General features: G+C 43.0%; 1 protein-coding gene across 1 annotated transcript; it reads right to left on the bottom strand.

Moving 5' to 3' along the window:
- Positions 1-29,359: 29,359 nt before the first annotated feature.
- Positions 29,360-95,253, bottom strand: LOC112559965 (protocadherin-1-like). The gene is given in 8 exon segments (XM_025231484.1): positions 29,360-29,489; positions 41,210-41,353; positions 82,127-82,912; positions 82,915-83,506; positions 83,508-83,770; positions 84,952-85,499; positions 85,501-86,158; positions 94,211-95,253. Coding segments are annotated over 5 exon segments (2,673 nt in total). The 5' UTR covers positions 86,091-86,158; positions 94,211-95,253; the 3' UTR covers positions 29,360-29,489; positions 41,210-41,353; positions 82,127-82,232.
- Between the last annotated feature and the right edge of the window lie 48,926 nt (positions 95,254-144,179).

Below are 144,179 nucleotides of genomic sequence, written 5' to 3' on the forward strand. Positions count from 1 at the left end.
ACAGCTAGATACATAAACTCAAGTTAATTCCTAACCCAAGATCCTCTGAATGCTTATCTAGGTTAGGAATGTCATTTTTCAGACCCGCAGCTGTCATCGAAATAAGTGAGACATTGTCAGCAAATAGTAGACGAACTACTTTTTAAAGGTCAGACAAGAGCAGCACTCAGCATGGATGTCCTCCATCAAGTCATTGATTATGAAAGAGAAAATTAATGGACTTGCTAAACATCTCTGACGGACTGGACAATCAAAGAAATGAGAATACCGGAAGCCTGCTTGTAATGTATTATTAAAGCATGCTTAAACTGACAAATACATAACATTTAGCATTTGAACCATCTTTGTAGATACCTGTATCCTACATAACACAGACCACAGCTTTTTTCTATCCACCGAGTGGAAGGCACGTTTCTGATCAGTAAAAGCAGGATACAATTTTTGCCTTCAATTAAAATCCTTGTGGATTATTGATATGGCTTTGAATATTTTATTTTTTGTTGAATATCCTTTCCTGAAACCAGCCTGCTCTTCACGTAATTTGTTTTCTTTTCCCACCAACTTGTACAGTCTTTTATTGGGTATTGAAGGCCTTACTAATCACACTAAGTAGTGAAACTGCTCTATTGTTAACGAGGGTATTGATGTCTCCTTTTTATAGGAATGTCCCCAGATACCCGGAAAGTGCTGCTCATAAATTAATTTGTTGACGTATTTGTCCAAGAACGGAAATACTACTTTTTCCGGTGTGTTTTGGATATTTTGTTGGTACTTCGTGCAGTTCCAAGCCACATTTCATTTTGTGTAGAGCCTCGAGTCTCTGCTTGCTGATGGCTCCTCCTGTGCCTTGGAAACTGTACGAGATATGAATCAAAGCTGACATATATGTAGTTCCTATCGTGAAATAATCACAATTATACACCTGGCCACTAGGTCATAACAACACAGGAAATAGTCCACAATATTATTACTGTGGAGAGGTAGGAGAGGGGGTGCAAGGAAACGTAACTGCGACTATCACCAAAATCACCAATATATAGAGTATTGGGATTAAAAGACAACCAAAATAGTTTCTTGAGATTGATTTTCGTTCTCTTGCCTAAACCATCTTAAATTATCCGCTGGATTCTCCTCCATTTGCTATTGACCGGTGCGGGTATTTAAGTCTTCGCGTAGAGCGCGGAGAGTAATCTGACCGTTAGTGTGATTCTTCTAGATAAGCAGAAACACTTCAAGGATGGGATGAGATTTCTAGAAATATCTTTTCGTACAATCAGAGGAATTCCGCGTTAGCTGCGACATTTTGTAACTGGTACACGAAAAACTGTGAAGATACTGAAGAAAATGGAGAAATAAAGGGAGAGAATTTGGAAAATGTAATCAGCTTCAGTAACCGCCTCTTTGCCTGCTTCTTCGACTTTCTAGGATAACGGATTTGACAGATACTGAATACCCTGGCTGCTTAGCGGGTTAGTTAAATAGGGGTAAGCTGATAACCATTAACAGATCGGGCAAACCATTAACAGATAACCCTTAACAGATATTCGGATAACCATTAACAGATCGGACAGTATAGCATCAGAAAACATGAAATTAAACAATAAAAAGGTATATATATCTTGGATTGTTGAAAAGGTCGTGACGAATTTTTCTCTGTTTAAGGACATTTATTTACATAAAAACAAAGATCAATCAACGATATATTGCCCGTTTTATTCGATAACCTTTTACAATGAGCTTCTTAGTCCTCATTGATAGAAGGACCTGTTGGAGAAAAACGGAACAAGGTGTTGATTTACAGCCTCATCTGAACTGAACATTACACCACACAAAGAGTTTTGAAGAAAGTGAAACTAGTAGAAGTCTGACAACGCAAGGTCTGGTGAGTATGGTGGGTGTGGCAACACTTCCTATCTAATCTTCAATAACTTTTGACCAGTGATCTCACTTTGATGTGACGGAACACGACTAACGATTAACAAGCTTTGGACATTTCTGTAATGATGATATAGTTTTAACTGTCGCAACTGCCGAAGGATTGTACATATCGATGATTGATTGGTTCTTGTCAGCTGGAAGAACACAACAACACTTTAGAAAGAAGCCACACCAAAAACCTAACGAGAGCATAACCTTCCTGAACCGGTCTGAAGAATTCGCTTGCCATCGTTTTCAAGATTTGATCGTTTGATCAAGAGGAAGGACCACGACGCTTGTTCCACCACATTGTGTTAACAGACTACGGCATTCAATTGTCCTTTCATTCCCTTATCAGTGGCTTCAAACAGGATCGTTTTCCTCTCTCTTAATAAGCTTATCGCTGATGTTTATACTCGCCGTTCATGAGGAACCCAAACATACGAAGCTGTTACTTATCCCAGTTTATTCAGGTGGTCGTAAACGTTTGACTGATGAGTGTTCAATGTTCCTGCAATCTCTCGTGTCGTGTCACGTGGGTTTGACGAGACCAATACCTTTACTATGACGTCATCAACCTCGGCGAGCCTCCAGCTTCGTGAATCATCGTTGGCACTGACTTTCTTGTAATCGTTACTTTAAACTTTATGCAACTTTTCACAAACTTGACGCGCGTTCCTCCTATACAGTAAAACAGTAAAATATGGCGAAAATCCACAGCTTGGTCTTTCATCTGTAACTTGTAAAATCTCCAAACTTCAACTAAATCGCTCAATTTTTTTTGAGTGAAGCTAAAACTGTCCGCTATCAAGTGGCGTACAATAACATAGATGAAAAAATGAATTTAGTACTTCCAAAAATGAAGAGTCAAGCTAAGACAGAGTCGAACTAAGTTTAAGACAGGGACAAAAAAAAAAAAAAAAAAAGAAGAACCCCACAAAAAATACTACCAAACACACAAACAAAATAAACAAGAGAACAATCAAACAAATAAAAACAAACTTCCTGGTAGCCTTTCGAATCAACAAAACAAGTAGTGACTGAAGAAATAAAAAAATGATGAGAAATAAATTCACTGAAGGTTTGCGTAGCTCGTAGACCTCTGGCAGTACACAATAAAGTCGGCCCTTGAAGAAAAGACGGGCGATTCCAGATGTGATCAGGAAGGTTTCAAGAGCGAGGTAGTTTTCAGAGAAGCTTTGTCAGCAGCAATATTAGTTGAACTCTGCCTGGATACTAACCCTGCAAGCTAGCCACCCAGTCTCGACCACTTCTATCACCTTATATCAGCGGTTCTATACAACAACCATGACTGGGGCGATCAACCATCTGGTGGGATCGCGAGTGCTACCCATGGGGTTGAACTGCGACAACCGGGGCAAACAATAGTCCTCGCGAAGGTGGAGACATTTTTTGTAAAAAAAGTTTCTTATACTCCTGTATTGGGCGCAGTGAAATTCAGTTTACATGAAGGTGTGTACTTGTACGAACCGATGTGGTGCGGGGACTGCTCAAACCCAATCCAAATCTCATTCTCCCTATTCAATGTACCGCTACACCTGTTTCCTCGGCAATGCACCTCCGTATGACTTCTACAGCTCCTAGAAACTGCCACCATCAGATCTACATACCTCCTCCCATAACCAGACAATTAAGGAACTTGCTCAGACTTGTCGCCGTTGCCGTCTCGCCTTGTGTCCTCTCGTCCTGCGCTCGACATGTCGTCTCGATCGGGCTGAACTCTCGCGTCCTCTCTCACAGTCAACCAACACTCTCCTTCTCTTTTGAGAAACTCATATACAGTCTAAAACGGGGCAGCGCGTTCGAGAGGAAGTATCCGCATCACAGTTCTACACGCCGCTCCGTTCATATTCTGCACTGTGCTCAGTCCTTAGGTATCTGAGTACGGAATTGGCGCCGATGACCAGACCAAGTGGAAGCCACCCACCCACACATATACAACCAACGTGTACAAGGATGAAGGCTTGTTTCGTTCGAAAGGCAAATTTCGTTGGTGAAGCTGGAACGCAGGAATTATTGACCCTCCTCAAGAAAAAATATGTTCCTTGCACTCGTTTCCCTCTGTGCTGTCGTCTTGTAGAGATCGTTATTGCTTAAGTCTGAACGTAACTCTCGCAACCTTCATTGATCAGGTGACACTGAATTAACTTAATTCGCCCGCCAGCTAATCAAGCGGAATCCGTTCGCAGAGATGAATATGGTTTCAGCCATCTGACTTCGCTAGAATACTTATTGATCTGCTGAGCATGATGTGGAGACTCGCGTAGAATCCCTACGGCTGGTCGTGGCACAGACTTATTGGTTGGTGGGGGGGATCGGCATACATAGTCCCCAGTCATCGCGAGCTGACCCCAGGATTCCTACCCGCACAAAGAGCGGGATGTCGCACGCCCAAAGAAAGGAGAGCAGTCCTCATCGAGCTTTCGATCTGTGGACCTCAATCTCGAGTGGAATACGGCAATCGGATGCAATCTGCAATACACGGATCACACCAGTACTCAAATAGCAGATGTTGACTGGAGATACTATGCCGCTTATTTGGCTATACAGGTTGAGAAGGATGACCTCACTCTATCCGTTCTCGTGAGAAAGCAAATGAAAATAGTCTGCCTCGCGTAAAATTTTCATAACTTTCAAAAATATATGTGTGTGAGTCCCAAGCCGCAATCCTGATCTATTCCAGCTATTGTTCTAGCCACATGACAGTCTTCAAAATCACAGAAATGTGTGGACACAAGTAGGCGGAACATGGGAGACTCGAATAACGTAAGTGTGTGAGGTCACAAAAAATGCGTTCGCACAATCAACATTGTGTCGTCCCATCTACCTAGACTATACTATGGACAAGGCCGGCTACAATCATCTCTCATTAGACCTCATACAGTGAGATATCCCATAAAATTAAATTAACTTTAAATATTAGAAACGCTATAATTTGTCTTATAGTAAAAACCTTCAAATTTGAAGCAGTTGAGTGATACTATTCATATAGGCAAGCATACGCACATATATGGTTCTATCCGTTTGTTGTACTTTCAGATCTTCGGACGCGAGCATATCGACATTAGGCGTAAGGCTACGACCACCGCCACACGCTCTATTCGCAACCAGAGCTAAGCATGGACGCCCATAGGGGAGTCATCGGACGATACACGGGTGGGCTTTGGATTCAAGGGGGGCTGACACGCGCACCTGAAGTAAAAAATAAGGTTGTCCCGAATTAGCCAGCTGCACCTCTATAATACCTGTACGCGTGAATAGTCACTTTTCAAGGCTTCTCTAATACCTCTTCAGTACCCAAAGATGAGACCATTCAATTTAGAACATGTCTGACAGCGTCGTTTACATGAAGGAGAAGCGTTGCACACCGATCTTGGTTCGTCTAAATGATAGGAGAAGCGATTACTGCCAAGCATGTTTATTAAAGTACGTATATCCACTTTAGTCGGCGACCGACTTATTTTCCTGGTCAATAGCATGCTAAACTTTCAGTATTTACAATAGATAATCATATTTTTCCTGATAAATAAATAGAATTAACATATTCCGCGTAATTTCCATAGCCCACATAAGCTGTCATTGCATCGGTATTGCTCTCAGCGCTTGCCCACAGTAACCAACGAGCAGCAAGACGACAAAATTTATATCTCTCCTATACTGGCAGGAGCTTCTAGTTGAACATCCGTGTAGTGGCTTCAGTCACAGCCCATCAAAACCTGTAGCGCGTCGTTCTTTGCGTATGTCTCCATAGAATAATATATCGCTCAAGTGGTCTGGTCTTCGAGAACACCGATGTAGTGGGGACCCAATGGAGAAACTTAATATACGTCTTATGGTAGGAATTGAGCATCCTCCTATAGTGTTTGAACGTTGCAATTTGTTTAAGAACGGTGTGAACTTGAGAGTGATATAATTTAATTTTTATCAATTTGTCCTGACTAGCGCGAAATTCAGGGCTTTCCGACAGACGTTGGCTAAGTGAGAGTGTCCGTTGTTCTAGCTAGGAAGAGAAAGTTTATGATGTAGGAAACAAGAGACAATCGCAGGCATTTGAATAGTAATAAAAGTTATGTTATTTATATTGATTTTCTCTCGGACATAAGCGTAAGTGGGCTGTGACTCCATCCTCAGTTTCAATCAAAGCTCTAAATACTTGCTACATTGATCTGAACTTAAGTCATAAGATTAATACAACACATTTTTAAATTGAGTATTGTCTAGATAAACTCCTTTATTTTTTTATTTGGTAGGTTCCAGCATTCATTTTTATTTGTATAACTACAACCGGACTGCTGATAAAGATGAGACTGTCTTTTACGCCATGTTACCGAGGCGAGTAACCGAGAGGTAATAACTAAATTATCAAATTAATAATAATATTGTGTATTTAGCATGCTTTATACACACGTACAAAATACAGAATTGTGACATTACTACCGAATTTTAGCTACATGCACAACCCTCATTACAAGCTAATCGTTGATAATTACGCTCGCGACGTTATTTTCCGTTTAACTCATCGGATTGTTTGTCACCAATTATCCTTTTGTTTTTAGTTCTAAGTACGCCGAGCGATCCGAGTGTGCCTCTCACAAGCTCCACTTGTTTAGCTTTGTGCTGGAACTAAGTGAAATACAGACTGATGAATGCGTTTGTGACTGCATGGAGAGACACGTACATTGTAGACAGTTAAAGAGCGGAAGAATAGGACCACATATGCAGAATAGCGGCATAGTCTCGTGTTTGATTCTGTTTTTATCTATACAGTCGTAGGTTGTGTATACATCTGGCTTTGTTTTTTGCGTGTCGTTGGCGGGTTCTTTGCGTGTAGCGATTTATGAAGACCTCTTTCGGGTTTTGTACAAGATTGAGTCACGTGATTCTTGGACTGGATGGAATAATAAAGTTGATAGTGTTTTGAGTCTAAATTTTAGTTATCTTCTTGGACGATATGTGTATACATTATTTTAGTCATTGAGATGTGGAGTGGAGTTAGCAGGTTATTTAGTGAACAAAGATTTTGTGACCATTGGCGTTTTCAAAAAGCCATTATCTTTAAGATTTGCGCTACAATGACTACCAACTCCATCTCGCGTGTCCGAAAGAGAACAATGCCGTTTAGAAACCAACTATATTGCATGTCCTAGTCTAGTATAATAACTCTCCTAACCCACACAAGGAAATACATCATTTCCTTCGCTGCTCATTCGGTAGTATCAAACTCGATTGGCGACCGACGTAAACCCTGTCTGGTTTTGCAAAATTCACATACCGCTGTTCGATCGAGACCTACGCTCTGGTTCTCATCTGTTACACATCCATGAGGTTTGATTATTACTGCGAGAAAAGACAATTATATGGGTAATCTCTCGACTCGTCTTCTTGGTCAGTAAAAAGTAGCACCACGGGATAATAATCATGATAGTAAGCCATAACTATATGATTGGCTTGCGTATATTCCAACTATCTCGTGTCGTCTGCGAACATCTCCGTGTGTTCTCTTTTAATACCTTAATACAGAGTCCCATAATATATATCAATGCACGCAGACTCTATAGGCGATTTCATGCTTCGCCCTCGACGAGACAGGGGATCGTCGTAGCGGCATTCGCAAGATCCAGGTAATATATACAATTTCGCAGTTTATGGAGCGTCTGATTTGCGTACCTTGGCGCCGGCCGAAACCTTAACCATGTCATATGTCTTTTTGCGAGAATACGTGTTGATAAAGGAATTTGTAGCGACCTAAACTTCACCATATAATAGGTGCATATATATGAGATGCCTGTCCTGAAGCAACATAAAATCAAGGTAGCATGGCGTATCAGGTATGCTTTCGGGTGGCATGATTCCATATCCGATATCAATCGCTAAAAGCAGTATCTGAAAGGATGATAGAAGGCGTGTGAATAAGGCCAGACTTTTTTGAAAGTAGCGCTAAGCCTTGGTGAGAATATCATGACTCGTTCAACGATATTAAGAACTGACGTCGCACTATGGAACACGAACGCAGAGCAGGTATATACAAATGTAAAAAGTCAGGCGAGTCATGTGCGAGAATGATATTTTCCAAGAATTGATTAATTTTGAAAAACTAGTGTGTGTCACTTTGGTCATGTCAAGTGGGCGCCAAGTCTGTGTGCCACAGTTTAAGAGTTAATGTGAGTACAGGTGTTTAAGGATGGGCTTTGACCATAAAAGGTCCCAGTTTCGACCTCTGTGGCTAGTCATATACGATTCAAATCGACCACGACACCAAATTCATGCTTTGCTAGAATCAAGTTTGGCTGGAATTTTCGTAATATATTTCTTACATGATCAAGCTCAGTAGTCACAGGAAGTTCGAGGAACACCGAATTCACTGTACAGCTACTCAGTTGGTCTTTAGTAGATCAAAAATATGTCGACCACTGAACACCTTACAAGAATGACCTGCAAAAAGTGCCAGGGATTGAACAATGGCTTACATCTTCGTAGTCAGTTATGCGCAAATATAGCTTGAAAGATGGAAGTAGTATCGGAATATTATTTACTTATGCAAGAATGTTCTACTTTAACATTTGCTTATCCTGCTCTTGTGTCTCAATGTCTAAACTATGGTTTTCAAGCTAGCGTGTAAAAGAAACATATATATTGTGAAATATGTCTAGACATTAGCCAGAAAAAGTGCAACAAAAAAAGTTCCAGGGTGAAAACCAATTTGCCGCTCCCAAAATACTTCTTTTTATTTCTTTCTCGTTTTGGGTCTCACCATCATTCTTCCCTGTATACCTTGCGCTTTTCTAAATTGTCGCGCTCTCACACCTATGCCTGCTTATCCCTTTTCATTTAACCTATATGTCGAAGTATCACCTTCGGTTTCTGAAAGCTAGAAGTTGAACTATTCATCAGTTTCTCAACAGATCTTTGGGATTTAAAAACCGATTTCCAGCTGTCGTCCAATGTAAGAAATATATGAGAAACGACTACACAGTATCTGTGGTCTCAATGAGAAGAAAGAAGCGCACAAGATGTTTTGTGTGACGAGACATTCTTCACTAATGAAACACTAAAGATGGCTTACGATTAGATGCGGTTATGAAAGTCGCAGATGTTACATAGTTTGAGAAAAACCACACACCGAGATAAGAGCAGAAATAAGAAGATACGTTGTTCGCTAAATTACTTCCATCTCTTCCTAACGAGGTTACAGTGGCAGTCAGTAAAAAGACACATACACACAAACATGCTTTATGTACCATGCGCATACTTTTGCGCATGCACGTGGTCTTTGCACACACGTGGTCTCAGTTTTGCTTCACTCCCGTGAAGATGATGCTGAACACGTTTCACTCCTGACTCAAACGAGACCTGCGTCTCGTGCCGTCTGGTCCAAAAGATATGGTGGACCGGGGCTTGAAACTCTCGGAAGGTCACAGGGAGCGAGCCACAGCCAAAAGGGTTTGGCATCTACTAGAGAGAGAACATGACACATTTCATTCGGTTAATTCATGGCTTGAACCGTCGAGGGACAGAACTCACCTCTGTGAATGGATGTTGACCGTCTTTCGTGGCGACCGACTCCGTCGTGACAAAACAGCCGACGGCGATGCCGCTGATTCCCAACGGTGTAGTGTTTGTTGGCAAGACTTATTTCCCTTGCGGCTTTGTTTTGGATAGCAGGGGAGGTGATTTATAGGACATAAATTAGGAATTATTCTACATCATTGTGCTAGTATCTTCAGCGCAAATCCCTGATCCTCAGACGAAAAGTATTCCCTGTTCTCGAGAACTAAGACTGATAAAATATATTAGCTTTGCTTCAGAGTGTTTCGGTGTGCTTCACAGTGTTTCTCGGTGCTTCACGGTGCTTCAAAGTACCTACCTTCGTGTTCTTCAGCGTTCTTCAAACTGCTTCGGAGCGCAATACGATCCCTGGAGCTGTTGTTTATACTACTGCTCGTACCATAATTTATACCTTTGTGAAGTCATAGCCAAAATAAAGGAGTAATGAAAAGACAAGGATAAGGTAATAGTATTATAGTGATGCTGTTAATTCTATTGAAACGTTTGTATACGAATGTTTTGTGATATAAGTATATGCGATCATACATCTTGGCACTCAATTCTCTCTCTCTGTGTTTATCTGACTGTTTTTCTATGTATGTGTTGTTCGAGCCTATACTCAGAGGGAAGGAACAAGTCTCCATTGTCGAATCCACGAGCAGAGAAGCGTACTTGTGTAACATGACGATAGTCATCACTTCCTCTTGGCAGGTAATTTGTTTAACCACCGACTCGGAAACGGTCCCCGACGTCGGCTAAACAAAAGCTTGCCAGCCAGTTATGGCTGAACAGACAGTCTGCACGGCCGGTCTCGTGGGCTTAATTAACCCTTATTCTCCACCGAGCCAGCTCAACACCCAGTTTTTAGCCACAAGAACGAAGTCCTGTCAATAGACTTTCAACTCCAAAGACGATTTTTTTAACATTTGGTCATAAGTTCATTCTTTAACAGTCAGAACAGAAGAAAACAATACAAAAGAAAACAAAAAAAGCATACAATATCAAACATAAGTTTAAAAAAAATGAGAAAAAAAACCCGAAGACCTAACATGCTAATATGTGCACTGAGCATCAAGCACAATGGATTGGCGACTCTAGACATCCTCGCAAGGGAAAGAGCTGTAGTTCGTTGCAGTTCAAAGACTGTTTAATCAAACGACTGAAGCAGCGTCTCTTGGCAGAGCCATGATCGCTAAATGGATTGTAAAAGACAAACGATCGAAACGATTCCCAACACTTTCTTCTTGCCTCCGCTTTCACTACAAACGAATGGAACTATCCCGGGAGCTAAAAATGGCAACAAGATGCGACTGTCTGTCTCGACTCTGAACCTCAACGCTTCACGCACGTGTACTCCCAGTTTTGTGTGTCTTTTGTGAAGGTCAAGATTTTTCGGATGCAAAAATGAATAAATGCAACCCCCCCCAAAAAAAAAAAAAAAAACCAAAAAAAAAAAAAAAAAACCAAACCAAAACAAAACAGTCAACCAAACAAAAATCCAAAGCCAAAAACAAAACAAAACCAAAAACAAAACAAAACAAAATTTTTTTAAGGGAAATTAGCTATGAATGTTACCGTATACATAAGAGAATGTCTGAAAATGTGACAGTTACATATAATCGCTCAGTATTGAGTGTCATTTATATTGTTTACTATTAAGTTTAAGCTTCAAACACAATATATACGTTGATCTTGTACAGCCATAAACTGCTAACATACATGTAACCAGCAGTGTGTGATGTTGATGTGGACCAGATGGCCTCCCAGAGACTGAATAAAATTATTATTATTACACTTACACACTCTCTCTCACACACACAAAGGCACCCATCTCCAGCTAAAAATAAATATACTCACACACTTATGCGCATAAACACAAACACCAAGGCAAAAGCCATTTCCTCACCGTCACACACACTTAAACAGAGGAAAGAAAGACAAACACGCATTTGAAGGTATAGAAGCATTAACAGTAAGTGCTTGCAGGTGTAACAGCACCGAATAAAACAGGGACTCGACAGGTATAAATCAAAGAGAGAAGAGATCCAGGTGCACTATACGTCAAAGAAAACGATAAAGCACGGGCTTAGATGCACAGGAGAACAAAACATTCGATGAAACACCGACTTGTTCAAGAGTTTGTGGTGACAAGAAGACTTAAAACATTCGCGTGTTAGGTTTCAAGCGAATATTTCTTGCCTGTCGCTATCAGATACCTTTCATCAGCTCCTTCTTCCATTTCTTCCGTGATTTCTCTTTTTTTCCCTTTTTTGCCTGTGGACATCTGAAAATTATTACCTGGGAAGATTTTAACTCACACAATTGTTTAAAATTATTTTTATATATTGCCGAGGGAAGGCTGTAAATGACATCAGATTGTATTGAAAAGTCATTTACACATGTTTGAATAAATAGTTTTCCTTGGGCATGTTAAATGTGATGAAAGATGTCGATGGCTGGAAAATTTTTATATATTTTAACGACATTTTTTTTATAGCTATCTGTCATCTCAATTATCAAAAACGAGTACTCTCCATCCAGTTATGAACCGATTCAGTCCTCTGTGCCGACACTCATGAGCAGACAGACTTTGGCACGTCTTCGACTGGTCTGTGTGGAGCTGTGCATCCCACCATCCATGCCACATCAAGTCCTGTGCCAACGACAAGCCGTGGTTCAACGCCACACTCAAGGATAGACTAACGGCGAGAAACGACGCATACTGATCCGGCGATGACAGCGATTGAGGCGGGCTAAATACGACCTCAGAGCAAAGTGGGATTTCAAGTGCAAACTCCAGTCTAATTTTCCATCCAGCAACAACTCCCAAGCTGTGTGTGGCACGGCCTGCAAACCGTCAACAACTACAGGAAGACAATGCCGCCAACTAATGTGGACTCCACCCTCCCTGATAGGCTGAATGAGTTCAACGGTTGGTTCGATCGGAACAATACCACACCAGCGACAGCCACAACACTGCATCTCCAGCATCATCTCCTTCTTAAGTGAGAACGAGGTGCGCAGTCTATTCCGGCAACAGAACCGAAGGAAAACAACATCTGCTCAGTACATGTACACCCTAGGGTTGTATCCCCTGTGATGTCTCTTTACCAACGACTATGTCTCCTCTCGTGGATCCATTCGGATGGTGAAGTTTGTTGACGGCAGTACCATGGAAGGTCTTATCGCGAACAACATTGAGTCTGCGCACCGCCAGGGGGTGGCTAAGTACGATGAGAATAGTCTAGAACCCAATGTGTCTAAGACCAAGAAGGAAGTCAACCTCCTAGGAGAAGTAGTCATTATTGTCAAAGGTGAGGTCATAGAGCATGCTGACCATTTCAGGCTCCAGGGGACCACTACCATGACTTCAGCTGGAAAGACAATGTGGAATCTATCATCAAGAATGACCAGCAACGTTTACTTTCTGCATTGTCTGAAGAAAATTGGACATAAGAAAGGACATTCCAGGCGGTGATCGAGAGGGTACGGACATTCTCAATCTCTACGGTAGCACCACCTAGAAGTAGAAAATCTGACTTGGACAGGGTGGTGCCTAGCAGCTTACAGAAGAAATGGCTGTGACTTATCCTTTATCCTCTGTAGGCACAATATATACTCAGTTCAGTTTTTGTAGAGGGAGTAAGATTGTGGCTGACGAATCCCACTCAGCCAAGGGTTTATTTTCATGCATTGCCTTTGGGGCCAGGTACAGACATGTTCAGGTCAGAACATTTCGCCTGAGAAGAAGTTTTTATCCCAGAGCATTAGCCTCTCTGATCTCCGCTGTGGCTCCAGACACATTTTATGTTGAATGAGCTTGTTTAAGTCTGTGGGAATGGTGTCTTCCTAGTGTATGTGAGTGAGTGTCCATGCGTGTGCATGTGTGTGTGTGTAAGGGGTGTGTGTATGTGCAGGCTCCTGGCTTCGCTCCTGGAAGCAGCAAGGAACCCCTGCCGCTTGCACAAACTACGCAACCTTGTTTGCATCCTTTTGTTTGCACCTTTCTGCATGCTCCCTGTTATTTTCACCTTAATACTTGCACCCTGTCTGGACCCTGTTCGCAACATACTGTTTTTATCCTACTCCTTCCATCCTCCACCCTTTTGTGTGCACTCTGGTATTTGCACCCTGCTCTTGTCAGCCTGGTTTTTCTTCTACATGCACGGAAACGATCGCGATATCGTTGATTACTATAGATGTCTTTACTGACATTGTAACAGGTGGGTTGCCGAAGAAATACATGACACATTCGAAAACGGCAAAAGGGAGTGGCTCAGGCGAGAGAACCATGCACGAGCAGGTTTTTTTTCAGGTTACTTCACTCATAAGCTATCGAACCCTGGCAAGCATTCACACATTTACATACAGATATCCGTATATACAGACCTCGTCTTGACATTTAAGTGTTACTGGATCCACCGTCGGGAAAAAATGCAAATGCTCAAATAAAACAACGCATCATTAGGTTTCTGCAGAAATAAAAAAAAAAATGGCATCATTGTGTAAGAAAGTCGGAGTTTTACATTTTATTCTCTCTCTTTCTTTCTCTCTAATCTCTCTCACAGAAAGAGATAAACTCCGAACGACTGATACACACAAACCAAAGTTCATAAACTTGTAAACTGTTTATAAACCGAGAAAAAAAGAAATGCATATTATTTAAAATTCAGAATAGGCTTGCAGTAAAAATCCTGCATGATGACCTGAAAATCCTCATCCTCCCTTTTCCAACCACGTTTCTGAAAAGGAAGCCGCCTCCTTCTTAGATAAGTATCCTAGATCTTCTAATTATCTGTCTACCTCTCATTATGACGGGAATCCCTATTATAACAAATCGGAGGCTTGCTAATAATTCCTCCCTCTTTCTAACTTTAATGTCGATGTGTTAAATCCATGGACACTGTGCTCTGCCATCTTTATCGCCAATCTTCTCACAGTACGGATTCCCTGATATGTCAGCGCACTGTCCTATCACTCAAAATCAACCATTCGACCTCAGCTTACAGGTCCATCCAGCCATCTGACCATCCAAACGAAGAACGGAAAAACGGACTGACGAGCCAAGGAAGAAAAGAACAAACAATCGTTCATACGAGGTCTCTGGGATCTTTAAGCGGAGAAAATTACAAATTATGCTGCTTAGAGGCGAAGACATACTTGTGTCACGTGGATGACACTCCTAAAAATTGTCTCCCTTTTCTTCTGTGGAGATTGAGGGTGGGAGAGGGTTTGGAAGGAAGGGGGACCCCTTATTCGCGCCGCCATTAGCGAGCTTTTGCCCACGTGCAATCCCCCGAAGCGCCGGCGCTGCGGTGCCTGTGTGCCATCGCGGAGCTGATGAAGGACTTCCACCGTCGACCTGCGCTGTCCTCTAATTGAGGACATTCACCCTCATCTTTTCCGCATCAAGTTCTGATCCGAGAACCCCGGCGGAAAAGAGTCGTCGGCATTGACAGGGAATAAGAGGTCAGGTAAATCATAAAAAAACCCCTCGTCCTAACCCTTTCTGTGTCTTTCTTGATCGAATTTCCACTCTCTTTTGACCAGCTAAACTTTGCAGTGGGAGGCTGCAACGTAGTTACGTCAGGAGTGTTGCTCTGTGCCAGTAGACAGGAAGGAGTGCATAGAAACGGTCCTGGCTGCACGTCTGGGGTGCCTGGAGTACATCATTAGCTACACCGTTGTCTCCCTTGGCTGGAGTAGGTTCGGGTGGAAGGCAGCTCGATCTGTGCAGGTCGTTTGACTTTCAAGTCCCCCTAGTGAACCTGTTTGGTATACATGGGCTAGTTAACTGAATAAGATACTCAGATACCTACCCGCTCATCTCCTTGAACCATCAGGAAGACACCAGTGGAGGTCCGAAGGGGACAGAACTACATGTGACATCTTTTCCTATTGACCACATGACGTAATCAACGACAGTTAAGAGCTAGGCGGAATTTTTCTCTGTTTTGACAATGTTTAAAAGGATCGCCATATTTATACTTCTCCTTGTTGATGACTAGTTTTTAAAGCTTGAATCATTGATGCTTCATAATCAGGGAGACTGGTTTGCCTTTCAGCACTATTTGATTACCCCGGCGATTGTCAAGCAATTAATTCGAGCTTTTGTGTTCTCGAATCACCTTAATTAATTAAATGCAACATCCTTAATTAGTCTGTTCAGACAGACGCGAAATAGCCTTAGTTTTTTTTTCCCACAGTTTTCTTTAATGTAGTCTTCACAACATCCTGAATTCTTTCCCGAAGTAGCTGCCATGCTTCTCTCGATAATAGTTGTTTGTCTCAAGGTTTTAGTGTCATTCTCCTGCAACATGCACTACAGAGGAAAGACATCGCGATATCCAGACAAAAAACTAAATGAAAACTCAGCAAATATACTGTTTTAGTAATTAAGGCAAGATCACTTCTGTTGACACACTAGCCATTTAGTACCATCGTTGGTAAATCACAAAATAGTAATACTTGGAAATCATTTTTCGTTGTTGATTTTGGTTGACATTCAAATGTCAAGTTAATGGTCTTGAATGTCCAGTAAGATGAGCTTTATTTTCTATTTTGTTTGTGTCTTTTTGAGACCATCTACAAATTACCAGACCGATGGACATTCTGTTACCAAACCAAACATCAACCAACTAACTACAAACAGGAGACCCTCCCCTCCTCAACACACACACCCACACAAAATTTGTGAGACATTATTGTCACAACTGAAACTTTGTGGTCCCTGAAATCTGTCGTTGCTGTCTAAACCAAGACCGGCTGAACTCTTGACCTTAATCTTAACCGTTCGTTGCTGACAGCTTCAAAGGACAAAAGAGTCCAACAAAAATTCCTCTTGCTCAACCCGACTGTTATTACGAAATCGAAATATCGACTCAGCCATGAAAAATGGGATAAGCTATGTTTTATGCGCCATCCAATCAAAAGGATCTATTTCTACTGTTCGCCTTTTCATTCCTTACTTCTCAGGGATGAAAATCAAAAACAAGTGTAGTCCTAGTCAATAATAGATTATTGCAAGCTCCTTGCATTTCCCTTTCATGTTTAATGGATTACTTTCTAGTAGAATAACTTTCTCCTTTCTCCTTTCTTTAACTTGTTCCGTTTGTCTGAAAGAAAATATTTGTAAGAAGCTCCTTTTTGACGAGAGCACAAGAAAACTGACCTTGCTGCTACAATGAGCGTAAAGCAAAAGAAAGTGGCGCGTGCTGAAGTTTCCAGAAAGTTCCCATGGACGCAGCAAGTCTAGCAACTGCAATGAAAAATTGATTAATGCGATAAAAGGCAAGTCTCACTTGCGTGCGCTCGTGTACGTGTGTGTGTGTGTGGCCACCTCTCACCCCCCTCCCTACACAACACCGTTCCTTTCCCCACACCTCCTCCCTCCACTCCTCCCACAAACACAAGCCACGACTGCAGGGAGGAAAAGCTTTCAGATGCAGGCTGGAAGTTCGTGTGCATTACAACTGGGTGTCCTGATCGCGACTTCATTTTGCCCACGAGTTTGGTGACGCATGCGCAGACCACACTTAGCCATCAACACCCTGAGATGAGCCTCAGATGCAATCATTGTCATACTTAAACCAATTTCAAACTCAAGCTTCAATATTAACTTATGCACTGACCCTAGACAAAGAGACAATTAAAAAAAAAACCACAAACTATATTCATTACCAAACTTTAGTCGCTTATTTAAAAAAAATGTGATGAGAATCGAACCATGACTTTAAAACAAAGCCAGAGCCGCTTTTGTAACTGTAGAACAGTGACTTCACGAAGTAATTGGAAAAGTTCCATTATGTACAAGTTTGTTGTCTCGTCAACACCGTATCTTGTTACACTTTGTGGTTATCGTCAACCATCAAATCATTGACCTCTGCCTCGGTCTAAAACTGGTTTTTGTTGTGAGTGTAATTATGTCATTTGTGTGTGCCCGACCTGTGTTCATATTTCCACACACTTTGCTTGGTGCGTGTTTACATGTATTTTGAATTAGATGAGAGTTTAATACTGTGATGGTGTGCTGGCCAAAAATTAATTAATTAAATAATAATAATGTGAACTGAAAACGCGAACATCACGACCAAGAAAGAAAAATCGCACTCTCTGAGCAGACTGTTAATGATAAATGAAAGATAACAGCCAGTGAACAGCGAGGTACATATAGGAACACTGAACATTAGAAAAATGAGGTACAAGAGTGGAACGTAAAGCAATGGATGAAGGTATTGAAGGGATGTAGATACTATAAACTGTAAGATGGAGTCGTTACATGATGATTAACATGACAGACAGTATTGCCAGGGAGTTAAGACATAGTATTTTAGAGATGGTACTTAGTGAACAGATATGTTTTCAGAGAGTGTTCGAATGTAGCCTTGGAGTCCGAGTGGCGAATGTGATGTGGAAGAGAGTTCCACTGCTTAGCAGCACAGAGGGAGGACGTCCGTTGCCCGTATGTGACTTCGTGGAAGGGAGGATAGAAAGCGCGAGTCTGATGAGGAACGAAGGACAGACAAGATTTCAGCAAAGTAGTCGGGGAGGGAAATAGCAAATACAGTTGTCTTTGAAAGACTTTGCAAGTACCGAATGAGTGCAATTTAGTAACTCCGATGATAGTGGTAATACGGATTTTCCCAAAGTTACCCCTAATTATGGATAATACCCGCTCTCTGTGCAACCACCCTAACCTCTCGTCCATCACCGAGAGCAAGGGCTGTAAATGTAGAGGTCTCGGCAAGTCTCCCAACTCGGTAGGAAAAGAAAAGCTGGATCCAGGTCATGGCAGGCCCACTTCAGAGACGAACTGTCATTCAACTTGTATGATTGGGGAGATGGAAGGGGTAGAGTGTGTGTGAGTGTGGGCGGGGGAGGGGGTCTTGACTGACGGGTCCTATGCCAGGTCATCAGATAAGTTTGTTTTCCTGTTCGCCGAACACGGGATCGACGGGGTGACTGACTTGATGTCCGTCACAAGGCTCATGCATTAATGACATGCCTGCGATTGGTTCTGCTGTCAAAAGGTGCAGGGGCCGTGCAGGAGTTCGCGTGACCACAGGCAGTGTGAGTGCTCCTCACGCGCGCTCTTGTTTTAGGGGCACCGCTGAGAGGAACAATTGCTTCTGACAGCGATATTCTTATTCTTCAGACGCTGACGAGAAAAAGCAGGAGAAACAGAGGAAGCAAAGGAACAAGAACAAGAAGGACGAACAAGGACAAGAAAGAGGAAGGTGAAGATAGCAACGCAGAAGTGAAATAAATAAATGAAGCAAGCAGAGGGTTGCGCGGAGATAGAGAGATAAGATGTAGAGAAAAAGAAGGAGTGACGAGACAGGGATGAAGATAAAAAAAGTGAAAGCATTAAAATCTAAAGAAGAAAATAGGTTTTCTCCAAAAAAGTAATTCTCTGTTTAGCAGATCGAGTTACCGGGTATCCTTCGTGATCAATATATCTTCAGCTCGGTGTCTTCACACTGGGGCTCGATCGTCTGGACAAGGGTGGGAAAAGCAGGTAGCAACAACTGTGTAGCGAAGGACTGACAGTGACAGTGAGGATAAATTGTGGGGTAAATATTTATACTCAAAAACTACTCTGGCCAAGAAGTAAAAATTTATTTATGTTAAAGAAAGACACTTCTCAGGCAGGTGTGGTTCACTGGACGCATTAGACCATCCGTTGACATAAGGGATTGATCGAAAAGTTTTATCTGTATGTTTTCAGACTAATGCGATACACCTGATTTGCAAAGATTACATTCAGTCAGTTTTTCGATAATTACTTTTTGTTTCTCAAGTTACATGTTGATCAAGAAACTGAAAGCTCAAGAACAATGTGTATAAATATTTGAAACTCGTATTAATAGTAACTGTAGAACTCTTGGAAAGATTCAAAGGATTTAGAAAACTTAGTTTAAAATAAAGTTTTTGTATTTCCTCATTATCTAATTGATTCATTAATCTTTAATGAAAAGCCCGCAATCTCAAAAGGGGTTATTTCCGTTCTTTCTTACTGTGACAAATATAAATAAAACGTACTAAGGAAAGAGGAGATTCTTTGACTGTTTAAGTTTGGAAAGTAAGCTAAACTCTTATAGTCTTCATAAAACACATTTAAAGTGTATCTGAAAGGCCATTGTCTAGCCAGCTAGTTGGAGAAAGCTCTAGGAACGAAATAAACTCAAATCCCTGTTATACGACCAGACCTTGTCCACATTGATATTCATGGTTGGTGGCAAAACCTCTTTTGCCTTTTAAGTCAGGCGGCTTTGTTTTTGTGTGTTAGGCAGCTCTTCTCTTATTGATGCTCATTTCTCGGAGCCTTTATGCTCTTTGCATCCAATTATCGTAAGGTTTGAAAGCTGCAAGGCAGAGTTTTCTCGCTTTCAACATACTTGCATGACTGAGGCAAGTGACTTTTAAAGACCACCCTGAGCAACATTTTTTTTTTCATAGTACGAGTTACGAAAGTGTATGTACAAATCTGTTCAAACTTCAAAAATTCCACTACTTTTAATCACTTCAAGGTAAAATATTAAAACCTGAACTTTTGGCTCTCACGCCGATATATTCTAACTCGCACAGTGATGGTCACCTACCCTCAAATAACAAATACTCCCTTTGGCTGCAAGGCTTAACGACAATGTTGTCGCAAGTTTGACATGTTGTACCTGTCGATATTTGGAGGTTTGATCTTGAAAAAAGGGTTTAAGGTAGCTTTTTGTTATGAAATAAAGCCATTGATTTGGAAGCAAAAATTTCTCTCGGGTTGGTCTTTAAGAAGCCTTCGCCCTGTCGACCAAAAACGCATGATCAAAGCCGTCGTGAGATAAAGCCAGTTCTTTCTCTCGCCTCTTATTATCCGGGTGAATTGAAGCGCGAACGGTATAAAACAAAAGATACCTACGATGTATAGCGGAAAAGGTGAGCAGCTTACAAAAAAAAAATCTTTCTCTAAAACTCTTTCGATCCGTTTGTTCTGACTGCATCGTAGCAACTGCGTGCATGGTGCTGAGAAGCCTGCTGCCTTCTTTGAAGAATCCTTGCGCCTTGGCGGCAACGGGGACGAAGGACTCTTTCACCTCAACTCAGGCAGGTCATGCAGATTCCAGAAACCCGTCAGGAGGCAAAAGGGCGAAGTACAAAGAAAAAAAAAAAAAGTAGTAAGCAGGCTAAGCACTGGCTGGGAAGGAGGGTAGCTCATTGAAAAGGTAACAGGATCAAACTTTCACAGCTCGGCGCATAGTCATTTGTCGAAGCCCGATGGAGAATACGACCGGGATGCCAAATAAGTTTGGTTAGTTTAATGCTTGACCTACAGGCCGGCTGACATGTTCATTAGTAGACATGAATGTCTGGCTGCTCTACTGATTCACTAATAATCTTACTGACTGACTTTTCTGGATTTGATGATTCATCGAATCCAGAAGAAGAAATAAAGAAGTAAGGACAGAAGAAAGAGAGAAGAAAGAAAGGGACATCGCGGACAGAAGCAGTACAGTGGGGACAAAGGCCATACCGATGATGAAGTATGAAGGGGAAACGAGCTAGAGGGAACCAACAAGTCTCAGTCACTCCCCTTAGGGTAGCCATGACCTCAACGACTAAACTGACCCTGTCCTTTCAATTAAAGGGGAGAGAAACAGAAGGGGCAGCAAGGGACAGAAAATGGACAAGAAAGGGAGAGAATTCAGCATCGAGAGAAAGCGAACAAAAGAAACAACAGAAAATTATATTTTGTTCAGAGATTGGAAAAATGAAAAAAAATAAATAAATATAGACAATTTGTACTATTTAGCAGGGAAAAGAGCGGCGACTTCATGTATTTCCTAGTCTGCGTCGAGTAAAGAGGAAGTGAAGGCGAATTTCTAGTTATCGAACGCCGCCTCACTAGCGTCCACTGCTGGTCGACGTTGACAAGCCGTTAAACTCGTAATCGTCAAACCGCTTTGTTCTCATTCACAACCAGGATGAAATTAATTGCCTTCAGAGCCTCTTGTGTGTGCACGAAAGAGCGAGAACAACTCCCTCTCACCTGCTACTAGCAATAGTGGCGATGTGCTTTGATGTGCCTGAGTTGGCCATTCCACTCTTGTAGCTGGAAACTCCAAAAAGGTCGTCACTCGAGAACGCGTGGCGTTAAACTGTAACAGCTCGGTTGCTGGGAGACTGGCCTGGCCTTAATGTTGTCGTTGTTGTGCTAGAGACCTTTCTGTATCTCAGAGATGACTTTCTTCTACTGCGCGACGATGACCGATGTGTCGAGCCTGCTGGGGTCAGACGACTTGCGGAGACCAGGTTTTCGATGGACCCGGGTGGTTTGTCTCCTCAGCTCCAATGCTATCAATCAGGTGTTTTGAGATGACGTTCCTCGTCTGAGACCACACCGTGTGCACTCCAATTAGCCGGGGGAGTGAAAGACCGACTAACCGAGCTTCTGGTCGATAACGAAAAGGGATGAAAGGAACAGATCTGTAGAGGCGAAAGAGAATGTGGAAGCATTGGGGAACAACGGTCTTGTCTGGTCGGTTTTTTTGCTGAGCGTTTAGACTATCATTGAAAATTTAAAATTGGGCTGATCATCTTTTGTGTGTATTATATATGCGATGTATTTTGTGTACGAAGACGACGACGATGATGATGACAACGACTTTTTTATACTCACCTTTCCATCAATCTCTTTGTCCATGTCCCTTCCCACATTATCTTACGACTTCTTTTCTCACTAACGTCCGTGCTCACTCAGAGAGACAGAAGAGACGCAGCCATGTTGTCACCAGTAAGTACCACTTTATTCGCGTATTACAATATCGCAGAAAACAATTTTTTTTTTTTTTACAAAGCTTTAATGCCTCAACGCACATTCTGACAATTTCGTCTGTCCATAAATTTTACAGGAGCCGCCCTTAGGCCTCTAGGCTGGCGCGCGTGACAATCACATTTTCAAACACTGTGATCAAAGCATGGCTCCACACGCCTGTGACTTCGGAAAGGGTCGATTGCAAAAATGATTGATGATGATAAATGACAAAGATAACAGATCGACGATAAACGACGTGAAGCCACAGAGAAGAAGTTATCGCACACCAGAGACATTTGACAAAGACAAACAGTGCGTGCATGCAAGTACTCACGGATTATGATGCAAGGTGAAAAAAGTTTTAATAAAAAAAAAAATTGGTGAAATGAGGAAAAATTGATTATTTTTTTTTTTCACAAATGCGTTTGAGTGGAGCGTTCGAGTATTGAAACGTTGAATCATGCGCACTCACTCTTTCACTCCTGGTCTTCACTTTTGCTCTCCCCACCCTGTTCCTGCCCCGTTGTTCCCAGCTCTCCCGACCCAGGAAATCGACCCTTTCATCCCTCCATACTCCCCCTCCCTCTCAACAGCCAGAACTAGCAGTTTAAGTAGATCCCCCCTCACCAACATTCCCACCAACCCTCTTTCTCACTCTCGCCTGCGCGTGTTTCACTGCTACATTGGTATCCCATCACCTCTTAAAAGAACAGCACTGCTCTCTGGCGGATGCGAGGGGAGCAAACTGTTCCGATTTTGCTTCGACTTTCTGATGCATTAATTATACAGTTATGTGGACGCGCTGAAACCACTCGCTACGTTTATCGTTTGGCTTAAAGAAACCAGATTTGTTGAGGTGAAGACCCGTCTGGCTCTCCAGGCTGGTGTGGGTCTTGGAGGCAAGCCATTAGACAAGGAGTTACTCTAATGAAATCAGTCTGGGATTTAACACTTGGTAATGGTGCACACACAAAATACCATGAACGAACTTATCTATTAGAGGTAGAAGCAGAATTTAGAGATTAGTTATGACTTTCTGAAGAATGAAGTTTTTTTTTTTTTTCAAAATCGAGATGCATTAAAGCAAATATATATATTTACATTATTTTTGCGTGAAGGCTGAACAACAGAAAACGTTTGGACTAACGAGTGTCTGAACACGAGAGAAAGAAAGCAAGAAAGAAAGAGAGATTATGTTGAGAGACAGAAGAAGAAAGAGTATGAGAGACAGGGGTGCAATAATTCGGTTAAACTTTGAAGAATTTTATCATCCCATGTAGAGGGAGTAGGATTGTCTTTCTATTACACTACGGACCTCTGTTCGGTACTCACTCACAAAAAAGTCATCAATGCGTTAGTCACAGTCGTTGGACATCCTTCTTGGGGGATTCAAATGAGCCACACTACTATAACATCTCATAACATACAATGTTGACTCGTCAGTAACTGTCCACAAGTTAAATCTGTTATTATTTTCTTGTCTCAAACTACCTGCAACTAGATAAAATATTACGATATGTTTCGACAAAGTTTGTTTTGAGATCGCTGTCATGAACACAATCCTGTATATCCTAAAGACAGAAATGTTTTTTCTCCGCGGCATTTTCCATGCAAAACAGTTGTATACAAACCAGATAAGTCACACAAAATAGTCGTAAACACAGCAGAAACCATTCATGCATGCAACCAACATGACGAACTGTTACTCATCATCTCCTCGCCTCTCTGTTGGTCTGAGATGTTCTATACTTACTCGGAACTGCAACTCGACTTTTTTTTCCCATGCAAGAGGTCAAGACTAGTCTAGTGCGGCAGTCTCACACCCTGCTGCAGCTCCGGCTACAGAGGTCGATAGTAGGTAACCTTATTTCCACCCAGGGAGGACTTTCAATTCACGTTCGCTCGAGTAGTTAAGCATTCTATCTGAGTGTCGTACCTGATTATGTCTCGGCGCGGCAGACGTTGCTCGCAACTTGTGTTTGAGCAGTCAAGTATGAACTGACCGAGCCTCACTCAACTGCCAAGACTGGAGCAGTCTAACTGGACAACTAGGACAGGTAAGGTGCAGCCTCAAAGCCTAATGGAAGAAGGAGAGATCGCTCTAATTGCTGAGAAAGAGTAAGAAACTGCAATCAGTCCTGAAAAAGAATAGAAAAAAATCCAACAAAATAAACCAGAAACCTTTGAAATCTTCACTTTCTGGACTTATTCCAGAGGTCATTAAGTTCACACTTAACTCTTGGCCAGATTTTCTGAGGGCAGTGCTATCTCCTTTCCTTTAGTAGTTTTTCATCCCAACTCTTTAATGGGTGACGTATCTATTCAGCAGGTTAGCTATAGACAGTGCACCATGATATAGCCGTTTATGCTCTCGAAGGCCGTAGTCATGACGTAGTGATAACGGTATCCCAGGGTTAGGTAAAGACCGCAAGAGTTACCGGGTCTTGGGAAGCAGGCAAAGACTTCGGAGGTTCCGTCTAAATGATTATGTGCACGGTCCACAGCTACAGAAAAGGCCGCTGAGGTAAAGCTAACCCTTGGGGTACGAGTGTACTTCTGATTCATAACTATAATATCTAGCTCTCGGTTTCTTTACAAGAACAAATGCCGCAGCGCTAACGACAGACCTGGTGGCTCCAGAAAAAGCAACTGAGTGCATGCAAAAGATTGAGACAGAAAACACAATGTAGTTGTTTGGAGAAAAGGAATTCTTTTCACGATGGGTGTTAAGATCCACAAGCTGCAGAGACATAAAAGACGAGAGCCCCATCTGCCGCAATGATTTAAATTATAGGGATGGAAGTGACGACAAAGTAGAAATCATTTTCTGACCAAAATATGATTTTAAGAAAACTTGAAAAATTTTGAAAATGTTGGTTCTACATAGTTGTTAAAAAAAAAGAAAAGAAAAGATAATGCCCAATAGTGAAGTCTTTCGAAGACTAACAGGACAATTTGAATATACACGATATATTTTACCAAGATAATGAGCTCGAAACGGGTCATTAATTCGATAATACTGTAAGCTCTGCTGTCACGGAGTCCTTCTATCTTACTGCTACATCAGAGACAAAAGTCTGGACAGGAATCACACACACACAGAGTGTGAAAGAAGGGGAAAAAAAACACATAACCAAAAAGAGAGAGACACTTCATTGAAAAAAAACTTGGAGGAGAGAGAGAGGTCTGAACGAACAGAGGAGGCGAAAGAATGTAGAGTAAAATGATGATGGGAAGTGACAGGCCACCGGCGGCAAGGAGCCAAAGAGATGGGGAGGGAGGCAGGCAGGAGGGAAAAGATAGGAGGGGTAGAGCAGGAAGGGTGTAGGACGCGTGAGGGATCAATTTGGCCGAGTGAAAATAAATTGGCAGGTCGTGTGAGGTGACCAAGACGGCCCTGCGTCGCCCTGCTGGGCAGCCAGCTCGGGCGAGTATGAAATATGCATCCAAGTCGACAGCGGGTGCGTTCGGCGGAATAAATAAGCCAGCGCCCTCCTTTTTCTTTTGCCAAGCGTTACTCCTCTGAAAATGAACCTGGGAGGCCGGCTGGCAGCGGGCAAAGCAAAGCTGAAAGTCGTTTGATCGTTTATGATTTTTGTTCAAGGGTCTCATTTCCTAAATAGGGTCAAGCCTTAACTTTATGACCTGCATGTCCTACGGAGTCACCTGCAGAACTCAGAGCTCTTAAGGAAGGGAGGGGAAGAGAGAGAGAGAGAGGGCAGAGCTCACAGCACTTAAGGAAGGGAGAGAGAAAGAGAGAACGAAACTATTTATTTAGACTCTGCTTCATTTTGTGGTGATTAAATTACGTAAGGCATTCGTGTTCATAAAGATTTCATTACACCTCCACATCCGTATTTTAATCCGAGTTTCAGATTTTATAAAATTCGCTCAAAGCACAAATGCCAAAGTTGTATACAAAAGCCATTAACTGTTAAAAAGGTATTGTCAAGTTTCGCTGAAATCCGATTGCGACATAAAGACTTGCTACCCCTTTTAATTCTCCATGTCCTCCTGAAATTTTACACTTGCCTGATTCTAGCTCTGTCCTCTAGCGCGCGCGTACACACACACAACCACTCCAACAAAGGGAATCATGCATTTACGGAAGTGTTCAGATTTATTTTATGGAGGGGAGGTGGTACTGCATGAACGATCTTCGTCATTATGCTTGCGGTTTCTCCCCCCCTCTTTCCATCCCCGATTCGCTCACCACGCGTTGTCCTTTTCGACCTGCGGGTGTTTAAGAATGCAGTGGGCCTTATCGCGAGCGAGTGACAGTTTTCCAATACATTATGATAGATGTGTCTTTATTTTTTTTCCATCCCCGCCGCAGTTGTGTCCAGCTCGTGCGACGCGCCATTAATCTTAACTGTCCAATATTTTAATAGTGCTGTCATGCCGGCAAGGAATTGGCGGCTTCAGTAGCTCGCTGGCCAAAGCCGCAAGCCAAGCTGAGCGAAATTACGGCCAGATAACCTCTTCCCTGGCACAGGACAAGGCAGAGCATGAAATTTAATATAGCAAATGCAACGCCACACCATTAGCCCAGGCTCTCTTTCCCCGATGCTGGCCCATGCGCCTGTGTTTTTAAGGTAAACGGAAACGTTTTAACGAAATGAAGTTATCAGGCTGTCTTTTACTTGACTAAACATCACTGTGTGGCCAAACTGAAACCGGATCGATACTGCAGATCATAAACCGGGAGGAACCATTTCCAGGATTGCGAAAACGGTTTTTGGTTGGTAGTTACATACTTTCTCACTGCGCTCAACACGGTGAAGGTGGGGAAGGAGAATAAAGTGGGTGGAGGAAAACGAGACCTTCTCTTTGAGGTTGTGTGAAGGCAGGTCATGAGAAATCCGTAACTTTACAGATGATGGATGAGGGTTTTGATCCAGTTGTTCTCTGTCCACTCAGAGCAACTACCTCGCTACTGTTTCAGTTACTGTCGTGTTCAAACTTTCCGTATCAGAAAAGTCTTGAAGTATTTAGTTCATCGAGCAGTTGTAGCTGTAACATACTGATGCACTGAGGACAGTTTCAGCAGGTCCTTTTAGTACACTGAAAACCTCCAGTTTTGTTTGTCAGTTGTTGTCACTCTTGTCGCCTACAAAAAATGTCCTTTTTCGTTCCAATCGACGAGTAACCAACAGGTGCTCACTGCTGAAACACTCGCGGCCATCTGGAAGAGATGCTAATGTCCAGCCTCTTCGGCCAAGAACGTGCTTCACGAAGTGTGCGGAAAGGCAGTGCACACATCCTGGTTGGGCAGAAGGTTCGTGAAAACTCTGGCTGAAGCTTCCAAGACATGCTGACCCACTCATGTGGAATCGGCATGTGCCAGACATGACAAAGTGACCGATGCAGACATCTCCCGTTGTCCCTCTCTGCCATGTTTCATGTCTCCATGTCGACGCCATGTGGAAGAAGGTTGTTTTTCCTCTCAACCGCCCAATCGTTTGCTTCACACTCACTCGCCAAGTCATCAAGTCATGTAACTGAGGCGGAACAAGCCTCTTGATACGATCAGCTAAACAGAGTGGTGCAACCAGCTGTTGCGCAGATACGAATAAGAGATTTAATTCTAACTCTACGTGTACAAACAAAATTAAAAAAATGCAGCAGGAGGACGAGTTAGTGTGGTTACTACTACAAAGCACCATTTAAAATTCTTTATCAGATCTACTCACAAAACACACACAGACACACACACACAGACACACGTATTGCATTGCATTGCATTCTCGAGTGCCCAAGCACTCTTTGTCTCTCACAGAAAGTGTACTCTTGCAGAAGCAAAAATGATCCAATGATGCATGAAGACAATAACACACACACACACACAAAGACAGGCCACGTGAGACAAAAAAGAAAATAAATAAAAAAAGGAAGACAGGAGAGTGCAGGATGAAAGGGTTGGGGGAAAGACTAAAGAAATATGTTGCAAATGCCCGTTTGTACATTGTCTTATCACGAATCCCATCTTATCGTCTGTTTTTATTTTTCTTCTAAGCACGACAACGAATCCTCGTCTACAACACATGGTTTGACCTGCACGCAGGTGCACGATCATGTCTTTCTGTTTCTGAGTTACCAGCAAAAGGTTCAAAGTTCACAAGATGGCGAACATCACGAGAATCAAAGTGACTTCTCAGTACCAGGCAAAAAAGCTACACAACGATATCCTTCCACGGCGACTGCTTCACATCCAGCCCAACATAAGTATCCTCGTTATCTAACGTGTAGCTTCCAGATGTCGTCGTCGTCGACCTCTGGTCGTCACCATCGTCTGTGGCGGCGCCACTGTCACCACGCCAGTCTTTCGCGCCAAGGATCTGCTCCTGCAAGCCCAGTGGGCTTTCTCTCGGGCATGGTTGCAGGGAACGAGGAAGCTCCTTGCTCGACTGGCGCGAGGTCAGGGTTCGGGGTGGGTGAAAGGTCTGCATCTCCTGCGCATGACGGAAGCTGCTTCCTGCCGGCTCAGTCCGCAGTAAGCTGCCCGCCTTCACACCTTCGCACGCAGAAAAAGCCCCCGTCTTTGTCCAGACCGCACCCGGGGGCGGAGGAATATTTACGCCGCGTGGAAAATCACCCCCGTGCACGGAGGAACTACTTCTTGGAGAATCGGCCTTGACTGTCGGGCTCCGTTGAGAATCTAAACTACTTCCGCTGGAGGAGGCATCGAGCCCAGGTGAGGAAGAATTGAGTTGTACAAGGGAACCTCGGGATAGGTCTGTAGCGACAGTCCCTGGGTTTCCTCCCCCAGCGCTGAAATGACTCACTGTCGGCCGAGGTGAGTTTCGAAAGGGAGGCTGGGTGTACCTCGGAGGCTCAAAGACTTTGCTATCTTCAGGCAGGTTGCCCATGGATCTGGAAACGTTGCTGACGCCTCCTCCTTGCCGAGATGGTTCTCTCAGAGCAGTAGATGCCACACCAACTTCTGCTGTCACCCCTCCTGCCAGAGCCGGAGTCCCCGCTCGGAGTGGACGCACGCCAATCAAGCGTTTTCCTGCTGACAAATCTTTGAAAGTCACGTGCTTGCGCGAGCCGTTGCGCACTGGATCACGGACGCTGGATTTGGAGGGGTTGTAGCTGTAGGCGTTTCGGACTGGATTGTGACTGTTGGCGTAGAGATGGTGGCTCGAACCCGGCATGGTTGACAGAAAGCTTGGGTCGTGTAGAGATGCTAAGCGGCTGTGGTCTGCAACACAATACACATAATGTTTAAGAATGTTTCATGTCCTCTCAATGGCTGAAGTTTTGCTTATAAATTCCCCATTCTAACGCCCATATATTATTATTATTATTATTATTATTTCTACAAAATACTACGCATATTATTGCACCTTCTTCAAGCACCAAAGCCGGACACACACACACACAGTGTACCCTAAAAATCCCACCAACGGATAGCCGCATAAACAGGTGTCACATCCAGAAAGAGGTATGTCGAATCCAAGATTCGAACCCACGACATCCAATTCCCACGGTCGCGGTGACGGGCGCTTCAGCCACTATGACATCAATGCCTCGTTTTGAAAGTCAGAACCATCATTACACAAATCGATTATCTGATTTCTGTAAGATGGTTTATTCAAAAGCTGAAGAAGACGTCGATAATTCCTAACAAAGATTTGTTTATTTGGACTCCAGCGAAGACAAATTATAGTGCTACACTGTTCTTTTTTTTTTTTTTTTACCTCTTTTATTTACTTACGCCGACTCTCCTGAAGCCAGTTTTACTTAAATCCACGAAAAACAAAGTGTTAAATCCAGTGTTAGAAAATAAAATTAAAAGAAAACAACAAATACTTTACTCAGCTCTCGTTGCGTCAATAGACTGTTCGCGCGAAAGCACGTTTTCCCGAGACTAGCATCCCCGGCGAATCTTGCTGACGACGCTGTGTTGACATTATTGTCAGTTATAGGAGGCGCTGCTGCGACTGTTGCTGAGAGTGAAAGCTCTCACTTCCTTATTATCGCTCTCTTGGAATCGAATTTACATACTCTGCACTCCGTTTTTTTTTTTTTTTTTTTTTTTTACGAGGTCGTGTGTATGTGAAACTTTAGTTGCCGTGGTGGGAAAATGGGAAGAAAATGGTTCCATCGTGCAAGAGGACGCTAATGGAGAACTGTTTAATTGCATGCAGTCTCTAACATGCTGCTAAATAAACCGATAAACTAGCAAAGCGCTTGCATGTAGACTACAGTCGCGGAGGATCAATCAACGCAGGTAGGAGGCTGCCGGAGTTGGGTACTTGGGTAGAAAGCAAGAAAGTTCTTTGGGGTTTCAAACTGCTTTATCGCACCGTCAGCAGCAGGGAACACTGCGACTTGAGAGAACACGAGAATAATGCTCTCCAATACATTTTGACTTCCCTTCATCTTGCCACCTATTTAGCTGGGGACTTTTTTTCATGGTATTGCTGGTAAATGATAGGAGAATCATATAAATTACATTTATTGCCAGGATGCCTATTTTCCATCTGCCGTGCGAGGGTAATTAAAGAACGCTACGGTTCTATGGAAAGCCCGGGGGGAAAAAGATTGATTACAAAGCACAGTGTGATAGTTTGTTGAGGCGAGGAATATCAGGAGCTAGCAATGTTTATTCACCAGCCAGCACTGAGGGAAACAGGCTCAGCTGCATTTGCCGGAAGTGGCAGAAGACACACCTGGCAATTGTCTCCCTTCTACATGTTCGCCTTGTGCCAGGACTAGTACATGAACACTGAGTTTGACAATCAGTATAATCAACTTTAATGACGAACTTTCGTCGTGTTCTTTTGCAACGCAATACACTGTTTTCTTAATTTGACGATGTGACGTCATCAGACACTCCCACTCAACTTTACTTTTATTTTACGCCTAAAACGAACAAAATGGAAGTCAAAGTTGTTCCATGTGAGTCCTGTCGTTGCTTTTTGAAAAAACAATAAGATAACAAAATTAAAAAAAAAATGTCATAGTATTTTTGTTACCTTTAGCAGTTCTAGAGATTACTGTGATGCTTTTTTTACACTTAACAACGGCTGGATGCGCGAACACTGTCTTAGGCCATTAAGAAAATAAATGTGTTGTAAAGCCTCATATCTCACTCACTGAGTACTACTGCTGTAGAATCCGCTTTTAAGAAAACGATTACCAGCAGCTTTCTACTTTTACTATTGTTGCGACAATAACAGCAAATACTACTCGTGAAGGATTTATTTTCCTAATCTTCCTCGCTTTAAATAAGGCTTTATCCGAAAGTTCTTTCTTGTTACTTTGCGCGCGCACACACACACACTACTAATTTGAACAAGAATAACAAACGCATAAACTAGATGATTTGATTCTTTTGTGCAGGGAAAGGACATCAAACCGCACCTGTTACTACCACCATCAGCAACACCATCGTCACTAACACAGCACTTAATGCCGCCGCGTATAATGATTTTAAAAATATTGCGACTGTAACTAGTTCTCTAGTTCTTCTAAAAATAAAAAAAGAAACCCTCTTCCTTGACAGTCAGAAATTAACGGCAGACATCTTTTTTGTCGTTAGAAGAAGCCCAGCAATGTGTGCACAGCATTGTGGGTCTGCTGGGCTTGAAATTTACAGAGTTGGTATTGATGAACATGCTCGCAGATAAGTCGATATCACCCTGCGTCAAAGTTTGCAGCCATTTGTTCGTCGAGCTTGCTCCCTGCAACCACAGCATCCCTTTAAGCAAAAAAGTGAGACGTAGAGACAGCTGCGGTCGTCCCCGCCATCATCATCCACCCACCCAGCACCACCCTTCACACCCACCACTCCCATCCGTCACACCCCACCCACTACTCCCACCCGTCACACCCCACCCACCCCATAACCGTACACCTTCCCACACTTTTGTTTCAGCTGGCAAGCCTCGACTTCTGCAGAAGCAGCAGAATGACAATCACGATCGTTCTCGTCTTTCTTGGCACCCGAGTGATATTAGCGATCGAGAATCTGCTCGGTGCTCGCTGCCTGGGATTAGCCGCAGGTTACCTCCCCGGCGATGGCACAGAGGGCGCCGCTGTCTCCGCTAGGCGCGTCCTGTCTTTTTGTCAGTTGCGTCACGCAGGTAGACATGTTTTTGCGCCAGTAATCTTTGCTTTTACTGCCGCCTTTCCCCCGCCAACGTCGTGAAATGTCAAACAAACCTGCTGTCAGCAATTAATCCCACCAGTGAATAAATTCTAGTCATCGACGTGGGAAAAGGTGCCGAGCCGTACGAGACAATCGTTTTCCAGAATCGAGTTCTGATATTTGTGAAAGACCGAGTTCTGATATATGTCCTGGTATGAACTTGAGAGTCTTAAGAAGAGAATTTTGGTTTTAGTTCTATTAACCGTTTAAGTTTTAGATGTTTGAAATCACTGCTCGAAGCTCATAAACTGAAGCTGACCTTTCCAAGAATGCTTCGAGTGTGAGCGAATCTGGAACTTTTACATTCATTCGCTGACAAAGCATTTGTTTTTACTGCTCTGTATTACATTTCATAATGTAAATTCTGTATGATGTCAGCTAATATATAAATAGTTAGAATGATCAAGATCATATATTCAATGGGTTTGTTTATGTGTGTGTGTCTTTCATTATCAAGTCTAACGCGGAAAGGAGGGAAGACAAAAAAGTTCTGTTTCCAGAAACAGAAAAAGTTTAAAAAAAGCGTTTGAGGCAAAGCTGTTCCTTAAGACCGACTTTCACCCAGAGCTCATTGTGCCAGTCTTGTTTTTGCCCTCGCCAGCCAGCTGCAGACTGCAGCTGTTGAATCCAGAAGCCAACAGCTGCGTGATCGACAAAGGCAAATCGAGCGATTTAATTCAATGGCAGCATAGCTTCTTGACGTAACTAGCCTCGACATTTCCCAATGCTACACCTGCAACCTTTCATAAGCATTAAAAACCTAAATAAAAATCCCTTTTACTTACTGGTCTTCCTCGGGAGTCATTTCAAGCGATGAAAGCATTTTGACTCGGTAACCGCTGCAGCAGACGCCGGTCTTACATTACTAATAGTGAGCTTTTCGGTTTTTGTAAACAATTTATATCCTTTTATACTTGTTCAACCTTGAAGAAGGTGTCACGTGACAGTCTTCTGTGTCCTGAAGCCTTTCCCGCGTAAGAGTCAGCTTCTAGGTCTTAATTTTCAACCCGAGACTGCTGTCAGGAAGTGGTTAAGAGTTACACTACTGATTAGACTGATTTTCTTTCTGTTAGAGTTTCTAAATCTTTTAAGTGTAGTGTCGTCTTATCCTCCTCCTCCTCTCTCTCTCTCTGTGCTCTCCATCATTGTGTATTAGGCTTACACGCGGTTACAGTGCTTGTGCAGAGGGGAACAAGAGGCCAGAGACAAGGAAATGGCGTTGGATGAAGTTTGTTTGTTAAAGATACTTGGAAGGACTCCATTTTAAATCAAGGTTATAAAATGCAGCTTGACAAGCAGGAAAGTGCAAATCAGACAAAAAAAGCAATGTCAAGCTGACATACACACATACTGCTGGCAAGAAAACAAACAAAACAAAAGAATCCTGACAACTTTAGCACAGACCATTGTTTCCCATCTTCAAGCATAATATATATGCAGTACAATAATATCCTTTTTGATGATAAGGCCTAGAGTTAAAGACACATAATTGGAATTTCCTGTAACTTTATGGGAAGATGGAGAAGTGGGGAAATATGTGATTTGTATTTGGAGGTTATCCTACAGAATTTCTTCACAGACAGGCATTGTTCAGGAGAAGAAGGACAAGAAGACTATGATAATGTTGATGATGATCATGATCAAATAATTTCAATCTCAAAAGTAAATTCATTGGCCTTGCTGTTAACGCTTGATCGGTATTGATTGCCTGATTGTCTCTGCCATCCTGGCCTCCTTCCACTCTCTCTCTCCCACACACGCATGTTCTCTCTTTCGCGAAGGAAAATATAATGAGCGTGGCAGGACGGACCTGATGAGAGGCACAATCTGCCTGTAACAATCTACAATCCAGACGCCTTTATCCTGCCGCGGGTGCGCTGAAGTATGGCAAGAGTGTCCATCCCGCTTCCTCATTGTGACAGTCGTGTCTGACCATGCGGCGAGTAAACAACAGCGTCACGCCTGCGCGCTGTGTAAACAGCCAAAGGTGGGAGGACGTTGTCGGCATCAGGTGAGACCAAGTGTGACCTGCTTTCAGTTCTCCGCAATCCAAAACAATTTTTACTCAAAACAGACCTAAGGCCACTGTCAGAAGGAGGTAGAGAGATAGAGAGATTGGGGGGGGGGGATTGGGACCTATGGAGAAATAAAATACGAGGTACGAGACCGTAGATTGTGGGATGAGCCAGGAAATAAAGACAGGGACATCCCATCGATTTGTTGTCAGAGATCTCAGCAACGAATTTACACCTGTCCCACCGTGCTATCGAGCTGTTGACTCGCCGCTTCCTGCTGGGGCTCTCACCTGCCGGGCTGGCAAAGCAAACGCATGCTGGGAAGACAAGGGATGTTGACAGAGAGGAAGAGCTGTCGCGACTCTTGGGGCAGAAAATGATAGAGAACAAGAGCCACAGTGTGTGGCATGTCAGCGAGGGCGGGAGAGTAAAGATCGAGCAAAAGAAGGAAAGAAAGAATGAACACACGGAGGAAGGGGGATTTTTAAGGGATTGTGAAGGAAGAAAGGAACCTAAAAGGGAAGGAAAGAAGGAGCGGCGTATAGCAATGACAGATTAGGGGGAAATTTGTTAAAATTTCTTCTTGTCAGAGACAACCAGATAAAGACCAACTAAAGGGTTTGAGGCCGCCCTGCTCACCCACCCACCCGGCCACCAACACACACACAGACAATAAAAACAATAAAAATAAGAACAGCATTCCTCCAACAAACATGCCCGACTGCAAGCATGCATAAGTACAAGCTGTAGACCAAACTTGTATTTATCGCTACCTTTTTTCTCTTGTAATAAAATATCAAACATCTTGTAAAAACCCATTTCCACTCCCACGATTATGCAATATTTCTTCCTGAAAGCTTGATTTGTTTCAATTAGGGAAAATCGGGCAATTAAGCACGCGTGAAGAGATTTTAGTCGGTTGGTAAAAATAAACCAGTGTGGACACACACATTGATTCTAGGAGATGCGGTGTTTGGATTTTTGTCTATGTTTTTTTTTTTTTTTTCATCACGAGGTTGTAAAGTTTCTAAATATTTTCTTTAATGTTAAAATCTAAGACATATTTTTTTTTTTTTTTTAGACACACACTTTCCCTCTTACCGTTCATAGCCATTCCCAGGTGACCGGCATGGCTGACATCCTCCTCACTTCCGCCCCGTCCACTGTCACTAGGAATGGTCTCCCCTGAAGAGTCACTTTGTTGATCGTCAGGCCCGCGGTTTCCCATCTGCCACTGGTCAGCACTCTGCAAGGTTGAAGCGTGTTTTTCTTCGATTTTTTTGTGCAGATGATTGTGTCAACGGAAAGAAAGCAGACACCTTGGTTGAATCCTATTTATTTAATTGTGCTAAAATTACACAGACTGCGTACATTCTTTTGATCTTGAGCCCTATCTAAGCAAAAATAAAACCCGGACAACAAGCAGCCCCTGCAGATTTAAAACAAAAATGGAAAATAAACGGACAGTTTTCTTAGACATGCATTGAGTTTTTATTTTGGACCTTAATTGTTTGATTGAAAATCTAAAATATGCTTCTTCAAACCTTTATTATAAAAGTATTTGTGTTTTATTTTCCTGAATTTGTAGCTTGATGGACGTCGCATTCTGACAACTGCAGTGAAGACAGTTTGAGTTATGTGTATCTTTCTGTTCGTAATGTGTGCATGAATGCTGATGATGTATACTACTTTGTTATATACCGCTTGATATACATTTCATTCCTGTGCAAACAGCTTTGCAAGAAAAAAGTGTACAACTCTACTTAAAGAATCAACTTAAATTCAAATGATAATCAAGATCACAGCATAAGGGAAACAAATCTTGTTAGTAAAGCTGACAAATTTCAACTGAGTGCAAGAAAGTAAGAACTGACTTGCCAAAATAAATTTAAAGCGACAAGATTTAGTTTTCTCTTGTGAAATAAAGAAGACAAGGTCGTAACAAAAAGCAAGCCAGCAAGCAGGTGAGAGGGTGGCCGCATGCGACATGAGAAAATAACTGTTACTGTAAGCGAACACCACACCACAATGCAGTATGCCATTCTGCTCGATCGTATTAGTACAATTTAACAAAGAAGACCCAGAAACAAAACGGAACTACAAAAAAGACACACAGAAAACGAAAGTTTTATTCATGAAGATTACCTGGACCTCGCCCTTCTCGCTCATTACCAGTGATCCTTCAATTATTATTATTTTTTTAAATTGCGAGCGTTAATCGTAAATACTGGTTCCACCGCCAGTTTCATCAGTGTTGTTTTTTCTTTTGTGGACCGCTACTACTACAGAGATAAAACTTATGAAACTAAACCTTTGCTCATAAAGAACTTCTTTGTTTAAACACTTGATAAAGAAAATTGCTTTCAGCCTGACGAATGAAAAAGACGAGTTTTGTTCTTGGGTGGAAAAAGCTGATTAGAATGTTTATGGAATTTGGACGTTTAAAAAGATTATTATTTTATTGCTGCTGTGGGGTGTACAGCATCTACAATCATTACCTACACTATCACAGCATCATTATGACAACAAAAATAAAATAAATTATTTAGTTAGAAAGGAAAAGAGTCACTGAGGTTGTATGACGTTTTTCACTCCCAAGATTCGTGAATGTACATGGATAACATGTTCCTCTGAATGTTGCACATCCCAGGTAAGCTCATGGCCTTTATTGTAAATAACTGACTTTGCAGGTGGCTCGATAACTATTTCCATGGAAATTACCTCCATGAAACGTCTTTCTAGCAGCTCGCAATCAGTACCTGCAGATCAATACACAACACGAATCGATCTGACGCCACGCCCTGCGCTAATGCACAACATTAAGTACAGCCGATGCTTCAGCTTGAAGAATACCCTGTATAAACAGCACACCTACTTCCTGCAAGGGAGATAATTGTTCTTTCATGTCCGCGTGAGGATCGAGTGGCCCGCTTCTTGCGTCGGAGAACAAGGAGCGTGCTGAACTCGAGGCTGCTTAAGATCTCGGAAACTGTCAGAGCTTTCCTGGGTCCAAACAAAAATAAAATCCTAAAGCCAAAGCTGCAAGTCTTCTCGAACATTCTTTTCGTGAAGTCAGGAAAATATGAATGGGTCGACGATTAGTTTTGGCCATGTAAGAAAAGATTGTTGTCTGAGAGAGCAAGCAGGCAGCCGCCAGAAAATGTCTTTAACTACCGGGAAGCTGAACAGACCGTTAAAGTGCTTTCTGTGTTGCAAGAACCTGAGTGCTGAAAAAAGCACTCGAAAATTGCTACACACAGAAAGGGAACTTGATAGAATGAGCGATGGAATAAATATTTCATAAATATTGCGGCTGATCACACTCTCTCAGTATCATGGCCCCAAACACCCGCCACGGCCACCCCACCACTCCCTCTTCCTCCGCAGCGTTTGACAACGCGATCATTTTCGTGACAGCAGCTCCATTTCTTGCATGTCCTATGACTCAATACGTCACCAAGGGATCGATGGCCGAATACGAATGGGTAAAGACCCACTCAAAGTTGAGGAATCGCGTCTGTCTGCCAGGGAGGGAGATAAACAAGCAAACTACCGCCATCTTTGGAGACGTATTGACTGCGCTATGTATGTAGACGTAGTATGGCCGCTTCCTGGTCATCATACTCTCGGTGTAATCAAGAGTCTGGACCGGGTACAGTCGTTTGCTGGTCAGATAACTTGCATCAGGCAGCGTAACACACAATAATGGATGGGTCGAGGAAACGCGCTTGAATGGGCTTGTGTAAGGGATATCTTGATTGGAGAGCTAAAGATAAGACCATCATGATAACTTTCAGATTGGGGGTGGGGTAGGGTAGGGGAGACGTAGGTTAGGGAAAAAAATATGTCAAGGAACAAGTGAAGAATAAAGAAGAAAAAAGAGGGGAACAAACAGCAAGAGAAGAAAAAAAAAGATGATTTGACTGACCAGGTCTAAGGCATCCACGGTCTTCTGTGTAACTAGAAGACTTTTATGCCACTTCGGGGAGGAACACTTGCTGCGCTGGCCGCGTCCCCAAGTACCCTCAGCCGGATAACCTAGAGCACCCTTAGCGCCTGATTGAGCTCCCCTTGCGGAGCGCCTTAATATGCACTAAGCCCCCTGTCCGACCAACTCGTGTTGACAGTTCTCCGACGGAGCAAAGGCGATTGGTGCACTGGCCCGTTACAAATCCTTTTGATGTTGTGGCTATGATCTTTCTCTCTCTGTCTCTCTTTGGCACACGCACGCCCACCCACCCCCTCCCCAACAAACACACACATAGCGGTTTGAGAAGAAAGAACGGACAAACATTTTTTTAATGACCAGGATCTTTAAGACGAAAAGAGCTGCTTTAAAGTGCACGTACCATTTAAACACGCAAAGAATGCAGAACGCAAATAGCTTGATGGAACACTGGAAGTAATTTGGCCAATTAAAAAATAGCATCACCATCCCTATCAACACAACCCCATAATCAGAAACACCAGCACGACTACCGGCAGAAACAACAGCAGCGACGATGTCGAGTTGGTGCCTGGAGAGCCAGCCGATCAGGTTCACTCCAGACAACTAAATCAGACCTCGAAATGCACTGAAGTGTTGTTGGAATTTTTTTCGTCCGGTTTCTGCGTTTATTATCCCCCCTCCTCCTTGTCAACCCCCCAACCCTTTTCTCTTTCTCTCTGGTCTTACGGCTCACCTTCTGCTCCAGACATCGTTTCTCAAGCCCCTGGCACTGTCGTTGACTAGAAGCAAGAGAAAGAGGGACCTGCGCCTGCAGTGCCTTCATCTCGGGACGCTGCGATTACACAGTCGCGTGACCTCGGCGAGAAGGGTCAGGTTGCGTGCACGGGAGTCTAAGTGTCATCATCACTTAGATATGAGAACGGTGACCGCCGCAACCTCCCTTCTTCCATGTGGTAGCTTCTTTCATTCTTTGACCCCCCCCCCCCACTGTTTACCCCTCGCCCAACCTCCCTGCCGCCTTCCCCACCCCTCCCATCTCTCTTGTGAGGATTAGAGATCTGATTCTTCAGCTCATTTCGCAGGCGCGCCGCTGCTTCGTGAGACCAGATCACGCAAACATTTTTTTTCTTTGTGAGGGTGTTGGGGATAGGAGTCGCCGCAATGGGAAACATCCGCCTGGAAAGATATGTGAGGGGACGGGGATATGTTTGTTAGAGGACAATTAGTATTCTTTGTCGAAGGGAAACGGCGTACACCTAAAGATATCGATGCAAAGCAGCCTGGCCTGTAGAGAGGTGCCACAGACAGGAAAAGAAAATCATGCCATAGGAGGAGATGTGAACTCAGGACTTACACATTTCACAAGCTAGTGTCTTGAACGGTATGTTTCTAGTTTTAAGTTTTAGTTTAGTGGGGACGAGAGGCGTGTCCCAAACCGGAACCTGTCCAAAACTAGATCCTGAGTGGGTTCAAAGCCCAGGGTCTGTTCAGAACACTAGCACTACACATGCTTTAATTTCTACATGCAAACATTTCAGTGAAAAAAAGCGATGCTGAGAACTTCGCATGGCTAACTGATGAAACGCCAGCTCAGATCGAGCTCCAGAAATACACCGTTATGTTTGCAATAATTCAGATTAAAATTGTTACATAACTTCTTGTTCTTCATCTTGCAGAACGTTACAAAATTCAAGAGGACAGACGAGGAGAGCACGAAAATGGATTGCAGTTGTGTTAGCACTAGTAAGTCCATAAAGTAACGATTCACCAAATTGTGGGAATCGAGGACGTAGGGTTCAGATCTCATCTCAACCAAGCTGTATTTTCTCGTCTTCGCGTGACAGCTGTTTATAGTGCAAGCTGCTTCGCCGAGATATAAGCTTAGTTGCTGATTATCAATTACAAAATTCAGGAAGACAGAAATAAGCAGGAATAAAACTCAGGAAAGCCTATGATACTCTTTTTCTACTCTTGATAAAATTGTTATACATTGAAATAACATCGTGATATATATATAACTACACTACCATCAAAATAATTGTACTGAGACTCAGCTTTCAAAATGTCTCCTTCCTGGACTGTTTCAAACACTAAGCACACACGTATAAGAGAGAAAAGCGTATCACAATGTGCGAGTGTTCCTGCCATTGTGCCAGGCGCTTGTACATCTTGCCGAGTGCCAGACGCGACAACCGAGGTCTCATCACTTCGCTTCCACCTCGGCACCGCGAAACAATTAACGCGGAGTTCTCGTCCTTGAGAGACGTCATTCGTTTCCTCCCATCAACCCTCCCCCTACCGACTCCTTCCTCTACCGTGCCCTTCTGCGGACACCATGAGCGTCTCCGAGCAACTACACAGGATATTGCCGGAAATGAGTACTTCTCACTTCCAGCGGGAAATAAATCGGAGCAAAATGAACATCCAGGAAAACGCCGTACGTACGCTTGATTGCAGGTGTTTGAGGACCAGCGACTGGACAAAGAAATAGCCTCCAAGACAACGCAAACAGGAAGATGAGACTTAAAAGGCAAAGGCGCTTAGAAACAAGAGAGGAAATGAAAACAATACGATGCTATTATCTAAGAAACTATTCGTTCTTTCAACACAGAAATGCAAACTTAAAGAAAAGCTTCTACGAAGTGTTAGAGTAAATACTGGAAGGAAAGTGTGACTGACTGATTCATTGACTCAAAGTGATTTGGAACATCAAATGGAACCAAGAAAATTCCCGACACAAATAATGAAAGAAAAACTGAAAACACGTGAAGCAGAAATGGAGTATGTATGAACCAACTCACCGACGCAGAATTTGATTCGTGATACGATTGAAGGAGCATCTGGTGAATTTGCAAGGCTTCCAGATCGAGATCATTGTCGTGGCTCGCTGTGACCGGAAGCTGGGAAGCCGGAGGCCCTGGCGCGTCCTCCACTGGTTGTTGATTCTGCGGGAACAGAAAGAGTCAAAACTGATTATTGATGTAAAAATTGATTATTCTGCACACAGACTGACGAACTGACGGCGCTCTTTCTTCTCTTGCGATCCCCTATAAAAATGTTAATGATCTTCTCTCACCCACCTCCCTCCCTCCACCTGCTCCCGTTCCGGATGAAACTGAAATAAAGGACAAGGATGATCAATCGAATAAGGCTTTCATCTCTAGTAACCTTTTTCCCTCTTTCCAAATCTTCTGTCCAATCCGATTTCAACAAGTCAGTTTTTTGCGACACACCAAGATGGGATCACTCTTCTGCCTCCAAAGCCAGCCACTTGAACAGGGGTCTGAGAGACGGAAAAAAGCTATTGCGCTGATTTAATTTTCGTGGATTGGAAATCAAGGGGGCAACAGAAAGCTTCATTCCTACTTCTGTTGTGGGAATAAGATCTTCAGAATGCAGCCTGTCAATGATAAGAAATAGGCACTGGTGAGAAACAGACGATTTCTGGAAAAGCAAGACTGCCACAGCTTAGACTTTAAACAGCAGCAAGATGAATAATGACTGCTATTTTAGAAGTTGAAGGGGCGTGTGAGAAATAAAATACAGAAAACCGAAAAAAAAATATGAAGAGAAGAAAGAAAGGAAGGATAATAGGACGGAGACAAAAAAATAAAGCAAATGTTACAAAAAAGCTCTCTTGCCTTTGATAATAATGTTAAAACATTTATGCTACGTAGTCTTGTGTCTAATTTTTCTTTTGTTGGTTTATTTTATGGTTCGTTGGCCACATCTTTAAAATCTCTCTTTGAAGAAAAAAAAAATGAGAAAAAAGCCGATCTGTAATGATAGGAAATTTCATGGCATCGCTCCGAGCTGACGCGACACTGCACCAGCGTGACACCAACCGGACGCACCACTGCACGTGGTGACACGAACAGGCGGCTGCAGACTTAGTTTAATCCGGAGGAGCGCGAGATGGCGCTAGTGATCTGCTTGTGACGTCACACTAACGTGACCGATACTGAACCGCGTGACCGGAGAGTGTACACTGATAGTCACTGCAGCTCCTCGCGACCTCCTCCAGACTAACACCCTCCACTCCAACCGACCCACATCAACCCCACATCACCCCGCATCACCCCGCATTTTTATGCAGTAAATGTTGGAAAACAATTATGTGCGTTATCCCAATGGAAGCACCAAGATGTAAAAGGTCGCGTGGTGCTAGATGGCGCTCTATCAGCTTCCAACTGGCGTATCCTGAGGCAGTTTGTGCTGACACGTGATCTGTAAGTTACTCTGAGTGATGAGTACCTGCAGCACCAGAAGGTGGGCAAAGGATTCTTAATGAATGACCTCGTTATTAACAATTTTCGAAAAAGACCCATGCTGGATGACCTGTCCGGTTATAAAATGCCCGGAAAGCTTAGAAACTTTATTTTATCGGTTTAGGGCACAGATGGAAGATCATATGAATGTAACTGTTTCGAGAACTATAGAGAGGAAGAAGAAAGCAAGAAAAGGAGGTAGAGAAAGTGACGAGAGAAATAAAGACAATGTGTGAACTGATGGTGTTGAAGCCGAGAAACCATTCTCCAGTTCAAACCACTCGGCGGCGCGCGCCGTCCACTGGTCACTCGAGTTTCAGACGGCTGACAAGGCAGCTGATTCTATTCTCCACAGTTCTCGCCATCTGACAATCACAGGGGTGGAGTGAGCAGATGGGGAGCACACCTAAGGACTCTAAAGGAGATGTCACACTAGACAGGCGGGAAAGAAGCTGAAATCTGAGTCAAGGGCCACTACTCTGCGAATGTGATTCACTTTAAAGTCTGGGCAAATCTGACCACGGGGGGGAAAGGGTCTGGAGGAGAAAAGTCACAATTAAATACTGTTGCCTGAACATTCTAAGGAATGTTACAATCAATGAAAACAATATGTTACTTCAGCTGAAATACACGAACAGGGGACAGAGAAAATGTCTCCCAACAATGCCATTGAAACTTAAAGCACAGTAGAAAACAAAGTTTTAAAACTACAACACCAATGTAAAAATTAGAACATGTTCTACTAGACCTAACTTTCATCCTCACAGACTATAAGGTTAACGGAAAATTGCACAGCTCTTGATTTCAAAAATGTGTTTTTATTGATAAGAAAGAGATGAGACAAGTAAATGCGAAATAATTGGAAATATACAAGAACTTCCATTTATCTTACATTCAAGTTTAAAATGCATTTTCATGTTTATTTAGCTAGCCTTTTTTGTATTACATTTTAAAAATTGGCATCAATTATGGTTGAGAGACTTGCAAGGCTAGCGTTCTGATTGTGCTAAAACTTTTCTAATTAAAATAAAATCGAACCGTCTTAGTTCAAAACCCGCGATAACAAAAGCCATGCAATTTTCTGGGTAACAGAAATGTATACGTAGGCGGACTGTAAGACGAGAGCAGGAAATGACGTCACTACGTGGGTAATGGCAGAGGCTGACTGTGGTGTATTAAAGCAAAATAAAAATTACAAACCGTCTATATCAAAGGGTTCCTCAAAGTCTACCACTTTTCCTTTTTTTTTGCAGGGGATGGGAGGTGAGGGCGGGTAAGGGATGTAGCCATATCATTGAAAGATACTGTTGCCAGAATTTTAGCCTCCCAGTTTCTTCGACGCAAAACCTACACAGCTTTCCGGAAACACCGCATTTGATTGGTCTAGAAGTGTTGGTTAGAAGTTGCCGGCCCTGAGTGTGCCCCAAAGGAAAGCCGGAAATGACTTTCTGACGACCTGACATCACATGCCTCTCTCCACTTCCGTTTTTTAAAAAAGAAAAAAGCCTCGTGCAGTTGAGTACGCCATCTCGAGTGATGTGAGGACATGGAGGGTCTCCAAGCCGGGAAGTAGCCCCTAATTGCAGACTTGCACCGGGGCGATACTTGCCGTTGGGGGCGATTTCTAGGGTGGACCACAGCCAGCATGAGAAAGGAACCTCAAGGGACAAAGAATCGAAGAGCGAAGTGGGAAGGAGGGTGGTGGTTATTGGGCATGGGGGGATGAGTGTGGCAGAGGTAGTGGTGGTGGTGGGGAAGGGGTCGTGAGGAAGGACTGTAGGGGAGGATGATCATGGAAGCAAAGAAGAGAAAGGGAGGCTAAGTCTCTCCACTTTGACACGAGCGAAGGGAAACAGCTCACTACCGCCGGGTGACTGCGTGGCTGTGGCAGAGGAACTATGAGAAAGCTACAAGAGAAGCCTGCACTCAAGATGAAACTTTATTTCAAGGTTTAAACCCTCCCCCCAGAATTATGAGGGTCGGGGCTCTGGAGCGGAGGTGAAGGTTCTTCAGAAGAAGGGAAAGATTGGAGATCAAAGAGGGTTTCACAAGACATGGAGACCTTGGAGGTCTACAAAATACCATCGAGATGACATCTTTAGTCTGGTTCACAACTAAAGCTCTACAGATATCTTTGGACCTATAGCGAGAGACTGCAGGAAAAGCAGCTTCGAAGTCTTTTAACTAGGCCTTCTGGAAGATTCAGCATTTCGTTACAAAGCCAAGTCATAAATAACACAAACTCATTCTACATTCACTAAGACAAATATTAATATTATTATTAATAATTATATTATTAGCAAATAAATGTAAATCCTTCTATGCTGTTTCTTTACCCGAAAGTGTAAAAAACTAATTCGAAGGCAAAAGTGAAAGTAGAAAGAAGGAAAATGAAGGGTAGAAGGAGAGAGGTAGAAGAAGGGGTAAGGAGAGAGAGATGGGTAGAAAAGAGAAGGATGAAGGGATGGGAGGGTGGAAAACAGCGAAAGGGAAAGAGAGGAGGAGAGAACTGTCAAAGAAGCTGTGCTGCCCCTTTTTTTAAGTTTTAGAGCCATTCTTTCTCGGTTACTAATTACTTTACCGCTTGATACAAACCGCACGCAGGAGAGTTTGAAAAGACCGAGAGGAGAACAGCGCACGTATGAGTAGTCGGCTGCGATCAGCTCTCGTGCGCAGAATCACAATTTTAGAAATACCGCCATAAGCATTCCCTACACGCTTTGCCAAGAAAAGATGGCGAAGAGGGACCGAGGGCTGAGGGCGAAATAAAGGAAATATAAACTGGGCGTGAGGTGGTTTGCTTCCGTCGCCAGCAGACGACGGTGGGCACGGAGCGAGTCTCATAAAAAAGCGCTCGTCTTGCCACCACTGCTCATGCCTATGCAGGAGTTCCACGGAAGGAAGAATAGACCACTCTTTCATCTGGAAGGAGACTGCTTTTATTGCTTTTCTTTTCTGGTGGTCATCAGCGATCCGCCGTTGTCATGACTTCTCTTTTTCAGGGGTGATCTGGCAATGTCATGGAGTCTCTTCATCAAGGGTGATCAACGATGTCATGGTGTCCTTTTTTTGAGTGATCTGCCAATGTCAGGAAATCTGTTTTTCAGGAGTGATCTGAGGATATCATGAAGTCTCTTTTTTCAAGGGTGTTAAAGGGAAATAATAAAGTAGAGGTTACCTTGCGATATTGGGAAATCATTTTTTTTCAGAGGTAAATTGAGGATACCAGAAAGCCTTTTTTTCAGGGGTGATCTGCAGAGCTGCACGTGCTTATTGTGAGCATGCGTCTTTGTGTTTTTAAGAGTGTAGGAGTAGAAGGTGAGGAGATAGGCGGGTGAGCAGTATTCAGTTACGAGGGCAGTAATAATGAACTATATGGTTCATAATACGCGATTTTAACTATTGCTTCATAATACGATTTTTAGCAGCGTTGAGATTACATATTATATATATATAAATAAAATAATAATAAACCAGCAATTGCATATTGCTATAATCTTTTACCAGAGAAAAAGAGAAGGAAGTGTATGTACATGTAAGTGTGTGTGTGCCTGCGTGTGTGTGGCGCGCTTGTTGTAAATAAAGAAACACTTATCTCATATCACGCAAAAAAGATCACAGACTTTTTTTTTAAAGAAAGAAAATATACTCTTAATCTGTACTAAAGACAAAATTTTTTACACGAACACGTTATTGTTAGTGAACAATAATTTATTTGATGTTTTTCTCCGCGGTAGGCAGATAGCAAACTATGCAAACAAAGTGTGCTTCGCCTCTAAGGTCTTATTGCGAGGCAAGGGCGCTCAGTTTCACTGGGACCTACATCTCATTGTCATCAGTTCTAAAATATCCCTTTTTTTATTTTGCCCAAAGACTTAGCACCACTGGTTTTTTTATTTGGTCTTCGATAATCCAGCGAGGAAAAAAATATAGAGGCGTATTTCCTGTCAACCTTTTCATTTTGAGCTCCAAAGAATAAAAGAGTAAAACAAAGATAGAATGAAAAACCGAAAAAGAAGGGCACAAATAAAGAAAGGAATAAAAAAGGCAGAAAGGAAACAAAACAAAACAAAAAATTAGAAAAAGGGAAGAAAGGAAATCAACAAATACTGATCTTTTAACTTTCCATCTCTTTAAAACATAATCCTACTCCTCTCTTTACTCATCGACCTCTTGGGAACCCACAGAGTTCGGGCCGCCAAAGACAAAGAATAATGGAAATTTAAGTAGACCAACGAAAAACTGCTTCAGTTGCCAGTCGAAAAAGAGAAACGGACATGCCTGATTTGAAAATAATTGCACTCTACTCCTGTTAAAAGAGATAAAAGCTGACGAGATCCTAATGACGCCTGCGCTGGGTCACGTGGTCATCCATTCGCAGGAAATGACGCCAAGGAAGTCATTACTGACGGTATGGCCTTTTATGTGGTGATGTGGAAAAGCTGAACTTTGGAAAGTGGGTATAAAAATTTTGCCTCAGCCGAAAAAGCAAAGAAACAGGAAACTGATAATGCCAATCCCTTTTCTTTGTAGAAATGTTAGACTGTAATAAGCATCGCGAAAATATAAGGTACAGCTTGCTGACGAGGCAGAATGAGAAAATACACGATGCCACTTTTAATTAAGATTTTTTTAAAACAAGAAAGAAAATCAAAGTAAACGTGTCACGATTGAGCGAGCGAGAGAGATAGAAGAAGACAAAAACCGAGCAAGCTAATTGGCTAAAATGGCTGAAAATGTGTTCTGTCATTTGATTCTGTACAGCTGCTTATCAATTGATATGGCCATCCTCAATACCAATTAACTGCAGTCTTGCGTGAGTTGGAATTCAAAGAAAGGCGATATTATTTTGCGTTATTTGAACTTTTATGATTTTTTTTTTCAGGGAGTAAGTGTCTTCTCCTCTATTGATGAACCTGCACACATTCTCAACATATCGAGAAACAAGTCAAAAGTAGTCCTGTGAGTTCTTCGCCCTGTCGTAGTAATTTCATTTCCGTTTGATGTGATAGCAAAACAAACAGATTGCAAAGGTTTCTGAAATTTTGAGTCTTCCAATGAGTAATGAATTTTAATAAAACCCTTTCCTTTCTCTCATTCATCCCTTGCTTCTTTTCCTAGATGTCTTCTTTGAAAAAGTCAAAGCTAACGGTTGAGTCATCATAAACTACGTCCGAAATATTATGGGATTGATGCGTGAGTGCATGTGATAAACGGCTGCTCCAGATGCTTCCCGCAAAGCTTTGATTCAAATATTTATTTTAAATATTTGTTTTTTCCTCCTATTGTTTTCTCGGGCGTCTTCCCCCTCTGATTAAAAGTCGTTTCCTGTTAAAACAAAAAAATGTCAATCTCGATTAAAGATTTTGAAAATTCTTTGCGATGTATCCTTTTCCTGCTTACACGATTGTGGAAACTCCAGAAATGCAAGTTATAAAGTAAGGACAAGTCGTTGCCCTGGGAGCAGCATGGAGAATTCAATGACAAGTATCTTGTTTATAAGTTTTCAAAGCTTAATATCAAAACCAAATTTGGACCCTCACCAACAAATAATAAATACCACTGGTTTCACGCCGAAATCTTGCCTTCCGTCGAACAGTCCAGTCAGTTCAATAACATTTTTACAGAAGCTACATTTAGACGTCCTTCATTCAGTCCGCTGACCGACATTCACTGAATTATTATTCGAATGTGGGTCAGGGCCTTGCCATCGCTTCCTTCATTTTTACCAGTAATTGCCGTTAATATGCAATCGTGCTCGGGGCCGGGCTGTGCCAGGGCGTCTTTTGTATCTACATTCTACAAAAATTAATTTGATTGAAAGATGAACTTCCTGTTCCGAAGTAGGCATCCTGCAAATCGAGCGCCAAGATTCGAAACACAGTTCTGTGGTGGTAAACTAGCACTCAACACTCACAAGATTCTCGATTCTCATTCATCTGTCTCTAAGTAAGTCCTACAGAAAAGGTTTTTTTGACTAGACGAAGCTATATTTGGCCTGTTCCAGAGATTTAGAGACCTCGGCGATACACATCTCACAGGCAAAACTACTGATCTCTGAATACTCAGTAGTACAGAAAATTTCCCAGTTCCCCGCTTAGTGTCTACACTGGTCTCTCAGATCACAAAGATGATGTTCTTAACCCTCGTGTAGATGAGCCCTTGCTTCCTTATTTAGACTAGTTTATGACATGTCAAGTTTACGTCTGACACGGACTGGTCAGTCTCAACGATTTATGTACCTCTTTCATCTCATACTATTGTGATCTTGAAATTTAAAAGAATCATTAACAAAGTTTTTGCATGGATTTTTCCCTCCTCCAGGAAACAGTCCCTTTCCACTCTTATAATTCTGTCGGGTTCTTTTCATTCACCTTATTTGAGAGAGGGCTTTTCATACCTCCTCAGCTCTTGCTGTTTCCTCTTTTGTTCGTCACAGCTGCCGTTTTTCCTCTCATTACGTTTTACCATCCAGCTGTAATGCGGCGGATAATGAGCTGGCGCGCGGTGCTCCCATTGCCATTATTCTGCAGCGACACACATGGAGGAGACAATGAGCCTGCTCTCTTACAATGAGCATCGCCTGGACACTAGCTGTGGCACCATCGAGGCTAAGCTTATGTAATCTGTACTTCCAAGCTCCTTAGTCCGTGAATATGCCAAACTGAAAGAAAGGAAGCGGAAAGAGGAAAAATATTGGTTTGAAGCGATTACCGTTACTGAAAATTGTTGCGTCTTGGCTTTGTTAAGGAAAGACACATTTGTATCTGGACTGGCTGGAGGACAATGGGTCCTGTATCTTGTCATGCCGTCTAAATCTGCTGAACAGTTTATGTTTGAGTTTTTTATTTTTATAAAATTTAAAATTCTTGGGTCTTTTCGTGCAAGCATTGATTTTCGCAGGCAGCTTGGAAGAGATCCGAAAAGAGCTTACGTGTCTCGCAGGTGGGACAGGTACGTTTGGATCCTGACTATGCTTAGATGTTGATGAGTCTCACACCTTCCACTCTACATCTGGTTAGAAGGGATTTTTCACTCCACAGCACAGATCATCGGGTCGTAGTGTCCAACACAGATCTTTGCACGGTACAGTTCTTGGAAGTGGGATGGTAGGACAGTTTACGAGGTTCTTTGTACTCTGGAGTACAGTTCACGAAGTTCAATGTGTTCCATAAGAAAGCTGTGGAGGTCCTCCAAGTTTAAGTGCTCCCCAGTACAGTTAACGAGGTTTTTTAAGCTTCTCAACGCACCTCGTTGCTTGTTTTGGGGCACCTAATGAAGAGTACTTATCGCATTTCCAAAAGGAAAAAGGCAAAAAAAAAAAAAAAAAAAACCTGCACGTGTTCTTTCATACTCTTTTTTTGTGCTTGCGTTTTCTTTCGCTGTCAATTCTATTCGCAGAAGACTAAGGTGCTACAGAAGACCCGCCAGGCTCGGGTGGGAATAGGAACTAACTAAATCTCTTTTTTTAACCTTCTTAATAAATTTCACTTAAACGTATTTTTTTCTTCTAGGCCCTTCACCTACCGTGGGTGTGAAGTTCTGGCGGGCTGGCAGCAAATTTCAAGAGACATTTTCTCGCACATTCGGCACCTTGCCACTTACAGCTGTTAATGGTCGCGATGACGCCGGTACGTGCAGCACGTGACCAGAGAGAGAGAGAGACAGAGAGAAAGAGAGTAGCACCCATTCATGACATTTATCTATCTGACGTTTGTAAGGGCAGGGACGGTTCTGCTCCCTCCCTCTCCCCAAGATCCTTACCCATGCTGAAGGTATTTTTTTTATTTGCTTTGGATCAGCCAGTGCCTCTTGGTTTCTTAGAAGTAACTTAGAAAGAAGAAGGAGGAGGAGAAGGAGGAGAGGGGAGGAGAGGGAGGAGGACAACTCAAAGGCCATGGAATCATTCTAGGGCAACGATCCTCGCATGGCTAATTCGAGCAGCAGCTGATTTTCAAGCGGAACACTGCTGTGGGAATTATGGACCTGTTTGCGGCAACCGTCCATCGCTGCCTGCAAAACAGTAACTTTGATCTGTCTGCAGATGTCTGGGCCACGCTAATCCAGGGTCTAGACGAGATAGGATACCACCTTTTCCCCACCCATTCCTCCCTTCAGGGTCCTTCCTAATCACTGTGGTGGAATTGAACGTTTAAGGTCTCTTGGCTGTCAGTATTGACCGTGGGATCAGGGGACCTTCTTCTCACTGCATTGCGTTTCCATTCCGACAGCTCTTGGTCAGGGTGGAACCTGGGAAGAAGTTGTCAGTAAAACTACAAACCTCGAGAAACACACAAACACACGCAAAGTGAAAGGTGGACCTGGTAGTGAAGAATGTGATTCTTGAGATACTGCTGCATTTCATGTTCAAAGTTACAAGTTCAGTCAGTCAAAAGAATTCTTAAGTTACGAAAGAATAACTATTAGGGAAAAACATCTCTAAGGAATTCCATCAGCCATTAAGAAAGAAACTGAGAATTAATGGTCTTGAAGAACAAGCTAAGAGATCCATCTTCTTCGGGTGTGGACGTCCGTGTGTCTCGAGACATAGCAACAGCAGGAGTGCGTGGTTGTTTACAAAAGCCATGTCAAACATTCCAGAACGCGTGTTGGACCTCCACAATCTGATCACTGTGATCAAGTTGGACCTGGAGATAAGGACTTCACATTCATCCCGCAACAAGTCGGTTACCGTTGGCCGAAGGCTCGCACGAGATTATGAATCTCTTGCCCCCGACTCTGGGTTTGTGCTTTATCGCCGAGAACAGATCCGTGGAATTTGCTTCGCTGTTATTGATGGTGATGCTAGCAGAGCCTCGTCTTAAATACCAACATGTGTCTTATCATTTTCACCTCTCTCCACATGCCGCGCTGTATTGTCGTTCCTGCTGTTTGATGACTCGTCTTTTTTTTTTTTCATGAGAACTGGACTTGAATGAGAAAAATTATGGCTTTAGAAAAACGTGACTGTCAACTCCTTCCGTGGAGGCTAGCAATAACATTAATTTATTCGACACTGTATAGTATATGAAATAAATAAAGGCAGAAAAATATTCCACATCGTTCTAGTTATCTGTATTCTCCTGTTCTTTGTTATGATGCCGTAGAAAAAAAAAGAGATTAGTACCTGACATCGCCAAGGCCAGCAAAACATGTTGACATTTCCCTAGAAATATTAATCCAGATAAATAAATATTGACATATACGTTGAAAGACATATAATTTTTTGTCACGTAAAACAATACCTTTTTTCTTCCGCTTTTAACCTTTAAAACTAGCAAAAGGCTGCTTCTGTTATTTCACAATCACCTCAAATATAAAAAAAAGTAGCTGAATAACTTAAGATCTTGCAGTTGCAGCATGATTAAGAAGGTGACTGTGGCAAACAACAAAAATTTCTTTGTTATAAACACAGTGACCTATGCATGTTGCCAGGCGTGGGCTATGAATAGTAAAGGAAAGGTAAATGTGTCGTAGACTTCAGGTTACAAGGGGACATAATTTGCGCGCGGGTCACTGTGTATGTGTACATCCTGTAGCAACACTAAGCCAAAGACTTTTCTTCCATTGTTACCTTTTCTGAGGAAAAGTGAAGTTAATTGTGCTGTAGCCTGAGGGTTGAAAGGGGATGAGATCTGGAATGGGTCACTGTGTCTTCTATTTTTTTCTATGATGACTCATCTACCCATCACTACTGGAGCGGTTGTTCTGTCATTGGTCTCAGAAAATTTTTAACCTACAGAACCTACAGAAAGCACAAAGTACTTTGGAGCTCTCTCTCTCTGTATATATGCGTTCGCTCACCTGCGTGTGTGAGATAAAATCTTTTATAGTTCAAACATAAACGGCGATGGTTGTTATGTATCTGCGCTACATGACTCAGACCTATGATGTACTTTCTTTGTAATGCCCTTTTCAAAATGTGTGTGTGTGTGTGAAAAAAGGATGGTGTTAAAAAAATTGTCTCGCATTCATCCGTCTATCCCAACCCCAACCTCTCATAACCTCATCTATCTTTGTCTATCAACTCGTCGTCTGTGTTCATTACTCTTCCTCATTGTCGCCAAGGGAGTTAAAACGGATGAGGAGATAAAAATGATGGAGATGTCTGACTGCACTGGAGAGGAAACAGGCACGTCTCTCCCTTCATCTCTCTGTCTAATATAAGCTTCAGTGAAATAATGATCCATTCCTTTGTCCACTGTGACAGCTATAAAACAAAAATCAAACGATCTACAAACAGCGATCGTATTCAACGGTCTTGTGCCCTGCCACCCTTTGTTTTGATGTTAGCACCACCAAATAAAGGTGCAATGTCAATGTAACGGGTGAATCTTTTGCCACACGATGAGCAGGCTTCTGTCGTCCAACTAGCTTGCTAGGTGAATTCAAATTTATGCAAATTCAACCACACGCAACCAGGATCCTTTCCTCCTTTTTCTATCGATGTCCCTCCTTCGTGTTCCAACTGCAGCTGTTCCTTCCTTCCACACGTACATAGTACATTTGCATGTCACGCAACAACTTCGGTGTGAATTCACTACTGTAGTTTTAATAATGTCGTTTGTATTTTTGAAAAGTACGATTGAAAACTTACAGCCATGTCCTTTCTCTCCCCTGGCTACCCTTGACGCCACACTCCTCATCCGCTCCCATCTGACTCCATGGTCGAGGGCGGACTATGGTCAGGTCTCTTGAGGTCACGTTCATGGTTCGACTCCCTTGACATCGGGTTCATGATCAAGATACATTGCTGTTAATATTGTGTAGTCGTCTCCAATCAGTTTGCGAGATTTTCTTGCGCTTTACCGAGACATTACGCATGTAATGGTCCTGAAATGTTCTGCTGACTTCTTTGGCTTTTTTTTTAAAGTACAGAGCGGGTTCTACAGTAGAACTGCCTTTTGGTCATGTGTTAGAGAGAGCTTAAGTATCGCTGTTGTTGTATGCAGGGAGAAAGAACTGAGTCATAAAAAAAGAAAGGAGTCTGGATGGCAGATAAGAAAAGAGTTCTCTCCCCCGCTGTGATGTATGGAGCAGCAGGGCGCGAAACCCGCTTGTCAGGGGATGCTATTAAGTGGAGATATTTGTTGAAACCTTGTTTGTTTTCCAGTGAGGAACGCGGAGAGATCCCCGCTTCTCTTTTAAGCGATTCGGTGCAGCCTGCAAACAAGCCCCGACATTTGTCAAAAATGCCAGTCAGGACGAGTTTCTCATTTTGCGAGGCCATCTTGCAGCCAATCTGTCTTATCTCAAGAAAGCATACTGACTCCTTACAACTATGTCGAGACGTGTCATAAGAGAGGGTTTAAAAACCACATACTCACGCTTTAGCAGATTTTCATTCAAGCGGTAAAAGAGATTCCGAAAAAAAAAGCTCGCTGACAGTGACAAATCAGCCAAGGGGTTTTCTTCATTAACTTCCGCTCTCTTTCTAATCAGTTTCCGGTTACGGGTGGTTGCGCGCTCTTTAAAGTGCAGCTCGAGTGCGGACCAAGCTTAGTTTAATGAGCGTTTACATTACGCGGCTTGTCATGTAGGCGACATGCTTGAATGATTGAGTACCACCCATACACCAGAAGCAGCAGCCGCAGACTTTCTGACAAACCTTTGAGCAGGTCAAAGGTTAGCAGTTTGACATTCTTAGAGTAATTCGCCTTTTAGCGTTTTTTCTCCCCTTCTTTAAAATCTGACAATGTGGTAATGTGCTAAGTTTCATTTTCGAACGTTTATTTTAGGAAAGAACACATTCTTAACTAGTCATAATTTTTGTTGATGAGGGCATGAGAAAAGCCTGAAATCTGAGGAAACATTCTTAAGGGACCAGTGAGGTGTAAAATATTTTTGTAATGATCGGTGCGACATAATTTCCGCCAAAGCTGGGTGAAGACCCTCCCACTTCCGTTCTCGATAAGAAGAACACCCACAAACATTAACACCTAGAGACAGGATAATTCATAAATACATTAACGTTGTGAAGTCATCATCAGCCAATGGTAGAACTGGGAATAAATGTTTAGTAAGCACTGCACTATTTTTCATGCCACCAACCCTCCTGAACTTGCTGTCGGCAGTTCATCTTCCTTCCCTTTCTCCAACACTGAAAAAGTCTTGTAAGAACAACGGTTAAGATGTACTGGTTCAAAAAAAAAAAAAAAAAAAAAAATAGTACGTATCGTGTTCACGGTTGGCGAAGGACAGCTAACACATGTCCCTTCAGTTAAACGCTGACACAAAATTAACCTTTGACACGCAAGCGCGCTTGGTAAAGATGCGTTGAAAGGAGTGACAAGCCGAGCTCAGCAGCTCGTTGCTCCTTCACAGCCTCCTGCACGAGAGGGCTGCTCTCCTACCTGGGAGGAGAGCGGTCGGGCGCCAAGAGGGGAATTCACCCCATGCAGGGCCGCAGTGTCAAAGTAAGCAAACAAATACTTGAAAATGTAAATGATAAATAAAAGAATGCAAACATGGTTAAAATGTGCTGGTTAGTCTTATAAAAATACACATTTGTTTATAAATAAATGATTGCTCACGATTTTTCATAAAGCAGTGTTGTCGTGGTGAAGTGAAGGGTCACAACTGGTGATTAATAAGTCTGATTAGTTGCATGTGTTAAATGACACTCTTGGCGACTTAAAATATCATGCATAATGTATACAATTAAATGATGTCTTGGTGATATGCCAGGTCTCAATTAGTGATTAATGACATTGATTGGTTAAAGCTATGTGATAAAGTCCGCTCCATAACCACGTGGATTTTATTTGAAAAGAAATTAATCAGCATAACTTTTTCATAGACATACAACGACTAGAATCTTTTTCCTTCAGCCATTCTGAGATCAGGCATCCAACCTACCAGCAACATCTTTCTGCAAAGAAAACGGTTCCTTTCCTTCCACTGAAGAAAAACTTGCTCGAAGTAACGATTATTATTTAACAGTTCTCTTTGTTTATTTGTTTCTTACCTTCCTTATTTACCTCAACGAAAATATCTGCAGATTACCAACATAACCCCGGATGACCAAATACAAAAGACAATTCATTACGACCGTCGTAACCTTCTGACCTCAGTGTCACTTACTGTTATCAGAGCTGAGAGTGAAGCAAACCCCATCCAGTCACACCTTAACACCCTCCCAACACAAGATTAAGTAGTTCACACCGCTGCTGCCCACCATGTTTACGTTAATTAAGGCAAGCTAACGGATATAATTGTTGATATATGGTGTTGTCCGAACACTGGCTTTAAAAACCGCAATGAACCACACGACCCCACAGGGCCGTGGAGGAACCTCGGAGGATGGCCGAGGTCTGTGGACTCAGCTGTGGCGATGGCGCGAGAGTATGAAATTAGCGGCACCACGCGGTCGTAGGAAATGAACAGACGGCAAGAAAGCGCGAAATTAACAGCAGCGAGAGAGAGAGAGTGTGGAGAAATGAACAGGCCGTGTTGTTTTCAGTCTGCCACCTCCTCGCAGATGTTTACGTCTCACTCAACCTTCGCTGTCACTGGGCAAGAAGCGGATGGCAGGGACAAGATGCAAAAGCCTTCCTCATCCATCCGCTCTTTCGATTGAGAAGCGTTGGATCAAAGGTTAATGTGATTGCAAAACTGTGTTTTGAAATGAGTGGGTTTAATTTCTTAGAAGATGCCGAGCTTTCCTCCTTCCCTCTCCTAGACCCGAAGCTGAGAGAGAAGATGATCTATTCACCGGATATACCTAGCCCTTTGAATATTTGTGGCTTAACCTGGTTTGGGAAAGAAGATTTTTGTTAGAAAAATGGCTCTTGGATTGGGCCACGCCTTGCTATTAGGGAAAGTGCACTAAATATAAATTGCTTAGATTAATCTCCAATAGAGCAGTAACGAGGCTTTAAGAAAAAGGTAAAAGTGTATTTATCATGGACGGAGGAAGATGCTTTGGGGAAGTGTTGTGTGTGCAAACTCCATGGTGACAGTGATCGACACTCACATTCTTACCTCCTCAGCATATTTTTTTCTGAGTGGATGCTGCTCCTCCCCCCTTTGTGTATGTACTCCACTGTTTATGTTTGTTGTTTTCTCATAGCAATCATACAGCAACTAATTTGTGGAGAAATGGGAATAATATCCCTCCGCTGACAGGCACCAGGGAACTACCCTGTGATTTTTTTTTCTACATCGACGTTTGGTGTTTTCCAAGTTTTTTTTTACTATTTGTTTCTTTGTTGGGCCGTTTGCCTCTTTTCTTGATTATTTATCTGTGCCTGTGTTTCTACCTATAAACAAATAGCGGTCTCTGCAACCTGTTCGTTTTACCATCGTGTCCGAAGTTTTTTTCTTGTTACGGGATTCATTGTCTCCATTTCATCGTAAATTTAACTTTTTTCAACTCTACCGATCAGTCTTTCCCTTTCTTATGTACGAATCATGTGCTTTCTTCTTACATTTTCCCCAAATAGATTTTGCATGTGTCAACGATGTCTACTTAGTTTCATGGGATGCACGTCCTGTCCTATTCTGTGTTTAGTACAACGAATAACTCTAGAGTACTGTCGTGTTCACTAGAGTTTCTTGAGTGCCAGGATGTGCTCTACGTTTGGCTGTTTGACAAAGAAAGTTCTATTATTTGGGCTGTGTATATCGTTTTTTAGTCTGTATTTTATATTTTTGTACTTTATTCTTACATTGCGTTGAACCTATTTTTTATTGTGCTAGAAAAGTTATTATTTTGAGTAATAGACCTGACAAGAAACTGATATGTTCAACTACAATTTTAGACAATGTGTTTAATTTGAGATGTTCCAAACATGTTTCATAGGACCATCAGAGTTATAATGGTAATGCGAACAGTGTGGAACATAACATAGAAATATAAATAGCATGAAATATTAAAGAGGAACAGCCATACTCTTCGCAATCAAAACCTATAAATAAAGAAACAGAAGACAAAACAAAACCAAAGCTTTTTCTCAATGTATTAAAAGAGCATTGTACCTTCTGTCTTTTCCAAACCGTATCGCCTACAAACAAACCAGTCACACTTTCCTATTCTGTGATAATTGTTCTACATCAATGACATCTGTAGTTCTTAGATAATACACGCATACATTTTCTAAATTAATTTTTTACGATGCACGTTTGTAATAAACTGATCACAGTGAAATATTCTTGTTACCTGTCTGAACTTTTGTTCAGTTTCATTCTTGAAACAGGACGATGTAAAAGGATAAATAATTTTTATTTTAGTTGCTTCACTCATCTGTCCGGAAAGGTTCAGTCAATATCTTGAAAAGAAAAGGTCACTTGTCTTTCAATGTTTGCGGATTTCTCGTTGGGGCACTCGTTGAAAAAAATCGTTTCAAGAGTGACAAGGAGTTTGAGTAATGCTAGGATTGATGACAGCTCGAACGAACCCTGACATGCTGAAATGAAAACACAGAAATGTTTCTCGTTGTTTAGTATTCAATTCTCAGTGTGCAGGTAATTAGCTCACTGAATTTAAACCTCGGCGAGAAACCGCTCTCTAGCGTGGGAGGAAAACAAATCTCACTCGAGGGGAAACTCCCCGGCAAGAACTCCACCACTTCCACCTCATCACCATCCGCGAGCAAACTTGTACTTCGACGACCGTTACAAAATTGCCTTAATGATCCGCCGCCACGAAAATGTCATTGATCGGGACCTTCGCTTACACCGTCATCGCAGAAATAAGAAATGGACAGCTATTTTATTCCAGGAAGCCTCATTCCGATGCCGAGCGGAAACTGGAAAACAATTTGTCTTCACGGGTGATCAATGTCGCAGCCATCAGCATAAAGCTAGTCTCTGTCACAGAGGTGCTGTCCACAAATTCTACCAGGCTTTATAGCGCTGCTGACACCGGCGAGATAAGATAATCTGCCTGTGGCTTGCACGGCTCCCTTGGCGCTCGCCATCAACTTGTGTGGTTAACAGACTGTGCTTGGTCCACAGGAAGTGCAAACAACGGCTTGCCTGAGAAAAAGCAGGTTTGAAGTTTACCATTCCCTTGCCTGTTCTCTCTCTCTCTTCAGCACACAACGAAATGTTACTCTAGTTGTCTTTTATTATTTTATCTCTGCTCTTCTATCACCATTTTTGTCTTAACAGTGTGTGTGCGCGCGCAGGAGAGAATTCATGTTATGTACATGTGTATTGGGGTTTAAATGTATCTGGGGCTGCCCATATTGCTATGAGAGAATATATGTACAAATGACTTGCCACCCACAATTTTGCCCGGAGCCTATACTTCAGCAAGGGAGTCTATCACCTGGTACGTATAATTATCTCCCCTTTTTCTGTATTCACGGTAATATAATGGTTCATTGCAATAATTCAAACTGTAATAGACAATGTCCTCACAAAAGACGGCTGTTTTTTTCGTCTTGTTTTAGCTCTCTATTATTTCTTTCCCTACAACCTCTTTTTTGTGTTCCAAATAGCTTCTCCTTTCTCTTGTCTATGTCTCTCGTTCAGTCTTTCACCTATGTTTCCTCATATCCGTCTTATTTCCTCAGTACAAGATGGCGGACAAATTGGTCGCAGCCATTGTCTGGGACAAGAACGAAGCTAATCTGGGAGGAGCGAGCTAATGAAGCTAGAGAGTGGACGCTTCCCGAATGATCCGAAGACTGACAATCTACTGACCACAGGCCGGCGCCTGCTGGCAAGACAACCAGACCACCATTTTCCAATTAGTGTCCACGCCTGTGCGGCCATTTCATTCCAAGGCAGACCATTACCAGGTGTCGCTGTAGCTGACACGCTCTTCCGGAAAAGTAGTTCAAAGCTAAAGTATCTTGGGACTGGAAGTGGGACTGGAGAAAATTGTTGATGCACAGATCACAAGAAAACTGAACTCTCTCCTCTTGCTGTCTCTCCATGCATCTTTTGTCTTCGTATCATTTTATTCTTTCATCTAAACATTTATGAGACAGAACTAAAATTGCTGGATAAAATTATCCTGAAAAAGATAAACGACCCTTTCCCAGCTTTTCAAAAAAATCTGACTTTATGACAGCAATGGTCCACCGTTCTTATCACTGTCCAATTTTTTCTAACAGAAACACCAGCAATTTTTACACTCCTTTTCCTCAATTCGTCTCTCTGTCTCCCTCCTTCCCTCTCAACCCTATCATGTTAGCCAGTCTCCCCAAAATTCCCATACATCTCCATTCTCCTATTTGTGCACGTGCACATGCATATCTCTCCCCACCTTTTCTACCTCAACACTTCTTCTCTCTCATTCTTTTGTGGGCGTAAAATAAAATCTTATTTATCGCTTAATACTGTCGAGCAAACCAAACTTATGCTGACAAGATTTCTCTCACATAGCTTAGTGAATTATTTACGTCTGAGAATTACCATGTATTTGCTTTTTATAACCTCTGGACTTTGTTTGAGCACACGAACACAATTATTTATAGCTTAATATCTCCACCGTTTCCCACAGACGGGATCACTATGGGTAAGGATCTACACGTTCACTATGGTTCGCTAAAAACCACCGATCTTGTTCATATCAAAACAAAAAATGACTTCAACCACACATTTCTTGGGCGCTACAGAAAACGATTTAGAGACAATGCGCTTTTGTCCACTTTTTTTGGCGCCCTCGCTTTGGTCTTCTTTTGTTCACACGTGCTCTCCGTGACTCAACAACGAATGAGTAAAGACGGGCTGGTGAAAAGAGTGGATCTTGTAGGCATGCAAGTTCATTCCCTTGCTGCAGTCTGAAGACGCTCTTGGCGGTGCTTCAGTAGGTCTTCTGAAGACGTCGTAAGTCTTGTGGATCAGGACATGAAAGACGTAGTAGTGGCTTCTTTACGTCGCGTGGCCTACGACCTTAGTAGACGGTTTACCGAGCTTGTTCGTAGAGTACAGGACCGAAATGAAGTTCGGCAAGAGAGTGTCGTCCTGGAATGTTTCCTAATGCCTGAGTGTCTCTTTGTGGGTGAATGGGAAAAGCTGTTTCACACCCGCAGAAGAATGCAACTGTTACAAGAATCTGAATAAAGTAGAAAGACTTTAATTGTTGAATTTCTATGTGCTTTATCCTAATCCGAAGGACCTCCAAAGCAGAGTACCACCTAGTCAGCAAAAGTATTACGCGGAAGAAGGTGAGATGCTATTCATCAAGTAGGAAACCAGGGGGAATGCCTGCGATGGAGACTGGCAGCCCATCCACTGGCAGGTGGCATCCACTGGCATGTCAGGACTGTTACCTGTTAATATGTCACTACGAGGTGCCTGATCAGCTTCTGGTGTTATTTGTGAACCCAGGGTCACAGTACAATACACACGTTCGTTCTCAGGAAGGACATCGACAGTGTCTTCTACTTTATAAGTTTCCATTCTTCCATATTATTGTCCTTACTGACGAGGCTTTTTTTGTTTTTACCTGTTTTACTCCGTTTTACAAGAGCTTAGCGACAACTTCAATGAGCTTGCCCCTCGTCCCGCTAAAAGCAAGTCTCTGTGAACAACCACTCATCAGCCGGTGAAACTCTCGAACTTCACTCAGAAAGTTCACCTTTTCCCCATTTCCTTTTATCATCGTCTCCACCACTCTCAACCGTGTGATCTATATCCCCAGCCGAGCCCAGCGGGTAAAAATCTACAATGCTAGCATTCTCGGGGATCGAGGTGAGAGTGTCCCTGCGCACGTTTTACCAAAAAGCTGTTGAAAAAAGGGGACAAAAGATCGGGCGGCCATAAAAATATCTACCTGCGCAGTCATGGCCGCACAAGCGAGATAGCCACCTTTGACATTTTGCACCCCCCCAACAACCCAACCTCCTCCCCCTGCCGCGGCATGCCGAGCCGGGCTTTGAATGTACCCGGAGACCAGCCTTATCTCGTGCATCATGTGCCTGCAAGCTGCTTCTCCCCTGCTCCAAGCTCTCCAGACACTCACGATCAGGCCAACGGCTCTTTCAGCGTCTTCGAAAACCAATACTTCTAAAGAAACTGAATTATTTTGCAGAGATTGCGCCAGTCTTCTTTCTCTCACCCCCTACTCCCCGTTCCCAACTCCCTGCTTGGCGAGACCTTCTCCAGACCTTTCAACGCGCGCTGACTTTTATTGCGTCGAACACGTCCATCGAGCGAACGGCATTGGGTATCGTAATCATACCTCTCCGTGCTTCGATCTGGCGCCGGGAGCTGTGCTTGTCGTCTGATTCACCTGAGCGATCGATGCCAGCGATCATCTCGCAAGAATGCTTGGAACTGGGAGGAGCGAGAGATGAACATTGCCTGCCTGTGAGCGAGTGGATGCACGAGAAAGAGAGAGACAGCATCCAGGGCGGGAAAGAAGACAGAAGCAATGAAAGTAAGGGGACAGGGTTTGGGCTGGGGGTGTTGTCAGCAGAGAAGATAAGACTGACCAGGGAGCGTCGCACATTCTCCTTGGCGATCTTGATCACAGGCAGCGTGGACCGGCTTTGCCATCTTGTATTATGCGCTCGATAAGTGTTATTAATTTCCGCGTTGTCCCTGTGCTGCTTCCTGTACTGCCACTGTGGCACCAAATCAACTTGTCTATCTGAATTTGCAAGCGCCAGTCTGGTGGTCCTCCTCCTCCTCCTCGTCACCAACACTATGGTGATGACGTCATGCCTTAATTTGTTCACTCTCTGTGTTTAATCGCCGATGCTGTTCCGTTAGATCGGTCCTCCCAACTTCTAAAAATGGATAAAAAAGAAAAGAAAAAAGGACCCTCCCACGGTAAAAAAAAAAAAAAAAAAGGAAGAAAGAAAAGAGAAGCAAATCGATTCTGGCTATGATGGTTGAGACATCCGTACAAGTAGATACTCATTTAGAATCTCTATAATTCCATGGTAGGTCAATGGAAACTAAAAAAGCCTTTCAGTCATTTTTTGTTTTTTTTCGATTTATTCGACTGGTTTCCTTATTGAACTCAGAGAAATTGTCATAAGACATTTTTTTTCTAGCATGAAGACTTTGAAGATGAGATGTAGCTTGCCTCGTATTGTTGTGATGCTTACGTGTAAGCTTGCCTCTTATTGTTGTGGTGATGATGATGATGATGATGATGATTATTGTTATAGATCCTCGTCAAACATCCACTATTGCCAGGCGTGATATTTTTTCTCTCTCCAGTCAATAACTGGGTACCCAACCCTGAGATGGTGGCGGTCAGAATTCGCAAGACTTCTCATTATTAACACCATATCATGATGATCATGATCTCTTTGTAGCACGGCTTTACCAGACAAGACGACGGGGAAATGAGAATCATTAACACAAAAGGAGGAAAATGAGTTGGCGGCATTAAGCTGAAAGTTATCTCCCCTCTAATCGAGGGCAGTGACGTCATTAAATAAGACTTGGAGAGATGGACGAACGGTCAGGCTGGCGGTACGGGCTCCCTGTGAGAACCACTCACTATCTTGAAGACCTCAAGACAGCCTCGGGCGCTTGGCATTCCCATCTTGCAACTGATGCGAGTAATCATGTTGTTACCAGGCTATTTCTGTCCAGATAACCGCTGGCGCTCCCTGGTGGTGATTGGGCAAAAGAAAGCAAGGGGATGCTCAGGGCCGGGCTTAAAATTTAATGTAAGCTTGTCATCGGGTGACTGACAACATGATGGATACAAGACCTCTCTCTCTGTTTGTATGTGTGTTGGTGAGCTGTTGGGTGTAATTTTCGAAAATAACACAATCGGCGAATTTACTATTTATTATGGAGTTTGAAATATGAAAATTGACAGCCCAAAGCATTTATCAACATAATTTTGTTATATGTCTGACTCTAGCGCCAAAGCTTCAAACTTCTAAAAGCATATAAAATATAGCTATAGCCCCCTCCTCTTTCAGTGTTAGCTATTTAATTTAAAGTAAGTTTCTTTGTGTGATGTTTGTCTCTCACTCCGGATTGTTTAGAAAACGGACAGGGAAATGATGCATGCAATGGTTTGTAATCGTCTGATTGTAAAATTTGTCCGGTAGTATCAAAAACTGAAAATTAAAATGCCTTAAGAGTTTTCACACTCTCATCAGCAATTTCAAAATGTCAAAATAATTGCATTAATGTTTTTTGTTTTAGTTAACTTTTAAACCGTCTCGAGCAAATCTACAGGCAGGCAGGCAGGCAGGCAGGCAGACATTTTAGTGGAAGAATAAATCGAAAATTCTGTTTTTATATTAATTTCATATATTATTATATATTTTAAATTCTTCTCAATAAGTGGACAAGCCCCTCATTAAGCTTACTACAAACTATGAGTGCTTAAAAACAAAACCCACGTGAAATAAGATTATTTACATGTCTGAACCTTAAGTGTAGTACTGAAATGCCTTGAGCTAAATTAGAAAATGCTTTCTTCAAATTGTTTCTGAGTGAATTTCCGGATTCCGACACTGTAGCCAAGCGACGGGGGCAGGGGGAAACCCAAACACCTCCAAAACGCCCAGACAACCGAAAGTAGGAAATCTGAGCACTTGTTGCTTTAGGTGATTTTTGTGAGCTCTCATACATGTAGAATACACAGGACATCGTCTGACATGCAGATTGCCAGGATGCTACTTGCACATGCAGATTACTAGGATGCCGCCGAGACATGATGATCACGGCGATGTCACTTTATCGTCTGGCAGGAGCTGCAGGTGATAACGAGGCTGTGCACAGAGACGTCCGCACCCTCCCGTCTGTTAGTCCTGGGTTTCCTCCTGATGCTTCATCACGGAAGGATTATTTTTCTCAGTGGTTTGTTTATTTTTCATTTTCAATACATTTCCGGTCACCGTTGTTTCAGACTTTTAATACGTGGATTTGCCTCAACACGCGACAAAGATAAAGTTGACACGAAGTGACAGGTTTGCACGAGGGAGGCTGTAAATCGAGTAGGGGGACTGAAATAAGAGAAACTGAATGGAAAGACAACAGGGGTGAGTGGAGATCACGTCGCCATGGAGACGCATCCCCCTTCACCCACGACCACGTGATCTTGCGAAGCCCACACTCTTGTGAGGTGAACGAATGGTAGGAACGGACGGTAACTGCGGTAATTCGGGATGTTAAGAAGGGGTGGGAGTCGGGGAAACTAAAAACGTAGAAGTGTGATACAGCGTGAATCCCGTAAGGACACAAATTGAGAGTACCAGCATGAGCAAGCTGAATGAACGCAATTAATTAATGAAACAACGTCAGCCGTTCCGTAGAATTAAATGAGCATCAAAAATACTTTGTGAAGACGCCTTTATGCCACTGTCTGCTGCATTTTCTTTTTTCTTTTTTTAAATGCATCACAGTTTCTCGTTTACAAATCTGACCTAGCGATGCTTCAAGCGGCAGTCATGTGACCTGCAACTTCTGCCGTCCTTCCTTTTCATCAGCGGCCGCCGCCTGACAACCGCTTCTCGTCAGCGATGTCTGTCGTACGAAAGTATTATTGCAGGGACTTATCTGTCCTGTTGTTTCTTTTCATCTTTCCTAGTTAGTTGTAGAGGTTAAACACGTGACTTGATCGATACGATTCGTGTGTGTGCGTGCGTGCGTGCGGGTATGTAGGAGTGGGTGCGCGCCCATGTTTTTCCTCCTTTTTCGCTCATTAAGTCCTCTTAACCAAGCAATCGAAAGATTACGCCTCGGTGCTCTCGCGGCCGAAATGAAAATTAAGACAAAAACATGGTCGGTCGATAGGAAACGAACAGCAACAGCAATAAGGAACAACAAGAGGACAGGCGCGGGAGGCTGTGCGAAAGCAAACACTGATTACTTCTTAAACTCGAGCACAGGAAACGGACAATCTTTCACCGGATCGCGCCACATTGTTGACTTATAATTATACACGTTCACAGGATAGCTTGAGTACATCTTACGCAGAATCTCTCTACCGACAAAGAAAAAAAAAGAATCCATGGATAGAAAAAAACCCACGGCACGGAAGACAAAGAAGATAAATCCAAGTCTCAGGTTACCGTTGTAATCTGTGCTTTTGGATGATGTTAAAGCGAAGAATACGTTAATAATTTCAAGTTTAATTTGTGCTTAATTTTTTTTTTCTTCATTTAACATGGTTTAGTGTAAGGTTTTCTTTCTGTTGGTCAAGGAATGAATAAATTTGTTTAAAGGAAAAGCACAACTTTTCTGTTTGCTACAGTTTATTTGAGGCAGTTCATTATTTTTTCATACCTGGGCTCTAGAGAGAAAAACTAGGATTTATGATCTTTCGAATTCGGATTTTTTTTCTAGCTTCATTCCTCCGTGATTTAAGTCTACTGTATCACTTTAAAGATTTTCTCAGATTACACCCTCATGTCGATTTTACTCGCATAACACATGGGCTAGAAAAAAGCAGTAAAATAGAAAGCTTATTGTTCGTCCTGGTAATTTCAGAAGTAATTAATATCCAGTTTGCTTTCCACATTGACGGTGGACAAACATTATGCTAAATTTGGTGAAGCGAATTTTATTGCTGATGGACGATATGCGCTGGAAGAAGTTTGTTGAAAGGTGTTCTGCTTGCACACTGACTGTTTCCTGAAATATTTGTCCGCAGACTGACTGCTTGTCACAGAAGAGCTCCTCCAGAGATGGCTGTTTGTCCTCTGACTAAAGCTCTACCAGTTCTCTGGTTGCTTGTGTCCTGAGAGCTTTACAAGCAGCTTGACTACTTGTCTCCTGAAAAAAGCTGGACCATCACTCTGACTTCTTGTTCGCTGAAAAAAGTACTACCAGTAGTCTTCTTATATCCCGAAGAAGTTCTAACACCACACTCATTGTTTATATTTTGTTGGCTAACTGCCTGTTGTCTTTTGACCATTGTTTGAAAACAGAACCCATTCTTGCCAACGTGGAAGTCAAGTTACAAACAAATCATAGTTTTTCCTTTTTCAGAGTTTTCAAGCATTTCTCATCCCATTCCACTCCGGCCACACTATCACCGTCACTCTCGATATTCTTTTTTTTTTTTTTTAAAGTCGCCTTCGAGTTTCGACCTGCTCCTGTTGCTACAAAACATCTTCAGCGAGATTCCAACTCGGCAGTTCATCAGTCAATGCTCGCAAGTTCGGTTTCGCGGAAAAGAAATCCGTGTTTTGCCAACGAAAGCGGAAACTGTTCTGCGCATGCGCTTTTTCGAAGCGTTGTTGTCCTTGGAGCTAACGTGAAACCAGGAGAGCGTTTGGCATCGCAAACCGCAGGCACTGAGGCGTGAGACACACACACACAGCTCAGGAATAGTCTTGAAATGAAGCCAGGAAGCCCAAGGAAATCTCCTTCAACTTAATTTTTAAAGTAAACATTAGTCTGCAGCTCTCGCAGAGCCGCTCCGACTCCTCTCACACCACAGACGCACGCAACCTCGCATGGACAAAGTAAATAATAAATAAAACAGCAGTAAGTAAAATATTTACACGATGAGAATAATTACTTAAATCGAAACTATCAAGTAATTTATTGAAATTCGGTTTTTCTCTCTGTCTCACGTCCTTAGGAGGGAGAATGAGGAATACTTACCTTCTTCATCATCTCCTCGTCCATAAATAGAGTTCACTAACGGTTTACAGCAGTTTACCATATTGACATATGAACAGTTATACTGCATGGCTAGTTTCCAGATATGCACAAAACAAATGTCTGTAGAAACTGTTTGGAACGATGCTGTGTAAACAAACATGACTTCACTTTGGGGAGAAGACCTTTACATTTTAGCAGGAAACGACGAGAGAGAAAGAAAGAGAGGAACGGGGTGCGTAAATGTTTGAACAAGCGAGAAGGAAGGTAAAAAGGAGAGATCCCCGATCCCTGAAAATTTTATGGTGTGTGCGCGATGCGGAGAGAAGACAATAAAGAAGAGAATGAAGGTCAGTTTGTTGTCACTGCAATCTATTTTTACTGCTAGAAACTTGCCCTCCGAGTGTTTCCGACCGTTTTTCCTATAATGTCCTTCAATGCCAAGACAATTTACCATCATACTGGTCAGAAACTCTCTCGCCTACGATACAGCTCTCTGTGGGAGAGACAACATGCCTGGAGAGAGAGAGAATAGGGAATAAAAGTCATAAAAAGTATTTGTGAGTTCATCGCAAATTGCTTGCATCATTGCTACGCAGCTCAAGAGGATGGGATGCTTAGCAACAAAATCGCTTTTAAGTGCAATGGAAAGAGCTATTCTTTTAATTATGTTTTCTTACACTAAAGCTGAAAATTTATCCTGTGACGAAAGAAGCTTTTGTCTTAAATTTGAATTTAAAGGCGGAACGAATATTTTCAAAGTATACTATGTAAAGTTCTTGCGAGAAGTACACTTGAGTATGTAGTTAAATCAGTCAGTTTATTACAGCAATGTTTATTCTGAACGATACAGCACACTGAACACTATATGCACGTGCACTTTCTCTCACACACATGCGTGCACGAACACAAACAGCTTTGTATTTTACTTATATGTCCAGTTGATAAAAATATTTCCTACATGGAGATGGTGCAGTTTCACAAGAGTAACCGTTAATAGACATGAGCTTCAATTCACTTAAAGTGCTGTAATTACAAAATAATTCGTGAAATTTAGTCATTTAGAAATTCATTAGTCCCAGTAAATTAAAAAAATGTTAATCTACTTGTTCTTCCTATCTATTGTCCTTATCTAATCTTGATCAAGATACATCAATTTTCCTGACTTTTCATTCCATTGTCCACATGGAATTATGACTAACTGAAAAAAACACGTGACAACGTGATTCACGCGTGCTCGAGCGTCCTTGTCCCTTCTTCGTCTCTCTTTTTTCCCCTTCGTCCACTACCTGTCCTCTCTCCTCGATCATTGTTGGCTTTTCTCTATGCTACTTTCATCATTACCTCCTTACCATTACCGCCCATCTCCCCATGCCTGCATAAACCTGTGTTAACGGGAATCCAGATAGCCGAGATCCTGAACATCAAGCGCAAGGAGGGAGGAGGCAGGATAAATGATGCAGATTGATTACAGTCAATTTCTAAATGAAAGACGGGCTCAAAAGTCACAACAGGAAATTGCAGGCAAAGGCACAGGCGCAAGACTGCCCAGCTGCAGGATAATTGCTTTTGTGGTCCCGACGGCTCGTCCGGGCAAAGAATGTTTGTGTTTGCGTGTGTGGATTTCGCAACTGCTAACGCCTCACTTAATCTCCACGACTGGAGGAACTCTGAAACGCACGGCAGCACTCGCTGGCGGGGTGAAAAAAAAAAATTCGATAACTGCAAAAAATTACCAGACAATTATGTCATTTGTTGATTTGTATTATCATGATGCTTTATTTGTTTTGACAATGTTTTGCGCCTTGATGCAATTGGATCTGGCAGTGACTGGAATAAAGGTTGGATGTTCTGGATCGTGCTGCTGTATAAATCCAGCTCCTATACTTGATATTGGTGTGTCAAACGGCGGAAGCGGGTTAATAGGAAGAATGGAAATTAAGCGTTTATGTGTCCACGTGATGAAAGGAAACACACACACACACACACGCGCGCGAGCTTCTGTATATGTACATTCTGCATATGTACCTATTAATCTAGTCTGCCTCAAAAAACTCCACTAGTACTTCGGAGGAGATCATTTAGTCCGTAAACATTTCATATACCTTACGATTCTTTATTTTTTTTTGTTTTACCCTTTTCCTCCTACTTATCTTTTCCCTTTCCTCACTTTACAAACTTTCCCTTAACCCTTTCCGTATAGACTTTGCTGCAGACCGAGCGGAAAATTCCAGTACGAACTAACTTCTTTGAGTGCTCGTAGGTCTAAGATTATAGAGGTCTTATTAACTAAACCTAGACAGTCGTCTCTAGACAGTCCTCATAACTGTACTTTTATTCCACTTTTAGACGAGCTCAGTAAAAGTTAGTACGTGTTTTATTTTTAACCCGTGGGATTATTTACTACTCCGTTCTCGACATACAGACAGACCTACAGGCAATATCATTTACACAAAGAGGTCAGAAATACACACAGACTCGTTTACGTTGCCAAGGATACAGACAGTAGGAGAGTTGGGATGAAATGCTTATTAACCGTCTCCTTGGATATTTGTGACGTCACGTGTTCACTTGTTGTCTATTCATGGCGATGTTTGTAGGCTTGCTTCTCGGGAACATAGAGACGGGTTATTCACTCATAGCTGGCAAAATAATGCCATGTACTAAGCTCAACCCACTCCTTAAAAAAAATGTTGCACTTTTATAGACCTTTAAAACTCAGACTGATCGCAAAATTGCTGGTGTTAGAGATGCACTCGCCACCATCCCCCCAACACGTATTAAAGTCTAAAGGGACATCCTGCTGATAATATAGCTGGCGATATTCGTGAACTGGTATCACATTATGATGGAATAATGGTTGGCAATGTACGATGCAAGCGATTTAGACAAGGGCATAACTAAGCATTTGCAGTGCATTAGCTCCCTTGCGCAGCACGCGATAAGATCCACTGCCGCTCCCCAGTCCGACAGCATTGAGACAAACGAAGAAAGTTTCCGCAAGCACATTCACAAATGTGTGCCAGCCTCCAAAAGTCCCTTCAAACAGCTTCCAAACCTCTAAGTCGGATTTAAAGTATTTATCGTTGACTTGTTGCTATTGTGGTTTTTAAATGCCTTCTGCTCGAAAGTAGCAGCTACAATCAGAAACAGCAAGCGACTATGCGACTAATGAGGGCGAATAGTAAGTGTTGAAGGTAAGTGACGGAATCACTTGGCTGCAGCATGGTCTCGATGGGTGGGACTGAAGAAGGGTAAACGGAAAACAGAAAAGAGAGAACAAGATATTTTTTCTTTCTTTCTCTCTATCATACACACAACCCTACCCAGTAACCCAAACTCTATCTGACCCACTATCCCTCCAACTACCCCCAAACACACATGAAGACTGCATCATAATTAATGTCCCCTGTTGTCTTCGTTGCGACCTTTTCCTGTTAAAAAAAAAGAGAAAATAAATAGCATCTCCTTTTTAAAGAAAAAAAATTCCATTGTTTTTCTGGTCCTTACGTTTTAATCAACCACAAAAATTTCGTTGATTTGCTTCCTGATTAAAGTAAACTTCTTTACGAAAACGGGGTTAGTTGTTTTTCTCCTTTTCTGTGCGTTCGTCCTGCGGGGTGAGCCGGAAGACTGACTGTTATGGTGGGTGGGTGGAGGAAGACGTGTGCAGGAGGGTGGTGGTGGTGTTGAGGAGAGGACGGGAGGAGGGATAACGGAAAGGAATGGTCGCCATTTTGCAACAGAAATCATCATGCACTGCCTTCCGTCATTTTTCTTTCTCAGTGTCAGGCAGCGCTCAGCACTTGGTGGGCATGATCATACATTGCCGTTCCGCTTGACTGCTTTCTGATTTATTCACTATATTTAGCCGCCACAAAGACCCAGGCAGGACCAATGCCGCCCGGTGAACTTTTCTGCTCAAGACCGGATATGTGTGCGTGTGTGTGCGTGTGTGTGTGTGTGTCTTTTAATGCTCCACTCGGCCGTTTAACCTTCCACTTTGCCAGGATTTATGCCAGTGGGAACCCTATTTCTACTAAGAACACCCGTACCTAAAGAACTTGGGTATCTCAGGTAACATTAGCTCACGCTGGTCGTTTTCAAAAAAAAATAGATTTATGCCGTCTTCCAGGCATGACTCAAACATTTATTAAAAGTAATCTTAAAATCATTATTTCCTGCCCTTGTTTCCTCCTCCTCCTCCTCCTCTCGCTCTCTCATCCTTCTTTGTCTCACTCTCTAGCTCTGAGTCTGTACTTGCAATGGTACACGGGCTTTCCAATAAAAATACACATAAAGATGAACTTTTAGGTCACTGTCGCAAAGCAAAGAGGAAAAAAAATCGAAAAATGTGTGGATTCCCTGTTTAACGAATCTCACGTGCATGCATGTGTGCGCCCGTACTTCGGACTTCCACACTCTTCAGCTCCAGTCCCCTGTACCCCGTGCACCCACCCATGCTCTGCAAAATCAATCTCGAATTTCTTTTTGCCCTACCAGTCCTTTGGAGGGAGTAAATATGCACAGACAAAGCGGTATTTGCAGAGGTTGCCACTGAACCAAGGGTGATATGCTGACCTTTGAACCTTATCTCGCTCGCGTGCATGATGGAGCTAGAATGAATCGGAGAGAGGGAGAAGGAGGAAGGGTGGAGGGAGAGAGAGTGATGGTGTAAGGTCCCTTGAAAAGTGAGGAAAGAGGAAAAAAAAAAAAAAATTCGCGAAAGTGAAACAGAAAGAAAAATAGGAATTTTGGAAATCCCCGACGCCAAATTTCGTTTAGAAATCTCTTCCCCCAGCTCCTCATTGCTGCGCTCTCGACGATCAGGGGTAATTACCCACGATGGACCACTGATCCGATTATCTCCCCCTTTCGCTCTAGGGATGCCTGATCTCCAGGGGGCGTTGTAATCGCCTTAAGGTGGTGCTACCAGCCAAGCAGGTTCAACTGCCACCACAATTTGCCCGGAACCAATTTTCTCTCCTGACTAGCGTGGAAGTCGGACCCGGCATTGAAGATATATTAGAAAGTCCTCACAGGGTAGTCACTCTGTCAACCCATCTTTTAACTCCGAGTAAACGAGCTGCCCCAGAAGCCCTCTATTTGGCAGCTACCAGATGGTGCGGTTCGTTTTCTTCCTAGTTTGGTTCAACAGAAATGTCAGGTTGGATGCTGACACAAAACGCAGACAGACGACGATGGAGGGCTCTTAAAAAAATGGGACCCATCAGCCCCAGACAGTAGACGTCGTACCACCCCCAGCACAGGAAACACCACAAACCACACGACATACATAAAACAGAACTAATCACGATTCACTGTGGTGACGTCGGCACAAAATCAACCCCGTAGCCTCGAACTGGTAAAACTATGTATCGAGATAAAAAGCTGGAAATAGGCGATAAATCAAAGAAGGCAAATTGTCTTGCATACATGGATGTCTGCAGCCCACGTGCTTATCTTCTTCGTCAAGATGGCGCAAACACACACACGATAGCGCCCTCTACGCGCAGGCTGGCTGTGACGTCACAGGAAGCCTGCGACTTTTCGTAAAGCCCGAGTAGAAACAAAAGGAAATCCGACGACAAGGCAATCTCCTGGTTGTGGATTAGAACCTGCACGCGAGTCTTCAACAAATAGAGAAAAAGCTCTGGGTCTCAACAGTTTCAAGGAAACATCTCCGCCGGCAGTTTCCTCTTGCTTTAGGAAAGGTTATCTCCCCCCTATCCCCTTCTCTTTCTCTTTTCTCCCTTTGTTTTTGCTCACGTGAGGTTTGCACACATCGCGCCGTTAATAAGTTCCCTCAGCGGCAGTCTCGAGAGTACAGAGACGTAATTATTTCGTGCTTTGCAAAGTTAGCCAAATACTTCATTAGTGACCTGAAAACAGATGAGATTCCAGGAGAAACACGAGGACAGATGACGCTTGTCGCCCGGATAGTCTGGACCGTAAGAAACTGCAGGGTGTGAACGAAGGCAAATGGCTTGCAGATGGCTGACTTCTAGAATAAGCAAGAATAAGCCTGCAGTTGTTTGCTTTCTGTTCCTCCAGATGTCTTAGAAATCCTCTTTCCGACAAGTTTGTATTATTTTCATTTTCTTCTCCTCTCTCTCTCGAGCACGCACGAACACACGCGCACTCATTCACTCTTATAATGTTTAGTTGTCAACATCATCTTTATCGTTAGTAATCATCTAGCAGTTTACTATAGCAAACAAAATTACTTGTAAAAAAATTTTTTTAAAATTCTGTCAACTCCCACCATGATTTATGCTCTCTATAACGAGATTCCAATATTTAAAAAAAAAAAAAAAAAGCTGAACAGCTTACCCAGCGGCAATGTCTGAGGAAGACCCTTGGTGGAGCGTACGTGCAATGCGACTCGCAAAAAATCATTCTCCCTAAGGGTGACTACTCATAGACGGCTTCCTCAATAATGGCTGGCTACTCAAAACAAACTTTTGTACACTTGATCGTTCTTTTTGTTCAAAGGAAAAATAAGTACTAGAAACCCAATCCTGTAAATGTCCTCCTGCAGAGGATGTAGGTCTCCGAGTTGCCTCGCTTGTATTCAACGGATGAGAAGACAAAGAGATGACGTCAAGAAGTTGACTTTTTCTGCTGGAAGAGGTCGGTGCAGGCGGGTGAAACTAGTGGCGACTGTCGGAGAGAAAAAAAAAGGACTGAGGAGGCCACAGACGTCGATGTCGATAATCTCTCCCAACTCTCACCTAGTCACGGACTGACCAGTGCAGCGTGTCTACTCTTGGCCCACGATCAATCACGTGGAATAAAAAGACCACGACCGTCGTACATAGGGGGCAGTAACAGCAGGACTAACAAGGAGGCTTCTCTGAGATCCGCCACACTAATGGTGGTCAGGATAAGGGGCTGTGGAGAAGCTGGAAGAGATAAATGACCATAGCTGCACTCCAACATCAAATGTATGCGTGCATGTGTCCGTGTGTTTGCACACGCGTGTGTTTTAGTTCTTGTGGTCTTTGACAGTGATAACTAAATATGCATTCTGGAATTTTTAAAATAACTAATAAATTAGCGAACATTTCAACACGTGAACAAATACTGAAAGTGTTACAAAATTATATATATATATACAGAGAGTGCGTTATATTGTTCAGGATATCTCGGGGTTGAAATAAAAAACTAAGATAAACAGAAACATGAGAATACAAATCTTCGGTACAGGAGAAGAACCCTGTGAGTCAAACAAACATGGTCTTGCAATCAGGAAGAAGACACAGGGTCCTTCCTAAACTTGCATCTTGTGACCATCTCACCTGACCCATCCCCTGACCAAAGAAGCAGAAAAGATTCCGTGAAAAAAGCACAGCATGGCCCAGAGTTGTCGATCCCCACCTGAGCTTTACAGTCAACATCATTGACTTTCCTCACGTGACGACTGAGAAGCACAGCTCAACCACATCTACGAATTTTCATTGGCCGGCTTTGCAAGACATTTGAGCAAAGGCATTCCTGAGCCGGCTGACAAATATTTAATGGGTCTGAGGCGGAATTATACACGTACAGAGATTTCCAGGCCTTTGAGTGTGGAGGAAGCCAGGTATCTGGTGTCTGTCGTCAGCAGACTGTATAAAAATGACTTAATCGCCCTTGGTTACGCCGAGGATGAGTATCAAATGAGCTTAAGTCTAGTCGAAAAGGTAACAAGAACTTAATTAGCGGTGTAGTCACTCTGGTGGATTGCAACTGCTTTCTTCGAATAACTAGGGTACATTCAATAGAAGAGAATATTTTCAATATCTGGGTTAACGTCCACCCCACTCTATCTCATATTCCCAGCTTCATGTTTGTACACAGATGTACCTAATTAGCATATAAGGTCTCAGCTCTCCCATTCCCTTGACCACATAAACATACTCTGTACAACCCTGTGTCTGTGTTGCTAATCTTTCTCCATGCTCTGTGATATTAGTGCTCGTGCCTATGGGGATATTCACCAAGATTTGTGGAAAAACTTCCTTTTGACACTTGTTTCAGATACGTAAGATATGATATTTATAAATATAGTCCATAAAGTCTTAATGATCAATATAACTTTCATAAATTAGTTCACATTCCAGAGAAGCAGACTAATTATAAGCAAGAATCCAATTTAGCGCCTGAATGACATTTCATAGAAAAAAGAAGACCTGTACTTAAAAGAAAAGGGTTCTCTCTAGCCCTTGTAATTTTTCCGCTCTTCATGGAGTCTTCCACAGGGAACGATTTATGTTCCGTATGAAGTGCAGACTTTGCCACCCGTGTGAGCGGCCAACCTGCAGGGGCAGTTGGGGCAAAATGCGTTAGAGTGTGGAAATTAGAAGCGAATGCGATTTTTTTTTTTCAAATCGACACAGGCAATAAATTATCACGTGACTCGAATAAGGCAGAGACGCAGGATGCAAAAAAAAAAAGAAAAAAAAAAAAAGTTTCTGAAACAAATTAAATAAATTGATGGCGAGCCAGACCCCCTTTGCCTGTGGCTGTTATATTTGGCTGTGTTTTTTTTTAAAAATCCAAATCATTTGTTTATATCTTTAAGCATTCTGTGTCATAGTTGTGTGTCTCTTATGTCGATTGCAAATTGAACGTTGTTAAATCTCCAATAAGTTTACTCCCTTTAATGCTTGACAGCAGACACAAACACATTCTCTATCACACACATACACTTAATGCGCATGCGCGAGCGACTGGTTTGTCAAGAATTTACGTACTTTTATGATCCACTATTATCAAGTATTATCAGCTATTATGATCCAATATTACGAATACTAGGAGAACATGGTAGCTTTCCTTTCGCATTATCTTGTGAAGCCGCCTATTTCCCGTCATGCCTCAATCTCAAGTCAGAAGGAAGCTGTGCAGCTTAAGGGTTAAGCTCTTTTAATATTCAGGGGCCTTATTCACGAAGCGCAGGTAAGTCGTCATTCCTGATAAATCAAAGGCAAGTGTCTTGTTCCTCTATTGTCAGTGGTGTCCATGGTCAGTGTGTCGTAACGACGGAGACAAGACAATTTTTCTTGGCTTCTCTATTAACCCACAGGTAATGAATACCCTCGTTTCATGCATACGGCCACATGAGGCGACTATTTGAGTTGAGGGTTCCTGCTTATAAACCCAAGTGTGTGTTGTCAGAGGAAACGGTAATAAATATTTATACCCAATGTGTGATTCACGAATAACACATTTCTTTACTTAATGAATGATTAGTATTATTTATATTTGAATGTTACAGGAAGTAGTCGGTATACTGCGAGAAAAGCTCAGCATGAAACCAGATTTTAGCGAAGAAGGATGAATTGTGCTAGAGAAAAAAAGAGACAGAGAGAGGAAAGAAATGAAGACAGAGAAAGAACGAAGAAATAAATCATAGAAGAAATAAATTAATTAATAAAGACTGACATAAATAAGCAGAATAACAAGCCAGAAGGAAAAGCAATGAAGTAAGGAACGAACAAAAGAAGAAAGAAACTAGAAGTCAAAGAGAGAAAAGAAGGGAGACAAAGAGAAAAGGAGGGAGAAGATGGAAGGCAAGGTAGAATACATGAAGGCTATGGGAAGAAATCCCGGGTTGGTTGTGTTAGTCTGATCTCAGGAGGCCGAGGACTGCAGTGACAGTCCATTCATGCAGTCAACAGCGTGTAATTAGGTAGGGGCGCGAGGGGAGAGGCAGCACGCTCAAGACCTTTTGTGGGCTTCATTTGATTGCTCGTTCACTTGATTAGATTTTGTTCACTGTCAAGACATTTTTTCCCTCCATATTTTTCTCCCATCTTTCTAACAGCCAAAGCTTCCGTGTTGACTTAAGTTATCTCGTGCACACACACGAGAAAGTGAGTGTTGGTATGTTCGTGCGAACAGTGTGTGTGTGTATGCGTGCGTGCTGCCTGTATCCTGCCTTACTCTGCTCTCCATGCATGAAGAGTTCCACTTTAAAATCTGTGAAGTGTCCAGATGAAATCAGACGTGCGAATAAGCGTTGAAGTGATCTGAGGTCACTGGTCTAAGTGCCCTTCCCTGCTTGCAATACGCCAGCTACGGTTAAAAACTGCGTGCCGGTCTTAAAAAAATAAAGTGGCTTTCATCTCACTTAGCAGATCTCTTTCTAACCTGAGTGGCCATCACATTTGTCACAAAAAATCATTCCACTCACTTTCAAACAAAAAGTTAATGCATGTAACGTCGAAACCAAGTGGTTTCTTTCTTGTTTGGCTTGCCAGCCTTGATCCTCAACACCTTTCTTTGTTTCGCTCTACCTCAACCCTTATTTTCATCACCGTTCTTGCTCTATTCCGCGTCAGCCCCTATTTTCCCTCGCATCTTACTTGCTATATTTTGTATCAGCCCCAATTTTGAGCACTTCTTCATTCTGTTCTCAACCCCAGTTCCCGCACCCTCCCTCCCACTCGCACGATTGCTCTGCCAGATGAGCCATCGCGGACTCACGCTGTTGTCCGACAGGACGGGGGATGGTGACGTCCTTGCTATTTCCCCCACCCCACCCCCATCCTCATTTCGCTCCACGTGCCGCAACAGCTTCCGCTGCAAAATAGTTCTGCCAGTGCCAATGTCGGCTAATTAACCTTGATTAAAGTGGTTCTCCCGTCCTCATAATGGGTGTATGATGATTTTTTTTTCTCTGCAGAGAGCAGGCCGCAGCCCGTATTATTCACAAACAGAAGTGACAGAGACGAAAAAAAAAAAAAGTAAAAAACTAAGAAATCATTTTTTCCCTTAGTTGGGTAGTGGATACTTATCATGTTCTGTATACAACACACTCGTTAGCTTCGGTTCAATAACAATTCTTTTACACGTAGAGGATTGTGGGAGGCAAGTCTGATACAAATCTTCTTTATTTTTGCGTAGTATGAGCAAGTATTATCATCCTTCTATAAAAACACTTTTACTTTTGCACCTTGATAAGGCAATACAATAATGACCTCTCACGTATCCATGTAGGGTCAAGCTAAGTGCAAATCTACGCACCCAAAACACCTATGTATATACAGTAGGAAGCCAGAGAAGCCAAACCCAAATAAAACAAATTTCAAAAAAGCATATACAGCTTTTATGAGCTGAAAATTGTGTGAAGTGAAATGAAATTAACCAATGCGATCTCGCTTTTTATCTTAATGTCTCTACGCATCACGTGGTCCGACTTGCTCATAGCAAAAAGACAGGAAAAAAAAAGTGTGGTGGTGGCGGTTGGACTTCAAACACAAAGCTCGCCATAACGTCTCTAATAAGGCATTTCGTTATCAGCGGCTGTTGCACTGCCGTCTTTATGACTGCGGGGCTGTTCCGTGTTGGGTCCCCGTATATCAGTGAATCCTTATCACGTCAAGGGCAGATAAACTTGTCTTTTGCCTGTCCCGCCAATCGCTGCCATTACGTGGAGGCTGAGGAAGCAGTTATCTGCCCCTGTTGGCATCCCCCTGCAGCTGCTGTGCCGACTCAGGCCTTGCAGATCTGTATTCGTGATATCTACCGCTTCCTGATGTTTTTTTCTTCTGGCAAACTTTTCCCTTGCTTTCTTCTTTGGAGCGAGCTGTGATAAAAGAGAGGTAGAGGAGAGGGTGGCGACTTTTTATAGTCGGCCCGCCTTTATCTACATTCATTTCAGCAGTTCTTTTTTCTTAGCCGAAGAATAATTGAAAAGAATTTAGCATCCGGGGACCTTACTTTGCGTGGACTGGAGGGAGAGGGGTATAAGTGAGAAAAAACAATAGAATAAACAGATGTTCACTATATTCTGTACATTTTTAACCCTAGGGTTTCATTTCGGGTACATTCGCTAAGGGTGAACAATCTTTTATGGTGACATTGCAACGTCACCTGCGGAGCAGCGTTAGTAACAGTTTCACGATCCTATTCCCCACAGAAAAATGGCGAAAAAAGGAGGTGAGATTCCGGTCAGAGGCTGAGATAATGTGGATAATAAAGACAGACTCAAGCCCCTGCTAAAACATGTATGCGCAGACATATTCTATATATTCCCTGTTGATAGACATACACTTTGATAATAAATAGACAAACTTTGTCTTGGCATGCTGAGAGTACACAAAACGCCGATTTGCCTCATCAGTTTCTGCGATGTGATTTTACCAAAATATTCCATTCCCCTCACATCCCAACGCTCGTCCTGACGAGTGTTTATGACATCAGGTGCCGAGAATCATGGGCGAGGTCGATGTCTGACCTCAGATGTTGATGCTTGCGTGCACAGAGAGACCGTGGAGGTAGCCGGGCTACGAAAGGCTCGTGAGATGTGTTTAGAGACAAACGCTGCACCTTAAGTGCTGGCAGCTGTTAAGAATGCAAAGGGAGATTAATGAACAGGGTTAGACTGCTCTGTTTGTCATTACCTCGAGTGTGTGCTTTGCGTAGACATCTTTTCACCAAAAGATGTTTTTGATTTTTTTCGGATTTCCACGAAGAACAAAAACAAACATTACAAACCCAAAAAAATCTAACTGCCACGCAATGCATTAATTTATACAATCTGAAAGGTAGTTTGTGTTCGGGGGAAATAAACGATTGTGAAACGTGGCGAGGAGCCCATTACATGTTCTTTCTTGTAAGGGAAGCGGATAGCCGAGTGGTTAGAGTGCTGGCATCCCAAATGACAGGCGGCTTGGTTCGATACCCATGTAGAGCAACAAACTTCCTGCTGTTGGGGATGGGTACCAGACTCCACAGAGGATTGGGGAAGGCTAGGTAGCGAGGTACTCTCGATGTCCCTCCCCTCGATTGACGGATTGACAGCTCGTGTTCAATACCGGGAGCAAGACTTTAAAAAAAAATTTTCTCTTTTTTTCGCTTTCTCTCTCGTTAGCACTCTCTTAATTTACGACGTGGTACACACAATATTGTTTATCTGGAGCTAATGATAACATCAGAAAAATGAAAATAAACGCCAAAAATAAACATGCTCTAGGGCAACACAAGCTAGAAAATCATACCATGACCGAGTCCTAATTGAAACGAATGTTCCTGCCAAGGTTGGTGAGGATCGAACAAATGGTCTATTTGCATAATTATCAACCGCTGCCGGCCATACGCACATAAACCACACACACACACACTCACCTAGCCACGCTTTATTTGTAAGATATACAGCTAATTGATACATTTAAGAATGTTTTTATCTTTATCTGATCTTGACATGTATTAACTCTTCAAGACACGTGCTTCATCGCTACATCGTACTGCACACAGCTTTGTTATCTCGGCTCGATTATTAATCATTCCATCATTATAAAATTCTGCAGCAACGAATTTTTTTTATCAGGAAGTGTAAATGGAGATGGGACTCAGAAAGGACTTAAAAGACTGTTGGGCGAACTTTGAAGATTGTCTGGAGGTAAGGTGGACCTAAAATAGACTAAAAGTTCAGTTGGGTGCAATTTTTTCTACCGAGTAAAGCTTCGAACCAAGATGTTATTATCACACAGATAAGAATGAATACCTCTGTTATGTTTCATAGATGTACAACTACAAACATCGAAACGCACAGAAAGCTTATGATGACACAAATGTCCATAGAGATGCCTGATTAACAGATGGTCTGAGCTCTTCCATTGGCTGCAACAATGAATATCGTACAATCCTGACCTCTGTGATGTTGACCTTTGTCTATGCATGGTGATGTTTGTACGCGAGTTCGTCGAGGAACAGGGCAGATTTGAGGAAATGATATCTTGCACTAAGGTTTATCCAGTCGTTAAAAAAAAATCATCCCACTAGACCTTTAAAGTGTCTGGCGGAGACAGAGCCCTGCTCCGTTGTGTTTACAGCGATCTGTCTAAGCTCTTGCGATAGGGACGTTTGATGTGAGAGCAGGAATGTTTCCTTTCTAGTTAGGAGATGCTCTAGAGGTGTGGTGTGGCAGCACCAGACCTGCAGCAGTGACGCATACGACGAACCAAAGTCACTTTAGCAGTCTACAACGTACGGCAGGTGCTGCTGTTGCTGCTTCAGAGACTAGCACCTGCCAGAACCAAGCCAGCAGCTCACCAAGTGATTTGGTGGGACCCGAAACCTTTAACATGCTCGAGGACATTTCATTTTTGAAATTAAATTTTGAAATGACTGACATTTTCTTTTAGGAATAATGTTGCCATGATTGTCGCCAGAGAGGTTGTTATAAATGCCAATTCTTTCTTGAACTTAAAGAGAAGAAAAAAATCTAATCATTCACATTAAAGTGTCATTTCCTGTGAGTATTGAGAAAAAATGGTAAAGATTCTAAACGAAGTAATCAGAAGCATAAAAGGGTTGTTCCCTGCTGTTTGATGGGTGTGTGCAAAAATAATAATTAAAAAACTCGTAGAGAACATTATCTCCCGAAGAACTGCTTCATGTGCGTCTGCTCCCCTCATACAAAATGAGAAACGATACAGACACGACTGTTGCATAGGAAGTAGCCATCAGACGCTCCACACACAAACAGAAGAGATAGGAGACAGAATTGTGCAAATAAAAACATGCCTGGCCACGCTAACAAAAACATTATCCGGCCATACTCTATCAACAGAAATATAAGCTAGGGACCGACCACAGGGACAGTGGGAAGATCGACTTTCTCCAAGTAAAAATAAAAGCAAAATAGAATTTAATAAAAACGAAGGCAGAAGAGAAGGATAAAAAGCGAGTGAAAAAGAAATAAGAGGTAAAAACGAAGAGGTCGAATGACAATGAATGACAAAGAGCAGCCAAAGAAGATAAAGAGCGAATAGCGACATTTTACTGACGCAGAGTGGAAAATAATTTTTTTTTCCATTTTAAGTATCGCAACTTCTTTGTGTGGAACATGGCACGCACATCTGAAAAAATTACAAGATGAAGAATAAAAAAGGAGGACGAGGGAGTAAGATAAGGGGAAAGGGGGGGAGAAGGGCTCAATTACATTAGAGATCAAAAGATTTAGGAGGCACTCACCGATAAGTTGTCAGACGACATGCTGAGCTTGTTGCTCTCGCCCGGTCCTCCACCTTCCATGCTACTGCCCCCTAGCGGCGAGAATCCAAAGTCTGCGTCCTCTTCACTAAGGCCTTTCCCGAAATGTTTCGAAGCCTCCTCCTCCCCACTCTTTTTCGTGGATCCCATCCACACATTCATTGTGCATGTTGTCGGCCTTGACCGTGTCCGCGTATGACCCCAGCACGCGCGTGTTATGAATATGCATAGGGGCCACCCGCCCTTTGTGCCTCCGGTCCATGCGGCGCATCACCACGATGATGAGCACAATTACGGCGCTGAGGATGATGGTTATGCAGACAATGGCTAGGGTGATGAGAAGGTAATGGTCACCCACCTGTGCGCCGGACTGACCCCCAGTTCCATTCCCGGCATGCACCCAAATTGTGAGAGGGCGCACGGCTGGCAAGGGAGGTGACCCAGAGTCCTGCACCAGCACCTGCAGGCGGTAGGTGTTGATGTCACCAGATCCCAGAGCCCGCGTGATAAAGACCTCGCCGCTATTGGCGTCGACGTCAAACCGTCCACTGTCGTTGCGCGCCGTGACGATAAACTGCAGCTGACCGTTCAGGCCGCTGTCCGCATCTTCCGCCTGCACCATGGCTACCGGTCGTGCAATGTCGTCATCCATGGAGACGTACACCACCAGGTCCGAGCCGTTAGGATAAGTCACACGAGGGCGATTGTCGTTCTCGTCGATGACGGAGATCTGCACCTGCGCCGTGTCGTTGAGCGGCGGCATGCCCGATCGCGGGCCGTCACGTTGAAAACGTAGAAGGTCACGAACTCATGGTCCAGCGGACCGGTTAGCACCACGGAGCCGTTAGGCAGTACGGTGAAGGGCGTACGCGCGATGGATGGGATGTCTGGACTGATGTCCACCTGCCCGTTCAGACCCTGCTCGAAGTCGCTGGCCGTTACACGGCCAACGATGGCGCCCCGCAGCGCGGCCTCCGACACGGAAAAGGAGAAGGTGTCCCGCGAGAACGATGGTCGCTGGTCGTTGACATCGGTGATGGAGACCGTGATGGTGGCTGCGTCGCTGCGAGGGGGGTCGCCACCGTCGGTGGCGATGACGGTGAAGTTGACCTCTGGCTCTGTCTCATGATCGAAGTCGTCGTGCGTGACGATGACCCCGGAGTCCGGGGCAATGACGAAACGACCTCGCGCATCCGGGTGCAGGCTGTAGCGCACCCTTCCGTTGTCGCCAGCGTCAGCATCTGAAGCGGTCACCGTCAGCAAGCTGCGGCCTTGCACGCTGTTCTCGGGTAGATCCACCCGAAACTGCCGCTTGGAGAAACGCGGACTGTTGTCGTTCTCGTCTGTCACACGAACTTCGAAAACGAGTGGATGCGGACTGCGGCTGCACCCCGGCATCCGTGCACACCACCGTGACATTGTGGGCGGCAACAGTCTCTCTGTCCAGCTGTCTCGCCACGATGACTTTGTACTCTTTGATGTCAAAGCCCTGAAGCTCGAAGTACGGCTGGGGTTCCATCCGGCACTGCACGATCCCATTCCTGCCACCATCCGGATCCCGCACCGCTATATGCGCCACCACAGCTCCAAGCGAGGCGTACTCGGATATGGTAGAAAACCCATCACCTGCGCAACACACCATATCCATTTGTTCACATGAAGAAATCAAAAGGTATTATTTTTTTTTTCATCGTAAAAGTTACAGTAAGATGTTTACCCAAATAACTCATCATATTTTCCTATTTAATGAAATCCACATAATCTGTCGTATTATGTTGATAAAGTGGGTGAGGGCTTGTGTTTGAGGCTGGCCTTGACCATACTACACGTTCTTAACCTTCCTCGCATCCCCATTTTTCTTAAAAATTATATCAGAAAAATATATTTTTGTTTACCGTGCATTTAGAAGATCTTCCATTTCCAGAGTTTTTATTTCGTCTTATCTTCAGCTTTCTTATGATTCAAGATAAGGATTCTAAATTTGCTTTTATTAATTAAGGATTTGATGTAACTTTTTTTCTTTTCTGATGATTTTTACTCGCTTTGTTTATTTCACCGTCTAGTTCGAAAAAAGTCAAAAATAAGAAAATACAAAAACATAGAGAAACAAGGAGTGGCATCCATAGAAGTCGGGAGTGACATATACCACAAGGAGACATTACAACATTGAATATTAAACACAAAAAGGCGTACTCAACCAGCTGTGGCTTGAATTATGACGAACGAAGTTGTAATGAGAAGGAAAGAAATTATAAACTGAGGGCAAAGCCCCTGCAGAGTTTCACTGCGAGACAAGAGAAACGTAAAATAGGAAAAACCGAAGAGACAGTGAGCACAACTCAGCTGGTAGTCTTAATGCTGCTGACTAGGGTCAGTGTGCGAGTTAAAAAATTTACCAAGAACCTAAGAATGCAGCCTCAAAACAAAACAAAAACAAAAACAAACACCCCTCCCAAAAAAACAAAAAACAACAAAACAAAACCGAGAACATCCAACCACACATGCATGCGCACATATTATTAACAATGGCACTTAGCGACTATTGCAACCTTTGACCCCTTCATGCAGCCAATCACCAGAGCCAGTGTGTTAAGGCGATTGTGTTTGCACATTCTCTGTCAGCTTCTCTTGAGGTACGAATACGCCATCCTTGTGAAGAGATGCTTATTTTAAATACCTGAATTCCTGTCAATTCAAGATAACGACAGACAGGGTAGAGAAGAAAGGATGCAGGATAGAGATGAACCTTTAACAAGGCGTGACAAAGCGAGGCGACTCGAGACAGGAGACAACTGAGAGCAACTGACCTCTGAGGAGGCTGACGGTTAGCTTCGGCTTGCTGTTGATGGTATCCCTGACGGTGATGGAGACGGTGGTTGAGGCGGTGAAGGGAGGCGATCCCAGATCACGAGCTTCCACCATCAGCTCGTACCCCTCCCGCCCGTTCTCGATGTCGCCGACGACGCTGAGCTCGCCGGTGATGGCGTCGATGGAGAACATGGAGGTGACGTCACTGGACTGCTGGGAGCTGAGACGATACCGGACCTGGCCGTTGGGGCCGGAGTCCTCGTCTGTGGCGGTCATCTTGAGGAGAACGTGGCCGCGCGGGACGTCCTCGTTGACCGTGATGGAGTAGCTGCTGAGCGTGAACCGCGGTACGTTATCGTTCTCGTCTCCCACAGTGATGTTCACCAGCAGCGCACCCGTACGGGGAGGCTGACCACCGTCGCGGGCAATAACCTGCACCTGGTACCGGGGAGTAAGCTCCCTGTCCAACTCTTCCTTCACCACCAGCATGGGACCTGGGTTGTCCGGGGACCATGAGACGGCGAAGGGCCCGTTATCCGGCACGATGCGATAGCCGGCCAAGCGAATGGTGTGGCCCGGTGTCCAAGTCTTGGGCGGAGGGAAGAGGGAAGCTGGAAGGAACCTGTACGGACTCGGAGACAACAACAGACGTAGAAGGGGCCGGAAATACCGGCGAGTTGTCGTTGATGTCAGTGACGTTTATGTTCACCGATACCTTCCTGAAGAACTGGTCCAGCGTGGATTGGATAGCAACCTGAAGGCTCAGCAAACACTGGGTCAAGAAGGGGCAGACGGCCTCGCGATCCAAGCGTCCTTGAGGTGCCGTGCGCAACTCTCCTGTGGCCTCGTTCAGACGGAATAGACCCACGTGGTCCGAGTCGCTAGCCAGGAAGCTGTATCGGAGGGTAGGGAGGTTCTCAGCGCTGACATACTGCCGCAGGTCCGTGTCCTCCGCTAGGTAGCCTATATGACTTCCAGGGGGCAACTCCTCCGGGACAGTATACACCAAATCCGCAGCCGCAGGGTTCCAGGAGCAAATCAGGCCGACGATCAGTGCTCTTGCTAAAAACAACTTTAATGGGCTTCGTTTGATGTAGGGGAACCACCCTACCATGATTTGGGAACGCACCGTCACCATGGCGACCGGAAATCTGCCTGCAAGTTTCACGCTGCTAATCAGGTGTCATGTCCAGCGAGACCACGCTCCTGTGAACAAACGAATAAAATTTTTTCAAAAAGAAAAAAATCGCTTTTAAAGACAAATCCTAACATTTGCTCCCCCACCCTCCTCCTGTCCTTGAATGCTCTATTATTAAAGAATCTAAAACCCAGCCAGCTATTAACACACAGTCGCCGTTACAAAACCTAGCACCGTATCATGTTCGGAAAGAGACGACCCAGTCGGAAATCAATCGAGCCCGTTATTCGGGCACAGCTGAAATCACATGGCCGGTGGAACAAGTAACAGCCTCCGCGAGGAGGAAATCGCAGGATGAGGCAGGCAATTCTCTCCGCTCCAAGTCACACGCAGACGACCAAGGCGCGCGTGGGGTCCGATATCAAGAAGGGTCACCGTGAGACGCGTCCGTGTCCTACGACACACTTCGCAATCCGACAGAAAACAAAAACAACCGCCAGATCATTGGGACTGATACTGCAATCGATAGTGGACGTTTTCCACCTTCCAAACGATCGTGAAAGACGGCTGTTCCTGACGGAGAAGCCGCTTACATCATCAAAGTGGTGCTTACCACGGCCGAACCTGCCTCGTTGTGGCAACTGCCGATTGCAGCAGCGGCAGGCTTAATTATCAAGGTGCCGCGACCTAGAAGGGAGGTGGACCGTAGGGGAGTGGGTTCGAAGTCTGCTTGGTGCCAAATTACCGTAGTTAATAGAACAATTGGGTATTTGCTGAAGAAAAGAGAGAACTACTGTGATAATTGTCTGGTAACACTGGTCCACACGGATACCGCCCCTCCTTTGGCAGACTAATCACGACAATTATTGGGCCAGCCGCCACTGACTGGCAGCACAGGCTAGCTGCTCGAACACAATGGTGGTATTTGATTGTACTTATACGGCGTGGCCCAGTCCGAGGCTCTGGCGGGTCTGAGGTGATATTCATTTCAGCACGACCTGACTCTCACCAAAGAAACCAACACATGAATGTAAGGGAAAGCTAGGGCCACAGAAACATTGACTTGTTCCAGATCGAAAGTAGTTACATATGTCAACAAACAGTTTTCTTATAAAAATATAATTAGTTCCATTTCTGCTGGAGCAAATACATGGATCCAAATGTCCTCTGAAGAAAATATCAATAGCTCAAGGTCTTCTTCAAAAAATAACAACACTGTAATATGCTTTTAAGGAAATATCATTATCGATGTTCTCCTTACTGAAAATACAAATACTCGAAATCCTCTACAAGGAAACTTTAATCAATACTGCAGCATCCTCTAAAGAAAATATCAATGCTGTAATTTCCTTTACATAAAATACAATGTTCTCCACAAACCTAAGTTCTTCGGAGAAAATACTAATACTGCAAGTAAATACGAATCCTGCAGTTTTCTTCACAGATATAGTATTTCAATTTGCATAAAATTCCATTATGGATACTTTATGTACATAAAACCCTCAGGTCGTATTGTTTCGCCAAGAAAATATCGAGATTACAGTGTTCTTTGTAGAAAATGTTCCTTGCAGAGAATTCCAGTATTGCAATGGTTTTTTTTCAGAAAGTTCTCTCACTCCAACGTCCTCTACTGAACCGCAGTTACAGTGCGTCACCTGACCCTTGATTTCGGCGCTAGAAGCAGGTCATAGGGCAACAGCAGGTCATAGGGCAATAGCAAGGGATGAAGGTACTACAGGTTGTCCTGGTGTAATATTAATCAACGTGTTGCTAAAATTATTTGGCAGAGCAGAAGACGATTGGTGGGCTGGATCACTTTTTTGTCATAAATTGAGTGACTTTGTCATTTGTCTTTAGTTGGACTGACTGGGTGAAACGTTCTTTAATAAATGTCAGCATTCTTTCTATTGTTACATAGATTTGTTATTTTCTCACCAGGAATTCTTTTTTTTTTTTTAATGGTACAACTCTGGACAGTCGCTGGTCTGATAGATTCTATCCATTGAGAAAGTGTACAGACAAAATAAGAAACATTTACACTGCACCACTAGAGTCCAAGATGATGATGATGAGGATGAGGAGTAGGAGGAGGAAGAGGAGGAGGAGGGCGACGACGACGACGACGATGAATTAACAAAACATAAATTAAGTCCAATGAGAAATTATGCTTTTCCGCTTTAGGACCTCCACACTTAATAGATACAATAACACTCGTGCACTTTTCCTTAAGATGGAATATACTCAAGCTTTTATCAAGCTGATCCCGCAGCTCTGGCCTGGCTTATTGAGGACGACAAACGTGATCTGAAAAGCATAAAAGCACCTGTTCAAAGATAATGTAGGATTCGTACCTCCTGCAAAAACAGTTAGGGAGGAAGATGAAGTGAACATCTGACAGGCGGCTATAAAGAAGGAGCCCAGAACGTTGATGACCTATCAACTGGTCAGTGAAGTGACGGTACTCAAGGGTTTGTGAATCGATCCAGCGGACGACGACATCGACGACGATGACGACGTCCACCATCACCACCACTACAATCTACAATGTGACCATACACCCTCCGCATCTCGCTACATCCAACATCAATGCCACCGTCGACAAAAGTCATCAGCAACTCTTGGTCCAATGCAAACGTTTCCGCACCCTACGGAAGCTCTCGCAAAGAGCGATGCCACTCCAAACAGCTAGTCCCATCAACGAGCGGTCGATGGGGGAGGCAGATGAGTTCGTGTCCTTACCATGTGTACACAAGAGGACAGCCGAAGGAGAGACTGACCGACCAAAGAACCGTCCGACAGAGGAACCCATCGACCGGCATCTACAGATTCTTTTTACAGGCCAGTGCTAACATTTTGCCAACGCTGCCGACTCATTGGTTGTCAAACAGTCGAGGAATCTAGTTATAACCACTGTACAGCGGGTAATAGTAAAGGTGATGGGTCAGGACCTGAAATACCTTCATATAGGAATATTGGAAGGCAAGAAACCATGTATGTTATTAGAAAAAAGCTGTAGTTAGTTTGTACGTAAGTCATTAAGATGTTTTAAATCCTTTGCTAGAACGCCTGGCGGCTTCACAATTAAATTTATTTTTGTAATTCCGCTGTTCTTTGTGTGCAATTTCCTTCCCTTCCAACCTCCATCTCTCATACAACCCCTTCTCTCTTTCTTTCTCTCTCTTTCACACACACGCACACTACGGACACACACACACACAAGCATTCAGATTCATCCGTTACTATACTTTCTCACTGAATAAACTGTACTAAAAATTCTGAAGGCTGTTAAAAAAAGTCACTTCGAGGCATGGTCTGCACAAGTCCCGAAACTCATCTACCAGTCCATCAATCCCCCAGTCACCTGATCAGCTTTCATTAGCTTTCGTTGAATGCACAGTCTTTTGCGTGTTTCGTCCCATCCAGGCTACCGTCTCGACCCTGTCCAAAACATTCCCTTCAAGGATGAGTTTTAAAGCATTCCGTTTCTTTGAACCCTTCCTTCCCGCCATCTCCCTGCGCAGTATATCGTATTTATCTTCCGTTGTGGTCTATTTTTTGCCACTCGTGCCCGGATCTACTTGAAAGGCCACGGAAATGCAACGAGTTAAAATATTACTCATGGCACGACAAGGCAAGAGTAATTCCTACAGAAACCTATCAGAAATGCTCCCTGGTCTACACAGGCAGTGACACGGGACGAGGTGAGACCATGGAGATTAGCTCTCAGGAGAACCGCCAAAGATGTTGGACAGTATCATAACTTCTGTAAGTTTTTGTAGACAACCAGTCTACCTCGTATAGAGTGTCTCCCATTAATGTGTGTCGTATTTTGTTCATTTTATATTCATTTTTCTCTTGAATCTCTCCCGCCCTCTGCTGTTGATAAATTGTCCGCAAATATCCCAGCTTCTCCCTACCCTCCCTCCCTTCTCGCCATCTCTTTGTTCTGTGCAGTTGATAAATGGTCCACAAACATCCTTGTTCCACTTCGCACTCTCTCCCATCCCTCTCCACCACCACCACCACTACTACTCTTCTCTCTTTCTCTCTGTATGTTGTGTTGAGGTCTGCAGCACCACACAGCGCACATCACACTCCTGTGAAAGCCCGGATGTCAATCAGCAAATTGAATATGAATGAACGATAAAACTGAGGTCCTTTAAATACCCTCTGCAAATGAACTGACTTGTGTGCTATCCTCTCTACCCCTTTTAGTTTCGCTGGGATGAACATCATCGAGAACAGAATCTTAGCGTTTTCATCGATTTATCATCGTGCTTTGAATACAATCAATACAATATTATCCCTACAGTCTGTATAAGTCCATCTTCCTTGAGCTTCCACCCCTCCTGTCAGTTTCTGCATCCAAAAAGCTTTCCGTCTGTTTTTGTGTTGTCCTGGCTCCCTCCTTGTCGATCCCCCTAACTGCTTATTTGACAAACTTCAAAGGGCTCAGACTAATGCCGCTCGTATTGTTTTTCGCAGGCAAAAAGCAGATCACGATGCCTCCACGAGTTTCACTGGCTGTCAGTTTGTTCATTCATTGATTGCACGATGGCCACACTGTGCTACCGTCATCAACACGATTGGCACCCGTATAAGCTACTGATGCTTTACCACCCGAGTCGGTCTCTTTGCCTTGTATTGTCCTTCGTGCCACCAGCAGATGGCGGAAGTTCCGATAAGCGCTCCCTCTTCTTCTCAGACCCCGCTGTTTGGAATTCATTACCCCTTTCTCATCGAACCATGTGTTCAAAGCCTTCACGTCCGGCCTCTAAACCCACCTTAGACTTACCTTTCCTAATCAAGCTCACTCTTCCTCCTCCTCATCCAAAAATATGCTAGCCTCCTCTCTCTCTCCCCCACCTGCTGTCTGTTATGTGGAGCTGATAAATTACAAACCTTCTAGCCTGCAGAAAACACGCAATGCTTCGTATTTTATGTTTTTGTTTTTGCACTTTTCACACTGTAAGTGATGGTGTGTCCGAGAAACACGATAGAACTATTAATATGTGTGTAATGTGTGTGTGAGAGAGAGGGAGAGAAAGGGGAGAGATTTTTTACATTCCCGATACCCCGTTAGGGCAAAAGAGGAAATCACTTTGATCTTAATCTTGTCTGATATATTCTTTGCTTGGATATAATGTCTTCTACATAGGAGGGAGGACAGTTTATCTATTCTTTGAAGTCTTTGGTTTTTGTGTTGGTGTGTGTGTGTGGTTGCGTGCAAATATGTGCAATTGTGTCTGCGCACTGTTGTGTGCTTGATATATCGAATGGAGGACTAAAAGCCTAAAATCATGGTCTGTGATAGTAAAACTTACCACACACCCTGGTGTAGACTGGTAAACATGTCCAACTGAGCACTAATTACACAAATCAGAATCAAGCCATGCACAACCAAAATATCTAAGGTCCACCCGTAAGTGGGGAAAGATGCCATCGAATCCTTGGATTACTCGGGCAAATGAGTTAGAAACATGTTTGCACAGGGAAAACGAGACACCGGAAGTTTCTGCAGCACTTGGGTGAAGTTGTCGCCATCGGGCACCTTGTGGTCCTGTCCTGCTCTCAACGTGGGACTCAGGCGGACAGCGTGCGAGAGCCTCTGCTGTTCAAATATTGACAGAGCTAACATGGTGAGCTTCCAAATACCTCCAAGTTCCTAAGCCGAAAGTCTTGGGCTAAACTGGGGACGATGCGTCGATCCGCTGCAAATGGAAACATTTGCATTTCAAAGGGATTATAAGTGACAGTGAGATCTCATGGGGGAAACGAGCAGGAGGATTCCTGTCGTTGAAGGAGGAGTCGGCCTGCAGCCAAAGGGCGACAATGTATCATGCTGAGAAACCAACGAGCAGACCGGGCGCCATTGGCTATGTCTGCATGAAAAACTGAAATCTTTGGCTATGAATGACTATATAACTTGATAATCCTATTGGACGAGAAACAACAACACAACATTCACTGTGAAGAGAGAGAGAGAATGCGAAAGAATCCATGATCTAGACCCCCCCCCAAGCGCTCCCAGAGAGAGAGAGAAAGAGGAAGATATAAAAGAATGAAAAATATGTTACTCGAACAAAATGAATGAATATAGTGAATATTTGGAGACATGACCCTTCATCAAGCCCTAAGCAAACACTAAACATATCGTCAAACTCCAGATGATAGAAGCATGAAATAAGGTATACTTTGTATGTTATATACAACTACAGCTTGCACCGTCAGGGTACACCACACAAGGTGGAAGTGTACAGCAAGTTATTTAGTGAAATGGCTGCAGGGTATTTGATGTATTAGCAGAGTTTTGTGAACAACGGACACCAAGAACTTCATTAACTATTCATAGTTTTAAATCCCACCCCAGTTTTTGTGACAGAGTACTCCTGAAACAACTGGTACTCTAGAATATTTTCTGTAGTCATTTCTACGGAATACTTTGGTATGAGGCCTGCATCTACAGCATCGAAACAACCACATTGCATCCTACAACTACGACCTTAACAAATACAGTGAGAACTTTTACTTACATTACTTTCATTGATTAAGCATGCTGATGATGCTGAAATAATATATGATAATGAGAAAAGTTGGCGATAGACTTAAGCTTCAACTTGTAGGAATTAATGATGAAGAAGAGAGAATGGAAGATTAAGAGATGAGAAAGAGGGAAGGACTGTGTGTGCTTCAACTCGTGCTTCCACTGCTTGTTTAGTTGATGGTAAACGCATGTACAGTAGCAACAACAAATTGTCACAAACACATCTGTCTGCGATGTAAAGGTGTTATTTTCTGGTGACTACCTAGACTACTCTTTATTAATTTATTAATGAATTTTCTTGCGAGAGAGAGAGAGAATATTTGTGTATGTCTGTAAAGTTGTCCAAATGACGAGTGTGCGTATGAATGCACACACACACACACACACTCAAACACAGACGTACACTTACAAAGAAACACACACACACGTACTAGAGATTTACCCCTCTGGGGAAACTGAACACAATTTGAAAGACAGACTGTATGTCAGACTGAACAGAGAGAATCACAGACTGCCAAGTGATGCTATGTTTGTTTACACAATTATGTTTACAGTATTTGTAAAACAGTTTGTACAGTACACACCCCAGACATCATCTGCAGTAAAATCGAAACTAACGAAAGTGTTGACAACTGTTAGAGACAAATGTTTTAAGGCGATGATTGGTGCATGATTTTACCCAGAAAAATTCTGTTTTTATACGGTCTTCTGTTCACAAAGAGATGCTTGCATAAAAGATAGCGAACATACAGTTTATTTCTGAGAGCATCGTGGATGTACATTGCAGTTTCAGGTGCTACACCACTTGGTTCAGAAAGAAAACCTCAGCTTAACAGGTGATAACTACCCTTGTAGACAATAATTCCCATATTTATAGACACGTGGAAGTCGTACTGAACACAGGTTCACGAGACAGAGACAAACTTTATAAGCGTGCGCTTTGAAGATTCACGAGGAAGAGGGATTCAGGGTTGTGGTGTGTGTGTGAGAGAGAAAGACAGATCAGACGTCGAAACACAACAAAAGCATCTGTCCTCCCATGTCCCCGCAGGACGATGGCTGTGGCAGACACAGCAAGTCACACTCGGGTCCGACAACAAACTTCGCCGAGGGGCGTACTCTCGGAAATAACTGTTCTCTTCGTCAACTCTCCCGACACCGTTTGATGTGTCTTGCGGAAAGTTCCTTTTTATGTTCGCGTGCTTTGACGGCTCTTTAGATAGATGTTTAAAACAAAAGTTTGGTAGGGGCTGTAAAAGTTCTCTATCTAATGATCTAAACCTCTTTTAGATAAAAGAGCATCAAAAGGAGTGTTAAAAAACCATTAAGAAGACAAACAAAAAACAAAAACAATAAAGCTTCTTTTTTTGTTGTCATTTCTCCAGTAACAATTAAAAGCACGGAAATGGTAATGTATACATGAGAACAATCGACGGTATAATGGATGGTATTAATGACTACATTAAAAATAAATGAGTAACACACACTACACCTGACATTGTAATAGCTGCAGTGAGATAGAGAGACAGTGTAGGGAAAGTGGGAGAAAATGCAGGGTAGATGGGGAATTACTGACCGTAGTATATAGGTAGTTCCTTATCCTTTATTTCCAGTTCTGCTGTTTTCCACTATACTGCTAGGCATGAACCTGCCTTGTACTTCCACGTTCACTCTTATCACCACCTCCTGTTCCTAGGCACCTGGGGATGACCGTCAGCGCCTCCTAACTTGCAGTACACTCTTAACGAACGATAACACGCACTGGTCAACAGGCTTCCGTCGTCGCACACGTGACTAAAACTCCTCGCCTCTACAGAGGCATCGACTGATGACGACAAGCCTGGCGTTGGCTCCAAAACTCTTTTTCCTTCTCTCCGTCACTTTCCGAGCACTTGTCTTGACCCGCGCCCGTGTAATAATAACAGCGATGCTGTGGTCGCTATCCTCCTCAGCGACTCAGCCTCATCGGCGCGGCTCCTCGGTAGCAGAACGCGGCAGGAGCCCCCTACACACCACACGCACGCGCGCGCTCACGTACCCCACTCCGTAGCATCAGAATGCAACTTCATCTGGCGAGCCGTCGCCTTTCCGCCACCATCATCAGCCCCGCTCTACACTAGCAGTCTGAAGCCGCTGCTTTCTCTCTCTCATCCTCTTTTTCTCTCTCTCTCTGGGGCCACAGCTCTCACGCGTCGAGCCTTTGGCCCCGCCTTCTCCGTCAAACGGTAGGCCAATCAGGTTGGTCTTGCACCTGGCCCGTGCTGAGATTTCATCTCACCGAAAAGTGTCGGGAGGTAGATTTTGTGTGCTGTGGCGCACGGCTTCACGGGGGGATCGGAATTTTTCTTTCCCACGTGAAGCCCACCCTCAGCAGAACACTAAAGTGACGTCAGCTTGATCACACTTTATCGCGGTAGGTGACGAACCTTGCTTAGGGGTGGCGAGGGGATAACTTTGTGAATACCTGGGTTGGGTAGGGACAATGAACCTTAGTGAGGAGACCCGGATGTTGGAGTGGCCATCGCTTTTTCGCCAATATCACGCGCGATAACCTCCCCATGCATCTAGGGCGACACTACCCGCCACCCCGTGTCTCATACACTACTACCACAGTCTGCACCACAAATCTATCCCCATCTACCCAACTGATAATTTCCTCCTGGAACTTCCAAACATCCACTGCCGCAACCACCATCACCCTGGGTGCGACTGGCGCCTACCCGACACCATCTTCACCATGGTCCTATAGTCATGGCTAAGTTTCACTCTGCCATCGTACCCACCATCCTCCTCTCGCCACCCTCTTCTCCCGCCAGGCTCTGCCCGAACAACACTCCTATCGACAGATTTCCTTGGGGCAGTTTTGGATTGGCAGACCGATTAGTCCACCAGGAATTCGCTGAGTGAACTCGGCCTTTTTTTTTTTCGAAACAAAGGAAGCCTACATCTCATCTACTGGTGTTGTTCTTTTGGAGATGAATGAAGCTGAAAGCATCGGTTTGAAATTATCAGGCAGACGGAATGACATTGCCGGATGCCTGCAACGACAAAATCGTGCTTTCTGTTGTCATGCCTTCACTGTCATAACGGTCGTCTGGGTAAGAGTATGGCAACCAGATAGCTCCCTCGGAAAATATGGTAGCACGGACGCTGAAAGAAAAAAAAAATGTGGGCGATCAGAACGTTTCAGGTGCATGCGTTGATACTTAACTGTGCTGAATGAGAGAGAATGAAAGAAAACGAAGAAGCAAAAATAGAAAGAAAGGAAATGAGCAAAAAAGAAGAATAAAAAGGAAAGTGTATGTACGATTCAGATACTCATAGATGACAAGATACGACCGACTCTGAGATGCGACTTTGGCTGGTTTGCTGTAACTTCTCCCACGACAGTTACGAAGTGCGATGACTGAACGATCGAGCGACTTCATAGCTGATACCACGGAGGGGGATCCATTTCAATTCTGCAGCCTGCAAGCTCTAGGGACCGCGCCAACCTGTTGATGTGTGCAGAAGGGCAGTCGGTGGCTGCCACTCTTCCCCCCTTCTCATCAACGCAGCTAGTGAAATTTACTGCCCCAGACATAAAAAGAGAGAGTCTTCCTTAAAATCGCCAGCCCCACACTGCGCATCTCATCCCTCGACATAGACCATTTGTGTATTGAATCCTCCTGTGCCTGGCGATGTCAACTTAAAGACCTACCAGAGTGCAAGGTTTTTGCTTCAAATGACTGAGCACTGCTCAAGGCAAGGTAAAGTCAGTCAACAGCCACCATTCGGTCTCGGGAAAAGGCCTGAAAATGTCATCCTATATAGAAAAAGTAATACCTTGACGTCACGAATGTACATGGTTACGCTTATGTCGTCAAGACTACAGCCAATGGGAGAGATAGCACTCTGTTTAATAAGGAGTGTCCAATGACTATCGAGCTTCATGGTTGAGCTTTAAATGGTGTTCCAAGGCTTGCGTTTTCAGAACGGAAGTGATTTTTTTTCTGAGATGTTAGCTAATAATTTATTGGACATGTCATAAACCCTTCTATCCTCAGCTTTCCCCACCCTACAAAAAATCATAACAACAAATGATAATAAAACCTATTTTGGTAGATCATTAACAAAAGTGTATGGCTGCATGTATTACTACCCTTCTGGAGAAATAACGAAAGGTTAGTCTGAGGATAGGATGCAAGTCTGCAAAACACTTGATTTAATCCCCATATTTAAGAAGCATATCACAACATGGAGACAATGTGCATGTCAAACAGTTTAAAGAATACTCTAGCTGAGTTACATTTCACCAACCCATGGTGTTTAAAATTCAAATGATGTCCCTCAAACGTTCATCACAATATTACACACTGAGTTTTGCGGCAAGCCCAAGGTTTGTTCCATAAATCCATCATTCTCTCATGCACTGCTGATCTCTCCTCGAAAGATGATAATTTTTATTTTAGCTAACATTCAAATAATTTTCTCGTGACATAACATCGTATTCATTTCCTTAGCCCCGCGTTGGGCGACCCACTGGCGCCTGTCACCAATACAGTGAAGGTTGACTTTCCTGGGTTCAGCTCTCGTCTCGGGCACGCTGTTTTCTCTGCATGTGGTATCTGTTTACATGGTTAGCTGCCTTTGCCGTGATTGTGAGTTCCCTGGAGTAAAGCAACAATCCTCTCCTCCCCTTTTTTCCACAATCCTCCTAACATTGCAGGCGGAATGAGCATCCCGATGCTGTCCCTCTCACCCACACTCCAAAGTTAAATATGAGCCTAAGCTTCTTACGGCACTGGCTTTGAAGTGTCTTTCATCGACAAACAAATTTAAGGACAATTTGGAGGAGAAGCTCGTCAAAGTGTTTGGACTATCCTCAGAAATGGCGAACTACAACTCGTCATGGATAAATAAAATGATCGGTGTCGCAGTAGATTAAATGTTTGAAAACAGATGAAAAACATATTGACAGAGGATGACAGTGACGGACACTTTATGGTTCCAGCGACAATTTGGCAGAATGAAGGTGTGACAGCTTTGTTGGAGGGAACATAACAGCTTCCGTCATCACCACAATTCTCTTGCAGGCTCGGCGCTATCCTCCCTTGTTGTGACCACGGTACAGTTTATGGCTGCCATTGCTTAGACATAAAAAACGAAGCCACAAGATAGATGAAAAAGCTAAAAGTTCACACAGTAACAGAGCAATATAAGAGAACGAGGCTTGCTTTTTACTGGTTAAATCTCTTCGCTGCACTCACAATGTTTTCGGGAGGTTTTCTGTACGGGAAAGTCACAGACAACACTACACAGCTGGAATGCGAAAAAAAGCAAAATCATTAAGGTGTCCAAGTTGTGTAAGTGAGCTAGATACACCAGACACCATCCTTGATATATTCTGAGCACAGTGGTATCAGACACCGTCTGCATCATCAGCCTTTTACAACAGACTGGAAGATGCTGAGCGGTGTTCCTCCCAGATGCCTCCGCCCATTCCACCCACCCAAACGGATGTAGAGGAACTCTCAGATCTCATGCAATCCTTTGTCATCTGACTTCACTATCCTCCTTTTAGGGGTGGAAATTTGAACCGTGATATAATTTCAAAGATGAAAAATATGCCAAGGAAGATGTTCAAAAATGTTTAGCCTGCTTTAGTATGAGATTGAATCTCACTAAAGTGGCGGCGAAAGAAAGAAAATAAATGTGGTGACAGCTTAGAAGGCACTTGTGTTTGTTTGAACAGTATTGATATCACAACAGCCATTGAACTGAGATATAGAACTAGCTGACCTTCCATAAAATTCATAATTCATAAAATTCTATTCACTAACCCAAAAATAAAAAACCAGCCAAAAACAAACCAAAATCAGCTGGTCGACTTGCAAAGCAAATGAAATTGATATTAAACGGAGTAACACTATTGCCTCTCTCGTCAGCGGATACCAGTCTTGTGCAAACATTAACAATATTTGTAGATCTTATCTGAAAAATTATATGCTGTCCCCGAGAGAATTCTCTTAGTCAACATTGTCAGGTTTGATGTCCAGCCTGCCTTTTTGTGAGAAGACGCCGAGAACAGTCAATCCTTCGGATGCTTTATTGGGTTGTCGGAACAGTCATGATGCAGTTTTGGAAGTACTAAAGTCACTCACATTAATGTTGTATGTCATTTGACAGCTGACAAAGTTGCTTCATTCTATAAAACAATAGAAAACAATGAGTTTTGGATATTTTACAACAATGATTGTTTACAACATTGTGATGTGGAAATGGTCGTGGTCCCAACGTGATGATTGGTCTCAAACGATATCGAAAGTAGATATTCCTCAGAGGAAGGTTATACTCTCAGTGTGCAGCAAGTTGTTGAACCGGTCATCTTTGACGAACTCTCGAAAAACCCACAAAACTCTCTCTTTACTTTGTGCCTCGCTGAGTCGAGTGAATTTTTCATGCAGGTATGGGAAACCTGGCGAAGTCAGGTCCATGACTTTCACGAAGTTCTTCATCAAAGCGGCGGTATAGCAAAATTTTGTGAACCTCACCCAGAGCTGGGTGCTGGATATTCTTCTCTCCAACTTGTGACATTTTGTCTGCAAGTCTGGGAGTGTATTCCTTCAGCATGGAGTGTGTTCCCACTCACATAAAAAACACACGTGTTTTGTGTATCCCTGTTGTATATCCCGTGAAAAGGGAAAGTATCTTCAAATCATCACAAAGGGGCCAGCTGTACTTGTACTCAATGGAATTCATTAGCTGCTTTAACTTATCATAAGTCTCTCTCGTGTGGACAGCATGCGCCACTGGAATAGATGGAAGAGAGCTTCCATTGTGCAAAAGCCTAGCCTTCAGAATCAGTTTGGAAGATTCTACAAATAGTTTCCATTCTTGTGGATCATGAGTGATTTCTCAGGTATTTATGAGGCCCTCAATATCAGACCAGAATACCAGATTACTTCCTTTCTGAAGAAAGGCTCCAACTGCTGGTGGTGCTTTCGATATGAAGTAGAGGATTCCATTGTTAGAGTCTTGAACCTAGCAATTCTGCCTTGTTCCTGGATAAGTCCAAATCACAAACCAGGTCATTTAGTTCTTCCTGTGTTATTCTGTTTGGGGTTGATGATGCACCAAAGTTCAAATCTGGATCACTGCATGCTGACTGACGAGGAGAAGAACAGGTCGGCTCACCCTCGTCCTCATCAGCCGAATCAAGAGAATATTTTGCTGGATTTTGTAGAAAAAAGAAGTCCCTCACCATACGGAGCTGGTCTCAATGCATGCGGAATGTGGATGTGGACTATTCTTGTCTTCGTTTGCTTCGTTAATCTGCTGGAAGGAGGAGGAACCAAGCAGAAGTAACAGTCATATTTTGTGGTTCTTGGTTCTCTCCAGGTCAAACGGCATGGGTCTTTAGCCATTCAACCACTGTGAAAGCTATGTTGTACATGTAGCACAGTATATATGCGGGGCCAAAGCTTTTCTTTGATCGCCAATCTTGTATCCGAAGAGAAGATGACATGCCTTCTTCACTTTGAGAAGTGATACTTTTCTTCTGGTCGGCAAATGTCACTTCCTCACAAATACAGCAAAAATTGCTCACGGTATTAACGAACATTCGAGGTACTTGAGATTAAAACCTTTTTAATTCAGTGATATTTTCAGTGTTGACCAGTGTTACTTGTAATCGGTAATCAACTCACATTTAGCTGCTAGAGAGTAAAAATCTTCGGCTACTGGTAAAACTTTTGCATCTGGAAAAAATCTTTAGCTACTGAAAACGTCTTTAGCTGCTGCAAACAAGTTTTGCTTGAGGGTGAAATAGCTATCTAATGAGAAGGCTGCTGCGTCTGAGGGTTGTCCACGTCTTGGCAAGGAGAGGATGATTCTAGTGCTTGCCGTTGACACGGCGTCCTCAGTGGCTGTTCTATGCTGCGACTTGGCTGGATGGGCAGCAATTTTTCGGAGTATGTTCCTGAGGGAGTGAAGGAAGGATCATCAGTTGGTCGCAGTCCGCCAGCGGCATGAGTCCAGCTACAGGCACTGGAGAACTTTCATGATACTTTTGTATGGAACACGACCACAGACATAAATCAAATTTACTGTATTTTTTAAAATTATGGTGACCAGACGTGACTGTCGCCAATCACAATGCTAAGATCTGATATCAACTATACTTTGTACCTGTATGTGCTGGTTTCATTCTGCACGGAATAGTTAATTATGCGGGACATAATTATAGATGAATAAGAAATTCTTATTTTTGTTGTACCCTACTTTAGTGCCTCCAAGCTCTCTAGCTTCTGGACCCGTACTGGAGTCTTTCAAAAACAAAAATTACAGCACGCATATGTGAAACTGATGAGTAGATACGATAAACACTGAACACATTTCCATACAGGGAAGAATTTTGTGGAACGATGGTGCCCTTAGGGGGCAAGAGAATGGTTTGGTGAGTTGGTGCTGAAACATTTGCTTGTCACCTCTGCACCTTATAATAAGTTTTCTTATTCAGTTCTCATGTACATATCTGGATGTGACATCTGTTCACAGGGCTTACCTTCCAGTAGGTCTGAAGACGCAAGATATTTTCTTTCGAGGTGTATCGAGATATTAAAAAGTTTGATATGTTCTTACAAAGTAGATTATATATAGCGAATTTATATACACAAGTTATAAACAGATTGTATATATTGTGTATGTGTATGTGTATATTCCTCTTGACACCATTATAACGTCTAACTTCCATAGTAAAAACACTACAAATGAAAATAATCACTGTTGGCATGAAATTAACAAACCGTTGGCAAAACTCAAAAATAGAATAAGTAATCTGTAATTTGTACGTGATTAGCTGTAAATGTTTACATTTTACGACCTACAGTAACCTGGGTCTGTCACCGAAGAAGACAAGCATCAGCTACTTGTGCTTAGGTAATTCAAAAGCAAAATGTAAACATATCGCCTCAACCCTCATTTTTCTTCTTACTATCATATACAGGTCCAACACTTTTCACCATTCCACGAAGACGTTCGCTTATTTCTTGTACTGTCCTTCTGGTTCTTGCACCCATCGCTATTCTTACTTTGCACGTGGAAGCTTGTGTGTGCATGTATTTGCCGGTGTTTGCATGTTTGTGTGCGTGTTGAGATGTGTTGGTATGTTGGTAAGCATTTAAATACATTATTGAACAAGAAAAAACAAAACAGAAAAAAACAAAATAAAAAAACAACAAAACAAAACAAAAAAACAACAACAAACAAACAAAAACAAAAATCAAAACAAAAACAACAAAAACGATCAGGCTTGAGTGGTTATATCGTTCATAGTACAGATCTTCACAACTTGAGTCATTTAAAAATAATCAGCATAATATCTTGTGTAGCCTGAATTAGGTTGGGAGAAGTTAACGGTCATGCGGTGTAGGTATGCGCGCGCGTACACGTATACGTACACACAAACAGAGTGAGAGAGAGAGCTGGGGAGAGAGAGAGGGAGACTCCTGTCACATATTGCTGACGGAAATTCGCAGAAATTCTGACCACTGTGTCACTGATACGTCTCTCGTGTCGAGCGAAAACTATATAGTTTCGCGATCGCTTCCGCGGTAGCCGTCATACTGACTGGAAAGTGGACACATCCATTTTCCCCGCTCTCGGTCACAGCTGTGCTCAATCAAGTCCATCCGCCCATGCAATTAAGATTCGCGAAAATGATCCAATCATTTTGTCTCATATCATTCATCAACGAAATAGAAAGATAAAAAACAACAAAAAAACCCCTCTCTTCTCTTTTCTTGGGTTCAGTCGCCGAGGAAGCCTTTTCTAATGATTACGAGGAAGTCCAGAGTGGATGCCACGAAGGTAGGGGAAGGAGAGAACTGACGAGGAAGGAGAGATGGAGGAGGATGAAGGTGGAAGGTGCAAAGATTTTTGGCTCAAGATAATTGTTTCAAAAGGTAATAGCTGATCTCCTGGTCAAGGAAGAAAAAGTTGGAAAAATAACTTGGCTTCATACTTCTTCTTGTTGTTCTTGTTCTTGTTCTTCTTCTTGTTTTTCTTCTTCTTCTTGTTCTTGTTTTTTGTTCTTGCTTTTGTTATTTTTCTTGTTCTTGTTATTCTTATTATTCTTGTTGTTATTGTTCTTTTTGTTCTTCTTGTTCTTCTCCTCCTCCTCCTCCTCATCCTCATCATCATCATCATCATCATCATCATCATCATCATCATCATCATCATCAGTAGTAGATGTAAGTCTGATAGTAAAGTACTGAATAGAAATGACTAGATAAATAAACCGGAAGTCGACAGTGCAGTAATTCTATAGTGTTTCTCGGATGCACCATTGTTTATATTTTTAGTGTTCAAAGCGTGGACAGGGTCTGGAGAATCGCGACTTCTGCACGCTAAGACATTTGTGTTTACCAACACCCCCAACCCCTATAACAGGAGAGGGGTTGAGCGGGGAGACAATGGAGTCTAATATTTTTATTATAATAATAATAGAATTTGTAAAGCCCATTTCCCTGTGTTGATGTGAGTTCAATACGCTGTACAGCAAAGTCTACAAAGGAACAAACAGTTAAAAAAAAAAAATCAAAATCCAAGAAACACAAGCATCAACAAACGGATGAGACCAGGGCAAACACGACAGAAAAATATACAAGACTAGGCTGGTGTTATTGCAAACACAAATGTGTCTAGCGCCTGCGCAGTGCAGACAGCGTGCTTAGAGTTGCTCCTGAAACATGTGGCGAGTTTTTTTTCTTCCTTTTTCATCATTTTTTTTTTTTTGCCTTGATGATGAACATGAATTGAAGGACGTTAAGCATTTATGAGAGTAAATATGCAGGTTTCGGGGATAAAGACAGAAAGAAAATGGATGGGAAGAAGAATTTAACACGTGTTAGTGCCTTTTTGTTGGGGAAAGGATGGAATATTAAGTGTGACGGATGAGAAAATGGAAAAAATCTGTTCTTCTATTCGAGACAGAAATGAAATATTTGGTGACAGATAAGAAAATTGTTGACGAAGAAAAATATTGAGTTTGCTGTTCGATGGGGCTGTTTGGGAAGGTGAGGGGAAGGAGGTGTGTGGTTGTCCTTAACTGACGAGGAGCACTGAGTAGCATCAATTATTGTTTAAACAAAGGGTTATGGAATGGAGGAAAGCACTGAAGAAAGGTGTGAAGAAAGTAAAATGAAAACACGTGTGAACGACATTTAAATACTGATGGTTGCAAGTTTCAGCCATTCGTCGCATCACCTCTGATCTTTGATGACAAAATTTAATGCTAGTCTGAGAAAAGTCGTACAGGAAAATTAAACCAGTTAAAAAGAAACCGCAGTCTCATTCTAAAAACCAGAAATTCTAGCCTTTCAATTTATAGCCATTCTCTAAATGAAAGAACGAAATAATGAAGAAGAAAAAACATTTATTCAATGAATAGTAGTGCTGCTGGTGGTGGTTTAGTAGGAGAAGGAAGATACAGTTGCTACATTGCAAAATCGTATGGGATCTCTACACAAACATCTACACTAACATCTACACAAACCTTGCACAGCAGAAACACAAACCTCCACTGCGCAACACAACAAACAAAAGAAAACTTCCCAATGAGGATGGCATGAATGGACTGAAAAAACTTTGAGCAAGAAGATGTCATCAGTTTATGCAATTTTCCAAACTCCCATGAGATGACTTCAAAGCATGGAGTTCATTTCGTCTTCAGCAGAGACAGAAAAGCAATTTGGACTCATGGAATTTTTATTGCTTGCATTTTGAATCTATTCCTAACATTAAAAGAACGACACATCTGAAATATTCGGAGAAAGGATTGTGGACAATTGACTATTTTGTCAGCCAAAAGCTAAAACCAGTCGACCAGTCAGAAAAAAGGACGGGAAAAAAATTTGTGTTGCAAACATTTTCAAGTGGGACAATAGAGATTTTGGCTTGCGTCCGTTTTTTTCCAATCACACAAGATGTTTTCCACTTCGCGAAACAAATTTTCCAGACTGCGAAATGAGTTCTGTTTTGTCGGGAACGGGCTTATAAAGTTTTTTTAAAAATTGCTCACAGATCGTTCAATGCGTAGAGTTTTGCTTTCCCGTTCTGTGCATTGTTGACTTACAGCCCTCACTTCAGAGACGGTAAACAATGTTTACTCTAAGCTGGGTGGTAAACAAGCCCGCTACGTCGACTGTTGACATAATCACCGCATGCTGGCCGCACAAAAGGCGCGGTTTTAAAAGGGTGGCAGCGGGTGTTGTACACCCAGGCGGTCATAAACCCGCGAAACTACCCGTAACGAACATGCGTTTGCTGGAGAGCAAGGAACTTCAAACGGCTGCTTGCCAGTACAAAACGATTGTTTGGGAAACCACACTGAAGGAAATAAATCTTTTCTCTACTTTTCTCTTTCTCTCTTGCTCAGTCTGTGTGCGAGAGGATGCGCACGTGCGTGCGTGTGCGTGACTTTGTGCATATGTGTATGCGTACCTATGTACGTCTGTGCGCCTGTGTGATGTATCCAGTTGTCTGTGTACATCACTGATGAATGTTAGAATTTATTTATCAACATTATAAGTTATAGCGACACCTTTCTCTTTCCCACTTACCCTCCCTCCCACACACACACCCACCAACTGATCCTGAGAGTGAGTGAGTGAGTGAGTTAGCGAATGAGTTAGTGAGTGGGTGAGAAAAAATGTAGAAAGATTATGATGTGCGCGTGTAAAAATAAGAGAACGTGATCATAACATAAAGCCCCAACTCTCAACCCGCTTGCTGGAAAATTTTATTTCAAGCGCAAAATGAACTGCCAAAAATACTGTCTTCCTTTCGGGTGAGCTCGTAAAAGATGGGCGGGAACCCAGGCGATATTATGCTTTTTATATCGTGTGGCGGGAAAAGATAATGTAATTTTATGCATCATTAGAAGGAAATTAGATTACCAGGGCTCCGTCTCCTGGCATTTATGATGACATATTTTCATACGCCGCTCGCGCTATGTGCGTCCAGCGCGCCGCACGTGTCTCTTTGCAGGCTGGTCAATCAGTGAGTGATTTTAGTCAGGGACAGGAGAAACACTGTGGTTATTGACCAGTCATTTCTCATTCACACTCCAGGGGCTCCTACGGTCGTCTGGTGAAACAAGGTGATTACTCAAACAAGGAGACCTGCGTATGGAACGAGTTCGTGTCTATCTGTCCATCCATCCCATCTCGCAACAGCGCACGCTTGCATCTATTACCTAGGATATGGAGCCTTTGATGTCAAAAAAAGGCGTTGTAAATTTTACTAAAGTATATAATGATATGTAAACATAATAAAGCGTTTAAGAAACTGAAGAATTTTAAACAATAGTACAACTTTATTTGTTCAGCAGGATAGCTATATCAGTGACCCCGGCATTTAAAAACCCATTGCTGACTCCTCCACCGCCGCCGCCAAACAACAACAACAACAACAACAACAACAACAACAACAACAACAACAACAACAACAACAGAAATAACAACAACAGAAACAACAACAACAGAAACAATAGAAATAACAACAACAGAAGCAACAAACAACAGCAACAGCAAGAACACAACAAGAACAACAACAGCATCATTCCATCATAATTCAATTCTCGTCATCATAATGTTCGTGATAAACAGATATCAACTTTGGAGGTTTCCATTTGTATGATCGATAACGATTTTCAAGCATAAGATCGTTGATTTTGTGGTCCAGCTGTGCCAGTAACTGGAAATCTCCCCCTGGCCGCCCAGGGGGGAGCGTTTAAGTAATCACTTTATGGCCACCTGATTTATCCAGGGAAGGTAAGGGGCAGCTAAAGAAAAGGGTCTGGCAAGGGCTTTCACAGGCCACGGTCTACACACAGTCAACCCCACACAGTTCACTGCCCCCTGTGGACACGAGGTCATGAAGAGTCTTTATATTTCATAGTCGATCAAGCAATGGTGCATGTAACGAAGCTTTTTTAACAACAGACATTGCTTCACTTCAAAATGTGATATTAGTAGCAGGATTTTAAACACATTTACCATACTTGTGTTGCCTGTAAAATAATTACAAGAAAACATTTAAAGCAGAAATGTTGGTTTAAAAAAAAGTCACCACTCGCTAAGACTCAAAAATACTGTTTATTAATTGTATTAAAATGTTTTACACTGCTTTTAAAATGGTAATGAATGTGACTTCAACAATGTTTAATTGTACATTGATTTAATAATAAAATAATAAAAAAAATTTCTTCATGTTGTAGCGTCTGTCAGTAGATCGTGGCTTTACCAAAGAGAAAGTCAGCGTGACATCACATCGTCGCCTCATTCAAGTTGTTATTAACGTTGTCCTTTGTTGTCCGTTTTAGCGGGTCCCTTATCTCTTGTCCGAGCAAAACCCTTTTTTCCCCTTAACGAGCTACTTGGACCGTGGTAGGCAATGAAAAACGACGATCCGCGTGCTGGGATAACGCAGTCGTGACAACAAGCTCTCGTCGTTGTGTATGATTTGTCCCTCTCCGCTGCGCCTGTCCAAACACCGCCAAAGAAAAATAATAATAAAAACAAGGTTTGCTCAAGCTCGTCGTGTTTAATCAACAAACCAAACGACAGGCCGAGGACGGCTCTCTGTTTCGCTGGCAACGCTGACGATTTCAGGAACGAATGCAACGACAGACAGACACAGACTAAAGGTTGCTCTTCATCCTCCACCCTCCTCCCTTCCGCTGGACGTAGCGATAAAGTCAGAGACGAATCTTTGCCTCCCGCAGACGCCAGGTCGAAGGAAATTAATTCCTATCGGAGGATGCCTGGATACGCCATCTTATCGTGTCGCTGTTTACAAGGCTGTCCAGGGAGGAGGACTAGCAGGCCTCTGGGGGGACGTGACTGACCAGGACGCAGGGTCATTAGCATGCAAATCTCGGGAAGCAGACAAACCACTCGAGTACGTGTTCTATAGGACCTACCAGCTGCCGTTATCTACCGCGCTACCGACCACGGAGACCGGGCTTTGGGAAGCGAACCAACCAGCAGGTGGGTGATGGGGTAGGAGGGATGTTGGGGGACAATGGGGAAAAAAACAGCGGCATTATGCGATTTGAAAGGAAGCGAAACTAAGCAATTAAAGCAGGTGTCTCTTTGTTAAAAGGCGGAGACGGGGACCGCTGGAGACGAATGTGCACGCATGAGCGACCGAGAAAGGAGAAAGAAACTAAAGAAGAAAAAAAAATTGCTCTTTTATGGTTTCGATGCAGAAGTGTAGAACTGAGAGAAAGGTTGTGACATGCAGGTATAAATCGATGTTCTCCTTCCGTTCTATGGGATTTATCTAACAGCAATGTTGCTGAAGTAGTCTGGTCAAGTATTATTCTGAGTCTTGGTATATACACTCTAGTCATTTCCCACTCATCCCCTCCACCTCCACAAATATCTATTTCCAACAAGGTTTTTGTGAGGTACTGGTAGTTGTAAGTGTCGTCGACAGCAAACAGCAAACCCTTTACGAGCAGTTGCTGCTGTTGCTATACTCATTAATGTTGGCATTATTATTTTTATTGTTATTAATGCTATTATTCATGTTTTGTTCTTATTGTTTACCACCTGCAGACAATTTATCCTGAGATTTTATTGTCATTAATGCTATTATCCATTTTTTTTTGGTTCTTATTGTTTTCCACCTGCAGACAATTCAGCTTCTTGAGAATTTTTCAGGTTTAATAATTTCAGTCCAAGGGAATCGTTTCCCATGATGTCGTGGAATCTGCAGGTGATGGTGTATTAATGAAGTTATTGTGTGCGAGTGGAAAAGAATCAACAAAATAAGGAGACAAAGTCTTCAAATCTTGAGCGAGGGTTTTTAGAAGGTAGCTGACTGTTTCAGTCCTGCCACTACACTTCCCAAAACAGGGAAGAGTTTTCATGACATGTTAAGCTATATTTCTCGTCTTCTTTTTACTTCAAGATTACTTGGTTAGAGAGCTAGCGTCCAAACTGAGAGACGTGTTGGTTCGATACCCGGGTAGCGCAGTCGACTGAAGCTTGGGGGAATGTGAAACCTAACTAGAAGGTTCGGGAAAGGTAAGGCAGAGAGGAAAGGAGAGGGCAAAGCCTCACTTAAATCTGGCCCAGAGAAAAGTAAGATCTATAACACCTCATTTCCCAACGACCTGAAAATATAGGGGACGACCTTTACTTTTATCTTAATACGGATTCGGGAAAAACCTACCTAAGCTGCCAAAAATACCCAAAGAACTTTTATATACAATTTCTGGAGAAGCTTTAGAGTATTAAGTTAAATCTCTTTCGTTTTAAGTAGTGTGTTTGATTTATCGGTTTTTCTTTCAAAGGTAGTTATCCCCATGGAGTCGGGGCTAGTAATCGTGGACATTTATTACTGGCTAAACGTTCTCGACCGTCGATAAGGAAGGTGTGTCACTCAGCCTTCAAAGGTGCACAGTATGACATCCCGGGGTCAGCTGGTGCGTGCCTGTGAAGGTAGTCTGTATCTGTACCTGTATCTGTAGATAACCGAGTGGTGAGTAACATTTGTACCTGTATCTGTAGATAACCGAGTGGTGAGTAACGCCGGCCCCTGACAACGCCAGCGGTTGCCCAGCAGCACGCTGTCAACCGAAGCGCGACAATCGAGGTCAGAGGTTACAGCCTGTGTTGTTTTGCTTTAGTTTACCGCCTCAAAACTTAGTTTGGTTTTCTTGGGTGCGGTTTGTGAGTTATAGGTGGGTTAAAGGTCGGATGGGAAAAAGAGAGGATACTTTACTTCTTTCATCATTTTAATGAGTTCATTTTTTTATAGTTGCTTTAAAGAGGTTTTATGTAAAGGTATAGACATGTATATCTCTGTATGGCAAAGGGGTAGATTTGATATATTTTTATTTGGAGTATAGATTATTTGATTACTTAAATAGCTCTAAATGTACACGTCTGCCAATAAGTGAGTGACGTGTGAATGAGTACGTGAACCTTCGTTCGTGTGTGTGTGTGCGCGAGTGAAAAAGAGAGCGCAAAACGAAGGAATAATAACAATAATAATGGAATGAGGAAAGGCGATAAACGTACTATTACATCATTTCTTTTAACTCGAATAAACATCAGTCTATGATTTTAACCTTTCCCTATGCTTAGTCTACAGATATAATTAAGCTTGGCGTTTGACGTGTCCATGGACTTGGGAGGAAACATTCATTCAGTGCTCCGCAACCCTACTTGCTGGAAGGAAGGAAGAAAGAGCGGAAGTGACGTGGTGAGGCATTGGGTGTGTAAACAAGGTCTCAGCGCTTATCAATGGTGGAGGTGTTCTATTTGCCAGCCGATCACTCCCCCTCACACGGTGCCCCCATCAGCCTCGAATATCACTCCAGAGACTGGCGTCGACGTGTCCAAGAAATTTACTTGTGGTCCAATCAAAATGCCGGTGTTTAACAACTCGCCGTGTGGGTGATGGAGTGAACAGAAATGGCAGCGTCGTCCTGAAAGGATAAGATTGCTGGCCTTCCCCCGACCGTTGATGTCACGTGACCCGATGACGTGTCGTTGGTGAATTGTGGTAGGTTTAATGACAAGACTAGGAACGGTTTCGAGTGTAGGGGCGTATTTCAAACTTTTGTCTCTCTGGAAAAGTTTGTGAATCCAGGACTGTGCTCACTTGAGTGTTCTGGTATTCCTTGAGGGAGTAAAACACACGTAGGCCTTGTACCCAGTCCTCTCTGCCTCTAAATATGGTGTGCTCAAAAACAACAAGAAAACATGGCGTAATTCTCATCGATCGCCACTTTCAGTATAAGAGCATGTATGGATGATGTGAGAGCATAAAATTTTATATCCCAGCGGAATAAATGGTCATTGCATCTCATTACCTATTGCCCGTGCTTCTGTATTCCCCATTCCCCCACGCAAGTGACTAGGAATTCATTCCTCTCTTTCGTCCGGATTGCAAAATGTTCCTTCACTCCCCATCTCGCCCCCCTTTCTTCTTCGTCTTTCCCTCCTCCCTTTCCATTTTCTCTCTTTCCCTAATTCACACACACACCCGCGCGCGTGAGTGCACACGCAAGCATACACAGAGCTCGGGGCAATAACCTTCAATCATCTTGACTGCTCCAGCAGATAAAAGAAAACTTCGCCTCTGGCAGCTTCGCACTAATGCAATAGATTTCTGCAAGAGTTAAAAAAAAAAGCACACAAAAAAAAAAATTGAAAAAAAAGAAAAGAAAAAAACAAGTTTCCCATATCATGTCGCCTTCATGATTTCGCTTCTGCTATTGTTTCCAATTTATTTCTAATTGCATGCACGCTGCATGAAATTTATTTGCAAGTGTATTCACGCTGTATGAATTTATTTTTTAACCCCATGCATGCTTCTGACAAATAAAGCATCGTGACCAGCCTGGGGACAAAGTATCTTGGATGGAAATTTTCTAAACTATTTTTTTCCAAGAGAGAGAGAGAGAGAATATCACCATTTTCTCAGAAGACATAGATATTTCCGTATGGATGCTATGTCTCGACTGTAGTTCCAGCTCAACTTTATTACTAAAAGGAGACACAGACACAAAAGTACACAAATAATCGGCATTATTCGAGCATTGAGATTGGTGGTAAAGTGGAATATTTTTCCTACGACGTTTTGACATGAGATCGTTTCTTCAGTTTGTCCTTTTATCAAAATGTAATCCTCAAAAAACTGAACTGAGAGTCTGACTACAGTTGCTATAATGCAGTCGGTAAGACGAAGGGCTTTGAATACAAAGGTTGCTGGTTCAGAATTTCTTTCGGATAGTTTAAAAAATCTTTTTCAACCAGATTTTTATTTTTGCTTTCCCTTTCGCGCTTGGTGTTTAACTAGGGTTAGGGCTGTGGGGTAGGATTTAGGAGTAGGTTTTTTGGGGGAGAATGACTGAGGTTGAGGCCATGGCTTGATTGTCGGATACTGTGTTTGGCGCTCGCGCATGCGTGTAACAGGTCAGTGATAAAATATCGTCGTAGGCGGGATAGACGTCGCGAGATTCAAAATCGCGTGAGACACCGCGTGAATCTGCGAGAGTGTTGTCGGAGATGCACTGGTCTGTAGAACTGAAGATTGTGATCAGGCTGTAGTGTAGTTCAGCCCCGCGCTTCAAAGACAGCCTTGGAGACGATGAGCGTGGGACTTGCTGAATATTTACGACCATAGAGAATTGTTATAAAGCCCCACAAAGGTCGTACATCATAAATAAAAAAAAAAAAAAAAAAAGTCGTACTCCAAGAGAGTGTCCTGTGACGTCCGTTCTTTAAGCCTACGTGGTGATAGAGAACATGAAAAAAGAAAAACAAATACCCAGATAGCACAGAGAGTAGGAAAGCTCGCTTTAATCTTGTTTTCACACTTCGCTTTCCGTCAATGATCATGGGATCCGCAGAAAGCTTGCTTCAGTTGCTCGCTTTCCTTTAAAGTCAAGATCGCATGAAAAATAATGCTGCATCCTTCGAACTCAAAATCGCAATAAAATAAAAAAAAATATATATATAATAAAATAAATAAAATAAAAAGATTGTTTCCCAGAAATGTTAATAAAAACACTGCAGCTCACCTGTTTAGGACCCGTAGGAGACATCAGCCTGGTAATCAAGTGAATAGTTTGTAGCATGTCTAAGCAAGTGCATCTGACAGACGAGGGTCAAAAACATTTCAGATGTTGAAAACTAGGGGAACACATAGCTGTGCTGCTGCTGAATGCAGACATCTTTAATTATTTCCGAAGTACTCTGTAAATTTTGTGCACCACAGTATCTATAAAACACTGACACATGATAGCACAGTGGAAGGGTGTGTGAGGTGAGATAACGAAGACTCTGTAGTAGAATGCGAAGGTTTCTGAGTAAAGCTCCAGACGTCCGTACCCAAGTGGTTGCCACATAATCTTGGACATGTCAGACATTTTGTTTGCTCGTTGACCCGTTCCATGTTCCCCATCTCCCACTGGTCAGTCGACACTTCAAACGGACGCACCGAGTAACCTTGCTAGAGCTGGTCCAGCGGGCTGATGGCGACTGTTGATGACTCCAACCAGATGCGCAATCAACAAATTTCCGCAGGGAGCGCCACCAAGTGAAGTGTCGAAATGGTAGTCTGATGTCGTGCGATGAACTATTGCACTGTTACAAATATCCTGGTAAATCAGATTAGTGAAGTAAGGCCAGTATTTTGTTATTTTACAATATATAGACATAATTATGTTTTCTGAAGATATTTGGGAGAGGAAGGTGGAAGGAAACCGGAGTATCGTGACGACCAGCTCTGCGCACAGATGTGACACACAGAGACTGTCCCGAGAAAAGATCTGAACCCTGAGCTTCTCACTGCAGTGGCAACAAGCGAGTGTTTTAACCATTACATCTCTCACAGCAGGACTAATGTGAAGTCACATTGGTGAGTCTTGTTGATGTCTGCTTCAATGACATGCCTTTGGTTTCTCGCATTTCACAAATATTTTTACATTCAGTTTAATAGCTTCATGGCTAGAAAATACCTTGTTTATGTCCTTAAAACTATAACAATATTATGGACTACGAAAATTGCCTGATGGGACTGTATCGCATGCCTCGTAAACAATAGCCACTGGGGGCGGCATAGTACTAGAGTGATGTGGCACCGTTTTAATGCTGTTTAGCGGGATTTTTGCGAGTACTTTGCAGCTGGGTATTTTGCACACGACTGCGCGTGAGATAATGCAGTTTGGATAAACATATATGTAAGACAAAATGCAAACCATGGTCTTCATTAGGTATGCTCAAAGAGCTGAGTTCAGACAGGTCCTCTTTGTCCGTGCGCCGCGGCCTGCTGGCAAAATCAGACATCATGACCACATGCTGTGCGACTACATGTTCAGTTCTTTCGACCGTAGCACCTATATTCCCTCTCCCCTCCCCATCTCCCATCGGGGATATCAGGCGAGTCCCTACGTGCAATAACTGTTCTTACGAAAGGCGCTGTCCACTTTCATTTAAAGAGTGATGTTTGTCCAACATGTGCAACTTGTTCACAAACTTGCTCCAAAAGCTGGCACCACTGGGACTACTGGGATAGTTATCGCATTTCACACCAGGTTCTTTTATGGAGCAGAGGAAGCATCTTCCAAAAAAAAAAAAAAAAAAAAAATTGAGGATATTTCATCAACTATTCTGCGCATGCGCTGTACACACTCACCGGTAGTCAAAGTGCAAGTTCGGGACAAGGCTGTTAGTCATTTAATCCCAAAACATAATTATGAAAATAAAAATATGGGTTTAAAAAAATCACAGTTGTTGCAATCAGTGAAAAATGACAGGCAGGAGGAAAGTTAGTATTATCTGATTTCTTGATGGGCAACTGACTAAAAAGCTGGAAGGAAGAAAATTGTAGTTGCAAGCAATACAAAGACAGAACTTCGTACCGACAGCAAATTCAACTACACGGTCGACATTTTATGTCAGGATTTCAGAGATAAATAATCGGTTTTCAATTATCTAGGTCCCAGGATTACATCGTGGGTATGAGAATCAGAGAAAACATGCAAGGGTCAGTCTACGCTCGAGTGTTGTGAGCAGGGTTAGAGAAAAGTAGCTTTGCACCTCAGCCAGTGATTCCCTAATCACAGTTGCTGAGAGAACCTTACAAGTGAACATTTCGCTCTTATATCCACAGTGCTGTCGCACAATAAGTATTCTTATTACAGGACAGAATCCTAGCAAAGGCAACAGAAAAGTGTAGAGTAAAGTTTATTACTGTTATAATAATAATAATAATAATATAATAATAATAATATAATAATAATAATAACTATAATAATAATAGCACATTTCCGCTCTTTAAAGTAGGCACAAAAAGCAAGGTAAAAATATATATATTAATATACAAAAAAGTCTGAAAAGGAGGCATCATAGACCAAGATATACTAACAAACATTTCATAGGAGTGTGTTTGCCTAATCATCAACTCACAAAGCAAAAAACAAATTATTCTAATCTAAAATAGAAAAGTAAGAAATGTACACTTTCATAAAAGTTCTAACAACCAGCCTTCCTTCTCTCTCTCCCTCTCACACTCACACACGTCATATACACACACATTCTTTCTCACACACATATACTCTCACGTGCACAAACATTTCTCTCTTTTCTCTCTCTCTCTCACAGTATTTTTCTGGTAGGGGTGTAATCATATATGATTAAAGTAATACAATATTTTTTGCAGACAAAAAACAAAGCATACGTTATAGTTTCAAACCATTTATTTGTTAAAAGCCTCTACAATGATGTTTTTACAAAATATGGAAAATATATAACTACACGCAAAAGAAAGTGCATCTACATCTCTTATTCAAATGAGCGAAAACAGTTATTTTCTTTCCAATTGCTCCAGACCGTCTGCCCAACTCCCTCTCACTCGAAGAAAAAAAGAGTTGACGATAACAACAGCTGACAGTTTTTTGTTTTGTTTGTTTTTTTACCGGCGTATAAAAGGTTGAAGAGCTTGACGCAAACATACGGTGCCGGGCTGTTCTGAATTTCGGTCACTTTTTCTTGTTATCCTCTGACTGTTGCTGCTGCCTACGGTGTAAAATTGTAGCTTCGGCAGGAGCCAGCAACTGTAAAACCGACTTATTCACTTGTTTATTTGTCCACTCATCCACTTATCCACTCACAGCTTATTTTAAAATATTGAAGTCTCTCCTTAACCACGTCGACGAGAGCTGAAGTTGCGTAGCTCGTCCAGAACGCTCCACAGTGAAAGGATGCTTTCATCCGGGCAACTCGCGAATCGCACGCGCCGAGCTTCTGGTTTGCACGAAGCACGAAGAAAACTGCTGAATACGGACTGGATGTTGCCATAGCACACCAATCTAAACAAAATGCCTTCCTTGGCCAGACCCATTCGTTCCACAAATAGACCAGCGACGCCAAGAGTTATTAAGACTATGTCCCTCGCACTTTTTTGCACTTCCTAGACCTTGACAGGTACACTCGGTCTCCGCTAAAAGCAATTATACTCTTGAAGCCCATAAAAAAGCAAAAATTTATATTGTTTGTTCGAGAGATACCTTTGATATTTCGCAAGCATTTAAACAAATAGACAAGCACACTTTAAGATAAATAAGTAATTTTAGGTACAATCTTCAGCTTTGTTGAATTTTGGTCTTGTACCTTGGACATGTATATTTGCATAAAATACCGTTCACGTAGACGGACGTCGAGAAAGGTTATGATAAATGAAGGAAATATTTTTAAAAAGTCTTATGATGTGAAGAATAATGTTTAGGCCCGGTGATGTCTTTAAGTCGGCGATCAATGACAGTCGTGGGCACGCTGTACAGCCGTGTCCTCATCGTCGGGGCCACTCATCTGCAGCAACAACCTTGCTTTGCTGCTGCGCTGATGCATCTTGCGGGACGCATTTAGCCCCAGGCTATGATCTGGAGCATCGGAGCCCGGCCATCAATGTTTGCAGCGATGTTTTCGCTGTGCAAATCCTCGTCCTCCTTACGTACCGTTGTTTGTGCAATCTGCATGGTCGCCCGGTCCTTCATCATAATTACGCCCATCTCCTGGGTACTATACAGGGCTGGGAGGGGAAAAGTATACAACTACAACAGCCATTTTAACTCCGACCGAAAAGATAACGGCAAAGTAAAGAAAAAACACAAATCGATTCCATCCTGACTGTCGGCTTAATAACGATTGTACAGAGACCACAGGAGGATCTTCAGCCCAGCTAATCGTGGGTGAACGGGTTGTGTACGAATTTTACGCTTGGTTTCACGTAGTGAAAATGTAGCCATCCCGGCGCCATGGATTTTAATCTCTTTCTGGAAGAAACATCCAGATGAAAAATGGGCTGCGCGCGTAATTAAGTTTATCGGCACAAACTCTACCTGTATCTGTTGTGAGTTTGATTTTAAATCGACTTTGACCACTTATGGCTTCAGTATCAACTTTGACCTGCCTCGATACGCGTTTGACATATTCGCGACCTTGTCAGAGTCGTCAGACGACTGACGTTGAAGTCGATCTAGATGATAACCCCAGCAGCCAGTGGAGGATCTCCCCTTGCCTTCGTTCTCATGGGGAGGAGTGGGAATAAAGATATGATGCGGCTGTTCGTTTCCTGGTTCAGAGCGTGGTCCCGAAAAATCGATGTCGCGCGCGCATTTTGGGCTAACAATGGGGATTTGACTCCCATGATGCTTCGCTAACACTCTTTCCTGTGAAGCCACTTGCTCGAGAGCGCGTGCGTGTGTGTTTGTGTGTGTGTGCTTCCTTATTTGTGGATGTATGCATGGGTTTGTTCGTGTGAGAAATTTTCACGTGCGTGCATGTGTGAGCACGTGTGCATACAAGTGACTGGTCCCTGACCACCACCACCACCATCACATTTTTAAAGCGAAGAGGTACAACAATTAATAAATTGCAGCCACCTTCGTTGGGAAAGATTTCCAGATAGCCAACCCGCGGATGAACTCAGACTGTTCAAACAACTTGGAAGAAGGCTGAGAATTTCTCATCCACGGATCGAGAATAAGAAAGGGGAGTGGGTACTCGGCAAACTGCAACGACAAGAGAATACGCCCTCCCATCCAGGCCGCAACCGGTGACGTGGCCAGACCACCCGCCCGCACGCACGCACGCCTGCCTTCTTCCTCTCTTTCTCTCTTTCGCATGGTGCGGCGAAAACGTCACCACTACGTGTCGGCGACGTAATCGATACCGCCCCCCTTCCAGCCTGACATAAGACACAAACGTAGGGGTTGTTGACATGTAGAGTGCAGCTACATCACAGCCACGGTGGCTGGTCTAGGTTCGTCGCGTGGGTTCATGACTGATTGAAACGAGCTTCGGCGACTTTTGACACCTCGACACAGTCCACAGAAAACCTCCCGACCGATACTTCGTGCTAATTATTCTCAAAGATGGCCAAGGGGCGCGTATTTGACGCGCCGAGACCGGGCAAAACACAGCCCGCTGGTATACATTATTCAAGTTGCCCTGCATTCAGGATGCTGGCCCTGCCGATGACGTATGGCGGTTGAGTGGGTATATTTTCACGTCATCAAGAGTTCACAGAAGGGGAAGGTAGAGGTCTTCCGCCCCTCGTTTACAAAGAGCTTTCATCTTGATCTTGGATAATGTGGATTTTGTGACGTGAATTATGATCTAGTGACCTCCCTTTATTGCCTACGTGTTAACTGTTACAAAGCAAAAAAGCAGTGTCCTTTGGGAGAGTCAAGGGTCAAGGGTCAGTCAACGGGTGAGAAAAACAGAGGTGGTCTACAAATACACTTGATCTAACATGCGTTTACCCGATGGGATGGACAAAGTTGGTGACAGTAGGGAAATAAAGTCAAAGGTTTTATTCTTCGACCGTTTCATTCTTCTAGTGTAAGAGTTCTTTTAGTTTCGTTTGCAAGAACAATGAAACCGTTTTATTTCCATCCAGCTCGTAAAATGTTGCAGAACTGGCATAAAAATGGATTACATTGTAAGCGCCCATGACACACTAAAAAGAAATAATGTTGACATCTTGGATTGTTCATTTATTCATCCCTTGACTGGAACCAGCTGACGAACGGTTATGTTGTCCACCGGTATTGGTTGTCGGAAGGAACAAATGAATAGATGCAGCGAGCTACAAGACTCGTCACCTCGACCTGTCTTGAGCGGCAGTAACCAGATCTTGCATGGCATAGCCAGTCCATTCTTTTATGTTAGCCAACCAACTGCTTTTTCTTTGTCCGCCTCTGCGTCGACCACCCTTCAAGAAACCCTGCTCAACAAACACTGTGTGGTGCAGGATGACATAGCCGGTGGACCAGCTTGCACCGCCTCACCGTTGCCAGTTCTAGAAAGTCAATGGTTTTGAAGTTCTCGAACATCTTAGATAATAGAAAGATGATGGAAAAATACTTAAAGTTGATCATTAAACATGTCGATCCTTCGTTTGGACAAAAAATGGCTTTTCACCTTAAACTATGAGGCCGCTGATTTATTTAGTTTTCTACTAAATATACATTTTGAAGTTGCAAAACTGGTCCACTTGAAGGTCGGGTTTTCTGATGTGACAAATTGCGCAAGATGTTCTGACTGCCCCTCACATTCCCTAAAATGAAAAGAGAGAAAAACAAAAACTATCATTGAACGTAAAGACAAATTTATTGACACACCGAGTCGAAACAGAAATTGGAGTGTAAAGCATGGGCAAGGCGCTTGGCTGTCCCCAGGCTGCTGCTGTCGGTGATCAGAAAATTGGCAGTCTCTCGTTTTTGCATTGTTTTGAGAAGGCAGCAACGGGTGCGTCATTTGGTCGAAGGAGCTATGGCCTGGCCTGGCGGAAAGAAACCCAACTGAGAATAACCGTCCTCGATGGCGAGTTGGGCATGGTCGCTTTTGTTTATCCTAGTTTTCTCTCGTCTCTCTTTCTTTTCTTCGTCATCGATTTACGGTGTACGATCGCAAGGAGGTTGCTCAACGTGGCCATGGGTCTCCTTAGCGGCCAACAACAAAAAGAATGGCTTAGTGACACTGTGGACGAGGTCTGCCCAACGACACAGGCTCACACACACACACGGCGGTTTCCCTACTGGCACGCTCGTCAAAAGACGTTGATTGGGAGGCGCGTGTTTTCACGGGGGTTTACGATGACCATAAAGCTGCAAGAGCCGATGTTGCCGTTCTACCAATGACGAAGGTGTGGTGGTCGGCTTCACTACGATGAAGAGATGGGAGGGAGTGTGGGAGGGAGGATGGGAGGGTCGGGAAAGGGAGACGACCCAGTGTTGTCGGTGATGTGGGGGCAATCTCCTGCATGAAAGCGGGTAATCACATATCGGCTGCAAGAGTTATCGGGCGTGATGACACCAGTGGTGATTGCTCCGGGCGGTGATGAAGAAATTTTATGCTCTCTCGCTGTAAGAAGAAGAATGAAAAAGAAGGAGGAGATAAGGGGGAAGAAGAAGAAGAAATAGTAATCTAAACGACATTGACAATCATTTCAAAATATACAAAACAATTAGTCGTACATTAATTTTTTTAAAAAGAAAAGTTACTTTTTTTAGAGGCTCTGTAAGACTGGCCATCTCAATATCGTTTATGCTTTACACTTTAGTACAGCCTTTACTTGATTGTTCGTCTGTTTGTCAAAGTGTTGTCTTGTAGACGAATGATTGTCAAAAAGTCGATGAAATGAACCTTTGAACCAAATTCTGGCTTTCACAGTATGTCATTGACGAGACGCACATGAGAACGAAATGCAAGTGTGGCGGACAGATTAAGTTGAATATCTTCTCATCCATCACCCATTAACATTAAATGTTTCCTACTTTCGTCTAATGAGTTTATAGTATAGATAAATCCTTTTAGAGGAAAATTAACTGCAGTGCAGCTCCCCCTCCCTCCGACACACTCGACTGTCAAGGAAAGACTACTTTATACAGTTTCATCGTAGTGCGGCTGGAACACTCCCTGAATAAACTGTTAAATTTGTGATCCCTGACTGGCAGGTACTTGTGTGTCTTGCCCTCCTCCTCCCACTTCTCTCCGTTATAGCCGCCCCTGAGAACTGAGGTGCCAGCGACCTAGTCTCTAATGGGTCCAATTAGACCAACAGTTATCTTTCCTTTCGGCAACCATTCTCGGGTTACCTCCTCAGCTGGTGTGACTTTCACTTTGATTGGGTGTTGGCCGGTGTTTGGCTGCAGCACGATCTGCAAGTCGTCAAGTTCAAGAAGGAGGCAGCTTCCACGCTGCAGGCAAGCTGCTTCCAGAGTTTCAGCGGCTGGCGTCTTAGCAGGGAGACAACTCGGGTGATATCTGCCTCTGCAAGTGCATAAGTGACAGGAAGCAGTGGGTGTGAGCTGAAAGTGAAACTAAGCAGGAAATGACCTCATAGACGACACGACAGGCCACTGGGATCCACTTGTGACCACTGCCTTTAAGTAATGCACGCGCAGGTAGCCTCTTGTCAACGAACACTAAATTCTCTCCCTTTTCTCCCCTCCCCCTAGCTCTCCCCAACTCTTCTTTCCTTTCAGCCAGTCTCAAGCCTGGCGAAAGCACCCGCTTTGAAATTGCACAAAGAATAAATGTGATTGTTATTATCACACTGGATATTGTTATTATCACACGATATCGTTTGGATAAAGGTCATCAGGGTTCAAGCACGTTGAAAACATCAGCGACGACCTCAATGCACTAACATCTGATCCGTCTGCAGGCAGCTGGGTACCTGGATAGACAAAGACAAAACTCTTTCATACACCAGACCAGCCTCAGTTACATAGACAGCAATGAAAGAGTTAGGAGCTTGTGGGTGGTGAGTGGTTGTAAATACATTTCCGTCGAACCATAGTTCATCCCTGAGATTTTCTCAGCTTTCCAGGTAAGCTCCACGAGGTTCAAAGACAATCTTGTAAGTCTGATAAAAATACTGGCGAAGAATAGGATGATGAGAGAAGGTTTTATCAATGACTCAACTGGCGGGGAGGATTATACCCCAGGTGTCATTGAAATGGCATTTAGCACCGGAACTACCGGGATTGAGAAAGAAATTTATGGTCTAAATTCGCATTTAAGTATCAGTCTCGGTTGAGGATGGGCTGAAATACAGCAAATAGTTCAGAGAGCAGTTTTAATCCATACACTTCTTGAGGACTTTGCATCCAACATTTATAATAAGAAAAACGGAGAAGAAGCGATGATTTGCATGTATATTTTTTGGTACTGCAAAAGGAACAGGGTGGATCAAAGGAATATTCCTGTCCTTTGCTGTCAAGCGGTCTGAATGGCGAAAAGCAAAATATAGGAACACAAGGAGGATAGATTATACAACCCTTGTCGTTTATTAAAAAACAATTAACAGTCTGTTAAAAAGACGTTTTTTTCTCTTATTGTCTCTCGTCTGTGTGTGTCTATGTGCGGGCGCGTGTGTGTAGGAGTGAGTGCGCGCGCACAAAAGTGATTCTCATCTCATCGAGCACGATTCTTCGTTTCACATTTCTTCACATTGATTGATTCTCAAAAAGAAAGAAAACGACACGAAGAGTCGCAGCCTTCTTACCAGACATACTAACACTCCCAGATGACACTCAGTGAGAACGATGGGTCAGAGGGAATCTCCGGGGACATGATGAGGACGGTGAAGATTGAGAGATTTTTAGCGACGGCAAGGGCCGGAGGGAAGGAGGCGGAAGATTCCCCCGGGTCATATCAGTTTTCATTGGCAGAGATCCGCGTGACTTGAACTCTGGGACTGGAGAATGCAGTGTTTGTCAAACTGCTGTAAGCCACAAAGAACTCGCAAATATTCAGTAATCCTTCTAGTCAAGTTTGGTACACTGTAATATCAAGAGAGAAGTTCAGCTAGTGCTTTATTGTGAACTTTGAACCTTTTCGCTTTCGCCTCTCTATTACAGATTAAAACGTTTTTCAATGTTCGTCTTTTCTTTATTTTATAAAAGATGAAAAAGTAAGAGGAAGCGTAGGAGGAGCAAGGTATATATATAGAGAGAAGCCAGGAAATGTTGAGCTCCGGGTGGCTTTGCATAACAAGATGAAAGGATGGAAGAGGAGAAACAGTTTACCCCTTTAGGAAAAAAAGTCGGTGAGATTTTTGTTTAATCGACTTGCAAAAAACAACCCAGGTTGAGTTACTATCTCAGACTCTCTCAGCGCTTGAAGGGGTGTATATGTGTGTGTTGGGAAGGAGAGACAGAAAACTTCCGCTGTCATGAGATTCACCTGTCATCGATGTTTGCGTATTGATAAATGAAGACTAGAAAACATGACATCTCCGAAACAAATCTTTCAGCCAATGAGCTTTTTCTTAGTCGATCGTCTGCAAGCAGCAAGTGTTTTTGTCATCTGTTATAAGATTTATTTTTTTCTAAACACGCAACATTTTGTGACCTCTAGTCATTCAGACAGTTGTTTTTGCAATTCATCCACTGTCAGGAAAGTATTTTTTCTGCTTGACCTTGTTTTTTTTTTTCGTATCGATAGTTGATGAGGGTCGTCGAGCATGACAGCTAAGATGGAAAACAGCTCGTCATCATTTTTTTTTTTAGGCTTTTTGTTTTGTTTACTTTGCTCTTTGTTTTGAGAACGGAGGTGGTGCCAGTAAACGTGTGAGCTTCTAGCAACCCATTCCACCACCAACCCAAACCAAATCAAAGTAAAGCAAACTATACTAACAAAAGAGATACATGCAATAAGAGCCACCGAAGAAGAAAAGCAAGTTAGAAAGAAGTCCTGGACATGAGAAATGCCGACAGGTTTAATGTTGGTTATTCATACACTCCGCTAGTTGACAGCCACTGTAGTAACCCAAACCGACAAACACTCGCTATATTGTCAATGAATAATCTGTCTGCAACAAATTAAAACTACAAAACTTTTAGAAAATACCGCCAACTACAAAGCTCTATTCGAAACATTCTAAGAGTATTTACCGAACTAAGTATTTACCGAGCTTCTTTGGTCTTGGGTGGGCTGGATTGACGACGACGACGACTATGATGATGACCACGAAGAACAAGGTACAAAGGAGTACAGAGAGAAACGAAGAGTGTGTATGAGAGAAAGAAAGGGGGAGCGATAGAAATTGCTTAAACAGGTGCTGTGAGCAAAGTTTACTGAACTATGAAACAGTCACCGCAAAAACTCCGAAAGTTCACAGAAAGGTGACAAAAAAGACAGACCTAACCCGATGGGCAGAGCAGGCTCTCGTCCGTCAGCATACCATTGTGTTTGGGCAAGTCCACGACCGCCCGTAAACCTGATCACAAGAATGCTCAGTTAATTGAACTTCAGCAACCAGCAAAGCAACTCACCTGCTCCGACTTTGTCTCTGTCGACATTCCCACAGCTACCCCTTCCCCCGCTTTTCCCCCCAACAGCTGGTCCTGCTCCCCAACAGCTCGAAGCATCAAACATGGGACGATAAAGAGAGCTCTTGACCCTCACCGTCGCCATTGTGTGCCAGCTTTTCAATTATTGGAGGTAAACTTCAAGAATTGGAGGTAAGGGTCTACAACCTCGCCGCTTCGTACGATCTCGCCTGTATCAAACGGACCGACAGGTTGAGGTATGGAGAACAGGTGTTGATGTCGGTATGAAGTGCATGTTAGTACTCGAGTGCTGCACGCGCCGCGGACTCAAACATTAACTGCCCTTCCCACCTATCCTTGTAAACTTTAATCGCGAAGATCCCCCATCTTGGTCCTCCCAACGACCTCCGCAGTCCCACGTCCATTCCCTTCCCAAGCTGCCGTTTACAGACCACTCCATCTTTTTCCTGATGAACAGACCAAGAAGAGTTCCTTGATATGTTTATTGATGCGTAAGTAAAACGAGTGATCGAAGAAACACCGAGGGACACCGTCGAGCCAAGACGTGAAAGCTTTGGACGCACTCTGTAGTCTTCTCTCCTCCCACTCCATAGCCTCAGGCTAACTCATAATTTTACTGCCTTGCCAGTTTAACGCTTGTCCACACAATCTCCAACCAAGAGGAAGGGTGTGGCATGAAACATCAGACAGAAAGAATAATAAGACAAATGCGCCAGAGCATCAGAACATAAATGCGTTTTCCCAGGACATCAACCGAGGTAGATGCTGCGCATAACATCACATCGTTAAATGAGTTTTGCTGATTTCTCAAACTAGAAAATACACGTTTAGACACGCATCAACGACCCCATGTACGTGCAGTCAATTTAGCACAAACTGAACTCAAAGGGCGCTTTTACTCAAGTCGGCCTTTCTGGGAGATTGGAGGCATGGAGAGTTGGAGTGAGAAAGATGACCTTACACAACAACAATCACTTACGGAAAAGGCCGCGCGGCTTTCTCAGATCGTCGCACGAGAAGAAATGATACTGGCGCCCTCCACACATGGCAGATTTAAGCATGGTCTGACATGTAATCAATCTGTTCGGAAACTTCGTTCTTCGTAGAAAAATACTTTCTTGCCTTAAAGATGTCCTTCGCGCGGTCCTTCTACCCACCTTCCAAAATAAAAAAAAAAAAAAAAAAATTGCAAACATGGTATTCATTTCGCAAATTTTTAGAATGACAAATTTAAAAGCACCAAAAAATAACACATTCCGGATTTTTCAATTCCAAAGGGAGAACAAAAATAAGTAAAACTCGTCAGCCTTGCGTGATCGTGTGTGTGTTTGTGTGTGCAGGCGAGTATACATATGAGAGAGAGTAAGAGGCTGGATATATTATCTTGCGAAGGAAAGGAGTTTGATTGCTCAGGTTTGGTGAAGATGTATCTTGTGATGAACTAATCTCAGAAATCTTGAAACATGCACCCTAAGAACCAAAAGATTTATATTCTTTCTGTAATCTTTAAGTTTTGATGTATGGAAAAAAATCATTATCCGTTCCGGCAAAAAAAAAAACAGACTGGTCAGAAGGTCACAAGGTCACGACTACTGCTAGCAGATAAAAAAAATGAAGGTCAAATAAAGCCGTTGTGGGTTCAATGTTTTGCTTGCACGTCACGTGAAAATACCAGTATAAGGCTTAGGAATATGAAATAACTTGCACGTGCACTTCAAAAATGAATAATAAGCTTATTCTACGCTTTATATATATGTGTCCAAAAAAGCAGACACTAGCCCTTTAATTTCGGAATTAGTTGCAGACACGAATTAAAAAGACAGGATTCCGCAGTCTCTCCCTGTTTCCTTGAAAGCCATAAGACGTCGTTATTAGAACTTAACATTTTACTTCCAAGATATTAAAAAAAAAATCCCATAGAAACCATTAGAAAACTAATCTTTATTTAACACCGGCCTATGGTACAAAAAGTCTCAGTGAGATTTCAGCAAACAACTTGGATTAAAAGTACCGTCTCTATGACATTTTCCAACATTTTTTTCACCAATAAAACATTTTATTTTAAAAGTCTAAGTATCGATGGAAATGGCGTTTCTGAAATGTCAAGCTGGTGTTTGAGAGGAGACACTCGCCTGTGTGCGAGAAGCATTATGGGTAAAATTGTACCTTTTATGTTGGTCTCTAGACTTAACAACCGCCATATCAAACCTACATAAAAATCAGTGTGAGCTAGAGATGTACAACTTGTTTGGAGCATCATCACATAACAAAATTCTCCTTTTGCTGTCTGTCTTCCCACAAGACTGCAGTAGATAGCGCAAGGATGAAGAAGGGATGTGCTCACTTTTCTGATTTCCTTTGGTTGCGAATCGTCTCTGCTTCTCTTCTCCGATACAAGTAATCCAACTGAGGGTTGTCCCTCATTGCCACTCGGCGCCCCTGTGTCTACGGGAGCACCAAGGGCTGGGGAGAGGGGTAGGGTAGGGTAGGGGGTGAGTCAAGGCCTTCAACGGTGATGCAGTTTGCTCGAAGGTCTTGTCTTTATCGTCTGATTATTACACTGGACAGCTATTAAACCACGCCAGAACCATCGAGTTCATGCACCGGAAGGTGCGAAAGGTTGCACGATTTCCCTTTCAAGTCTTAATCTCATCAACCCCCATCAAGCTAGTGAGCATCCCTTCCTTACGCATTTTTTTTAAAGATCCATAACACTACGAAAGAGTGAAAAGAGAGAGAGAGGGTGAAAGAAAAAAAAAATGAAGAAAAAGTATACGAGATAAGGACAAGTCCAGTACCTGAGCCAGGCTGGAGGACTGTAAGAGCATGGTGGCTGACGATGAAAAGGGAGAGAAATGAAAGGGGGAGGGGGAGGCACTGGTTCTGTTCTGTTTTTGCTGTAATGTTTTTTGCCCTAAACTGGTCGCAGAGGAGCTTTAGGGTCGATCAACGTGCCACATACACCCCTCTATGGTCATTTAGATTTCTAGGGTCGGTCGCGCAGAATTCCCAGTTGCCGTCTCTGGGGCTCTCGATCTATGGCCGCCAATAACACAGAGTGGGTGCGTCTTTTTCTTTTTGGCCTGCGGCTCTTCGTGCTGAACAGAAGTCTGCAAGAGGGAGAAAGCATTCATCACATCATTGTTGAAAAAACAAAACCAAAAAATGTCAGGTTGTGACGACGTCGCACTATCTCGTTAGCCGGCACAAAAAAATTAATAAGAACTGTAAATCCTCGGCAAATTCAATGTAGAAAATTTGGGAATATAATGCATAATTTAGGATGGATTGATGGTGCTTGTGGATTTTGAGAAACAAAGACCTGGACCCAGAGAAGTGAGGGAAGCAAGGGTGGTGGTGGTGGTGGCGGTGGTGGTGCTGGTGGTGGTGGTGCTGCTGCTGGTGGTGGTGCGGTAACGGTAATCGATTAGAACGAGGACTTTGCGCCACTCGGATGACGTCACAGCACACAAAGAGGAGTCGGGTGCCAACAGCCGCGATGGCGCATTAGTTGAATGGAAAGCTTTGAACTGCTGATGTTAAAACAAAAAAATTGCATAATAACCGTCTGGCTGTTAGCAACGTACTGTGCACCTGGCCCCAAGGGCTTCGAGGCGACGTGTCGCAGGCAGTCGACCAAGGAGGGGAAACTTTTCTGCTTTCGAGTCCACCAAAAAAAGAAAGAAAATAAGAGGAGGATGCTGCGCTGCACAGCACGTCCAGCGCTGCCCACAGGGTCATCGGTTCACACAGCAGGCGTTGTGGAGATCGATATGTGTCACCTTCACCGGTCGCGCTCTGGCATGGTGGGGACGATGACTCCAGCACACGACGGCTGTGTGCGCATGCGCCTGTTGGAAGGGGAATCGCTTCCGGCCGGTCGGGTCAGAGTAGGAGGAGGTTTGCATAATACTAAAAATAGAACTGAACTTTGTCTGCATGGTTTGTCGTCAGAACTACATCATCCGTGAAGCGAACTCCTTCTTCTAAGTTAATGGGACAGCGAGGAAGATGTCTGAACTCCACTCCCGATCTGCCTCGGGGACACCGGAGCGCTTCGGTGCCGTAAGTGTATTAAACACTTGTCACCAAGGCAGCAAGAATCGTCTGGTTGTGGGTTCGGATCTCCTCGTAATTTCCCTCTAGAGATGTGACACCATTTTTTTTAAGGCCGGGCCTTGCTCGTTAACTGTCACTTCAGTTGCTGACTTTGGGAGCTAAAAAATCTCCAAAACAAAACACTCCAATAAAATTTGAAAAAAACCCCATAAAAAACAAATTAATGAACGAACAAATTTGGGTCTATTCTAATTTTTTTTTATACGCCAGCTTCTTTCCATTAATCATTTCAGAGACGTGGGACATTTTCTAGCAAACTGACTGAAATCTGTTTTTAAAAAAAATCAGCGGCTGAGAGAGCAGGTCACTTGGTACACATATAATGAAGCCTATTTCTACTTATAATAATATCATTCCCATCACACTTGCTGCAAGATGCTGAGCATTTACTGGGTCACGAACGACTTACAGTTTGTGACTTGCTTTTATTGTCGGGTCGTAAGACGATGACACGTGTAACATAAAAGGATGTGACATAAAAGAATGTTCTCGTAGGACATTCGAAAAATAATGTGAAGAAGTTCTTGGCATGGCAAACACGGACTCTAATTAATCGTCAGAAAGGAACCTCTCTAAATTTGTGTGGTTGGTTGAAAATTAAAATCGATTTCATGAGTTTTGTTCTTCATCTGTTTGTGCGGATGTGGGAGGTTCTGAGACCGAAATATCTTGTTACTGTTGGTGATTACAAAGGAGGATGAGCAACATTTTGATCTTTTAATTGCAACATGTAGTTAATCGTTATCAGTGTGGCCAAAGCTTACCACTCTTACATTTTAAAACATATTTTACTTTAATTTTCAATAAAAGGGGAGGTTAACTTACCAAGTGCGTGGGAATGCATAACTCAGAGGTCAACGGAAAAAAGGAAACAAAATCAAATCTTAAAACTAATTTAGCCAGACAAAGTAACACTTTTTTTGGCCACAGAATGATATTTTCCATGCTACTGCAACACTTTCTGAGTGATTTACTCCTTAATTGCTCTGAATAATATTTGTCAAACACTACACCGTGCTGGATGGTGTGCACGATGATGGTCTCCCCTGCAGAAGCGACAGATTTCATTATTAAACAAGAGTTGTTTGAGAAAGCAGCAACACTAAGACAAAGCACATCAATTTCGACTGCGTCTTTTCTAGTGGGAGAAAGCATCCCAGCGTGACCGTGTCGCACGTGATTCATGGCTCCAACCAATCAGCGCGCAGAGTTTCTGGACATCAAGGGAATTAGCCCTCAGTATCAAGGAAAATTAACTCTCCACGATCTGCAGTCTCTGTGACCCGGAGCCCAGCATTTACAGGAGGATGAGGCAGGCCCGCGAAAATGTGAAAATATTGATGCCTGGTATGATCTCACGCCGATAATGACAATCTCGATCTGCATGGGCGAAATAAGCACGCATGCATACACGGTTCTGGCAACTGGCAGAAACGGAATTCCAGACCAGCCTGACCCCTTATCCCTCCTCCCCCTTTTTTCTCTCTCCTCCGTAATATACAATCCCCTTGCTGCTTAATAGACTCTTATTCTTTTCCGCATGCATTCTTCGATTTTTCCATAAACCTTTAACGCCATCGTCACATATTGCTTAATATTTTGTAAGGCAGTCAAGCAGCCCGAACTGTTCCGGTCACAAGAAGAAGAAGAATAGGTGGAAAAGAGCACTGCTCTAAACTACGCTGGGCAAATGTAGCACGGCTAAGATGGACTCCATAGAAACGGGAAACTGCTGGCAGTCAAGCAGACGCGGACAACGGAGCGGTGTTGACACAGGTCTCGTGGGTTCTCGAAGCGCGCAAGCGCCTGCAGGCACAACCGTCCGCCGCAGTGTGTCGTGGACAGTCGCGTGAAGGGTTAAGTAAACAGCGACCCTCGGGTCAGCCAACGCACCCGACTGAAGGGCCCCTAGATTTGACGTTATTATTTGGTGACGACTGCAGAGATGGGAGGAAAATCAACCACCCACCCCTACCACCTTCATTCCCTGAGCTAAACTTGTTCTTTTTTTCTTTTCTTTATTTTTTTTCTCTCGTAATTTCCTAGATCTGACCCTAGCAACACACGGCTGAAGGCCATACAAGCTGTTGACCTTCGGGGTCAAATCCACTCTTACTGTCTGGAAGCTAGCCATTATTTGCCTGTTGAAAAGTAAGAGTGTATCGACAGTTTTCCATCAGGCAGCTTCTTGACGGCTGACAATGGCTATTTAAGTCCTGATCGAAGGATTACTTATGGGGTCCTCGCATCCTCCGACCTCCATTTGACCGCTGCGGAGGAAGATAAAACGTTTTCCTGCTTCCATGAGCATAAGCCAAAATTCAAGTGGTCATACTCGGCATGATTTCTACTTATTTTTTATTTCTTCTTAGATGGTAACTCGCTTTTTCTGTTCCCCACGATGTCGAGAAACCTCCCTAAAAAAAAAAAAAAACCGTAAGAAAAGAAACAACAACCACCCCCACCGCCCACACACACACCAATCCGTCAGCCAGTCAAACAGCCTTTCAATAACAAACACACAAAGCCAACAGCTTCTTGTGAGATATGAGCGGACTAGATAAAAGAGGATCGAATACCAGCAAACTTTATTAAAAGATACAACTATATATATATATCTTTAAAGAAGTCATTTCATTTTTTTTTTCATTCTGCAATATTTGTTTACTGTCGACATTTTAGCCTTAAACGGTAAAACAAAGCAGGAATATATCATACAATAACAATATTACATGTCCAGTATATTTTGCTTGCATTTGCAAACCCAAGACTTTTACATTATAAGAAAGGCAAATGCATAGAAAATCTCATGTATGTGTGTGTGCGCGCGTGCAAGCGTGTGTGTGAAATAAAAAAAGAAACATCAGCATTTCCCATACCACTAAGACAGGGAAAGTAATTGTGAAATAAACTCCTTTCATTAGTTTGCTCCCTGCGGTAATGCCCCCAGCACATTAAACTACTGGAATAGCACCACTTAGCATAATGGTATGTTAACGAGGGCAGAACACGAACCCACTGTCCACGCATGCGCGGGCTCGCCAATCATTCAGCCGCACAGAGCACAACAGAGGGAGTGAGAAAACAAAACGAACATAAATTAATCACAAGACCGTCATGTCCACCAGAAAAAGCCTTCACCTCATCCGCAACCTCCTCCATCAAATCACATTAGAAAAATTACATTTATTAGATTAAGTATAACGGGACACGAGCGAAGCTGTCTCGTACGTAAATGTTTGCACTGACAATTAGGATCTTGGTCATAATGGAAGACAGAGATTTTCTTCTGAAAGGAAAAAGTTGTTAAGCTCTCGAAAAACTGTATTAAAACTCTTCCGATTTATGGCAATAACCAGCTAAATGATGTTTCTGATATTATCAAAATTTATGTTTATAAAATTACTGATGTTACTCTCTTTTAGTTAGTTTTGTTGATATAAAAATACTACTTTCTATTATGTATGGGTTGGATTAACTCGAAAGCGAGTTCGTGATCCATGACCTTTGACCTGATGCCCACAGAATCGTGTGATGTTCCGAATGCGAATACAGTATCGACTACAAATGTTAACTTAATTATTTATATATATGTATCATTAGAACGTTGTCGTAGCCAGTACGTGACCCCTCAAAGGTCGTGAACCCTTTTATTATCGTTCGTGAGTCCACCATTTCGGAAACAAATTTTCGTAAGTTGATTTTTGCTTTTACATTTTTGCACTGACGGTTGGCTGTGACACCAGCGACTGCACGCATGCATGACAATACCTTTGACAAGAAACCTTCCACTCAATATCTGCACAACGTGTCCCCTCTTGCTTCATCTCCTACTCGCCAACAGTGAATATCATGCCACACGCAATGGCTTTGATCTGCCAATGGTAAGCGAAGGGGAAGACAGTCGCTCCCCCGTCGCTTGTTGCAGCAGAGTTCTTTCCCCCTGACTGCACGGCTTCAAAAAGACCGTTGGACCGCACTGCAGGACGCCTTTCCCGTCACGACTCTGAGTCTTGCCTGGCTCCTGAGAAATTCTGGAGGCGACTTATCCCCCGAGTTAGCTTTCATCCTCCCTCGGGTCTTGATGACGCACAGAAGGTGATGACAAAGAATCTGTGGGAAGACCCAGATGGGACCATTATTCACAGCGGATTTATCGTCTAGCGAAGTCAGGATGTCTCAGAGTCTAACTGGGACAGGCACGCGCTTAACGCATATCCATCTTTTTTTTTTCTTATTTTTCTTTGTTTTGTTTTTGGAACCAGCCATCTCTTATTAGAGTTCACGTACAAGCGTTGAAACGAACGCACGCGCACGTCCTCGACACATTTACATTTATTAGCAACTGAAAACGATAACTTCGAAAATAAGAAATAAATATTCCATGATAAAATCTTAAGTGATGCAAAAATGCATACATCTAAATAAATTATTATTCGGGGAAGAGATAAGGTCAAAAGATACCCTGATACACGTATCCCTACTTCAGCCTATACATAGCACTTAACGATAAGAAGACTCGTAAACTTTTCAGTGAACTTTTACAACATGGCGCCAGTGAGAGGTCTGGACAACAGTGAAAAACTGCTACTCACCAGTTTTTTTTAACAAAGTGAGAGAGAGAGAGAATGAATGTGTGGGAGGCAGACAGAGACAAAAACCAGACATATATCACTGTCTTTGAAGGATGAATGTCATTTTTGCATAGAACATAAGTCGATCCTTGAATTCTTACTTTAAAAACCGCTATTAGCCCCTAGTCCCTGATGTAACCATGTACACCAAAGGCCATTTGTCATTAGAAAGGTTTTTGCGTTAAAAAGTAAGTTTTGCTGGATGTTTTACAAGCAACATCTCGTGTGCCTGCCTTTTTAACCTGTTCCTAGGCAACCTGACTAGCCTCAGCCAGTAGCTGTGATATGTAAGGGATATCTACCCGGCTTGCCGTACATCAGACAAAAGGCGTTTTATTGTAAAAGGTGAAAGTTTTCTATTTCCTTTGCTTCTTCCTCCAGCCCCCATATTTCAGCAGCACACGTCAGTACAGGCTCCATCTGGTGTCAAATAGTATTTAGAATTAGTTTTAATTACCCGAGCCGACCTATGCGCTGTTTTCAATAGTTTGTTTTTCCTTTTTTGCTTACTAACATCAGTGATGCCGCGAGACTTAATGTTATAGAAAAAGTCATTCCTAAATATTAGTGCGACAGTCACGTAGGAACTGGTGGGTGGAGGAAAGAAGTTTGGTAAGGGTGGCAGGCACCCGTTCTAAAAAGATTCTGAGGGATGCAAGAACATCTTTGTGCCCCTCCACTCCTCACAAAGTACAAAAAAGGTAGAGGAACACAGAGAGAGAGAGAGATGACAAATCTTTATTTACGAGTGTAACAAAAAAAGAAAAGTTGTGCGTTTTTTTATGTCCAAGTCTTGAAAAACAAACGCATGGATCAAAGATACACTGACCTACAAACCTTAAATGTGATTAATATGATTATAAAGTTTACCTTCTTCTGAAAGTTCATATATTGTAAGGCGATCACTGTATACGCGCGTGAATAAGAAGGGTTACCCAAATAATTCTGATAAATATAGAGACATTTCTCTAACAAACATAATAAGTAAGGTTTTTATTAGTATTTTACAGAAAAGACTAGATTGGTGGGAAGAAGACAAGCAATTGTAAGAGGAAGCACAACTTTGATTATTAACTGTAGAACTATTAAACTGTAGACCGTATTTTTACATTATATGCTTAAGTGGAGAAGCAGTTTGCCTATAATAGAAAACTTTTTGTGGCATTCAATGACTTTCAGAAGGCGTAAGATAGTGTCCCAAGATCAGGGTTATGACAGGTGCTGTCACAAATGTGTCTGAGGGCCATCATTGAAAGTTTTATGATATGGTTAAGGCATGTATTAGACGTAGCAATCAAAACTTTTCCTAGTTCTACGACTCCCTACAAGGGCTGAAGCAGGGTTGTATCCTCAGCCCAACACTTCTCATTATTTATAAACTCACTAGCTCAGGTCATACTGTCCAGAGGCAAACATGGGATCTCCTTAACTCCCCACCAGATACAACTTTGTATCCTGCTGTTTTCAATAGACTTTACTCTTTTTGCAACAACTGTCGCTGGTCTTCAAAATCAATTAAACATTCTTCATCTGACATCCCAGAAAAGTTGTCTGAAGGTTAACTTAGATAAAACTAAAGTAAGCGAGCAGAGAGACAGAGATTTTTTCAAAAGTGTGACTAAACCCATTTTCATTCAGTATATCTTTGCAGAATCATATGTGGAGAGTCGAATGGCAAAACATATTTTTCATCGAGATTGATCTGTTAAACACGATGTCGATGGAAAGATCGATACTTTGGTCAAAATGAAGTTGAAGTGTTTGATGACTAAAGCAAGGTACCAACAAGATGGCCAGCGGTCAGAGTCAGATCCACGTCCTTTCAACAACACCAGTATGAACTTTATACGCTGCTTATACGGAGCGAAAACAACGTCTATAAATAAGTTTTAGGAAAGGCAACAACTGATTGTTTACATGAGCTGGTAAGTCTTAAATATGAATTATTAAACACAATTCGAAATTGAACATGATCAGCTGTCAACTTTTATATTTTCGTGTCAGTCTTATCGCAAATTTGTGGATTACATTCAACTCTTGACATTTGTCTGCATAAAGGGCAATATTTTCCTTGTATTTTGACATTAAAGCGTGAGATAAATATCATGATTTCGTGTGTATGTGGGATAAATGTCGAAATAGCTGTATGCAACATTGCGGCGTGTAATTTCGCAGTCTGTCTCTCACATGTCATCTAATCTGAATCTTCCAGTCATTTGTAATGCATAATCGCCCAGTCCTAAAATTCTAAATAATTATATCCGATTGGGTGTGAATATTTAATCAAAACCTAGTCACAACTGTGTGTAGTTTATACTTTATTCAAATCATTTTTCGTTAGTCAGGTGTAAGTGGGGCTATGAGAACCGGAACAGCCGCCCCAGGCACGTTCTGAAAACCCTGGATTCTCCTTTCCGTGTCGGAGAGCAGAGTCCACGTGTCACATCCTTAGAGTAGGATCGCACTACCAGGCAGTTATACAGCTTGAACTTGGTAATGAACTTTATCTTATGACTATGCCAGATCCTGTTTAGTCTAGCCATTGCCACAAGCTGTACAAGTCCCGGTAGTGGCGATCCTACTCTAAGGATGTGACACGTGGACTCTGCTCTCCAGGCTGTTGACATTTGCACCTCTTTGATGTTTCCAGCGAGGGTGTCTACATCACATTACACCAGGTTCATCGTGGCAAATTTTGTCCTTTTTTTCGGAACTGCTTTCACAACCTTATCAAGTGGTTGGTAAAACTCTTCCACTTCGTTGTCTCCATGCAATGTCACAGCTGAGCTGCGCAAGTAGAGAGGTGGTGAACCAACAAAGGCTCTCCCATCTCTGTGACAAAAAGTCTAGAAACTCAAAAAATAGTTCAGAGAATGATTTGAGTTTAGTCACACTTTAATCACCAGAAACAGGTCAAAGGCTTTTTAGTTAGAAGCTACAAAACAATAGATGTTATGAACTTAGGTTACCAGAATGGTGTAGCATCACACTTCTACGCAGTAAATGTAACGATTTAGATATCAGTATCTTAGTTTTTGTAAACTTTACTCCTAACAACCTTTCCCATAATGCTAGTCCTTTTTCACACCCTTCTTTTTTGCAATATCATTTTACTCTCAGCTCTTGTTCCTGCTATGTGATTCCTCTTTGTGTTTTCTATATTTTATTTTATTTCTCGTTTAGTACAGTTGTTTATTCTTTTGAAGTTCATATGTTATTTGTTTGTTTTCCTGTCCCTCGTATACTCTCCATGTTTCATCCTTGGTGTTAAGCGCTAAGAGCTTACTCCTCAGGAGTGCGAGTATGCGCTTTACAAATGTTGCATTTATTATTATTTTTTTCAAACTATCAGTATAGCACATATTTATTCCCACTGGACACTTATGTCTTAAATCATCAAATAAAGAAAAGTTGTGGATAAAATGTGTTTTACCTTCCACAGATCCGAAGAGAAAGAGAGAAAGGGAGAGAGAAAGGGAGAGAGAAAGGAAGGAAGGGAGAGAGAGAGAGAGAGAGAGAAAAGAAAATAAACTTGGAAAAGTTACCAAACTACTCAAAACTGCTGTCTTCAGCGCATGTTCCCGGAGAAAGAAAATTTAAGAATGTAGTGACGGTTTACAGGAGCCTCTACTTGCAGAGGTCATTCAATATTTAAGAGAAAATGTGCAAGGACAAGGATGCAAGGCTGAATTGAAGACATGAAACCACTAGACACTGCAACAGGAAAAACGAAGTCAGAGGTGATCCCTGAGCCTGAAAGGCGTGAGAGGTGTTCAACAGGAGCTAACAGCAAGTGCTAGAGGAACACATAAATGTGAAGAGTCAGGTTGAAAGATGTGAGCAGGGCGCAGGTGTAATGACAGGACACGAACAAAACATTACTTGCTGGGCTAAACAGAGAGAAGTTGCTTAGTCTTTAAGTAAGCTTTTACGGCAAGAACACTAATATAAATAAATAAAAAGCTACCGTTTATCTTGCAATCCGGTGGTCGTTGGTGTGAAGCGAGAGTAAGTCATTGCACTAGGGCAACTGTAAGTACCTCGTCCCTTGACTGTTACTGGTCGTTGGGGGGACCAAACACACGAATGCAGCCACTGACAAGGCCCATCACTTCCCCCTGTTATGGGAGAATATAAAAAAAAAAAAAGAAAGAAAAAAAGAAAAAAGAAAAAAAGGAAACAAAAGGAAAGTCATGCACATGACATCCAGTCCGCTCCTTGTAAGTCAGTTTTTCTTTTGGTCATTGCGGGGTCCACCTTATTAAAGGTTTCTTGAAGGACAGTCTTTGACAAAGAGCCGGGTCACATGGCAAAACCAGACCAGATTACGCCGCTTGATTGTTTGGAGTAGGGGTTTCTAATTTTCTACAAATATGGCGATTTTTCTTCCTACATAGTCATTGGTTTTATGTTCCCTGTTCGATATCTGAAACAGCATCCTTGGGCACTAGTTCTCGAATGCCTGAATTCTCCTCTCCGTATCGGAAAGCACAGTCCACTTTTCACATCCGTAAAGCAAGATCGGTACTATGGAGCACTTCCTGGGGTACTGACAGTAGCACCTCTTTGATGTTTCCAGACTAGACATTGCTGCTGTTGCTGTCGCAATCCTGATGCGGTTATCTGTTATGGAGCTTCCATCATTGGAGAGGGTGGCTCCCAAGTACTTACAAATGTTTACCTTCTTGAGCGGTTCATGTAGGTATCCGTTTTGTTGTTGCCATCGACTATAACTTACTCCTGTCAGAGCTGGTCTTCGTTCCAAATGCGTTTGAACTGTCAGTCAGTTGGAAAGGTCTTGCAGCTCTCTGTTAGTTCCTGCTACCAGATCGATGTCGTCTGCAGGTTGCAAATCGGCTTTCCACCGAAGGAAATGGAAGTGTAGTGGTCGTGGAGGGTTTCACGCGTTATGTTGTCCAAGAAGACGTTGAACAGCACCGGTGATAGTAGCCACTATTGGCGTGGGCCTACTGTCGGATAAAAGTAAGTTCCACCAGTACTCATCGAGATATTATTTAACGCTTCGATGACTTGAACGATAACCTTTTCGATATTCTGTTAACCGGTTAAGTACATCGATGCTTTTTGCCAGAAGCCAATCATTACTGTCTTTGATGAGTGAGGTCTTGGTTAAACATATCTTGGAGAGGGTGTTTAGTAGTTGTTTGGCCTTTTTATTGTCACCCCGTGCCATTCCCTCCTCTTTGGTCCGACAGTGGCTCCTAACCCAGTTCTCCCTATCTGCCTTCATCCCTTCTTGATAATACAGTTCACTTCTTTGTGTTTATAAGCTATCGCTGGCTTGCTTTTCCTTTTTTTCTTCACGGCCCTACTCTGGTCACATAGACCCAGGGTTGTTTCTTCTTCATTTGACGCCCTCGTACTTCATGGACTACTGACAGTAGCATCTCTTTGATGTTTCCAGCAAGGGTGTCTACATCACAGTCTATCAAGTTTATTGCTATGAATTTACCTCCAACTGTGGCCTTAAAGACGTACAAGGTTTGTGTCTGGAGCAGAATTAAAGGACAAAAGTCTTTTCTCCGAAAGCGCTGTCCAGACACAGCAGATGGTGTTTTTCCCCATGGACTCGTAGTTATAAAGTGGTGGCAAAAGGTGTTCTGGGGTCAAGAAACATGAAGTAGTGTCTGCTGGGTCAGGAGACTGCTTTACAAGTTCAGAAACAAGACGTATTTCCCATCTGGTCCTGGCAGAATTCGGGTTTCGTAAAAAGGTTCCTGGAGATCACCTGTAGGAAACTTTCCCCCGCACTCGATGCAGCAGAGGACGAGGCCCATATCTCCTCACTTGTTGACTTACCTTCCTCAACCATCCAACTTTCACCTTCCCAGTGGATTCAGGTACCAATTTTCGACAGCTGTCCACCGAGAAAGGCTTGTTACGCTACATAGGTTTCGAACCGGTGCTCTTTGTGTATTGCCTTTGAAAAATTCAAGGTTTCCTTAAAATCGATGCTAAAAATACCTCTAAGTATACAAGGGACCTGGTTGACGAAATCGCCTGTAATTTCCAAGGACCGACAGGACGACACGAGGCGTGCATTATGGAGCCATAGTCTCGCGAAGGTCTAGAGAATGGCAGTAAAAGTCTGTAGAACACCAGCGACTACTTGTGGTGAGACAGGGGTGAGCACCGGTCACTGACAGGGATAGTCATACACAGCCTTCGTAAACATGGCTGAATGGCTGAAGAAATTACTTCCCTGAAGGCCGTCTGAAGGGTGATTTGTTTTGTTTTGGGGCTTTTTTTTTTTTGGAACTAACAAAGATATGCCAGGAAACTGGAGGCAAGAAAGAAAGAGGACAGCGAGACAGCGTTGATAGAGCGGCAGAGGGTCAGAGAAAATAGGATGCTACAAGAAGAAACAAAAACAACAAAAGACAGACAAATGTGACCAGAGTAAAAAGTATTTTCTAATTTGGCTGATGTAACACTACTCAGCCACACACAACATAGACAGTGGATTTGGACATAGAGAAGTGTGTATATGACAGTTTAAAATACGGTAAGAAAACGAACAACGGTTTTGAGTATAGATGAAAAGAACAAATGATACCCTCCCCCCCCCCAAAAAAAAAAAACCCAAAAAACTACCTTCTGACATCAGTGACAAATTCATCAATATTCAGAAAAGTTGAGGTCATAGTCCGTCACATATAACAAGAGGAAATTCTTTTTTAAAAAAAACAAGTGTTCACACTGTCTGCAATGTGAAAACTGAAAGTCTGTCGATCACCTGGCTCTTCTATTCACCTTTCGATAAGGAATTTAATCAGAAAAGAACCAAATTGAAATAAAATTACGTATAAATTGGTAAAATTCACCACTGAAGTATTTCTTACACCTTTCCTCAAACCTACACGTGACCCCGAAAAAAAGACTCAATAATACGGAAGATTGGAAGAATTTCAGTCGGGCTGTATAAAGGAAGGATGATAACCTTCTGGCACTAAGATGGAAATAGGCAGACGGCGGCAAGAAACTTCTTAACAGCCATCTAAAAACACTCATTTTTTTATTAGCTAGAAGTATCTTTTTAGCTATTACAATACAATATTTTTTTTCATTTTTAAAGGGTTATTGCTTCCCGAAGAAAAGGAGGGATTAAAATTTTCCATTAGCATCAGGATAACGGTTTTCTTTTCCTGCTGGAAATAAGCACACCGTCCACCACAATACATCAAAAAAGACTCATATATTTAAAAAAGAAACTTACAGCTGTAAAAATTGAACTACACCAAGATGGGGAAAACAAAGAATGTGAGAAGCTAATTCGAGTAAACCAGCAGAGATATAAACAAAGTTTGAGACAAGAAGCAGCATCAGAAATCATCATGGAAGGACCGTGACAGGAGTCCCATCGTTTTATGAACATCATAACAAAACTTAAAAACATGACAAAGAGAAGAGAAGAATTTGATTCCCAAGGAACCAACGAAAGGCTTGAGGGCAGAAACGTAGGCTGGCAAGAAAAGGTTGTATTTCAAAGGAACAAAATTGATGGCAGTCGACGGAAGGGTTGGCATTATGATATATTTTGCAGACAATATCGAATGACAGTTTTTAATCATGGTCTGCCAAACCACTAAACAACAGCTAAATGCAGTTGTCCCAAGAGAGGACAAACTGTTTCATGGTCTAAGGAAGTCATGATGAGAGAAGGTGGAGAAGTGGAGGTAGGTCGTTCACCGCTATAATACCGGTAAAGATAACGAAAAGAATTTGCTGAGGAAGCCCTCTCAGTCTGTTGTCGAGGGAGGGCACTGTAGCCCAGTAAATAAGAAAAAAAAACACTCTAAAAAAACGATATTTGGAAATCGCAAAGAAGAAATAAAGTGTCTCCCGTGCCACTTTATTTAGAGTTTTTTCTTCTCAAAGGAATATCTCTAAAAGCCAAACGTCGAAGAGTTCAAAGGTCACGATAGAAACAAGAGGGAACATAAAGAAAACAAGAAGAGCAAACAAAAAGCCCCTAACAAGTGGAAAAGAGAGAACATTGTACTTAAGATTGCGGCTGCGCATGACATGTTTGATGAGGTCCATAGATTTCTCTAGGGGAATTAATAATTAATTTAATTACTCAGTTTTGTTTTATGGCAACTTTGCCTAGCCGTTTTCGGACCAGCAGACGATGAAAGCACTTCCTCTGACAATAGTTTTTTTCCCACGTTTGAGTTTGATGGTCTGTTGCTTTAAAAAAAATTGTTGATGAGGATTCAAACTGGGGTCAGTCAGCTTCTGTAAAATGTATTCAGTTTTTCTTAAGATGGTCAGCAGGTGCAAACAAGCACGGCAGACGAAAACTGGATACGAACAATCAGGGGTGCTCGGTGAGAATGAGAAACAAAGGTATCGGATTAAAAAAGGTGAACTCATGGCGGGGGATGAACGAAAGGAGTTTATAAAATACTGTTTTAATGACTGTTTAATAAAACGACCGAAAGAAAAAAAAACCGATTCTCTTAATCTGCGAGGAAAATGGTGGGAAGCTTGTCACACGGAATTCCCGTGTTACCGGAGTGCAAGTGGCACCAGTCTTCTTAGAGAGATGGAAGCGGCGAGAGATTGGAGCCGGTGGCAGTATGTTGGAGTCGACCATGACGGGTGATGTAGATCCAGATGCTGGCGAGATGAATATGGGGCTATTGGTATGTAGATTTGGTGAATGTGAATCCAAGGCCTTGTACGCAACCAGTCCTAAGCGTGGGGCCTTGTTTAGGGTCTGGAGCCTGCTTGTGCTGGGAAGGGGTACAGTATGATCGTGGTAGATGAGTATTAGTGAGAGTTGTCTGAAGCTGTCGAGGGAGTATTGTGAGGCGATCTGATGTGAGTCGGCTTCCGTGCTGTGTCCGAGAGAGAGAGCGTATTATGTGATATTGATATCGTGGGTAGCTCGTTCGTCGTGTGATTCTGCTAGGTGGTTTGTAATGTTGGAATCGTATAGCCGATGAGAGACGAGGAGCCTGTGAGGGTGGCTGTGATGGGAGCGTTAAGGGTGGCGTGTGGGTAGATTGGGCACGGTCAGGTCTTATGTGGATAGGGTCGTGTGCAGCCGGTAATAGAATTGAATGTGTGCGAGGTGTATTGAGCTGGCGGACGGATAGGTAGGCGCTGGATGATTGACTAGGTTCTGATGCGAGTCATACTGGATTGTTCGCGTCTGTCCTTTGCCAGAGAAAAGGTCCTCCAGTTCTGGAACAGTAGAGTGCGCTCCTTTTCAAGCGTAATTCCTCGCAGAATAATTCAATCATCCATTAGGATGGCGAAAGAAGTGCAGCGCTCAGCTTCCAAACGATTTTAATAGAGAATGTTCGTGAACAGGTCGGATTAAAGATCACACTATTCCACGTCTCTTCTCTTTTTAAGAGTGTGGCGCGCCAGCTGTTAATCTATCGATCCAAATTTATCACTACCCATCTTACGCCCGGGCTCGCCAGTATGACTGGTTTCCCCATTCATCAAAGTCAGCAACAGCAGGAGACGTTCAGCTATGTATTTTGTTAACGATCGTTCGTCGCTTAGGGGGGAGTCGGAGAAGCGCCTGCCACCGTCTAGACTGCCGAGCTTTTCTAACGGCGCTCCGGGATCGTCGCCAACTGCTCGCATAGCAGGCGCCTTCCCTGGCGAAACATGCGACGATGATGACAACGATAGAGTGTCTGCCCGGACGAGAAGCAAGGTCGGATTGGCAGGGCCCTGGTCTTTCTTGTTCAGACTTTCAATCTGTCTCCCTTTGAGGTATCCGTCCTGGCTGGCTGCCGACAGTTACGGCTCCTGGCGCAGCGCGGGCATGCAAACCTTCGCAGCCGAAGAAGAGGAATATGGAAAATGCACGGCCACATTAGTCAATAAAATAACATGACCGCCATAGGATAATGCAAACTGGCTGTGCACCTTTGTTTATTTAAAAAAGTACTCCCTGACCGCGGGGCTAGGTCTTGATCACCAATGTGGAGCTTTCGGCGGATGGGAATGCAGAGAATAGGGAGGTGCGACAAAGTTCATCTGCTGAATAAGATGAAAAATTGCTTTTTTCATTTTGCTAGACCTGTGCCTAAACGCGCTGACGTAGTTTAGCACGGTATCAGGAGCTCAGTTCATAAGCACGTCGTGACTCATTCGTATCAACTCATGATCCAGAACAAGTGTCAGTAATGTGTTGTCGCAAGGATGTGTTCGTCTTTGCAATCCAGCCCTCTCGTTTTACAAGCGTGATGTCCTAAGGGCGCTGGAACGGATGGATCCGTTTTGTAGTTAGAATGGATGATTCGTATATTAGGGAAAAGTTATAATATAAGAGAAGATCAAGCATAGGTAAAACATGACGGCAGAAAGCCGCGTAAGAAGAGCCATGATAGTAGCTGTAATGAGAAGGCAAACGTGGTCCAGAGAGAAAGGTATGGAAAGCGAGTGTCCTTTCGAGATATGTGTATTGATGTGCGCATATACGAGACAGGGTGAGTCCTTGCTTTTTTCCTGATTTCTTAACATTGCTAGACTGATATTCTGCTGCTAACCAGGGCACGAAGCCTCGTGCCTCTCGATGCCTAGAGACATGGTTAAGATTACCCGAACAACAGTGTGTGAGTCGATTCGCAATATATGGCAGTACATGCAATATAGTTTTTTTATCAAACCATTAAAGTCTAGAGACAGTATGGCAGTTCTGCCGTGGTGAACACTGCTGCCCTCCAGGTGTCATATGCGCCACTTACGTGTTTAAGGTCGCATCGTTGTCATCTTCTGCGATAGAGAAAAGTCAAAGTTTAAAGGCGAACTTAATAACGACACGCGCAACACCGTACCCCTATAGTGCCATAACACTCATAGCACGTAGAACTCCAATTTTTGCATCAAGGCATGTTGTACTAAATATCTGTTGCGGTCAATATCATCGAACCAGCCAGCTTTATGGTGTCCAGTGCTAGCCATAACGATGTATGTAGGTACTACGTCGGGCTAGTACAAGTAGGAGCAAGCAGATATAACGACCGGTGGGGAAGGCAGCCACACAGGCGCGCAGAGCAAGTTCGGCATCCACAAGAGCGATTACGCCTCGACTGTCTCGCGCCAGAAAGTCCACAAATTAACTCTCGCGAGTCCTGCAATATGTGCTCAGCGCTGCCCGCCGGGTGGTCATGTCGCAACACTGAGTGCTGTTCTTGAGTTTGGTGTGGTACGGTGTCGGACGTAGCATGTCTGACGGTAACATGGAGTCAGCAGCTGGTGGCGTAAGATGGTTTGGCATCAGACAGGGTACAGCCTTGAACGTCAGAAGGTAAGAGCAGATTGGTGTCAATATAGGTTGCGCGTACCGAACGTGGTACAGAGTGGCAGCGAATAGCATGTAGCTTCATTCGCAAATTTCCGGCAAGTGATCAGCCAGTGATGGACAGTAGGTTGACGGTGTGTGACGACTCGGAATGATGACGAGTATGAGGTCTGGTCGATGATGAGGAATGGCCAGCAGCTGATTTGGTCAAAAGAGTAATATTAGGTTAGTATTTAGTAGATGAGTTGGTGACATGTTACGCGCCATTGCATAGTAGTGAGACGATAGCCAAGGGGAGGGGCTTGTAGTATGGATATGAGTTTGCCTTACAGCGGTGAGCAGTGCTACGTAGTGAGTTGGTTGCCGCATTACACGTTATATCACACGTCTGAACATGGGTGCGAAAGTTAGTATCGTGTTGAAGTGGTGTGTCAGTAGGTATATCGTACTGAACTGGAACTCGTTCATCACAATGTATGGTAGTTACAGTGTGTGCGCAGTGTATTCAAGGCCATTAAGAGCATCATTGTGAAGTAGACAGTTGAGCTTATGCTAGCGTGAGGTACTATAGCGTAACATATAGCATGTCCTTGATGAGTCCTTGGTCATTGGAAGTAGATAGCGTGTA

Source organism: Pomacea canaliculata, linkage group LG3, assembly GCF_003073045.1.
Source record: "Pomacea canaliculata isolate SZHN2017 linkage group LG3, ASM307304v1, whole genome shotgun sequence".
NCBI classification, from domain to species: Eukaryota; Metazoa; Mollusca; class Gastropoda; order Architaenioglossa; family Ampullariidae; genus Pomacea; species Pomacea canaliculata.